This window comes from Mytilus edulis, chromosome 14 (genome assembly GCF_963676685.1).
Source record: "Mytilus edulis chromosome 14, xbMytEdul2.2, whole genome shotgun sequence".
Lineage (NCBI taxonomy): Eukaryota > Metazoa > Mollusca > Bivalvia > Mytilida > Mytilidae > Mytilus > Mytilus edulis.
In genome coordinates, this window is record NC_092357.1 from 14,309,633 (window position 1) to 14,453,811 (window position 144,179).

Below are 144,179 nucleotides of genomic sequence, written 5' to 3' on the forward strand. Positions count from 1 at the left end.
GAATAGGTTTAATCAAAACAGATAAAATTGGTTTCTAATCTCTCCTTTTTCTAAGCAGTTTCATCGTTCTCTTGCTTACAATGTTAACCGACTTATCTTATTGATGATGATTTTTGGAAGAATTCTGCCACATGCGATACAGTATCACAGTTTGATCGTCAATATTTTTTTTAGCTTGACAAAATCTACTAAACGTTTAGTATGACCAAAGTCTTATTTTTCTAATATCATCCAGTTACATGTAGCACACACAAAGCAAGATAGTCAGTCATATACCGATTTTTTTCTCCTACAATAACAGAACAATAAAGACTTTCATTTGTTGGATTTCAAATATAAAAGAATTCTTTTTATTTTGGTAGCGATTTCAGTGTTATCTTAAATGTAATAATAAAAAAAAACTCCTGATTCTTCCAGGGCACTATCTGTTTTTCATCGGGTTCGTGTTGCTCAATTTTTAAATTTCTGTGTTATTTTTTGTTTCACTCGTTTGATTTTAAGACATGGTCATCTGAGTTTTCTGTTCATGATTTATGATTTCACGCGTGGTGGCTGTTTGTATTTATTTGATATTAAGGATCAACTTGACTAATTTGTACTCTTATTCGATCTTTCTAAGGTTCAGATTGAATCAATTCATATTGCCAGTTAAAACAGTTTGGCCATTCAAAATCAAATTGACAATAAAATTAGAAATGAAATATAGATTAAAGGAGCTCAATGTGGGAATTTTTCGTTGAAGGTCAGTGTTTTGAACATTTAATCTAAAGGAGTGGAATACATTTTGCCAATAGGGCGTTTAATACTGGTATTAATTTACAGCCGATTCTATTGAGTGTGAAGGCAAAGGTAATATCTTTGGTTAGCTTGATTCGCGGCTAGCTTAACCGTGAAGTCATTTTTAGTTCAGGTAAACTACACTCCTTTAAAAGTAGACTCATTCGACAGATAACCAATCTATCTGTCTGTAAGACCAGGCTACTCCGAAAGGATGGTCGTATACCTTAGCTAACCAAAGATATTACCTTTGCCTACACACTCAATGGAATCGGCTGTAATTAATTTAATTGTTTCATATTTTTCATATCGGGGTCTTTTATAGCCGATACGGTATGTTTTATCTCAATGTTGAAGGCCTATAACTACGACCTGGGACTATTATACTAGTATAAGAGTCCCATCTACGACTCACATCAGAATATATAGATGCAAATATTATGTGCGGACAGCAAGGCGACCAGACATTTGTCCATTCTGTTCAGTGGACATATCTAGTCTATAGATGCTCCGTGTTGAAGACCGTACTTTGACCTATAAGGGTTTACTTTTTTAAATTATGACATGGATGGTGAGTTTTTTCATTGGCACTCATAATTATTTTCTTATATCTACATCCAGTTCCATTTGTCTGAAATGCTGATACATATATGTCAAAACCCGACTATTTTGATTCACAAGAAGATAACACAATCTGAGGTTCAGAGTCATGTCTGTTATGAGGTACTGTTTGTGGTAAACCATGCAGACTAGCATAATTTTTCAAATATTGTACCAATGAAAATATATTTTTGGACGTCTATTTAAATTTTGATATTTTCTTGGTACATGACTGTCATGTGTATTTCTATTACTGTTGATGTGTTTAATCAAAGATTTTAAACGGGACTCTCGAATACTATAGGTAACAGAAACACATCTCGACAAACTTACCTGTCGTCAAAAATTTATGTTAAATGTGTTCGCTTTCGCTCTCCGTATCTAGAACGGGATTTATCTACGCCGTTTTATTTTAATTTACCCAATAAATACATATCTTTGCCTTCTTTGAATAGTTCATTTCTACATGTACTATCTTCAATGTTATCGTTAAAGAGAACTGCAGCTGCGTGTGCAATTTCATCCGTTTCAGATATATTTCTTGCAATAAATGTATACGCATGTCAATGTTTACAAAACAAACTAAAATGCACGTTAAACTATAAGTGATTTAAACGAAAAATAACATTTGAAAACTTTATTAAATAACATTAAAAATATATCTCAAGTGCGAATTTTCAATCTGTCCGTGTTCGTAATAAATATCAACTATTTTAATGTATTACTATAATTATAATAAGTTTCGCCTGGATATCCCTTATCAGAGAAATTTGATTCGAAGTGAACTTGAAAATTTCAATATTATGCAAAAGTAAAATAGATTGTTTTATAACATCTAAAGTATGACATTTCAAGATTGAAAAAAATATGAAGGACAACAAGTTTATTTGATGTGATCTAATTATATGGTTTTTTTTCAGCTTGTACTGCCTCCATTAGTCCTTGCCTCATGTTTACAGATCATTGTAATATATCCAGCATCATCTTTTTGAAAATTAATGCAACATTGCAAAATTGCATTTGTTTCTGTTTCTGCTGTTTGCTTATTATCCAGTGACAAATATTTCATTCATATTAAAACTGGCATTTTTTTTAATAATAAAAAATAAATTGCACCAAACACTATAGCTTTTTTTTTATCCTCACCCACTTTAATTAATAGAAATGAGTTAAAACTGATTTTACATGGCGTTAAAAAATACCACTGAAAGTTTATTATCGGATTGTTAACCTTATCTATCCGTGAATTTAGAGATTTACACGACGGGTGATACAGTCCGTGACTCCTGATCATTAAGTCAAAATCATCAATTTAAAAAATGTCTTCTCGTCGTTGTATAACCTTTTGTACTAGAGTTGCATATTTATTTCAATCAAGTTAACAACTCAATTTTAGTCAAACAATATCCCGCATCTCATTTTATTTACAAACAAAGAAAATTAATACAACGAAATTGAACTGTGACCATTAAATAGTATACATATTTTTGACAACATTGTAACAATGATTAACCAGCTTAACAATCTCGTGTATGCATCCAAAATTGTTAATCATTTTTCGAATTAACTCAAGCCTCTAGCATTTTTTATTTTATAATGATCACTGATGATTATTCTTCCTTACTTTGTTGTTTTGTTTCTTCATGGCCTACCACACAGACCATTTAAGAATAAAAGATTAAAAGATTTGTTTTCGAATGGATGCAGAACACCTATATTTTGTTTACTTTTAGAAAATGTAAAACGAGAATAAAGATAAAACTTGTCCTGAATAAAAATGAGAAAGGAAATGCAAATCTGGCAAAAAGACAACATCCTGGCCAAAGAACCGAATTTAAGGTTTATTATAGTTTTTGTGCCGTATGATCCGAGTGGGTTCCATACCCTTTCCACTTAGAAGATGAGTGGCCGGGATCTCTAAAGCCGATTATGGCGATTTTTGTAGGAGATTTAAGTAAACTTCTAAAGCAGTTATAAAACAAGTGAAACATTGAGTTACTGCTTACTGATGATACCCCCGCCGAAATATTTCGGTAAACAGGAAGTTGTTGAGTGATGAATCTGAAAACGCATCGCACGATATAACTGAATTATATAAACCCTGAAACCAAATTTCAGAAATCCTTGTTATGTAGTTCCTAAGAGATATGCGACGAATATATTCATGGGACGAACGGACGGACTGACGGATGGATTGACTAACGGACAGACAGGAGTTAAACAGTATACCCCCACTTTTTTAAAGTGAGTGATATAATTATGAACTGATATTTGTTTCATACTAACAGTTTTAAACGCATTGCAAATTTTTATGCCCCACCTACGACAGTAGAGGGCATTATGTTTTCTGGTCTGTTGGTCCGTTCGTTCGTTCGACGTACCGTTCGTTCGTCTTTTCGTTCGTCCCAGTTCAGGTTAAAGTTTTTGATCAAGGTAGTTTTTGATGAAGTTGAAGTCCAATCAACTTGAAACTTAGTACACATGTTCCTTAAAGCGTGGCAAAATAAAAGACGAAAAATTTCAGACAGACTTTCTTCTCTTTCGTACTTAATTTCTTGTAAGCAAACTCTCTCGTGTGATTAACCATGCAAGATTTTCCGCATTTGGCATGCATAATGTTGCGACAAATATTAAATTATTTTCTTATGTTCTTCATACAATAACTTGCCGTATTAAAAGTATAAAAGAAATCCAGCTGCGGAAAAAAACTTTTAGAAAATATTTAAGTGGTTTTTTTTTTTACACAACATTGGTATTGTTTATATATTGTAGAAGGTTAACACGTGTATCATCACACATCGTGGTACTATGTATTAATGAGACATGGTGATGTGTGGGATTTTATTATATTGTTTATAAATCATTCCTCTCAAGACAATAAGAATATACAGCGTATGTCAAAACAAGCATTTGAAGTTTGAATAGAAATTTATCACAAAATTAAATTTCAAATCGTAAATACGGCATTATTTTACAGAAGTATTTAAATGTAATATAAGAATATACTATTCAGTTCGCATGGATAACGCTATGTTTAGAAAAAATATCTCAATTTCAACGTGCAATTTATCGGTTTGTTCTACGTTACATTCTAGCGTTGACTACCGATAACGACGTCAAATGCGATAAGGGTGGTTTTTGCTTGACGGGCGTCATATAAATGAGCTAAAATTTGAAAAAAAAACCATACAAGATTTACAAAGGCCAGATGCTCCTGACTTTAGACAAATCTTTATTAGATATAACAAGATGTGGTATAGGTACCAATGAAAAATGTCTCTATCAATATAAAAATCTGTAAAAGTAAACTTTTATGGTCAAAGTACGGTCATCAACACGGAGCTTGTGCTCACATCGAACAAAAGGTATAAAGGGCTCCATACAATGACTAGTGTGAAATCATTCAAACAGAAAAACCAACGGTTTTATCTATATTAAAAAATATAGGGTTATACCAGCCATCAGGTCTGGTCTGAGGTGGACCTATATGTCTGACTGGTCTTTAGATTACATCCCTTCGTAAATTTTCAGGACGCCATCACGAGTTGGTCGACCGTTATTGAATAACCGTTTCACAGATGATATCGGATATGTTCCTTATGTCGTAACTACAATCCTCTTCCCTATTCACGAATGTGACCTACCGAATTAGACTAGTCACCGGATTTGAAATAACATAAAGAACACTTCGGGTACCTGGATCTACTTACTCTTCTTGAGCACATGACCCCCCCCCCCCCCCGTTTTTGGTGGAGTTCGTGTTGCTTAGTCTTTAGTTTTCTATTTTGTGTCTTCTGTACTATTATTGTCTGTTTATCTTTTTCATTTTTAGCCATGGCGTTGTCAGTTTATTTTCTATCTATGAGTTTGACTGTCCCTTTTGGAATCTTTCGCCCCCCCTTTTTTTTTTAAATATATACATGATTTTGTTAGAACAAAAAATGCAATGAGAAATATTGTAGGTTTGATAAGTTATCTAAAAGAAAATGTATTCATTGATTATGTTTTTAATTTTATACAAGTAAAGCATTGCAAAGATTTCACTCCCACGGGAACCCCTGATTGTACATACAAGTATATTTTTAAGAAATACCCAAATCCTCCCATTATAAACTGCCTGTTTTGGAAAAAAATAAAAATAGGAAAATAATTTTTCATGCATACACAAAATCTGAAAAAATCTGAATATTTTTTTAATTAAAATCAGACAATGTGATAAAACTATGAACACAAGAGCTGACAAATTAATAAAATACTAGTGATTTCAATATGTTTACTTTTTAGATATTTTAGGTAAAACAAGCAGTTGAAACTAAAAAAAGGTCAAGTTCTATCTGATGAATAGTCTTCGAAATTCCATCCTAAAAATTGTCATCGACTGAACCTAAACGTTCATTTGTTTTTGAATAAAAGACGAAAATAAAAAAATATGTTTTATTATGCATTATTTGCTATTATAATCTAAACTGTATTCAGTAAAACTCACGATATCTTACAGAATGTAAAAGATGCGGTTTTTGAGTATGATATTGACAATACAGGTAGTGAACTAAAAACTATTAAAACCTATCAAAAGTTATCAAAGGTACAAGGATTATAATTTAATACGCCAGACTCGCGCGTATCAACTAAATAAGACTCATCACTGACGCTCAAATCGAAAAAGTTATAAAGCCAAACAAGTACAAAGTTAAAGAGCATTGAGTACCCACAATTTAAAAAGTTGTGCCAAAGACGGCTAAGGTAATCTGTTCATGGGATGAGAAAATCCTAAGTTATTCGAAAAATTCAATGTTTTGTAACAATTTATAAAAATGATCATATTTTACACTAGTAATGTTCGGGCCCTTTATATCTTGTTATTCGGTGTGAGCCAAGGCTCCGTGTTGAAGGCCGTACATTGACCTATAATGGTTTTCTTTTTAAAACTGTATTTTTGGTGGAGAGTTGTCTCTTTGGTACTCATATCACATATTCCTATATCTATATGATTGATATTTATGTCAACACTGAAGTGCTGACTACGGATCTGGTTATACCCTGGGGGACGAAACGTCATGTAAATAGTTATCAAAGGTACCAGGTTTATAATTTTAAACACCAGACGCGCGTCTATATAAGACTTAAAAGTGACGCTCTGATCAAAAAAGTTATGAAGCAAAACATGTTCACATCTGAAGAGCATTGAGGACCCAAAATTCCAAAATATGTTTTAAAAAGACAGCTATTTTTATCCGCGATTTTAACCAACTCTATAATCAGTGTTTCGGAAGTGGCTTGATTCATAACAAACTTTTCTGACATTTTCCTCTAATAATTTTAATCGCACATCGCAATGTGCATTTTAGTTGTTATATTTGTTTGATTCTTTTTATCTTTCAATTCAAAATAATATCTCGAGTACAGTTTAACTTACTTATTATACAATCTCGATCGATGTTAAATGGTTCTTAAAATGTTAATCAATTTTGTTTTTTAATTGAAAGTTCATTTTTACATACATGTACATTTTGTGGTCGTTGCAAATGTTGCTTACATATTTCTATTGATTCTATTTCAGATTTTTATTAATAACTTGAGCGCCTACGTGTACTTCTTAACAAGCCATTGGATTCAAAGCGCAATTGCATCATTCCTGTTTAGCCAATGGAATCGAAGCATTATTACATCATTTTTCATCATTCTCATATAAATCTGTGCATTCATTCTATGAAGTATCTACATGCGAAAGTGTAGGACATTTATAACATTTGCTAAGTTTGCATCATCCACTTTTTGGACAGTTTTAAATGTAAGTATATATGTTGTTGTCTTAATAAATGCTCAATTATGGAAATTTGTTAATGCAATACTTTTATTGAAATTATGAATTGTACCAATATCCAGTTTTATTTTTACGAATGTTTACATACATTTTATTTGCGTAATAATGTAAATACTATACTGCAAGTGATATTTATAATATAAATATTATTCATGTTATATGCATACTTTAAATGTAAAATGAATGCTTTAAATATTATGCTCAATGTTAAATGAAAATTTTAAATGTTATACTTCATCTTAAATGAATACTTTAAATATTATGCTCAATGTTAAATGAAAATTTTAAATGTTATACTTCATCTTAAATGAATACTTTAAATATTATGCTCAATGTTAAATGAATACACTAAGTGTTAAACTTCATCTTAAATGAATACTTTAAATATTATGCTCAATGTTAAATAAATACTTTAAGTGTTAAACTTCATCTTAAAAGAATACTTTAAATATTATGCTCAATGTTAAATAAATACTTTAAATGTTAAACTTCATCTTAAATGAATACTTTAAACATGTTAAATGTTATACTCAATGTTAAATAAATAATTTAAGGGAGTTCGCTTCTCAGTTTCAAAATAATTAGCTTTTCAAAACACTAGTTTATATTGAGAGGGGATAAAAAACGGAATCATAAGAGCAAAAAACATGTATATGTATAGGTCATTGTGCTTGTTTTCGAGATATTTGGCGGGAAAATATTTTCTCTTTACCTTACATAGTTTTATCATTGACAAGTTTTTGTCTAATGCTTAGTTCGTTTCTGTTTTTGTTACATTTTAATGTTGTGTGGTCATTTTCCTGTATTCAATGCGTTTCCCTCGGTTTTGGTTTATGACCCGGGTTTGTTTTAATTTATCGATTTATGAGTTTTGAACATCGGTATACGACTGTTGCCTTTATTTAAGTTCCCAAAAACTATTGAAAAATAATTAAAATTGTATATGACTATTACAGATTGTTTATCATTATACATGTAGAAGATTTATAAAAGGAAAAATGGGGGTCAATGGGCAATTGTTTAAAGGCATTCAAATGGATAAAACCAGAGGATTCCGAAAATCTGACAGAAATCTCAAAATATTTCAAGCGAACTTCCTTAAATGTTATACTCCATGTTTAATGAATATTTCAAATGTTATACTCCATGTTAAATTAATATTCTAAATGTCATACTTCATATTTAATGGATATTTTCAAATGTTATTTTTCATGTTAAATAAACACTTTAAGTGTTATATTTCATTTTAAATACACACTTAAAATAGTATGCGTCATGAAATATGAATAATGCAAATATTATATAAATTTCATGAAGTATAAAAAATGTAAATATTATACTTGTATATAAATGTTTCAGCAACATGTTTAACTGTTGGTACGTCATTGTCATTGCACTCAGCATATACCATGAGGTGAATGCAGAAGAAAGTAAGCTTTATATAAATGGATGAACTGTAAATAGAATCAACATTAACATTGATAAATATAAATAATCAACATATATTGATATAGTGCATTATTGATTGAGGGGAATATATCTCACAAACACAAAACATAAGGTTAAAGTTCATTTACAAAAATGAATGCATAGAATTTCGTTCGAAAATGTGTCCAACTAAATGTATTAATTTTATGTAATGAGTTATAAGAGAGAAGACGTTATGAAAGTCAAAATATATTTTATTGGCGAAGTAAGATCATAGCTTCTGTCGGTTACCAACCCACAAGCAAAGGGTCTTTGGGCAAATTAGATGCAAATAAAATAGATAAATAAAATTCAAAATTCAAATAAAAACTAAAATGAAATGAAATTTTGAAATAATGGGGTGCTGAATTGAATCCTGGCAACAGATGTCCAAAATTAACATGAGAAACTACGTTTGAGGTGGAAATGAAGATCACATGGAGGAATGTTCTAAATTAAATAATAATACAGTGATAAATCAAGTCACTATGTCCAGTGCACGATGTTTTGTCGATATTGTCAACATCGCAATGTCAACTTTATAATGTCGTTATTGTGTTTACATTGTATCCTATCAATATGTTCTATACCTTTCTGTTTACATCGTTCACATCGTATACATCGTGATGCTGACAATATCGTGTCAACATCGTGTTTATATTGTATTTATATATATAAAGTATATACCTTTCTGTTTACATCGTTCACATCGTATACATCGCGATGTTGACAATATTGTGTCAACATCGTATTTATATTGTATATATAGAGTCTATACCTTTCTGTTTACATCGTTCACATCGTATACATCGCGATGTTGACAATATTGTATCAACATCGTGTTTATATTGTATATATAAATATATATATAAAGTCTATACCTTTCTGTTTACATCGTTCACATCGTATACATCGCGATGTTGACAATATTGTGTCAACATCGTGTATATATAGAGTCTATACCTCTCTGTTTACATCGTTGACATCGTATACATCGGGATGTTGACAATATCGTGTCAACATCGTGTTTATATTGTATTTATATATATAAAGTCTATACCTTTCTGTTTACATCGTTCACATCATATACATCGCGATGTTGACAATATTGTCTCAACATCGTGTTTATATTGTATATATAGAGTCTATACCGTTTTGTTTACATCGTTCACATCGTATACATCGCGATGTTGACAATATCGTGTCAACATCGTGTTTATATTGTATTTATATATATAAAGTCTATACCTTTCTGTTTACATCGTTCACATTGCATACATCGCGATGTTGACAATTGTGTGTCAACATCGTGTTTATATTGTATATATAGTGTCTACACCTTTCTGTTTACATCGTTCACATCGTATACATCGTAATGTTAACAATATAATTTCAACATCTTGTTGTTGTTGTATATACTTTTTTTTCGTTTTTTTTTTAAAATAAGTTAACATTGTAAACATCGCTATGTTAACGATGTCAACGATGTAAACAATATATAAGAGTTCAAACAATGTCAACGTTGTTGACACGACATCGTGTTTACATTGTATACATTGCAATGTTAACGGTGTCAACGATGTAAACAATATATAAGGGTTCAAACAATGTAAACGATGTTAACGCAACATCGTTTTAACATTGTATACATCGCGATGTCAATGATGTATACATTATATAAGGGTTTAAACAATGTAAACAATGTTGACACTATATCGTGTTAACATTGTAGATATCGCGTTGTCGACAATATTGAATAAACATTCTTCACTGGACATGAATGTTAAAATGTGCGCAAAAAAGCTGTGCGAGTAATGACGGTTTATCCTAGTGCAAAAGCCATAGTTTTGATCACATTATTTATACATAATATAGACAGGGTATGAATGATTTGTTGTGATCATGGTACACGAGTAATAGCCATAGATCTAAATCAACTGGTCCCCAATTACAAGACTGTGCAATTGCTTTCTTTAACCGAAACAACTCGTTTCCAACTTATGACCTGAACCATAAGCCTGAACCCTGCTAGCTCCAAGTCTTATTTGCTCATATACTGGATGAGCTCTCTTGCCTAATTCAAATTGATTGTGAAATAGATATCAAATATAAAAATACATCAGTTTACTTACTGGTATCATTGATATTTACCGTTGATGAATTTTTTTTATAGCTGCGAGATACCATTTTATATATATATATATATATATATATATATATATGACTTGTAAACAAATACTGGATACCCAGACTTTTAACAGTCACTCCACTGGTACAGAATACACTATATTTTGCAATTTTAATTGCAAGACTTCAAATGTTGTGTATCTCTTACAGTGTAAATGTAGTAAACAGTATGTTGGCGAGTCAGAACAGCCGTTTCACAAACGAATGAACGGCCATCGTAGCGACTACCAATACAAGCCAGACCTCCTTCTCAGTCGACAATTAAGATCCCCTGGCCACACTAAGGCAGATCTCAATCGACTGACCATTAAAATCATTGACCACAACTCTGCTTGGTCTAAGGAGGATAGACTCGCTCGGGAAAGGTTTTGGATAAGGAAATTAGAAACTTTGGCACCAAATGGGATAAATGAAAAGATGTAGTTCGAAACCATGCAGTGCTTCACATCTGGGTTATATTACTTATTATTACAGTCTCTGTTTCTATTTCTTTACCTTACTCATCTCTAAAATAAATCTGTTAAATATAACAATTTAAATTGCTTAATTTTTTTAGGGATGTGTAAGTACCAAGCCACGTTCAACTAGTTTACTTTAGTCAAAATTTATTATTATATTTTAACGGCCGTTTGTTTTAAACATCGCAGACTCTAATGTAACTACACTACCGTTGTCAAATCTGAAATATTTAACAATTTAGACCGTTCAGTGCTGTTTATTTGGAATTCTTATTGACGCAATCTTTCTTGTAACATCATAATTGTCGACACCGTTAAAGCTTTAGAATTGTGCTAGTTCATATCGCACATTAGTATTTTTCTTGAAAGCATATATTTGAACTATCTGATGTAATTAGTCATATAACCTATGTCGTGTTTAACAAATTTTTAGAATTGTGCAAGCGTCTTACCTGATGTTCGGTTTGACTTTTTTATTGTATAAATTTCAAGATTGTAACAGCTTAATCTAAGTAGACTGATAATTGATTCATTCAATATCACAATCAAATATACCGATGAAGGATATCTGTTATCCGAAATATTTATAAATAATTACATTTATAGTTACTTTTTTTTGTATTTGGAGTTGTTGTGTACACTTTTTTAGGCTTATATATATATAAAATGCAGAACTAGTTTCTAAAATTAGTGAAATGCTTCTCTCTTTTCTATAGATGACAGATGAAAATAAATCAAATTTAGGTATACTTGTGGTGAGAATGATATAATTAGAATAATTGTAAAAATTCCGTCATGATATGTACACGTACTAAACATGCTTTGAATATTACTTGCGGGACTATACCTTCAGTGTGATTATAAAATAAATCAATGTTGAAATGTTTTCTAATCAGGATGAGATATATAGATAAGAAACCAATTATAAATAAATCAATCTTATTCTTATTCGTTGTATGGTCTTTCATAGTAAAAGCAATCCGGATCAATATAGTATTCGCCATTTAGAATCGGTTTCCTTATTATGCTCGAAATGTTACTACTCAAATCATTGTTAAAGCTAAAAATGTCATGTTCTGAATTAGCTACATTAAAATTAAAGAATAAAAGATGTACCTGTTTTATTGATGTATTAAGATAAGGCATACTGACACTTATCTCGACTGACATACGTATAGATGGTCCTGCTGATGAATGAAATAATCCTGCATAATAAATTTTCAGTTTCTGTTTCAGTTGCGTAGCTATTTTGACATCACAGGTGGCTAAAGCAGTTTTCTTTACCCCAATTATAACACCTTTTTTCAACGCCTTTTCTACTCAGGCATCATAAACCTTCCAATAAATGTCATTATTAACAAATATAATTAAATAATATACTTTTTATACACTAAATAAATATCAAAATGTGTGCAATGCAATTTGGATAACCGAAAAAACAATCGGTTATAAAGACATTACTACGAAATACGAATGAATATTATTTAAAAAAATATTGATATATATTTTAGAGACATATTGTATTATATATGACGATATATTATATGTCTCTGTATATATGCGACGCAATTTTGCTGACCGAAAAAACAATCGGTTATAAAGACATCACTGAAGCTGCCATATCAACAATTTTATCAACTAATTTCTTTTAACGGAGGCTCAACTTTGAAATATAATTTACGATTTACTACTGTCCTAAACACGCTAAAGAACAATAAATGGTACCACAATTAATTGCATTTGATGGTGTAAATGTCTCACAAGGCAACCCCATTATTAAATAATAGTTAACATACCTGATAATGGAACAGCACCATTATAATCTGCATTACAAAATGTAAATTGAATAGAAATACCTGGAATCTAGTTTTCATTATGTACATGTAATACCTCGATAAAGATACAAAAATATTAATGTAACTGGAATTAAAAACTATGTGAATCAAACATTTATTATACAATCCAACATAAATTAAAATAAATTCGCTCGTATTATAATAACTTTAGTCAAGGATTTGTATACTATATATAAATCATTGATTTACACTAATGTATAAATTATCAAATTGAATGTGACCGATTTTAATTAATCAATCAATAATCTGTTGAAATTGAAAAATTAATAAGATAAGTATGTACATTAAATATGCGTACAATAAACTCAAAAATCTGACCTTAGATATATTCAGTTACTTCCTAGCAGACCGCGCATTCAGAATATTGTTTACATTAAATATGCGTACAATAAACTCAAAAATCTGACCTTAGATATATTCAGTTACTTCCTAGCAGACCGTGCATTCAGAATATTGTGAGGAGTGCTATAGCTGTTAAAATTGATATGCCGTGTAATAGAATTAAGACATGCACGTTACATTGACCTGTGCATGAACTGTCGCAAGTCTTGCCTTCCTCTGATAACGCGATTTAACGGTCAAGCCCTTTAAATCGAATTATATCATTTTGATCTAAAAAATATAATGCATTAACACTATCGAATTTGCCGGAAATAAAAATTAATTTCTTCATTTCTTTTGACTGCAAAACATCACTTGTAATTTCAGAATCAGTTTTGGAAACAATTGTGTTTATCCTCTATTTACCTTTAATCTTTTCATAATACATAGTTTACTGTTGGAAATGTAAACATCGCATGATATACAGTCATTTTAAAATATAATATTTTAATTTTTAAGAGTTAACTCGTCAATGTGCGGCCTCACAGGGAAGATGCGCTAAAACAAAATATTCCAATTGTGAAAGTAGTTTTGGTTCTGGATGGATTAATAACGGCAGCTGTTGTCGAAGGAAACCGTGTTGCGTGTGTAAGTATACTATCATTCAAGTCGTCGTAAACTAACATTTTTTTGCAGTATATCACGTAGATATTAGCTAGAATATTTATATAGTGACTTAGCTACTTTAGCTACAATAATGAGCAGAAGAATATTTAACTTCAATGTTTCATCGAGTGCATTGATTTAACAAAGATGAAAGCTCTTTAACAGCGAAAGCTCTTTTTTGAGAGCCCAGGTAGTCGTGTGGTCTAGCAGGACGGCTGCAGTGCAGTCGATTTGGTGTCACGATATCACAGTAGCATGGGTTCGAATCCCGGCGAGGGAAGAACCAAATATTTGCGAGAGCAAATTTACAGATCTAACATTGTTGGGTTGATGTTTAGACGAGTTGTATATACATTATAGACACAGCCATGTATCACCATCATTGATGGCGATCCGATGGATACATCTGTTGTAGAGTTGTCACTGACTCAGACGTACTTATAAATATAATTATTTTCTGTGACTGTATATTACATTAATTTGTAGGATCCTTTACTATAGATAATTTAGCTGATCTGTAACAATAACATCTTCATGCCTTATATATCATGTACTGTAGTACGCCGCTAGATTAAAACTGACGAGGAAAGGTAACACACGGCCAGCGAAAGCTCTTTTTTTGAGAGCACAGGTGGTCGTGTGGTCTAGTGGGACGGCTGCAGTGCAGGTGATTTGGTGTCACGATATCACAGTAGCATGGGTTCGAATCCCGGCGAGGGAAGAACCAAAAATATGCGAAAGCAAATTTACACATCTAACATTGTTGGGTTGATGTTTAGACGAGTTGTATATATATATATATTATATATGGTGTGTTTAATAACCTTTAATTCCCCTGACTGTTGATGTGTTTAATTACCTTAAATTCCTCTGACTGTTGATGTGTTTAATACGTAAGAAACTATATTTATTATTCAGATCGCAGAGAAGGTATATGTTGAGACATTCCCGGCTTAGATTTTATATACCCTGTCTAAGAATTGAATTAAACTTGTAATACGGATTACAATTTTCTAATAAATTGTATAATTGTATGATACTAAACTTCTAACGGGAGGGATTATGCTGGATATTCATTTGATGAAGAAAAATCTTTCAATCAGTTGAATTGAGGTCTTGAGCGTGCATGCCAGTGACAGCTGTCATTTTTCGTAGTTTCTTTTGTTCATTTTTCTGGACTATCGAACTCGAGCTTCTTTTTATTTGAATGTTAATGCGCGTATTGTTGTGTGTTTATCGTTCTTCATTGGCTAGATGAATGAGTACAAGGTTGAGATTTCACAGAACATGTTAAACACCGCTGCATGTTTGCGCCTGTCCAAAGTCAGGATATTCTGGTCTTTGTTAGACTCGTATGTTTTTAACTTAAGTTATTTATGTAGTTCGGTGTTAAGTATGACGTTAATTATCACTGCACTAGTAAATATTTTTGTTAAGGGTCCCGCTGAAGCACGTCTCCGGCTGCGGAATTGATTATCTGGCTGTAATCGAAATACATCGGTAGTCTCAGGCTATTGTCTGCTCTTTGGTCGGGTTGTTATCTCTTTAACACATTCCAGTCTCAATTTTATTTCATAACCTTGAGAAATATTTTATAATATCTTGAGAAGTTCAGTGTAAAAATATTTAATCTGTATCTAATGTTATCGTAGACACATTCCGAATTTTCTTTTATAATCTTGAGATCTTTGTTTTTAGTTCAATGTGAAGATATTCAATCTATTCAACGTCAAATAAATCCTAGCATCACTGTCAAAATGAAAGCAATTTCTAACAAGAAGCCTACAAAACTCTGAAAGAGCATTCTTTTATGCTTGACACATCTTTTGGCCAATTGATCGAAAACAAATGTTACGATAAAAAATCTTTCGGGAAATTAACAAATACATTTTTTATTCAAATCAAATAAAATATTTGTCCTTATCTTAGTTTTTCAGGAAAGTAATGCATTCTTTTACCACTATAACAGATCATTGAGCGATACAAGTTAGAATCTTACAATTAAAGTTTTCAATCAACTAACGTAGCGCTGATTGTCTCTCGTGGATTTGTCTCTAAACATTTGTTAAAAAAAAGAACTAATCCACCTGATGAGTTAAGCATTTTTCAACTGATTTTTATAGTTCGTTCTTATGTTGTACTGTTATACCACTGTCCCAGGTTAGGTGGAGGGTTGGGATCCGGCTAACATATTTAGCCCCGCCATATTATGTATGTATGTGCCTGTTTCAAGTCAGGATCGTATAATTCAGGGGTTGTCGTTTGTTTATGTGTTACATATTTGGTTTTCGTTCATTTTTTTTTTATGTAAATAAGGCCGTTAGTTTTCTCGTTTGAATTGTTTTACATTGTCATTTTAGGGCCTTTTATAGCTGACTATGCGGTATGCGCTTTGCTCATTGTTGAAGGCCGTTCGCGGTGACCTATAGTTGTTAATTTCTGTGTCAATTGGTTTCTTGTGGAAAGTTGTCTCATTGGCAATCATACCACATCTTCTTTTTTTATATAAACTATATAAACAGTTTAGTTATATTATTTGTTCTTTTGTTTGTTGGTTATAGCTTGTAAACTGCAGATATTCTTGTAGTTCAGTGTGAAGATATTCCATCCAACAATCTCACAAATGGTGCTGTCACTGTAAGGGAAAGAACTATTGGCTCAACGGCAAATTTTACATGTGACGCAGGACATTTACTTGTTGGAAACGAAACTATAACATGTACATCCTCGGGATGGAATGGGAATATACCACAATGTCGCTGTAAGTACAAACACTTTTTTGAACTTTGAATTTTCAATGCTCTTAAACTTTGTACTTGTTTGACATTATATCTATTTTGTATTCGCGTCACTGATGAATCTTATTTAGACGAAACGCGCGTCTGGCGTACTAAATTATAATCCTGGTACCTTTGATAACTATTTAGTTCAGTGGTTGTCGTTTGTTTATGTGTTACATATTTGGTTTTCGTTCATTTTTTTATGTAAACAAGGTCGTTAGTTTTCTCGTTTGAATTGTTTTACATTGTCATTTTAGGATCTTTTGTAGCTGACTTTGCGGTATGCGCTTTGCTCATTGTTTAAGGCCTTATGGTGACATATAGTTGTTAATTTCTGTGTCATTTTGGTCTCTTTTGGAGAGTTGTTTCATTGGCAATCATACCACATCTTATTTTTTATATAAACTATATAAACAGTTTAGTTGTATTATTTGTTCTTTTGTTTGTTGGTAATAGCTCGTAAACTGCAAATATTCTTGTAGTTCAGTGTGAAGATATTCCATCCAACAATCTCACAAATGGTGCTATCACTGTAACGGAAAGAACTATTGGCTCAACGGCAATTTTTAGATGTCACGCAGGACATTCACTTGTTGGAAACGAAACTATAACATGTACATCCTCAGGATGGAATGGGAATATACCACAATGTCGCTGTAAGTACAGACACTTTTTTAAACTTTGAATTTTCAATGCTCTTAAACTTTGTACTTGTTTGGCATTATATCTATTTTGTATGAGCGTCACCGATAAATGTAATTTAGACGAAACGCGCGTCTGGCGTACTAAATTATAATCCTGGTACCTTTGATAACTATTGAGTTCAGTGGTTGTCGTTTGTTTATGTGTTACATATTTGGTTTTCGTTCATTTTTTTTTATGTAAATAAGGCCGTTAGTTTTCTCGTTTGAATTGTTTTCCATTGTCAGTTTAGGGCCTTTTATAGCTGACTATGCGGTATGCGCTTTGCTCATTGTTGAAGGCCGTTCGCGGTGAACTATAGTTGTTAATTTCTGTGTCAATTGGTTTCTTGTGGAAAGTTGTCTCATTGGCAATCATACCACATTTTCTTTTTTATATAAACTATATAAACAGTTTAGTTGTATTATTTGTTCTTTTGCTTGTTGGTTATAGCTTGTAAACTGCAGATATTCTTGTAGTTCAGTGTGAAGATATTCCATCCAACAATCTCACAAATGGTGCTGTCACTGTAACGGAAAGAACTATTGGCTCAACGGCAAATTTTACATGTGACGCAGGACATTCACTTGTTGGAAATGAAATTATAACATGTACATCCTCAGGATGGAATGGGAATATACCACAATGTCGCTGTAAGTACAAAAACTTACCTGTGTTTCCATTGGATTGTCGGATATTAATGTAACAAACAAACAATAGTATTACAAGGTTAAACTATATCAACAACACATTATGCAATTGTCAATTGTTATGTTATTGTTAGATGAATTTGGCTATTTATTTTATGTATTTTTGACATATAGCTCTTTAACGGTTTCGGTACTTATACATCTTCGGATTTCAAATCATAGAGCATTTTAAAATCTTACAATACTAGTCTTCAAACAACAGACGTAGAGCACGTATGTCTCGTAGATTTTTCTTTTAACATTTGTTAAAAAGGAACTAAACAGTATTTATATATCATTAAAATTGAGAATGAAAACAGAAATGGTGAATTTGTCAAAGAGACTACAACCCCATAAAACCACACAAAAACAGACGACGGACAACAATGGAGAAATTTCCACACCCAGATGTTGTCTAACAAAACGTGTAGTAGTTCAATTAAATTGAACGTCACACTAAAGTCCAAAACATATATACGAGTATTGTTTGTTCTTTTTTTTTGGTAATAACTTGAAAACTGCAGATATTCTTTTAGTTCAGTGTGGCGATATTCCAACCAACAGTCTAACAAATGGGACTGTCATTGTAGCGGAAAGATATGTTGGCTCAACGGCAAATTTTACCTGTGACGCAGGACTTTCTGTGGTTGGAAGGAAATCTATTACGTGCACAACATCAGGCTGGAATGGGAATATTCCACAATGTCGCTGTAAGTACAAAAACTTACCTGTGTTCATTTGATTGTTGGATATTAATGTAACAAACAAACAATAGTATTACAAGGTTAAACTATCTCAACAACACATTACGCAATTATTATGTTGTTGTTAGATGAATTTGGCTATTTATTTTATGTATTTTTGACATATAGTTCTTTAACGGTTTCGGTACTTATACATCTTCGGATTTCAAATCATAGAGCATTTTAAAATCTTACAATACTAGTCTTCAAACAACAGACGTAGCGCACATTTTCTCTTGTAGATGTTTCTTCAACATTTGCTAAAAAGGAACTAAACAGTATTTATATATCATTAATATTGAGAATGGAAACAGAAATGGGGAATGTGTCAAAGAGACAACAACCCCATAAAACCGCAAACAGACGACGGCCAACAATGGAGAAATTTACACACCCATAGGTTATTTAACAAAACGTGTCGTAGTTCAATTAAAATGAACGTCACACTAAATTCCAAAACATATATACGAGTATTGTTTGTTCTTTTGTTTTTTGGTAATAACTTGAAAACTGCAGATATTCTTGTAGTTCAATGTGAAGATATTCCAACCAACAGTCTAACAAATGGTACTGTCATTGTAGCGGCAAGAAATGTTGGCTCAACGGCAAATTTTATCTGTCACAGAGGATTTTTCCTGGTTGGAAGAAAATCTATAACGTGCACAACATCAGGCTGGAATGAGAATATTCCACAATGTAGTAAGAACACTAACCTCATTTTTCCTTTGATTGTTTGTTATATATGTAACAATAATGTACAATGTTTAACTATCTTAACAACACATAAGGCAAATGTAATTTAATCTTATACTTATTATCATAACATATCATATTTTGACTGTGAAGAGATACTCTTCTTGAGTGGAATAGGATGATCACTAAAACAAGAATAGAGACACGTTGCCGATGATTACATCGAATAAAGGTACAAAAAACCTTACCAATCTGCAGGTACTACTGTTTGCAAATAATCAGGATGAGATGGTATATTTGCACGTTGGCAATGGTCAGTACACATACAGGTATCAGTAATATTCCGCTGTTCAAAAGTCGATAAATCGGTTCAAAGAAAACAAATCCGAGTTACAAACTAAAATGGAGGGAACACATCAACTATGAGCCGAAAACAAATTAACAACAGAACACTGAAATGTAACAAAAACAAACCACAATGCAACATATATAGAAACGAACTATTAGATAACAACTATAATATTCCAAAACACTTTTTTGACTTAATGTTGGCATCGTATCTAAAATAGCCAACACAATATCAAGAGCAGCAAATACTATCTAACTAGCGTTAATGAATCCTGTCATCACTGTCAAAATAAAAGAAACGCTAACACGAAACCTACAAAACGCTGAACAAAGGATCATTCTGATATGCTTTATTTTAAGGGTTTTCTTGTCGTAGAACACACCGAGGGGTGTTAGGATTGATCAAATGAAAAACCAACCGTAGGGAGTTCCTTCTGTGGGCAATTCTGACACCCCGAGTTGTGTTCTACGACAATATAAACATTTAAATATGCATTATCTGACTTATATACCGTGAAGAAATACAAAAAATATAAAGATTTGCAAAGTTAAGCATCCTATTTTACCGACCACACGAAAGTGGGATATTCCTTTCTAATGCGTTCCGGTTTCAATACGCCCTTCGGCTCATTTAGAATGTGAAATCAAACTAATTAATTAATCTAGATATAAACCTTAGATATCATTATCTATACCTATTAAAAATACTACTGTAACTGCACAAAGTAAGACATAAATGAATTGTTACCATCCGATAACATTTGATAAAAATTTCAAAAAAAGAAAAGGGTGAGGGGCTATTTATTTTATATTTGTAATGACATTTTTGTCGTGGAAAAGTGAATATTGTTACAGCAATTTTAATTTTAAATTAACTTTTAAGAGATAATCAGGATAAAATTCCATACAATCCCCAACCCGACCCCATTGTGAGGTACGTTGATTTTATTCAATAGAATAAATATTGTATTAGAGTAAAAGGTATACATAAATGTAAAAAAGTTAAAAACTGTCACAAGGAACACAAAATCATAACACATGTACATGTAACACGAAAACGAATATCAATACATGCAGGTCACAGTATTATTTTCTATTCAGTGTGAACCAATCAATTGCAATAAGATTTTCAAAATCTTACACACGAATATGTTAACGTCTGGGTTTTTTCCAAGTGTAATGAAAGTTTTACATTAAAATTCTTCTCACTTATATAATAAATTTAAATGTCTCAGTGATGATGATTTTACACCTTTAAAAACTGTAAAAAATGAATTTCCCAATTTGCAACAAAAGAGACGAATATGATTTTGAAGTAATTTAAAGTTTTTTTTTTATCAAGGAAAATAATCAGCTCACATAGGTCATTATTTTATGCATTGGAACATATTTCATTGAAACATGGTATCGTCCGGGTTGCTTCTTCGAAAGAATGTCATATCGTTTAGAGAGAAAATAACTCCATATATAAATATCTTTTAGTATATGAATCGAATTTTAATGTCACGTTTTGGAGTAGGGCACTTTCATGACATTAATAAACAAAACTTGTATTCTAATATCTCGAAAATGGTAGATTTAGGTAACAAAAATCCAATAAAACACTTAATATAGTAATGAATTATTTTCCACTATAAAAACTCACAGAACAATGCGTTTTAAAAATTGTCGTTGATCAACAGATTGAAAAGTATGTAGTAGCTTCGAAACAAAAATACTATTAGCTCTTCTAACACTATATACAGCTATCGAGTTGCATAAGTTAAAATATGATAACTAAAACCAATGGTTATTTTAGATTTGTTTATGACTTGTGTCCATGTTGACATGTGTTTGCTTTACATCTTCTATGGTGTATAATACGAATAATTTAAACTGTAATAACCGAAAGAATGTGTCTGCCTGTCCCAATTAAAATCTATCAGTTTATTATCTTCGGAAATTACAAATATGAGAGAAGAAAATAAACTTTAAACTCAACCAACTTTAAAAGCACTGTAATGGATGACAGTTAACAGAAAAAGTTTATTGAAACATTTAATACTGTTTTGATAATTTTAGCAAAAATATTATGTCCTGAGACGATAGCCTTCTTTCGAGGTTCAAAGTACATATTCAAATGTAACCAGGCAACTTGGTCTAATTCTGAGGTATGGAATATAATATTTTGATATACAAGTTTTTTCTAAATTATAACTGTTTTTTTAACTCTTTATCAGAGGTATATGTACAGTACTGTCTTTCTGGCATAACAGTAATGAAATAATTACTTTAGTTGTACATGGCAAGACCTAACTGAATGTTTGATCCCGAAATTCACTTCAGTTTCGTACCTAATTTTCGATTCATTAACGAGTCTTTTTGGACATATGCTCGTCCTGTTTAAATAATGATGAACATGGTATGTTTGATGAATATTTTAACTGATTTCTTGTAGGCTAACTGCAATGTCCATGGTGGACATTTGACTTCTGTTGAAACTGGTGACGAAAACGCTTTTTTAGTAGATGTTGTTGCATTGATGCAGAAACACATAACGCAAATATTTTATGGTAGGACAATTAGCAATTGTTTCAAATTTCTCGATTTATTTTCGATCAATTAATAAGGTTCCATAGATAACTGAGAAATCAACCGATTTTTACAATATAACGTATAAGACTATTATTCTATATGGTTATATGGGCGCCGATCATGCCTGCATTTGTATATTCGAACAATGTGAAATGGAGTTAATGGCTCACAACAATAGATCATTTGTTGGATAAACTCTTTGCATGTCACTACACAGTTTATTTGGTATGCTTTTTTGACAAAGTAACATATACGTGAAAATAAACTGTCCAACAGGATTTTAGTTGTCACTGGCATATACTAGCATAGAAAAAAAACCAATTACTCCCCAAGGTAACACAATGTTATAAGAAGAATTAGCGGCTTTAAACGTGTTTAACTCCGTAATATTCTATACGTGCCTGTCCCAAATTAGGACCTTATAGTTCGGTGGTAGTTATATGTGATTTTCGTAAATTGTTTTGTTATAAACTAGGGCATTGATTTGTATCATGCAATTGATTTGTTTCATGTTTTTCATGTCGGAACACTTTATTACCTACTCTACCTACTCTCATTGTTGAAGTTCCATACGGTTGCCTATAATTGCTAACCTCAACTTCATGTGAACCTTTGTAGATAGTTGTCTCATTGCAATCATTCTATATCTCCTTATGTATGGTGTACATAGTTATAAAAGGTACCAGAATTATAATTAAATACGTCAGACGCGCGTTTTGTCTGCATAAAACTCATCAGTGGCGCTCAGATCAAAATATTTATATAGGCAAACAAGAACAAAGTTGACGGGCATTGAGGACGCCAAATTTCAAAAAAGATGTGACAAATACAGTTAATGGTAATCTATTCCTAGGATAAAAAAATCCTTAGTTTTTCAAAAAAATCTTTGTAACAGGAAATTTATAAAAATGACCATATAATTGATATTCATGTCAACACCGAAGTGCTGACTACTGGGCTGGTGATACCCTCGGGAACGAAACGTCAACCAGCAGTGACATCGACCCAGTGGTGTAAATAGTTATCAAAGGTACCAGGATTATAATTTAATACGTCAGACGCTCGTTTTGTCTACATTGGAATCATCAGTGACGTTCAGATCAAAATAGTTATAACGCCAAACAAGTACAAAGTTGAAGATAAATGAGGATCCGAAATTCGAAAAAGTTGTGCCAAATACAGCTAAGGTAATCTATTCCTGGGATAAGAAAATCCTTAATTTTTCGAACAATTAAAAGTTTTGTAACAGGAAATTTATAAAAATGACCATATAATTGATATTCATTTCAACCCTGAAGTACTGACTACTAGGCTGATGATAGATAATTCTGTCTTTACATTCATAACACATGCTATATTCTTGATGACCTTATTTTGTTATTGTTTTTTTAAAAGAAATTCATGCAGTTTGAAACTCTAATTTCAGTCCTTTTTTATTTTGCATTTCAATCTTACTTATTATTTTTATTTCACTATTTTAAGCATTCTTTTGGATTGGCCTAACAGACAATAACGATGAAATGTCATATAAATGGTTGTCTGGTAAACCACTTAACTACAGTGCCTGGCACCCACAGCAACCAGATAATAAAGATATGCGAAATAAGCAAGGCGCACACTGTGTTAAGATAAATCCGTTCTATTCTTACAAGTGGGGTGACGAACCTTGTGATACATATTCATATTACGTTTGTGAAATTCGGTAAGTAGAATTGAACCCCATTTACTTTGATTGAAAAAGGAAAATTTAAATATGGAAATCATAGAATACAACTATTTCCTTTAGACAATAAAAGGGAAAAGGGAAATAAGAAAATTTCAATTGTTTGACCAAATCAAGAATATGACAGTTGCTGTTCATTCGTTTGATGTGTTTTATCATTTGATTTTGTCATTTGATTAGAGACTTTCCGTTTTGCATTTTCCTCGGAGTTCAATATATTGTTATTTTACTTGTTTGTGTAAAGTATCGAATGGTGAAAGATTTTAACGTTTTGGTGGAATCATATAGAGTAAATAAACTCATTAAAGATACCAGGATTAAAATTTTGTATTTGCGCTTAGTGTGCTTTGTCTGTATAACATTTGTGTTAGTTTGTTTTTATAATGGGATTGTTAGACAATGTTGACTGCTTAACCATTATTTTTGAAAGTTGTACCTGTTGTGTCTGTTTGTTTATGGTGGAATTTCGTGCGACTGTCATTTGAGTGAGAGGTTTGCTAGCTATAAACAGGTTTAATTGACTTTTTTATACATAAGAAAATGCATATACCGAGTCAGGAATACCTCAGTTGTTATCTTTTTGTTTTTTTTGTGTTAAGAGTTTTTGATTTTGCCATTTGATGAGGGACTTCCTGATTTGAAATTTCCTCCGAGTTGAGTATTTTTTGGATTTTATTTTTTTACCCTGTTGGTAGATAATTTAGCAACTTCTTTGCACCTAAATTTAGTATGTTATCCATAAAATATGGAGAAGATGTGGTTTGTTTGCCAAAGAGACAACTCTCCACAAGAGACCAAAAGATATATATAAACAACTATAGGTCACTGTATGGTCTTCAACATTAAGCGAAGCCTATACCGCAAAGTTAGCTATAACAGACCCAGAAGTGTCAAAGGTAAAACAATTCAAACGAGAAACTTGAATTCCTAATTAATGTACAACAAATAAACGAAAAATAAATATGTGACACATACACAAACGTACCACTGAATTACAGGCTCCTGACATGGGACATGCACATACATACAGAGTGAGGCGGGGTTAAACATGTAAGCGGGATCGAAACGACCCTTTACTGATTAATTTATTTATTCATCTTTATCTATATACATGATATAGTATTAATATTATTATAAGTATTGTTATGATAATCTTTTTTTCAACATTTTTGGGATAATTGTATAATAATAGCTATATCTTAGTTTTTTTATTTGATATTAAGGCAAACTGTGTACTATATTAAAGAATAAATATCACACGTTTTTCACCATAAAAAGCAAGTAATTGCTTAACAAACATATATCTGTATATTTAAAAAAAGGGTTTGCTACCTTAAAACAAATAATTATATCATATCTGATTTTTATTATTCTCCCTTTTGTAGATTGACATAATATATGTCACTTTGAGAGAGCCATATGCATTATCTGAGGACAACATGCTATTTGTCAATTTGGAAGCAAGATATGAACTATATGAGGACGATATGTTATTTGCATTTCTAATAAAATATTGAGAGACTGAATACGAAGTGTTCATTGCTTCATAGTTCCAGATGTCATCTATAAAATAACTTCTATTGAGAATGATAGAACCTTAAATTTAATAGTCAGGGATGAATTTACACGTTAACACGTATAGAGAAATATGACAATAGTGACCATAAAGAAAAGAGACATAGATAATCTTAATTTCTGATCTATTACATCACCTGGCAATTATACAGAAATAAGTAATTGTTCCTATGTTGCGCTGTTACACCATTGTCCCATGGGACCCGCAAAAATGTTAGAGAAGGCTCATTTTAAGTTTTTGTAAATTTATACTTGGAGTAAGTAAAAAAGCAACAAATATTGCAGTTATGGGTGAACTGGGAAGATATCCTCTATTTTTGGAGGTTTTATTAGATATGTTTAAATACTATATACGTTTAAAAAAATCCGATGATTTATTGTATCTTTTAAGAGATAATCAGGATAAAATTCCATACAATCCCCAACCCGACCCCATTGTGAGGTACGTTGATTTTATTCAATAGAATAAATATTGTATTAGAGTAAAAGGTATACATAAATGTAAAAAAGTTAAAAACTGTCACAAGGAACACAAAATCATAACACATGTACATGTAACACGAAAACGAATATCAATACATGCAGGTCACAGTATTATTTTCTATTCAGTGTGAACCAATCAATTGCAATAAGATTTTCAAAATCTTACACACGAATATGTTAACGTCTGGGTTTTTTCCAAGTGTAATGAAAGTTTTACATTAAAATTCTTCTCACTTATATAATAAATTTAAATGTCTCAGTGATGATGATTTTACACCTTTAAAAACTGTAAAAAATGAATTTCCCAATTTGCAACAAAAGAGACGAATATGATTTTGAAGTAATTTAAAGTTTTTTTTTTATCAAGGAAAATAATCAGCTCACATAGGTCATTATTTTATGCATTGGAACATATTTCATTGAAACATGGTATCGTCCGGATTGCTTCTTCGAAAGAATGTCATATCGTTTAGAGAGAAAATAACTCCATATATAAATATCTTTTAGTATATGAATCGAATTTTAATGTCACGTTTTGGAGTAGGGCACTTTCATGACATTAATAAACAAAACTTGTATTCTAATATCTCGAAAATGGTAGATTTAGGTAACAAAAATCCAATAAAACACTTAATATAGTAATGAATTATTTTCCACTATAAAAACTCACAGAACAATGCGTTTTAAAAATTGTCGTTGATCAACAGATTGAAAAGTATGTAGTAGCTTCGAAACAAAAATACTATTAGCTCTTCTAACACTATATACAGCTATCGAGTTGCATAAGTTAAAATATGATAACTAAAACCAATGGTTATTTTAGATTTGTTTATGACTTGTGTCCATGTTGACATGTGTTTGCTTTACATCTTCTATGGTGTATAATACGAATAATTTAAACTGTAATAACCGAAAGAATGTGTCTGCCTGTCCCAATTAAAATCTATCAGTTTATTATCTTCGGAAATTACAAATATGAGAGAAGAAAATAAACTTTAAACTCAACCAACTTTAAAAGCACTGTAATGGATGACAGTTAACAGAAAAAGTGTATTGAAACATTTAATACTGTTTTGATAATTTTAGCAAAAATATTATGTCCTGAGACGATAGCCTTCTTTCGAGGTTCAAAGTACATATTCAAATGTAACCAGGCAACTTGGTCTAATTCTGAGGTATGGAATATAATATTTTGATATACAAGTTTTTTTCTAAATTATAACTGTTTTTTTAACTCTTTATCAGAGGTGTATGTACAGTACTGTCTTTCTGGCATAAAAGTAATGACAAAAATACTTTAGCTGTACATGGCAAGACCGAACTGAATTTTTGATCCCGAAATGCACTTCGGTTTCGTACCTAATTTTCGATCCATTAACGAGTCTTTCTGGACATATGCTCGTCCTGTTTAAATAATGATGAACATGGTATGTTTGATGAATATTTTAACTGATTTCTTGTAGGCTAACTGCAATGTCCATGGTGGACATTTGACTTCTGTTGAAACTGGTGACGAAAACGCTTTTTTAGTAGATGTTGTTGCATTGATGCATAAACACATACAGCAAATATTGTATGGTAGGAAAATTAGCAATTGTTTCAAGTTTCTCGATTTATTTCCCATCAATTAATAAGGTTCCACAGATAACAGAGAAATCAACCGATTTTTACACTATAACGTTCTATACATATTTAAAAAAACTAAGACTATTATTCTATATGGTTATATGGGCGCCGATCGTGCGCGCATTTGTATATTCGAACAATGTTAAATGGAGTTAATGGCTCACAACAATAGATCATATGTGGGATAAATTCTTTGCATGTCACTACACAGTTTATTTGGTATGCTATTCTGAAAACGTTTTTAATTAAAGTGCTCAAAGCACATGTGTAAAGAAATGATGTTGATCTTTTTTTTAAACGGTATAAAATAACACAGACGTAACACTCAAATTTGGTAATGATATATGTATGTTATTTTGTAAGATATTTGAATTTTTCAATTTGTACTTAAGTTGCTTTCATATCGAATATATAGTCTAGCATATTAATCTATTGTAATAAAAATTCATAATATCTAATAAAATTTGTAGATTTAGCTAACAAGGTCCTTATATTTGTATAGAATAACATTTGTTTATAGTGGAAAGTTGTTTTAACGTTAAATAAGCTACAATTAAAAATTGCTTTCTAGTCCCTCTCTGTGATTACCTGTACAGAACTTTGGTTCATTTCCCAATCAATCTATCATGAAGGGAAGATAAATAAAATCGAATTTCAATCATAGTCTTTTTCAAAAATGATGAACGGTTCTTTATATTGGTATGTAATCATTTTAAACGTTTCAAATTTATGAAATTATATTCGTACATCAACGTTTAATAATGGTTAATTAAATACACCATTAACAAAAACTAAAAGATATTGAATTGATACATTTTGTAACTATTCCAATTTATATCAGAAACCTAAACTTAATTATAAAATAATGAACCTGTTAAAGGGAGACAATACTCGCATAACTTTTTCGAATTGGCACATAATTCAACGGAATGTCACTCTTGCATACAAATGACACATCAATATTATTAATTAACTGTGCAATCGCGCTCCACCTTCAATGATGATTCTAAATTATAAATATAACCAAAAGTTGTTAATCTATAGATAGTAAAGACTAATGAAATCTAACCCACTGTTAAAATATTTCTTTGCATTTTTTTAAAACTTCCCCAGTAAAATGTTTGAGCCACTTGACTTTCAAAGCTCATGATTAACGTTTGTACACAATATTTAAATAAAGTAGCTAAAGATTATTCGCTTCTCAAAGTGTAAGACGCCATAAAAATCATATGCTTGCACCATCTTACCCAAAAACAGATTTAATTAAGTTCTGAACATTTCGACATTTCTTCGTTAAAACCGGTTTTAAACAAATCACAAGTACGTGTTAAGATCCGAATAAATACCCATATCCCGATATCGTCAGGTTAATTTGCTATATATACCTAACACATTTGATTCATTATGACATGTATAGCATTTAACAAACCCCGACTTTAATGATAGTATTTGACTCTGTCTATTAAGGTCTATTTAAAATATAGATATCAACTAAGAAAGTTCGGTTTGAAACAAATCTTTAAATTTAATTTGATATAATGCAGACATTTATTGAGTTTATTTACAACCCCTGGGTCGATGATACTACTGGTGTAGTTTGTATTACCGAGAGTATCACCAGCTCAGTAGTCAGCACTTCCGTGTTGATATGGTATATTATTGATATGGTAAACGTGTTTAACTCCGTAATTTTCTATACGTGCCTGTCCCAAGTTAGGACCTTATAGTTCAGTGGTAGTTATATGTGATTTTCGTAAATTGTTTTGTTATAAACTAGGCCATTAATTTGTATCATGCAATTGATTTGTTTCATATTTTTCATTTCGGGTCACTTTATTACCTACTATACGGTATTAGGGTTTTCTCATTGTTGAAGTTCAATACGGTTGCCTATAGTTGCTAACATCAACTTCATTTGAACCTTTGTAGATAGTTGTCTTATTGCAATCATTCTATATCTCCTTATGAAGGTGTACACAGTTATAAAAGGTACAGGATTATAATTTAATACGTCAGACGCGCGTTTTGTCTGCATCAGATTCATCAGTGGCGCTCAGATTAAAATAGTTATATAGACAAACAGGAACAAAGTTGACGGGCATTGAGGACGCCAAATTAAAAAAAGATGTGACAAATACAGCTAAGGTAATCTATTCCTGGGATTAGAAAATCCTTATTTTTTCGAAAAATTCTTTGTAACAGGAAATTTATAAAAATGACCATATAATTTTTTTTTTAATTTTTTTTAAGATTAAACATATTTTATTAACAATCACCTGTTACATCAACCCTCAGTTGCCCAGGGAAACAACTAAGGGGGCCCCAATTTTTACAGTCTCATTTGTCGGGGAAAAAGCAAATGAGAAAAAAAAACTCCCACTATAAATTATTAACATCAACCTTTATAAATATTATCTATCCTTGTACAAATGTACATGTACCTGCAATCATTATCGATCTATAGTATATATCTATAACTCTCACCATATACAATTATTTGAATAAAGTATGTTTTTTATCTTCATTTATTTCTCACAAAGGCTACCTATATTTATTAAGCAGTTTCAATTTTATCGTACATCAAGTCTTTTGTTATGTTAATTTCAATTACATTAAATTTCTGGTCGAGTGATCGTTTACCACGTGCGATTTGTTAAAGGGATGTGTAGTTCACTCATAAAAAAAATGGATTAATGATTTTGATTCCCAATAAAGATTAATTTCAAAGATATGGTGAGTAAATATTTGTTTATAATATGAACCTGTTGATACAACATGTCTTGTTACAATTAGATGATATACATGAATATATACACAACAGAAATTACATGTAGGGAGTTGAGAGCAGTGTACATATTATTGTTCAATCAGTATCAAAGAGGCCATTGCACTGACCTGATCATGCAAAATATATATTTATATATTATTATATACAATATAATTAATATTAATGTCAACACCGAAGTGCTGACTACTAGGCTGGTGATACCCTCGGGAATAAAACGTCCACCAGCAGTGACATCGACCCAGTGGTGTAAATAGTTATCAAAGGTGCCAGGATTCTAATTTAATACGTCACACGCTCGTTTTGTCTACATTCGAATCATCAGTGACGTTCAGATCAAAATAGTTATAACGCCAAACAAGTACAAAGTTGAAGAGAATTGAGGATCCAAAATTCGAAAAAGATGTGCCAAATACAGCTAAGGTAATCTATTCCTGGGATAAAAAAAATATCCTTAGTTTTTCGAAAAATTCAAAGTTTTGTAACAGGAAATTAATAGAAATCACCATATAATTGATATTCACCCAACTACTAGGCTGGTGATAGATGATTATGTCTTTGCATTCATAACACATCCTATATTCTTGATGACATTATTTTGTTATTGTTTTTTAAAAGAAATTCATGTAGTTTGAAACTTTAATTTTCAGTCCTTTTTTATTTTGCATTTCAAGAGAACAATCTTACTTATTATGTTTAAATCATTATTTTAAGCATTTTTTTGGATTGGGGAACCACTTAACCTCAGTGACTGGTACCAAGGATCAACAGAGCAGCCTCCAATTATGCCAAATATACCAAGCACACCCTGTATTATGATGCTTTCTTCTTTAACACAAGTATTATTCAGTTACCAATCTTGTAGTACACAAACATATTTCGTTTGTGAAATTCGGTAAGTAGAATTGAACCCTCATTTACTTTGGTTGAAAAAGGAAAATTAAATTATGGAAATCATATAATACAACTATTTCCTTTAAACAATAAAAGGGGAACGGGAAATAAGAAAAATTTCAATTGTTTGACCAAGTCAGGAATATGACAGTTGCTGTTCATTGTGATGTGTGATGTGTTTTATCCTTTGATTTTTTCATTTGATTAGCGACTTTCCGTTTTGCATTTTCCTCGGAGTTCAATATATTGTTATTTTACTTTTTTGTGTAAAGTATCGAATGGTGAAAGATTTTAACGTTTTGGTGGAATCACACAGAGTAAATAAACTCATTAAGATACCAGGATTGAAATTTTGTATTTGCGCTTAGTGTGCTTTGTCTGTATGACATTTGTGTTAGTTTGTTTTTATAATGGGATTGTTAGACAATGTTGACTGCTTAAAAATTATTTTTGAAAGTTGTACCTGTTGTGTCTGTCTGTTTATGGTGGAATTTCGTGCGACTGTCATGTGAGTGAGAGGTTTGCTAGCTATAACCAGGTTTAATTGACTTTTTTCTACATAAGAAAATGCATATACCGAGTCAGGAATACCTCAGTTGTTATCTTTTCGTTTTTTGTGTTAGAGTTTTTGATTTTGCCATTTGATGAGGGACTTCCTGATTTGAAATTTCCTCCGAGTTGAGAATTTTTTTGATTTTATTTTTTTACCCTGTTGGTAGATATTTAAGCACTTTCTTTGCACCTAAATTTAGTATGTTAACCACAAAATAAAATAAGAAGATTTGGTTTGATTGCCAATGAGACAACTCTCCACATGAAACCAAAAGATATATATAAACAACTATAGGTCACTGTATGGTCTTCAACATTAAGCGAATCCTATACCGCAATGTTAGCTATAACAGGCCCAGAAGTGTCAAATGTAAAACAATTCAAACGAGAAACTTGAATTCCTAATTAATGTACAACAAATAAACGAAAAACAAATATGTGACACATACACAAACGTACCACTGAGTTACAGGCTCCTGACATGGGACATGCACATACATACAGAGTGAGGCGGGGTTAAACATGTAAGCGGGATCGAAACGACCCTTTACTGATCAATTTATTTATTCATCTCTATCTATATACATGATATAGTATTAATAGTATTAATATTATTATAAGTATTGTTATAATAATCTATTTTTTCAACATTTTTGGGATACACGTATAATAATAGCTATATCTTAGTTTTTTCATTTGATATTAAGACAAACGGTGTACTATATTAAAGAATAAATATCACACGTTTTTCACCATAAAAAGCAAGTAATTGCTTAACAAACATATATCTGTATATTAAAAAAAAAGGGTTTGCTACCTTAAAACAAATAATTATATCATGTCTGATTTTCATTATTCTCCCTTTTGTAGATTGACATAATATCTGTCAGTTTGAGAGAGCCATATGCATTATCTGAGGACAACATGCTATTTGTCAATTTGGAAGCCAGATATGAACTATATGAGGACGATATGTTATTTGCATTTCTAATCAAATATAGAGAGACTAAATACGAAGTGTTCATTGTTTCATAGTTTCAGATGTCATTTATAAAATAGCTACTATTGAGAATGATAGAACCTTAAATTTAATAGTCAGGGATGAATTAACACGTTAACACGTATAGAGAAATATGACAATAGTGACCATAAAGAAAAGAGACATAGATAATCTTAATTTCTGATCTATTTCATCACCTGGCAATTATAAAGAAATAAGTAATTGTTCCTATGTTGTGTTGTTACACCATTGTCCCATGGGATCCGCAAAAATGTTAAAGAAGGCTCATTTAAGTTTTTGTAAATTTATACTTGGAGTAAGTAAAAAAGCAACAAATATTGCAGTTATGGGTGAACTGGACATATATCCTCTATTTTTGGAGGTTTTTTAAAATATGTTTAAATACTATATACGTTTAAAAAAATCCGATGATTTATTATCAAAAGAGCCTTTCAACCTCTCAAAATCTCTATATGATGAGCAGATAAAGAGCTGGCATACCAGTATTCAAACTTTATTTAAATACTTTAGCATCAATGAAAATTATGCACTTAATTTAAAGACGAAGTTAAAAAACTATTTATGCAAAAAGATGCAATCAAAATATGATTTAATATGGCAAACTGAGCTTAATAATGATTTCAGAGGCATTAAACTATATGGTAACAAGCTTAGAACTTATAGACTTTTTAAAAGCCGATTTTGCTTAGAAAATTACCTTCTGCAGGAAAATTTTAGATATAGACACTATTTAACGAAATTCCGTATCAGTGCTCACGATTTAGAGATTGAGAGGGGAAGGTACAAAAATCTGACAGTGTCAGAATGTATCCGTAAATTGTGTGGTACTGAGGTTGAGGATGAAATTCATTTTCTTATTCAGTGCCACAAACTTTCAAATATTCGTTTCAAATTTTTAAAGGAAATAAAATAACGGTTTAAAAATTTTAGTGGTTTAGATATTAAATATCAATTTATTTGGCTAATGTCTTCTGAAGATATTTTCATACTCCAGAAACTCAGAGAATTATTGGGAAATTTATCCTCATATAGGAAAGTTTCCTTAAATGATATGTAGATATAGTAATGCCCAGTGAACCCCCCTTTTTGACCTAGTTATATTATTAAACACTGTGCTTGTTGTATTCTTCTACTTGTCTTAATAAATATTATTTTTTTAAAAAACATTTTGTCTTAATCATATTGAATCACTTGTAATCATTTGTATGTAATTAATGTTGATTGTTCTCCTCCTTGTGGACGTTTGGATTAGCAATAAAATATATTTGAATTTAAATTTGAATTTGTTTAAAACAACTGCTTTTATATGAACAAGAACCAAGTCATGAACCTTTCAAATCAGTTGTTGCCGTTTGTTGCTTTATATTAAATTTGTACTTCTTTCTTTGTTATGAAAATCTGCCAGGTCGTCACTTTTCTTGATTGAATTGTTGTATATAAGTTATTTCGTGCCTACAGTAAACTTCTATTCAATATATTTTTTTGTGCCATGTGTCATGTGTGTAGTGATGTGTCATTGGCAATTATTCCATTTTATATTTATACCAAATTAAGACAATTGATAGGATGACACATACGGTAACTCAAACTCTTGCAGCAGGGGTTTTGAAAAAATTACTCATCAATTAAGATAACACCTTTATTATAATGATATCCCGTTCCGTAGGGCGTTTCTACATTAACCTCCATTAGCAACTTTTAATTCGAATCTTTCAAAAACTAGGGATGCATAAATTCATCTCTATGAAAGAAACTATAAAACCAATAAAGACATACAAAATTGCCAAATATTGCGAACCGCATTGGAACATGTTGTCGAATGCTACTTACTGTATATGGTTTGTTATTTCAGTACAAACGCTGTAAATCTGCCCGCAGCAATGTATTTGCCATTGATAAAATTGTATGAAATGAGTGTTAAAGCATCGTTTTTGTGCAGGAAATAGTCTTGTTGTGTTATAGATATACATATTTGGGTTTAGTAGTCGTATAACACATCCGGGAGTATCCCGATTTATATAATGAAACACAGACCGTATGGGTGTTTTCCGTTTTGACAACCCCGCTTCCAACTGTGTGTTTTACTACAAGAGAAACCTTACAATATGCATTATCTAGATTATATACCGTCGACAAAATTGGAAGGATTCCTAATTTGTATATAACATCAAAGTTTAATATGGGTTAAGGTTCACATACACCCCGCGACCGTTAAGAATGTTATACAAAACACAGTAACAAATTTGGAAATAAACTCAAGAAATTATTATCCATAAATAATACTGAAATTTCATGATGAATGCACACATGAATTGTTGAAGTGTATGAAATAAAAATCACGTTGGAAGTAATGGATCTTATGTTTTTGTAAGAGACAACCGTTGGACCATCAACAATGATAAAACCCCATACCATATGGTTGATTTAAAGGAATGAGAAAAAGGAAATTATAAAACAAATTCAAGTGAAAAAACTTATGCTTTAATTCTTAACAAAAAAATATACGAAAATAAAATATGACAGACATTTGGGAAAATACTGAATGTGTGTGAGTGCCTACCCCTTCCCTAACTTTGGACTTTGGTGTAGCAGCACAAAGTGAAAACAAACTATAAAGATCAGTTCAAAAAGGCTTAATTCATTTGATTGATACGAAACAGAAAACACTACAATGCCTAAAAGAAATAAGATTATATACAAGTATATATCTCAATGACTGACAATTTCTTAATAATTGTCTCAATATTGTCCACAATAAAAGATGAACTGAATAGAGTATTACCTTTTTTTTTTTACTGGATTTTTAACTTCTACAATGACTTGTCACACAGAAACAACCTAGTGTTAACATTGCACTTTTGTACCGTGAATGATACTACCACTTAATGGCTACTTCTGCTGATGGAATGTTATATTCGTCTCAACTCGGCCGATTCCGTACCCTCATCGAACGGACACAAGGAGAGTATCGGATTCTACCGAGGATTGTGGAATGGGAATGTTCAGAGGATATCACCAGTTAGGAACAACAGTAGCATTTCGGTTTAAGCAAGACAACAGGGATACAGTTAAACTTAAAATTGCTGTTTTTACAATTTTTGAATTATTTGAAATGATCGATATTATATCTTCGTTATGCAAAGCGTGTATTCCTTCCCCGGATGTGATCTGTTTTCAAATTGCAATTACTCGAGAAAAAAACCGTCCAAATTAAAGCAACACGTTAAGCAACAAACAAATATAAATGAATGAAAGAATGTGATCAGCTACAGCTAAACTTTAAGCATTTGTCTTTGAATGAGCTTTGACATTTGGTTCAATTCACCCTTTTCTACATCTAAAAATGCCTGTACCAAGTCAGGAATATGACAGGTTTTGTCCATTCGTTTAATGTGTTTTATTATTTGATTTTGCCATTTGATTAGGGACTTTCCGTTTTGAATTTTCCTCAGAGTTCAGTATTTTTGTGATTTTACCTTTTTTTAATAGATGTGACATCTTGATTTCTATTAATCATATTTTTTCAGAGTTGTCATATTTAAAAATACAATTTCGACCAAACACGATAAGGATCATATAAATTCTTATTCTTATTCCGAATGAAAACATTTCAAATTGTTTCCGATTACAATACAGTATGCATTTCACGCACGCATCAGAAGCAGTATTATTGATTAAGAGACTCTTTGAAAACATATGTTTTAAATTCGATGAAGGATAAATGAACCTTTCTATAGTTTTTAAGTCACCAATCCACTCAAATTTTGTAACTATTTGGCATTTGCTTTTATTGAATTGCGTAACTAGTGTGTCTTATGAATACGAATTGCGCGTCAGGCTTTCAAAATTGTAATCCTGGTATCTATGATGACGTAAAAAGCTATCATTGACAATCGTAGTATATGTTTAAGCTAGTGAATTTCTCATTTCATATTTAGCCTTTAAACAACCATTTTGTCGGTAATCATGGTTAACTTCTGATACTTATGACTTCATTTTAAACTTCAGTCATCAAAACAAGTTCATACAGTTTATAATTAGTTTACATGCAGTTTTAAACTAAGTTGGTTAGCAGTATTCAGCCTCAGCATGATTTAGTAGCTCAACAATGTCTGTAGTTATAGGTGAGGAAATTTTTAATTACTTTTATTGTGTACTAACTAATACTTTATTGGGAAAAAATACAAATATCAATAAGTACAACATGTAGAACGTGTATTTTTTTGTGATTCTCGTAAAACTGTCAAAGGACATCAGCATGCCTATAAAATGAAGATGTGGTATGATTGCCATTGAGACAACTCTTCATAAGAGACCAAAATGACACATGAATCAATAACAACAAGTCACCATAAGACCTTCATCAATGACCTTCATCAATGAGCAAAGCCCATATCGCAACGTATAAAATGTATCGAAATGACAAATGTAATACAACTCATTGTTACCCTAAAATAAAAACCCTATTCGATGTTCAATTAAGAATTGTGTTCATCGCATAACATTCTCATTTCTTTAACACTAATGTTAACTTTAAACTTCTTGTTCGAATTCCAATTGATAATTTTAGGACTTTAAGTATTCGAAGGCGAATAAGCAAGATTGTCAAATATTGAATCAAAATACGGAGAATTCTTTTGATGCCTTCGTTGATTTAAATCATTTCCTTCATCATTGGATGTCTTCCGCTTAGACATTGGATCGTTTCTTTCTCGTTGTTGTTTTGTTTGATTGTCCTGGAATGATATATATTGATATGTTATAATATTATATCGTATTTTAGATTAGCTATTCTTTGAAAATGACCTCAATGAATGAAACTCATTACAAAATATTCATTATTCATATTAAAACTTCAACGTCGCTAGTTGGTGAGTAAAACATTCTCATGTTTAGGTGAGGTTTGTGTTCACGTTATCTATTTCTTTCGTCTTGACTTTATTCATTGCCATCGAGGTACAATTTATAATGTCCTTTTGGTATCTTTTGGCAAGAAAGAGCAAACCGGTTTAGATATGTAGATGAAGTTGTTTAAAAAAACAGAATTTAATTTAATTTGATATTTTTGTTGGTCAAGAAGATGCATATATGATGAATAAAAGTCGAATCAACGATTCTTCTGTTATCTTTTACAACCTTACTTTGCTACCAATCATTAACCATAACTTCTGAGCATCAACAATTAAAATAGAAATTGAAGATAACGTTCTAATGTCATGGGAAAAAACAGAGAAGCTATCGACTCGGAGAATCTCGTGATCACAAGAAAAGTTTTGAGACCATTCTTTTCAAAAGTAGCCCATAATTTTCATTACAGAATTTTAATATCGAAACATCCAATTACAATATATTTGCAGAGCGTGTAATACATCTAAGTGTTAATCAATGTGAATAATAATATTGGTTAGCTTGTGAACAGATAAATGAAAATAAAAAAATACAAATCTGCTTACAATGGTACTAGATTGTGTAAATGATTTCGAATCCATTCGACTTGCTCTTCGCCGTCTTTGATAATGCTGGTATCCTAGCTTGACCTATGATAGATAACGAGAATACTAATATTAGAGCTAGAGTATTTCAAAAAATATTTGCAATTCAATAAAACATTTACGTGAACATATTTCCTAAAAATTCAGATCGAATAATATCAAAATAACCTATATATACATATCATAATATTCAAATTCCGCAGATCACGAAAAAAGTTCATGATGTAATATATCAAAGGGATCTTTAAATTCATGAGTCGTCAAAAATACCAACGTCATGGCACAACAAGAAAAAACAGCAGTAAACAAAGCAAAGCATAGACAATTTAAGAATGAACAACACGAACCCCCCAAAATTCATGGTTGATATCATCAGCTCCAGAAGAAAAACATATAATTAGCTCCGTAGTCATTGCATGGTAAAAGGTATGACTTATAATCTAAAACCATTTCATACCTTGACCGTTTTGTGCCTCGACCATTTCGTACCTCATGGAATATTAACATCTATGCCATTTCTTCGAAGGATTGTACGTTATATACTTTTTCGTATGGAAAGTTTGTATATATTGTATTGTATATTTTTATCCATGGACTTCTTCTTATGTAAATATATCAGCTTACATAAACAAATATTAATAACTATAAAACAGTTGCAGATTATAACGTTTTTGTTGGTTGCTTAACCTTATATTTTTAAAGTTGAACAATCGATAAAGGAAAAATCTACACTCAAACAACATGCAGATTATTTGTATATTTAAAAAAACAAAATTATCTCAAAATGATTTATATATGTAGGACTCTAAAGCGGATGGTACTCTAAAGTGCGATGGTTACGCTAAAGTGCGATGGTCTACGCTAAAGTACGACGGTGTCTCGCGCTAAAGTGCGATGGTTGTTTGTTCGTTAAAGTACGATGGTGTCTCACGCTAAAGTGCGATGGTTGTTTGTTCGGTAAAGTACGATGGTGTATCACGCTAAATTGCGATGGTCTAAAGGTTTAAATTCTAAGTATTAAAACATCGAGGTTTAAAATGTCTTTTTGTAAAAGCTGATATGCTAAGGTTTAACGAAATGGATTTATAGTGGGTACGAAATGGCCGATCTACAAAATGGCTTGCTACCATAAATTTGACTATTCCTTTCTTACTTTTTTTGTCATATTTCATCTTACGTTTTTGCGTATTTAGTTATTCATGGTTCTCAAATGTTTAAGTTTGAGCGTTTCCAATGACTATTAATCCAGCGAAAAAAGCATTGAATACAAGAAATTCATTAAATGTGAATTTGAATTACTAAAAGACAGGTGGGGTCATGAAATAAAAGTGTCGAAATTTTTTACTGCTATATTATTCATTTACTGTGAACTAACTTATTTTCACGACTTTCGCGAGTAGAAAAATAACGCGAATATGAAACAACTTGGATCTTTTCTTATTAAATTATATCAGGTAAATTAAAAATCGCGAAATTAAATAGCCGCGAAAGGGATTAGAAAGGGTAAAACGCGAAATAAAGTATCCGCGATAAAACGTTGGCTTACAGTATACAGCTTGCTCTACATTAAAAAAAAATTAAAAAAAATGGGTGACCCGTGTTAAGAGAACCATATCTCTTGCACGTATAAGACATCCTTGTAGATTTATAAAAAGAGCAGGCCAATGGCACTACAAGGCAGCACTCGCACCCACAAAGTAGAAAGGGATGAATATAAGTTACAATAACTTGTTTCCCAATCCACTAGAAACAAATATGTTTGAATTAATGTTTTCTTCTTCGACATAGACACTGTACAGGTATTAGCTTTATCTTGGAATCTATATCTGATAACGGGTTTGTCTACTAATAATTGATTCTTCAACAGTTATATAAAGCAACACTCATAAATAGGATAAAAGACAGGTCATAAAACCTCGTCTAGTATAGTCAGCTACATGTGCATAGTCTGCAAAATGAAAAAATTGACAACCATTTAAAGATTACCAGCACTGAAGTGGAATATGACAACATCATCTGAATTGCAGGCTCATGACTTTAAATAAACCCTTAACTAAAGTTTCTGGACTTGGGACACGACAACCCCTAATCTACAGGCTTCTGACTAAAAAATCTAATTAATTATCGGTTGTGATTTGACTCAGACTCTAAATTATATCCTTCTGACTTCGGACACAACACCACTTAATTACAGGCTCCTGATCTGACTTGGGGCAATAACTGAATTATCGGCTCCTTATTTGAGACAATGCACAGATTACAGACTTCTGAATTGTGACAACCATTCAAATGCAAGCTCCTGACTAGGGACAACCATTGAATTACAGGCTCCTTCCTTGGGATAACCACTCAATTACAGACTCCTGACTTGGGACACGAAAACCCCTGGGTAAAGACTACTAACTTGGAACAACCATTATAATACAGGCTTCTCTTGGGACAACCACTGAGTAACAGGCTCCTGACTTCGGCCAACTACTGGAGACAAGGCTCCTGTAATGGAATAACTACTGAAGTACAGTCACCTGACTTGTGACACGACAACCACTGAATAACAGGCTTCTGATTAGGGAAACCACTCAATTACTTGTTCTGACCTGACCCAGACACTGAATGGCATGCGCTGGGCTTAGGCCACTATTGAATAACAAGCTCATAACTTGTAACAAACATAAGTTTACAGGCTCCTGACGTGGTCAACCGTTGCATTACATAACAGGTTTCTGACTTGGGACACGACAACTCCTAAAAATAGTTGACTCCGCTGAGAATTGAAATTATCAGTCAACAAATCAAAGGAAAATTTCGGAAAATATAAAAATTATGTCGATAATACAAAATATACCTTCATGTGGTACTTTAATAATTAAAATAAATGTAATAAACGACAACACAATTCGTTCGTACCTCCTTAAATTTGCTAATACCATAAGGCATTGACAACAGGACGCATGAGCCAAAATTTATATTCCTCCATTGCTACAAAATTGAATAGAATTAACATGAGTAAGAACTTGTCTCAGTCTCAACAAGGCAAATATAAAATATGGTCCAGAAGCAGTATGAAAGAAATTTTATGTTCCAAGAATCAACACATCAAGAAGATATAATTTTTTTTTATTAGTTTGGATTCAAGTTTTAGAAATAGCTAATTTTCATAAAATGCACCTCGAGTAAATAAAAAATGTAAGTTTGTTAAAATACATGCATCCTTGTGATTGTCTTTTTATACTGAACACAGTGTTTAAACTTAAAAAACAAAATATACCATTATAAAGGGTTTTATAATGAATGTTATCGATGCAACAGAAACCCACTTATAAAATGTGTATTTTTGCAGTAAAAATTCAATGTTATTGAAAAGGCAAAATATGCCATTTTTCAATAAGGGGTACTGTGAAGCGAGGATATTTTTTTTGTTTTAAATTCTATCAGATCTAGGACATGTCGCCAAATAAAATATACCGCTGTCAAATATTTTAGTCACACAAATAATTCTGTTAAAAAAGTTTGTTTTTGTTTCAAAATTCAAATCTTGGTTTTCAAATATTTCATAATTTCACTTGCTAAATTAATTTTTTTCTCTTTAGTTTCAGTTGTAAGTTTTAAATATCTTTTACCCTAGAAACAAAATCATTTTATAGTAGCAAACCTTAATTTTGCATTTGGTAAGCATTTGCAACGGTTTTATTGGATGTAGTTATCTGCACCTTTCCCTATAAATCTCCAGTGTGGAGGTCTATATATTTAGGAGCGAAAAACACAATCTGCAGAAGACTTGTAAAAATGTATGGTGAACACCTCATCTTTCAAATTTAACCTCATGACCCATTGTGTTATGCCGTATTATCCATGACTGGCCTAATGCAAGGACGATGTAAAACTGATTTGTTAGAATGACGACAGCAAACCTAAAAAGATTGTGTGACTTTCATAAATTTTTGAGTATGAAAAGAATAAAGAAAGACATATGATTGGATGCGTTATTTTAAAGTCAGATTACGGAAATGCATTGTTCTCATTCAGGTCCGCTTCATAACGTCTGAATGACAATTCAATTGCAACAGGTTTAAACGAGTTAATTTTACAAAACCTTCACCCTTATCTGAAACATAAGTGTAACATCATAAAATAGAAAGACCGACTATAAAATATAAATTGAAATGATTTAACTCAATCAAAAACATATTAACACAAGTCAACAAACACTGAACGAATGCATTTGATCTATGTTACAATGTCAAATACTAGTTCAATAAAATAATGGACGAATAAATAAAGTAACAATATGATACCACTGTGTATTGTTAAACAGTTTCAGAAGAAAAAACAACAATCCACCATTGTATGCATGTTCTGTATCTCCCTCCTTTTGTAGAGGCACCATCATGGGTTATGGTGTAAAAAGGAAGACATTTAACACACTGTATCGGTACAGATTAAATGTGAGCATTTGCCTATCCAGTTTCCCAGCCTGGCCGTCACGGGTCTTACTACCAGAAAGTTAACCATCCCCAAAACAATGGGTACAATGTAATAAAAGCATACGAACACACCAACTCACCTGATTCGCTCATACTCAAAAATATAAAAATGCATAATATAAAACCAAAAAAAAAACAAAAAACATTATATACAAAATAAAGGATAAGGTCACCCCGGATGCAGCACTAATGCCTAGACAACGAACGGGAAACCGGAGAGGACATACTTGGAATCCAAATCGATACCGCTAAATGCCCAGCTGTAATCCTGGTAGAGGAAAGCCGAAAATCCTACGATAAAGGATTTCTGAAAGAAACTACCGATCCATTAGGGGAACAGCTAAAACCCTCAGACATCAAATAGATTGGTCTGATAGTTTCCCACATGGAAACTTCTAATGGATCCCATCTGACTACATCTCTCAAACAAACCAAAAAATATCTGCAGAAACCTTCCTCAACAACAAAATATAATCCAAAACATAAAATATACCATGTAAGGATAATACTATTTATCCATGAAACCAATTTTGACATAACAATTTCAATGATGTTGAAGGATTCTCTCTGCAAAAATTTTCACATCCGTTCTCATCGGCATGCTCGACTCATCATTAACAAAACGATTATCCACAGGTAAATGAAATAATTTTGTTGTAAGGTATACAGACTAAATTGAGAAAGGAATTATTCTTTTTAAAATAGTTTTGATGTTCATAGTATAAAGAAGTGAAAAATTAAAGTTATACCAAACACTTAACAAAGCTGATATATAGACCAGATATATCTACAGGTCAAATTATCAAGAAAATACGATTTGAGATTACATATATTCAACAAAGGTATAGATCAGATGACGTAGTAACGGGCAAGTGGTTTTTTTATTATGAAAACGTGTATGTGTTTACATAAAGCACATGATGAGTATTTATGTTCAATTTGATTGGATGGCATAGACCCGAATTGCAGGTTGGACGGGTATATGTGCTCATCACATTCGTGAAAAGCATGAATAAGTATTACGTAAGGGTTCGTTTGAGAACATAAAGGTATTCGCAGTTTGCCTATAGTTTAATCACCCACCCACCCCTCTCTTTTATAGATAGATTTTGATTGTGTTACTGTATATTCTATTAAATGATTGGATTGGTAATTTGCTTGCCTGAATTTATAGTGAAGGATTGAAGTTTGAAGAAGTGTGAATGTAATTAATATTAAATGCTACTACAGCTGAAGGCACACTTATCCTATTTATGTGTTGTTAATGGGTGTTTTATTTAATAAAAATATATATTTGTTTGAGCTGGCGAATGAGAATATAATTTCAGTTACTGATAACTAGTTAAAAGCTAAAAACAATTAACAATAAAAAAAGCATGCATCAGAGACTAAAATCCACTAAAACACAGGATTTAATATTTTAACGTCATGGACAGTCAAAGCAGACATGGTTGGAGAGTGTAAAAAATAAAGGCAGAGGATAGTTATTGGTTTACACGTGGGTGTGTCCTTATACATCTAGTTTGAAAAGAATATACATTTAGTTATGTTTTAATTTGCTAATGACAAAATCAATATTAGTGCCAATGTTAACTATATTCAAAGTTCTAATTACAACATTGGTAAAATAACGTTTAGTAATAAGTTTGATTAAAGGTTCTATGAGTTAACAAGGATCACAAAGGGATTTTTGGGCTTTTGATAAATTTTACTTTAAAATTTAGCATGCGAAATACCGTTTTTAAGTTTTCCTCAGGTACAGTCAAAATTACTAATCAAGTCTTTGTATCTATGAAAGAATTCAGTAAAAGTTGTCAGTCAAACTTTGGTAACTGTTTACATGTAATTGAAGAAAATATAAATATATCACGCTTATAACTTTGTGAAACAGATACGCGTTTCGTCTACATAAAAGTCATTAGTGGCGCTAGACTGTATGTAATAGTTTGGCAACTTATCATTTTTAACGGCATAAAGGGCCTATAATTACATCGGTTGGTAAAATCGCTCTTCGCAATGTACATTCTATCTGTTTAGTTATATTTGTTTGAAACAACTTTTCGTTCACAAGTTTGTGTAGGTTTGCTTCATACCACAACCACGACTTACATCCATAAGTGTTGTACACGGAGTTACAAAGGTTGACAAGATCTATGGACAAGGTACAACACAACTTTTAATTTGTTTATATCTGTCTTTGTTTTTACATCAAGAGAGTCCTTTTCAAGAATTGAAAATAAATCCTACCCATAACAAAACTTAAATCTATAGGAATTTATGATATAATCAAATAAACCCACGGTCCGGGACTTATATAATTATTGAATATTTTACAATATCTGATGAAACAATACTTAATAGTAAAGGAGGACCATAATACACGTACAGGGTACCTATAAAGTACTTTAAAATGTCATTGAATTATTGGAATTTTGTCACGTTGTTTCCTACAACCGGAAATAATAACATGTAATTAGTAGATTTAGATTATTTTTCATGTTCTGTAACATATTTGTGAATAATTATGATAATTATTAACTTTCTTTGTCTGGAAAATTTGTTGAAAAAGTACAATGTCTCATGTTTATATGAATTATGGATATGCTATAGTATACAAATGAACATTTAACTTTGATAAATGTTGGTATTTGAATGGTTTTCTATGCATGTACTCAAGATGACGATGTATTAACCTTGTCAAGTATAATTGTGAGCGTTGACTTCACTTTATCTTTAAGATATCTCACACTGACAGGTGATCGTGTCGGTGTCGTTTATATCCTTACACGCAAAGAACAATGCAAACAATACATGTATATAGCAGCTCAATGCTTATTTATGCATTTTGATTCTTTAGATGTAGGTAGAAAATACTCATATGAACTGAAAAATGATAGGACTTGTGATATAAAGTACGATCATTGCATGAATACTGGATGGTCAAATCACTTGGAAACTTACAATATAAATAAACGGCACTCGCTGAGGCGAATATCGTTTTATAGCCATACCTGTTATGTGTGTTAGTTATTGAAAATATAGATTAACAGAAAACATTTTGCATTATACCTAATCAGTTATATACATTTATATGTGGTAATCATAAATAATTTGAGAAAAAAAAAATGTTCATTATTTGTTTTTTGAATTTGAAACGTCTTTTTGTTCTTAAGGTGGTACCTAACACTACAGGGAGATAACTCTGTAAAATCAGCTAAACGTTTTAATTACGTTGTGTTGTTAAGGGAATATTAAGCTTCTCAATGATCAAAATAAGTGTTTGACAAACTGCTATATAACCAGTGTAATTTTTCTGATAAAACGGTTGGTTCAAATTTTTTGAATTTTTTATATTTTTATAAAGGATCAAAGTCAATACTTTGTCAAAATGTTAAGAAAATTAAACGAGCCAAATTAATTTTAGTTAAAGTGTTGGGTACCACCTTAAATTAATCTTGTATAGATTTGCTTCACACCACAACCACGACTTACACCAGTACAAGGATTTTCAAAGGTTTAAAAGTTTTATGTACTAGGTATAACATAACTTTTTATTTCGTTTATATCTGTCATTTTTTTTTTGCATCAAAAGAGTCCTCATCAAGAATTTCAAATAAATCCTGTCCATAAAAATACTTTAATAAATAGGAATATATGATATATAATCAAATAAAACAATGGTCCGGGATTTGAATAATTGTTGATCACTTTATAAAATCTGCAGACACAACACTTAACAGTAAAGGTAGTATATCATACAAGTACAGGGTACCCATAAAGTACTTTAAAATGTCGTTGAATTATTGGAATTTTGTCACATTGTACAACCGGAAAATAATACATGTAATTAGTTACTTTTTTAAATGTCCTAAACATATTTGTGAATAATTATGATAATTATTAACTTTCTGTGTCTGTAAAATTTGTTGAAAAGTACAAAGTATTATGTTTATATAAATTATGAATATGTTGTCGTATACAAATGAACAGATAACTTTCATATATTTTGTTATTTGAATCCTTTTTTAACCATGTACTCAGGATGACGAGTTAGTAACCTTGTCAAGTATAAATGTTAGTGTTGACTTCACATCAGCTTTCAGATACCTAACACGGACTTTTAAATCGAGTATGTGTCTTTGTTTTCCTTACACGCAAAGAACAATATCTACAATTTCAAATACATTTTCATTCTTTAAATACGACTAGAAAATAAAACTCAAATGTACTGAAAAAAGAAAAGGACTTCATATATTTAGCTCGATCATTGCATGAATACTTGTTGTGTACCAAGAGACCGATGCAATGCCCGCAGCAACAAATGAGTGGTGGGGATAAGGTACCGGTATTTGATGTATCCACTAACAAATTTCAAACTATCAATAAAGGATGATTACTTCTGAAAAAAAAATTAATTATAAAGCCAAACATGTACACAGATGAAGTGCATTGAGGATCAGAAATACCAAAAGTATGTGCCAAAAAGACAGAAACCCATACATTGTCGTAATATTTAATTGAATTTCTTAATCCATGACAAAGAACATACTAGCTAAGGTATTATCAAGATATGTAACAAACTTCATTCCAGTTTATTTTGAAATTTCAAGATTTTTTTTAGGGTCCAACGCCCTCAGGCAAAATTTACTTCATATGATCTTTTGTTTTACTGTGCTGCTCTGTGTATTGCGGTTGAATGCTTACATGTATATGTTATCTATCCTAATTGAGTTCATGTGAACTTTCAAATTCCTTAAGAGTATTGCTTTGGATGCACAAAACACAATAGAAGTGTTTCTTATATTAACTTACAATGAGTTGATACCACTTCCATTCAACTATTTTTATCCGCGAGTTAAACCAACTCTATTATCAGTGTTTCGGAAGTGGCTTGATTCATAACAAACTTTTCCTGCATTTTCCACGGATAATTTTAAACATCATTAAACTTGATAAGTATATGTAAATTTGTTAGATTTTGTTTGTTCGTATGGGTAAAAACTCTTTTTTAGACTACATATCCTGGACATCCAAATTGCAACGTTACAGCATTTCGAGCTTAGGTCTATCTAGTGCTTTGGACGGTGTCCACAATGAAATATTTTATCGTTATGTAGTCCGGTTTGTCGAAGAAATGACAATTGATATGCATATCAAACACTTATCAGAGTTGGTATATAGAACATATATAACCGTCTAAACAAAAGTTATCAGTGGCTCTAAACTGAATTTCATAATATCATAACTTATCTTTTTTAACGACATAATGTGACCTATAATTTTACCAGTTAGTAAAACGCACGTCGCAATGTGCATTTTAACTGTTATATTTGTCTGATTCTTTTTATCTTTCAATACAAAATGATATCTCGAGTAAAATTTAACTTACTTATTATACAATCTCGATCGATGTTAACATGGTTAAATGGTTCTTTAAATGTTAACTAATGATTTTTTTTTAATTGAAAGTTCATTTTTACATACATGTACTTTTTGTGGTCGTTGCAAATGTTGCTTACATATTTCTATTGATTCTATTTCAGATTTTTTGTAATAAATTGAGCGCCTACGTGTACTTCTTAACAAGCCATTGGATTCAAAGCGCAATTGCATCATTCTTGTTTAGCCAATGGAATCAAAGAATTATTACATCATTTTTCTTCATTCTCATATAAATCTGTGCATTCATTCTATGAAGTATCTACATGCGAAAGTGTAGGACAGTTATAACATTAGCTAAGTTTGCATCATCCACTTTTTGGACAGTTTTAATTGTAAGTATATATGTTGTTGTCTTAATAAATACTCAATTATGGAAATTTGTTAATGCAATACTTTTATTGAAATTATGAATTGTACCAATATCCAGTTTTATTTTTACGAATGTTTACATACATTTTATTTGCGTTATAATGTAAATACTATACTGCAAGTGATATTTATAATATAAATATTGTTCATGTTATATGCATACTTTAAATGTCATTTTTTTAAAATGTTAAATGAATACTCTAAATGCTATACCCCATGTTAAATAAATACTTTAAGGGAGTTCACTTCTCAGTTTCAAAATAATTAGCTTTTCAAAACACTAGTTTATATTGATAGGGGATAAATAAAGGAATCAAAAGAGCAAAACATATATATATAGGTCATTGTGCTTGTTTTCGAGATATTAGCCATTGAAATTTAGGCGGGAAAATATTCTCTCTTTACTTAACATAGCTTTATCATTGACAAGTTTAAGTTCCCAAAAACTATTGAAAAATAATTAAAATAGTATATGACTATTACAGATTGTTTATCATTATACATGTAGAAGATTTATAAAAGGAAACATGGGGGTCAATGGGCAATTTTTTTTAAGGCATTCAAATGGATAAAACCAGAGGATTTCGAAAATCTGACAGAAATCTCAAAATATGTCAAGCGAAGTTCCTTAAATGTTATACTTCATGTTAAATGAATATTAAGAATGTTATACTTCATGTTAAATAAATGTTATACTCCATGTTAAATGAATATTCTAAATGACATACTTTATATTTAATGGATATTTTCAAATGTTATTTTTAATGTTAAATGAATACTTTAAGTGTTATATTTCATTTTAAATACATACTTAAAATATTATGCGTCATGAAATATGTATAATGCAAATATTATATAAATTTCATGAAATATGAAAAATACAAATATTATACTTGTATATAAATGTTTCAGCACCATGTTTAACTGTTGGTACGTGATTGTCATTGCACTCAGCATATACCATGAGGTGAATGCAGAAGAAAGTAAGCTTTATATAAATGGATGAACTGTAATTAGAATCAACATTAACATTGATAAATATAAATAATCAACATATATTGATATAGTGCATTATTGATTGAGGGGAATATATCTCACAAACACAATACATAAGGTTAAAGTTCATTTACAATTGCGTTGTTTCTCTTTCATATAACAAAATCGTACTAATTAGCAGTGTTATAGTCTGAGATTTACGCTACTATTAAATCTAAACCACAAAAGCAATGAAATCAATTCATCACCTAACTTATTTGAATTTTTCTTGACCTCTGTAATGATATAAATAAGATTTAAGAAAACCATTAACCCAGACAATTAACTCGCTTAGGTTGTAAATTTATATCAACAATTTTCAGACGATAATTTTATCAAAGATCTACACATCTGGTAATAAAGTTTGTAAACGTAACTTGCAGAATAGTGTATACTATTTCTTCTCTATTCGTTAATTTAAAAGATTATAATTAAAATGCACTAATATAAATTTAAAGAAATGTGGTATGATTGCCAGTGAGACAACTATTCACTAAAGTTCAAATGAAGTAAATGTAAGCAACTATATGCAACCTTACGGACTTCAACTATGAGAAAAACCCATACCGTATAGTCTGCTATTAGAGGCCCCGACATAAAAATTATAAAACAATTTAATTGAGAAAACTAACAGCCTAATTTATAACAAAACAGTTTACGAAAAACAAATATGACAGACATAATTTTTGTTATTAAACCAACGATGCCTTTTCCCAAGTATAGTAGTAAAACTATCTTGCCATGCTGATCAATTTTCTAAAATTTAAGACTAATGGAAACATTGTTATCTGTAAAACTAATATCATTTGAACTTTAAAGTTGATAATGCGCAAGTGGATTGATAGCTGCTAGTTACACTCAATGAACAATCCAATAAAGCTAGTTTAAACAAACCCCGAAAAAACAATAAATATTCGTTTCTTGAACGGCAAAGAGATGGCAATAATATTTTCAGCTTATGTTAATACTTGATAGTTATAGCAATCTTGGAAATCAACATTTGATTATCTTGTCCATTACATGTAGCATTTTATTTTTCTTGGCACGATTAAAATGTGCGCAAAAAAGCTGTGCGAGTAATGACGGTTTATCCTAGTGCAAGAGCCATATTTTTGATCACATTATTTATACATAATACAGACAGGGTATGAATGATTTGTTGTGATCATGGTACATGAGTAATAGCCATAGATCTAAATCAACTGGTCCCCAATTACAAGACTGTGAAATTGCTTTCTTTAACCGAAACAGCTCGTTTCCAACTTATGACCTGAACCCTAAGCCTGAAACCTGCTAGCTCCAAGTCTTATTTGCTCATATACTGGATGAGCTCTCTTGCCTAATTCAAATTAGTTGTGAAATAGATATCAAATATAAAAATGCATCAGTTTACTTACTGGTATCATTGATATTTACCGTTAATGATTTTTTTTATAGCTGCGAGATACAATGTTTTTTTATATATATATATATGACTTGCAAACAAATACTGGTTACCCAGACTTTTAACAGTCACTCCACTGGTACAGAATACACCATATTTTGCAATGTTAATTGCAAGACTTCAAATGTTGTGTATCTCTTACAGTGTAAATGTGGTAAACAGTATGTTGGCGAGTCAGAACAGCCGTTTCACAAACAAATGAACGGCCATCATAGCGACTACCATTGCAAGCCAGACCTCCCTCTCAGTCGACATTTGAGATCCCCTGGCCACACTAAGGCAGATCTCAATCGACTGACCATTAAAATCATTGACCACAACTCGGCTTGGTCTAAGGAGGATAGACTCGCTCGGGAAAGGTTTTGGATAAGGAAATTAAAAAGTTTGGCACCAAATGGGATAAATGAAAAGATGTAGTTCGACACCATGCAGTGCTTCACATCTGGGTTACATTACTTATTATTACAGTCTCTGTTTCTATTTCTTTACCTTACTCATCTCTAAAATAAATCTGTTGAATATAACAATTTAAATTGCTTAATTTTTTTAGGGATGCGTAAGTACCAAGCCACGTTCAACCGTTTACTTTAGTCAAAATTTATTATTATATTTTAATGGCCGTTTGTTTTAAACATCGCAGACTCTAATGTAACTACACTACCGTTGTCAAATCTAACATATTTACCAATTTAGACCGTTCAGTGCTGTAAATTTGGAATTCTTATTGACGCAATCTTTCTTGTAACATCATAATTGTCGACACCGTTAAAGCTTTAGAATTGTGCTAGTTCATATCGCACATTATTATTTTTCTTGAAAGCATATATTTGAACTATCTGATGTAATTAGGCATATAAATAAAGGCAACAGTAGTATACCGCTGTTCAAAACTCATAAATCCATGGACAAAAAACAAAATCGGGATAACAAACTAAAACCGAGGGAAACGCATTAAATATAAGAGGAGAACAACGACATAACACTAAAATGTAACACATATAGACAAAATCCCACGAGAATAACAAATATAACATATATATATAACATCAAAACCAAATACATGAATTTGGGATAGACAAGTACCGTGACACGTCTTAACCTATGTCGTGTTTAACAAATTTTTAGAATTGTGCAAGCGTCTTACCTGATGTTCGGTTTGACTTTTTTATTGTATAAATTTCAAGATTGTAAAAGCTTAATCTAAGTAGACTGATAATTGATTCATTCAACATCACAATCAAATATACCGATGAAGGATATATGTTATCCGAAACATTTTATGAATAATTACATTTATAGTTTTTTTTTTGTATTTGGAGTTGTTGTGTACACTTTTTTAGGCGTTTATATATATATATATATATATATATAGTGCAGAACTAGTTTCTGAAATTAGTGAAATGCTTCTCTCTTTTAAATAGATGACAGATGAAAATAAATCAAATTTAGGTATACTTGTGGTGAGAATGAAATAATTAGAATAATTGTAAAAATTCCTTCATGATATGTACACATACTAAACATGCTTTGAATATTACTTGCGGGACTATACCTTCAGTGTGATTATAAAATAAATCAATGTTGAAATGTTTTCTAATCAGGATGAGATATATAGATAAGAAACCAATTATAAATAAATCAATCTTATTCTTATTCGTTGTATGGTCTTTCATAGTAAAAGCAATCCGGATCAATATAGTATTCGCCATTTAGAATCGATTTCCTTATTATGCTCGAAATGTTACTACTCAAATCATTGTTAAAGCTAAAAATGTCATGTACTGAATTAGCTATATTAAAATTAAAGAATAAAAGATGTACCTGTTTTATTGATGTATTAAGATAAGGCAATACCCACTTATCTCGACTGACATACATATAGATGGTCCAGCTGATGAATGAAATAATCCTGCATAACAAATTTTCAGTTTCTGTTTCAGATGCGTAGCTATTTTGACATCACAGGTGGCTAAAGCAGTTTTCTTTACCCCAATTATAACACCTTTTTTCAACGCCTTTTCTACTCAGGCATCATAAACCTTCCAATAAATGTCATTATTAACAAATATAATTAAATAATATACTTTTTATACACTAAATAAATATCAAAATGTATGCAATGCAATTTGGATAACCGAAAAACTATCGGTTATAAAGACATTACTACGAAATACGAATGAATATTATTTGAAAAAATATTGATATATATTTTAGAGACATATTGTATTATATATGACGATATATTATATGTCTCTGTATATATGCGACGCAATTTTGCTGACCGAAAAAACAATCGGTTATAAAGACATCACTGTAGCTGCCATATCAACAATTTTATCAACTAATTTCTTTTAACTGAGGCTCAACTTTGAAATATAATTTACGATTTACTATTGTCCTAAACACGCTAAAGAACAATAAATGGTACCATAATTAATTGCATTTGATGGTGTAAATGTCTCACAAGGCAACCCCATTATTAGATAATAGTTAACATACCTGATAATGGAACAGCACCATTATAATCTGCATTACAAAATGTAAATTGAATAGAAATACCTGGAATCTAGTTTTCATTATGTACATGTAATACCTCGATAAAGATACAAAAATATTAATGTAACTGGATTTAAAAACTATGTGAATCAAGCATTTATTATACAATCCAACATAAATTAAAATAAATTCGCTCGTATTATAATAACTTTAGTCAAGGATTTGTATACTATATATGAATCATTGATTTACACTAATGTATAAATTATCAAATTGAATGTGACCGATTTTAATTAATCAATCAATAATCTGTTGAAATTGAAAAATTAATAAGATAAGTATGTACATTAAATATGCGTACAATAAACTCAAAAATCTGACCTTAGATATATTCAGTTACTTCCTAGCAGACCGTGTATTCAGAATATTGTGAGCAGTGCTAAAGCTGTTAAAATTGATATGCCGTGTAATAGAATTAAGACATTCGCGTTACATTGACCTGTGCATGAACTGTCGCAAGTCTGGCCTTCCTCTGATAACGCGATTTAACGGTCAAGCCCTTTAAATCGAATTATATTCTTTTGATCTAAAAAATATAATGCATTAACACTATCGAATTTGCCTGAAATAATAAGTAATTTCTTCATTTCTTTTGACTGCAAAAAATCAATTGTAATTTCAGAATCAGTTTTGGAAACAATTGTGTTTATCCTCTATTTACCTTTTATCTTTTCATAATACATAGTTTACTGTTGGAAATGTAAACATCGCATGATATACAGTCATTTTAAAATATAATATTTTAATTCTTAAGAGTTAACTCGTCAATGTGCGGCCTCACAGGGAAGATGCGCTAAAACAAAAGATTCCAATTGTGAAAGTAGTTTTGGTTCTGGATGGATTAATAACGGCAGCTGTTGTCGAAGGAAACCGTGTTGCGTGTGTAAGTATACTATCATTCAAGTCGTCGTAAACTAACATTTTTTTGCAGTATATCACGTAGATATTAGCTAGAATATTTATATAGTGACTTAGCTACCTTAGCTACAATAATGAGCAGAAGAATATTTAACTTCAATGTTTCATCGAGTGCATTGATTTAACAAAGATGAAAGCTCTTTAACAGCGAAAGCTCTTTTTTGAGAGCCCAGGTGGTCGTGTGGTCTAGCGGGACGGCTGCAGTGCAGGCGATTTGGTGTCACGATATCACAGTAGCATGGGTTCGAATCCCGGCGAGGGAAGAACCAAATATTTGCGAAAGCAAATTTACAGATCTAACATTGTTGGGTTGATGTCTAGACGAGTTGTATATACATTATGTACACAGCCATGTATCACCATCATTGATGGCGATCCGATGGATACATCTGTTGTAGAGTTGTCACTGACTCAGACGTACTTATAAATATAATTATTTTCTGTGACTGTATATTACATTAATTTGTAGGATCCTTTACTATAGATAATTTAGCTGATCTGTAACAATAACATCTTCATGCCTTATATATCATGTACTGTAGTACGCCGCTAGATTAAAACTGACGAGGAAAGGTAACACACGGCCAGCGAAAGCTCTTTTTTGAGAGCCCAGGTGGTCGTGTGGTCTAGCGGGACGGCTGCAGTGCAGGCGATTTGGTGTCACGATATCACAGTAGCATGGGTTCGAATCCCGGCGAGGGAAGAACCAAAAATTTGCGAAAGCAAATTTACAGATCTAACATTGTTGGGTTGATGTTGAGACGAGTTGTATATATATATATATATATTATATATGTGTGTTTAATAACCTTTAATTCCCCTGACTGTTGATGTGTTTAATTACCTTAAATTCCCCTGGCTGTTGGTGTGTTTAATACGTAAGAAACTATATTTATTTTTCAGATCGCAGAGAAGGTATATGTTGAGACATTCCCGGCTTAGATTTTATATACCCTCTCTAAGAATTGAATTAAACTTGTAATACGGATTACAATTTTCTAATAAAGTGTATAATTGTATGATACTAAACTTCTAACGGGAGGGATTATGCTGGATATTCATTTGATGAAGAAAAATCTTTCAATCAGGTGAATTGAGGTCTTGAGCGTGCATGCCAGTGACAGCTGTCATTTTTCTTAGTTTCTTTTGTTCATTTTTCTGGACTATCGAACTCGAACTTCTTTTTATCTGAATGTTAATGCGCGTATTGTTGTGTGTTTGCTGTTCTTCATTGGCTATATGAATGAGTACAAGGTTGAGATTTCACAGAACATGTTAAACACCGCTGCATGTTTGCGCCTGTCCAAAGTCAGGATATTCTGGTCTTTGTTAGACTCGTATGTTTTTAACTTAAGTTATTTATGTAGTTCGGTGTTAAGTATGACGTTAATTATCACTGCACTAGTAAATATTTTTGTTAAGGGTCCCGCTGAAGCACGCCTCCGGCTGCGGAATTGATTATCTGGCTGTAATCGAAATACATTGGTAGTTTCCGGCTGTTGTCTGCTCTTTGGTCGGGTTGTTATCTCTTTAACACATTCCAGTCTCAATTTTATTTCATAACCTTGAGAAATATTTTATAATATCTTGAGAAGTTCAGTGTAAAAATATTTGATCTGTATCTAATGTTATCGTATACACATTCCGAATTTTATTTTATAATCTTGATATCTTTGTTTTCTAGTTCAGTGTGAAGATATTCAATCTATCCAACGTTAAATGAATCCTGGCATCACTGTCAAAATGAGAGCAATTTCTAACAAGAACCCTACAAAACCCTGAAAGAGCATTCTTTTATGCGTGACACATCTTTTGGCCAATTGATCGAAAACAAATGCTACGATATAAAAAACTTTCGGGAAATTAACAAATACATTTTTTATTCAAATCAAATCAAATATTTGTCCTTATCTTAATGTTTCAGGAAAGTAATGAATTCTTTTCCCACTATAACAGATCATTGAGCGATGCAAGTTAAAATATTACAATTATAGTCTTCAATCAACAAACGTAGCGCTGATTGTCTCTCGTGGATTTGTCTTTTAACATGTGTTAAGAAAGGAACTAATCTAATCCATCTGATAAGTTAAGCATTTTTCAACTGATTTTTATAGTTCGTTCTTATGTTGTACTGTTATACCACTGTCCCAGGTTAGGTGGTGGGTTGGGATCCGGCTAACATATTTAGCCCCGCCATATTATGTATGTATGTACCTGCTTCAAGTCAGGATCGTATAATTCAGGGGTTGTCGTTTGTTTATGTGTTACATATTTGGTTTTCGTTCATTTTTTTTAATGTAAATAAGGCCGTTAGTTTTCTCGTTTGAATTGTTTTACATTGTCATTTTAGGGCCTTTTATAGCTGACTATGCGGTATGCGCTTTGCTCATTGTTGAAGGCCGTTCGCGGTGACCTATAGTTGTTAATTTCTGTGTCAATTGGTTTCTTGTGGAAAGTTGTCTCATTGGCAATCATACCACATCTTCTTTTTTATATAAACTATATAAACAGTTTAGTTGTATTATTTGTTCTTTTGTTTGTTGGTTATAGCTTGTAAACTGCAGATATTCTTGTAGTTCAGTGTGAAGATATTCCATCCAACAATCTCACAAATGGTGCTGTCACTATAGGGGAAAGAACTATTGGCTCAACGGCAAATTTTACATGTGACGCAGGACATTTACTTGTTGGAAACGAAACTATAACATGTACATCCTCGGGATGGAATGGGAATATACCACAATGTCGCTGTAAGTACAAACACTTTTTTGAACTTTGAATTTGCAATGCTCTAAAACTTTGTACTTGTTTGACATTATATCTATTTTGTATTCGCGTCACTGATGAATCTTATTTAGACGAAACGCGCGTCTGGCGTACTAAATTATAATCCTGGTACCTTTGATAACTATTTAGTTCAGTGGTTGTCGTTTGTTTATGTGTTACATATTTGGTTTTCGTTCATTTTTTTTTATGTAAACAAGGTCGTTAGTTTTTTCGTTTGAATTGTTTTACATTGTCATTTTGGGATCTTTTGTAGCTGACTTTGCGGTATGCGCTTTGCTCATTGTTTAAGGCCTTATGGTGACATATAGTTGTTAATTTCTGTGTCATTTTGGTCTCTTTTGGAGAGTTGTTTCATTGGCAATCATACCACATCTTATTTTTTATATAAACTATATAAACAGTTTAGTTGTATTATTTGTTCTTTTGTTTGTCGGTAATAGCTCGTAAACTGCAAATATTCTTGTAGTTCAGTGTGAAGATATTCCATCCAACAATCTCACAAATGGTGCTATCACTGTAACGGAAAGAACTATTGGCTCAACGGCAATTTTTAGATGTCACGCAGGACATTCACTTGTTGGAAACGAAACTATAACATGTACATCCTCAGGATGGAATGGGAATATACCACAATGTCGCTGTAAGTACAGACACTTTTTTAAACTTTGAATTTTCAATGCTCTTAAACTTTGTACTTGTTTGGCATTATATCTATTTTGTATGAGCGTCACCGATAAATGTTATTTAGACGAAAAACGCGTCTGGCGTACTAAATTATAATCCTGGTACCTTTGATAACTATTTAGTTCAGTGGTTGTCGTTTGTTTATGTGTTACATATTTGGTTTTCGTTCATTTTTTTTATGTAAATAAGGCCGTTAGTTTTCTCGTTTCAATTGTTTTCCATTGTCATTTTAGGGCCTTTTATAGCTGACTATGCGGTATGCGCTTTGCTCATTGTTGAAGGCCGTTCGCGGTGACCTATAGTTGTTAATTTCTGTGTCAATTGGTTTCTTGTGGAAAGTTGTCTCATTGGCAATCATACCACATCTTCTTTTTTATATAAACTATATAAACAGTATAGTTGTATTATTTGTTCTTTTGCTTGTTGGTTATTGCTTGTAAACTGCAGATATTCTTGTAGTTCAGTGTGAAGATATTCCATCCAACAATCTCACAAATGGTGCTGTCACTGTAACGGAAAGAACTATTGGCTCAACGGCAAATTTTACATGTGACGCAGGACATTCACTTGTTGGAAATGAAATTATAACATGTACATCCTCAGGATGGAATGGGAATATACCACAATGTCGCTGTAAGTACAAAAACTTACCTGTGTTTCCATTGGATTGTCGGATATTAATGTAACAAACAAACAATAGTATTACAAGGTAAAACTATATCAACAACACATTATGCAATTGTCAATTGTTATGTTATTGTTAGATGAATTTGGCTATTTATTTTATGTATTTTTGACATATAGCTCTTTAACGGTTTCGGTACTTATACATCTTCGGATTTCAAATCATAGAGCATTTTAAAATCTTACAATACTAGTCTTCAAACAACAGACGTAGAGCACGTATGTCTCGTAGATTTTTCTTTTAACATTTGTTAAAAAGGAACTAAACAGTATTTATATATCATTAAAATTGAGAATGAAAACAGAAATGGTGAATTTGTCAAAGAGACTACAACCCCATAAAACCACACAAAAACAGACGACGGACAACAATGGAGAAATTTCCACACCCAGATGTTGTCTAACAAAACGTGTAGTAGTTCAATTAAATTGAACGTCACACTAAAGTCCAAAACATATATACGAGTATTGTTTGTTCTTTTTTTTTTTGGTAATAACTTGAAAACTGCAGATATTCTTTTAGTTCAGTGTGACGATATTCCAACCAACAGTCTAACAAATGGTGCTGTCATTGTAGCGGAAAGATATGTTGGCTCAACGGCAAATTTTACCTGTGACGCGGGACTTTCCGTGGTTGGAAGAAAATCTATTACGTGCACAACATCAGGCTGGAATGGGAATATTCCACAATGTCGCTGTAAGTACAAAAACTTACCTGTGTTTCCATTTGATTGTTGGATATTAATGTAACAAACAAACAATAGTATTACAAGGTTAAACTATCTCAACAACACATTACGCAATTATTATGTTGTTGTTAGATGAATTTGGCTATTTATTTTATGTATTTTTGACATATAGCTCTTTAACGGTTTCGGTACTTATACATCTTCGGATTTCAAATCATAGAGCATTTTAAAATCTTACAATACTAGTCTTCAAACAACAGACGTAGCGCACATTTTCTCTTGTAGATTTTTCTTCAACATTTGCTAAAAAGGAACTAAACAGTATTTATATATCATTAATATTGAGAATGGAAACAGAAATGGGGAATGTGTCAAAGAGACAACAACCCCATAAAACCGCAAACAGACGACGGCCAACAATGGAGAAATTTACACACCCATAGGTTATTTAACAAAACGTGTCGTAGTTCAATTAAAATGAACGTCACACTAAATTCCAAAACATATATACGAGTATTGTTTGTTCTTTTGTTTTTTGGTAATAACTTGTAAACTGCAGATATTCTTGTAGTTCAGTGTGACGATATTCCAACCAACAGTCTAACAAATGGTACTGTTACTGTAAAGGAAAGAACTATTGGCTCAACGGCAAATTTTATCTGTCACAGAGGATTTGTCCTAGTTGGAAGAAAATCTATAACGTGCACAACATCAGGCTGGGATGGGAATATTCCACAATGTAGTAAGAACACTAATTTCTTTTTCCTTTGGTTGTTCGTTATATATGTAACAATAATGTACAATGTTTAACTATCTTAACAACACATTGTAATTTAATCTTATACTTATTATCATAACATATCATATTTTGACTTAAGTGAAGAGATACTCTTCTTGAGTTGAATAGGATGATCACTAAAACAAGAATAGAGACACGTTGCCGATGATTACATCGAATAAAGGTTTTAAAAAAACTTGCCAATCTGCAGGTACTACTGTTTGCAAATAATCAGGATGAGATGGTATATTTGCACGTTGGCAATGGTCAATACACATACAGGTATCAGTAATATTCCGCTGTTCAAAAGTCGATAAATCGGTTCAAAGAAAACAAATCCGAATTACAAACTAAAATGGAGGGAACACATCAACTATGAGCCGAAAACAAATTAACAACAGAACACTGAAATGTAACAAAAACAAACCACAATGCAACATATATAGAAACGAACTATTAGATAACAACTATAATATTCCAAAACACTTTTTTGACTTAATGTTGGCATCGTATCTAAAATAGCCAACACAATATCAAGAGCAGCAAATACTATCTAACTAGCGTTAATGAATCCTGTCATCACTGTCAAAATAAAAGAAACGCTAACACGAAACCTACAAAACGCTGAACAAAGGATCATTCTGATATGCTTTATTTTAAGGTTTTTCTTGTCGTAGAACACACCGAGGGGTGTTAGGATTGATCAAATGAAAAACCAACCGTAGGGAGTTCCTTCTGTGGGCAATTCTGACACCCCGAGTTGTGTTCTACGACAATATAAACATTTAAATATGCATTATCTGACTTATATACCGTGAAGAAATACAAAAAATATAAAGATTTGCAAAGTTAAGCATCCTATTTTACCGACCACACGAAAGTGGGATATTCCTTTCTAATGCGTTCCGGTTTCAATACACCCTTCGGCTCATTTAGAATGTGAAATCAAACTAATTAATTAATCTAGATATAAACCTTAGATATCATTATCTATACCTATTAAAAATACTACTGTAACTGCACAAAGTAAGACACAAATGAATTGTTACCATCCGATAACATTTGATAAAAAATTCAAAAAAAGAAAAGGGTGAGGGGCTATTTATTTTTTATTTGTAATGACATTTTTGTCGTGGAAAAGTGAATATTGATACAGCAATTTTAATTTTAAATTAACTTTTAAGAGATAATCAGGATAAAATTCCATACAATCCCCAACCCGACCCCATTGTGAGGTACGTTGATTTTATTCAATAGAATAAATATTGTAATAGAGTAAAAGGTATACATAAATGTAAAAAAGTTAAAAACTGTCACAAGGAACACAAAATCATAACACATGTACATGTAACACGAAAACGAATATCAATACATGCAGGTCACAGTATTATTTTCTATTCAGTGTGAACCAATACATTGCAATAAGATTTTCAAAATCTTACACACGAATATGTTAACGTCTGGGTTTTGAAGTAATTTAAAGTTTTTTTTTATCAAGGAAAATAATCAGCTCACATAGGTCATTATTTTATGCATTGGAACATATTTCATTGAAACATGGTATCGTCCGGGTTGCTTCTTCGAAAGAATGTCATATCGTTCAGAGAGAAAATAACTCCATATATAAATATCTTTTAGTATATGAATCAAATTTTAATGTCACGTTTTGGAGTAGGGCACTTTCATGACATTAATAAACAGAACTTGTATTCTAATATCTCGAAAATGGTAGATTTAGGTAACAAAAATCCAATAAAACACTTAATATAGTAATGAATTATTTTCCACTATAAAAACTCACAGAACAATGCGTTTTAAAAATTGTCGTTGATCAACAGATTGAAAAGTATGTAGTAGCTTCGAAACAAAAATACTATTAGCTCCTCTAACACTATATACAGCTATCGAGTTGCATAAGTTAAAATATGATAACTAAAACCAATGGTTATTTTAGATTTGTTTATGACTTGTGTCCATGTTGACATGTGTTTGCTTTACATCTTCTATGGTGTATAATACGAATAATTTAAACTGTAATAACCGAAAGAATGGGTCTGCCTGTCCCAATTAAAATCTATCAGTTTATTATCTTCGGAAATTACAAATATGAGAGAAGAAAATAAACTTTTAACTCGAACAACTTTTAAAACACTGTAATGGATGACAGTTAACAGAAAAAGTTTATTGAAACATTTAATACTGTTTTGATAGTTTTAGCAAACATATCATGTCCTGAGACGGTAGCCTTCTTTCGTGGTTCAAAGTACATATTCACATGTAACTTGGCAACTTGGTCTAATTCTAAGGTATGGAATATAATATTCTGATTTACAAGTGGATTTTTTTGCCACAAAATTATGCTTTTTTCTACATTATAACTGGTTTTTTTTACTCTTTATCAGAGGTGTATGTACAGTACTGTCTTTCTGGCATAACAGTAATGACAAAAATACTTTAGTTGTAAATGGCAAGACCTAACTGAATTTTTGATCCCGAAATGCACTTCGGTTTCGTACCTAATTTTCGATTCATTAACGAGTCTTTTTGGACATATGCTCGTCCTGTTTAAATAATGATGAACATGGTATGTTTGATGAATCTTTTCACTGGTTTTCATTCTTGTAGGCTAACTGCAATGTCCTTGGTGGACATTTGACTTCTGTTGAAACTGGTGACGAAAACGCTTTTTTAGTAGATGTTGTGAGATTGATGCATAAACACATAGAACAAATACTTTATGGTAGGTAAATTAGCAATTGTTTCAAGTTTCTCGATTTATTTCCCATCAATTAATAAGGTTCCACAGATAACAGAGAAATCAACCGATTTTTACAATATAACGTTCTATACATATTTAAAAAAAAAACTAAGACTATTATTCTATATGGTTATATGGTTGCCGATCGTGCGCGCATTTGTATATTCGAACAATGTGAAATGGAGTTAATGGCTCACAACAATAGATCATATGTGGGATAAATTCTTTTTTCACATCCCCCTTTCCCTTTTTCCAAAACTGATCTCAATTCAAATTTCTAATGGAGTTTGCAACAATAACTACTCATTTAAATACATTATAAAATATTAAAATGTAAAATAAAGTGCTTGTTATCACTGAATGGTAAAGATCGTTTTAATTTATCAGTTGGTAGTAAAAGTGAATATACATTGTATATTGTATAAAACAATGATTTAAGTTGATTCAAATACTATTCTGGACAAAGAAAGATAACTCCAATTGAAAATTTCTTGTTATTGCACAATATTGTGCAATTAGATATTTCTTGCTATTGCGCAAAACTGCAATTGAAAATATTTGCTATTGCACAATACTGTGCAATTGAAGATTTCTTGCTATAGCGCAATACTGTGCAATTGAAAATTTTTTGCTATTGCACAATACTGTGCAATTGAAGATTTTTTGCTATTGCTAAATACTGTGCAATTGAAAATTTCTTGCTATTGCACAATACTTAATATAATAATTTTGGATCCTGATTTGAACCAACTTGAAAACTGGGCCCATGATAAAAAAACTAAGTACATGTTTAGATTCAGAATATCAAAAAAGCCCAAGAATTCAATTTTTGTTAAAATCAAACTTAGTTTAATTTTGGACCCTTTGGACTTTAATGTAGACCAATATCAAAAGGGGACCAAAAATTAGGAATCTACATACACAGTTAGATTTGGCATATCAAAGAACCCCAATTATTCAATTTTGGATGAAATCAAACAAAGTTTAATTTTTGACTCCGATTTGGACCAACTTGAAAACTGGGCCAATAATCAAAAATCTAAGTACATTTTTAGATTCAGCATATCAAAGAACCCCAATTATTCAATTTTTGATGAAATCAAACAAGTTAAATTTTGGACCCTTTGGGCCCCTTATAGCTAAACTGTTGGGACCAAAACTCCCAAACTCAAACCCAACCTTCCTTTTATGGTCATAAACCTTGTGTTTAAATTTCATAGATGTCTATTTACTTATACTAAAGTTATGGTGCGAAAACCAAGAATAATGCTTATTTGGGCCCCTTTTTGGCCCCTAATTCCTAAACTGTTGGGACCTCAACTCCCAAAATCAATCCCAACCTTCGTTTAGTGGTCATAAACCTTGTGTTTAAATTTCATAGATTTCTATTTACTTATACTTAAGTTATTGTGCGAAAACCAAGAATAATGCTTATTTGGGCCCTTTTTTGGCCCCTAATTCCTAAACTGTTGGAACCAAAGCTCACAAAATCAATCCAAACCTTCCTTTTGTGGTCATAAACCTTGTGTTTAAATTTCATAGATTTCTATTCACTTTAACTAAAGTTATAGTGCGAAAACCAAGAATAATGCTTATTTGGGCCTTTTTTGGCCCCTAATTCCTAAAATGTTGGGACCCAAACGCCCAAAATCAATCCCATCCTTCCTTTTGTGGTCATAAACCTTGTGTTAAAATTTCATAGATTTCTATTTTCTTTTACTAAAGTTAGAGTGCGAAAACTAAAAGTATTCGGACGACGACGACGACGACGCAGACGACGACGCCAACGTGATACCAATATACGACCAAAATATTTTCAATTTTTGCGGTCGTATAAAAATCAAAAGTTCAAACACATCAAACAAATGGATAACAACTGTGGATAAAGGATAAAGGATAAAGGATGGCTTTTATGTTAACTTACTTTCTTAAAGTTATTCATTCTTGGATATCAAATGGTAGAATGCATTTTTTCCCATCTCCATTCCCATGCATTTTCTAGCCAGGATGTTGTCAATAATTCTTATTATTCCTAGTTCTCTTTTTTTCCTTTTGCACTCTGATTTATTTTGTCTTCTGTAGTACTCAAATACCTGACCTTTAAATTTAAATTAAAATGTAAAATTGTATATTAAAAAGAAAAGCTACTTCAAGTAATTCAGACACTAATTAATAGTCTTTTTCTTTTATAAATATCCGTCTGTGTGGTATAGTTTTTTTACCGCACCTCCCCAAAGCCCCGCCCACCCTATTTTTTTATATTTCAAGCGTCAGCTTCTTGTGACTGATATTTACTCCTACAAACTATTCAAATATCGGTTTTGTTTTGCAAAAGTTTTGCCGAGGACAAAAAAACTAAATTCAGCCGAGTCCGTATAATTATATACAAATAACAACATATTCTGCAATGAATTTAGATAAGATTTTTAAATAAGATTAAGAAATAAATACTCTATTTGATATATGATACACTGTTACACATGCAAGTGTAACATAAGGTACATCTTAAGACATATTTTTTCCATTAACTTCAGTAATGGTCATAAATGTTATCGTTATAGATTTTAGAAAAAACTATTAAAATATTGGTAATTTACAATTTGTTTGAAGATACTAATGTTCATTGGCAAATATTTCATTATGATTCATAGGATTGAAATGATTTAAAATCTAGAAAATATTTCTCCCGAAACGTATAAACTTCAAGATCAACATTATAAAATGATAGAAATTAATATATGTTTTAATTTTTAAGAACATCCCTCAGATTAAAAATTCATATTATATTTGTCATTCTTAATCGTATATATATATCAGATTTTTTAAAGTTACAACTTACATGTTATTTTCTTTCTCTTTGAACCTCAGATGATATGTTTTTCTCTTTTGTTTTCTTCGTTTTACTGCTTTCTTACAGGAAATAATCACAAAAGTGACCATCCCATTACATTCAGATTTCTTATAAACTTAATTACCATAGCAACTATCTTTGAAATTTGTCGAACATATGGTCAACCTTATCAGAATGTGCTTGATTCACAGACTGGCTGTATCAAATATCACTCTGCATATAATTGCTAAATTATTAGGTTTCACAAAGTTTAATGAATAAAGTTATTATAAATAATGATTGCAATAAATTTAAACTTTTAAACAGGCAATCTATTTTTACGATATACATGATATACATTTTTTTTATTACAGTAATGATATTCCAGTATAAATTTTACCTGACTTATATAAATATAGAGTATAATATATGATCAACGTTGGCCCAGCATTGGCCTAACATAGAGTTGTAAATGTAATTTCAATTGATAAACACTTTCGGTATAACATTAACTTTTCATAAAACATGCAGCAATCGAAATAATCCGCCTCCCAAGAGAAATAAAGCGTAAAATATTTCATAATCTATTTTTATTAACAAAATTTCATATCGGCCCTATGTTGCTACTAACATAATGCCAACAGTTGCCCGATTTTTACCAGCATGCATGAGATAATAATATGGATTTACAACAACAGACCAACGTTGGGCCAATGTTGTACAGCCAACAACAACGTGCGACCAACGTACCGACAATTTGCCTATGTACTGTTATAAATTTTGATGAAAAGTGTCATTTTTTACTGTCTGTTAAAGGGTAGTATTAACATTTTTTTGTAAGATATTTGAATTTTTCAATTTGTACTTAAGTTGCTTTCATATCGAATATATACCTAACACATTTGCTTCATTATGACATGTATAGCATTTAACAAACCCCGACTTTAATGATAGTATTTGACTCTGTCTTTTAAGGTCTATTTAAAATATAGATATCATCTAAGAAAGTTCGGGTTTGAAACAAATCTTTAAATTTAATTCGATTTAATGCAAACATTTATTGAGTTTATTTACAACCACTGGGTCAATGTTATTACTGGTGGAGTTTTTATTACCGAGAGTATCACCAGCTCAGTAGTCAGCACTTCCGTGTTGATATGGTATATTATTGATATAGTAAACGTGTTTAACTCCGTAATATTCTATACGTGCCTGTCCCAAGTTAGGACCTTATAATTCAGTGGTAGTCATATGTTATTTTCGTAAATTGTTTTGTTATAAACTAGGCCATTAATTTGTATCATGCAATGGATTTGTCCCCATATTTTTCGTGTCGGGTCACTTTCTTACCTACTATACGGTATTGGGGTTTTCTCATTGTTGAAGTTCAATACGGTTGCCTATAATTGCTAACATCAACTTCATTTTAACCTTTGTAGATAGTTGTTTTATTGCAATCATTCTATATCTCCTTATGAAGGGGTACACAGTTATAAAAGGTACCAGGATTATAATTTAATACGTCAGACGCGCGTTTTGTCTGCATCAGATTCATCAGTGGCGCTCAGATTAAAATAGTTTTAGGTGTAATACCACCAAATCATGATACGTCACATCCGGTTGTATACGAAAGTAGGTCTAGAGAAATATTCCCTTGAATTTGACAGTTGTAGGTAATTAATCCTACATTTTTTTGCAGTAAAAACATTTCTGTGTTATAAACTTATGTCGTGGGTTTTTCAAAACACCCTTAATTTTTATTTAGGATTTCTATAGAAAATTTTGTAATCTTGAGGTTATATGGTGACTAAACCTTGTACACAGATAAATTAAGGGGAGAAATTTGATTGGTTAACTGCCAATGATGGTTATTTTCTTATATGCAATGAAATGTTATGTGAAATTTTTTCTATAGTACTTGACAGGGTAAAACTTTACTCATGCCAAGTATTTCTTTATTTGAAACAAAAATAAATTCTGCACATTTTTTTGAAAAGTGCAAATTTAACAAAGACTAATAGGGGAAAATCAATGGTGGTATTACACCTATATAGCCAAACAAGAACTATGTTGACGGGCATTGAGGACGCCAAATTCAAAAAAAATGTGACAAATACAGCTAAGATAATCTATTCCTGGGATTAGAAAATCCTTATTTTTTCGAAAAATTCTTTGTAACAGGAAATTTATAAAATTGACCATATAATTAATATTCATGTCAATACCGAAGTGCTGACTACTGGGCTGGTGATACCCTCGGGAATTAAACGTCTACCAGCAGTGACACCGACCCAGTGGTGTAAATAGTTATCAAAGGTACCAGGATTATAATTTAATACGTCAGACGCTCGTTTTGTCTACATTTGAATCATCAGTGACGTTCAGATCAAAATAGTTATAACGCCAAACAAGTACAAAGTTGAAGAGAAATGAGGATCCAAAATTCGAAAAAGATGTGCCAAATACAGCTAAGGTAATCTATTCCTGGGATAAAAAAATCCTTAGTTTTTCGAAAAATTCAAAGTTTTGTAACAGGAAATTCATAAAAATGACCATATAATTGATATTCATTTCTACACAGAAGAACTGACTACTAGGCTGGTGAGAGATGATTATGTGTTTGCATTCATAACACATGCTATATTCTTGATGCAGTTTGAAACTGTAATTTTCAGTCCTTTTTTATTTTGCATTTCAAGAGAACAATCTTACTTATTATGTTTATATCATTATTTTAAGCATTTTTTTGGATTGGCCTAACAGACAATAACGATGAAATGTCATATAAATGGTTGTCTGGGGAACCACTTAACTACAGTGACTGGTACCAAGGATCACCACAGCAACCAGATAATAAAAATATACAAAATAAGCAAGGCGCACACTGTGCTATGATACATCCGTTTTATTTTTTAAAATGGGGTGACGAATTTTGTAGTGAACTAGCAAATTCCGTTTGTGAAATTCGGTAAGTAGAATTGAACCCTCATTTACTTTGGTTGAAAAAGGAAAATTAAATTATGGAAATCGTAGAATACAACTATTTCCTTTAGACAATAAAAGGGGAAAGGTAAATAAGAAAATTTCAATTGTTTGACCAAATCAGGAATATGACAGTTGCTGTTCATTCGTTTGATATGTTTTATCATTTGATTTTGTCATTTGATAAGGGACTTTCCGTTTTGCATTTTCCTCGGAGCTCAATATATTGTTATTTTACTTTTTTGTGTAAAGTATCGAATGGTGAAATATTTTAACGTTTTGGTGGAATCATATAGATTAAATAAACTCATTATAGATACTAGGATTGAAATTTTGTATTTGCGCTTAGTGTGCTTTGTCTGTATGACATTTGTGTTTTAGTTTGTTTTTATAATGGGATTGTTAGACAATGTTGACTGCTTTACCATTATTTTTGAAAGTTGTTCCTGTTGTGTCTGTTTGTTTATGGTGAAATTTTGAGCGACTGTCATGTGAGTGAGAGGTTTGCTAGCTATAACCAGGTTTAATTACCTTTTTTACATAAGAAAATGCATATACCGAGTCAGGAATACGACAGTTGTTATCTTTTCGTTTTTTTGTGTTAGAGTTTTTGATATTGCCATTTGATGAGGGACTTCCTGATTTGAAATTTCCTCCGAGTTGAGTATTTTTCGGATTTTAATTTTTTTACCCTGTTGACAGATATATTACCAATCTCTTTGCACCTTAATTTAGCATGTTAACCACAAAATATAAAGAAGATTTGGTTTTATTGCCAATGAGACAACTCTCCACAAGAGAACAACAGATATATATAAACAACTATAGGTCACTGTCTTCAACAATAAGCGAATCCTATACCGCACAGTTAGCTATAACAGGCCCAGAAACGTCAAATGTAAAACAATTCAAAAGAGAAACTAAATATCTAATTAATGTACAACGAATAAACGAAAAACAAATATGTGACACATACACAAACGATAACCACTGAATTACAGTCTCCTGACATGGAACATGCAAATACATACAGAGTGAGGCGGGGTTAAACATGTAAGTGGGATCGAAACGACCCTTTATTGATCAATTTATTTATTCATCTCTATCTATATATGTTACAGTGAATAGGTGAAATTAGGAATTACATTTCGTTACTAAACGCATTAAATATAAGAGGAGGACAACGACACAAAACTAAAATGTAACACACACAGAAGCGGACCAAGCATCAGACAAAATCCCACGAGAATAACAAATATAACATCAAAACCAAATACATGAATTTGGGATAGACAAGTACCGTGACACGACTTATCGCAATATGAAATTACACTCAAAAATAAGAGAAAACAAACGACACCACGTTAAAATGTAACACACACAGAAACGAACAATAATATAACAATGGCCATATTCCTGACTTGGTACAGGACATTTTTAAAGAGTGTTTTAAAAAGTTTTTAAAAAGTGATCAGCCTAAAATATACCTTTTTGCTATAGGTGCATTAGCTACGAGATTTAAAAATAATATATGATTTTGTTGTTGTTCAATCATGAATGAAGTTAATAATTGGACCTAATTGAATACATATTCATTTAACCTTCAATTCAGCTTTTAGATGGAGATGGGTTGTCGATGTATACAGCTATCAAAATTGTAAGGGTTTCGCAGAATCCAGTGTCTCGCCTTCTTAACAAGCTTCTGTTAAAGTTTGGTAGAAATCCTGGATAATTTAAGAAAGTAATCAAAATAAAAAAAATAAAATAACCAAAAAGTGAATTTTTGTGGACGCCGATGATGATAGAATTAATGTTGGTTCGTTATGTCTGGCTTTTGTAACAAAAGTCGCAGGTTCGACGAAAAAGAAAAGAAGGCCAATATTGAAAGTTAAAGAAAAGAGATGGACCATTTAGTTGACTTATTCAATCACAAAAAGACAGGTAGAAAGAATGATAAAATTTTGTTGCAGGTATATAGGCTTCAGTTTGGAGGTCTTGAAAAACTCATAAAAAACGAGAAACACAAAACACAGAAATATGAAAATGTGACTCTTCACGCTATCAATTTAAATATATTTGTTTTTGACAAATGTCAGCTCCATCGTAAATGTCTGACAAAAGAAGTTGTAGTTAAACATATTTTGTAAAAGAAATGCATGGGCCAAAATTAAAGGTTAAACCCCAAACAGCTGGGGCAAATTTGGCACAATATTGAAGCTTCATACTGTCTGAATTTGGGTTGTGATCAAGTTTTTGACATAGTATAGGTTTCTGACACAAAATAAATGTCAAGATCTTACAAATCTATTGTATAATACTGTGCAATAAAGTATTCTTCTTTAAATTTTTTTTAAAAATTTGAAATTTGAAAAAAATAAAAAAAATTTGAACCCCTTAAAACAATAGGAACCCTCCAAACGTTTTGACCCCCCCTTTTGAGCAATTACCCCCCCCCCCACACACACACTCAAATAAAATTGAGAATGGAAATGGGGAATGTGTCAAAGAGACAACAACCCGACCAAATAAAAAACAACAGCAGAGGGTCACCAACAGGTCTTCAATGTAGCGAGAAATTCCCGCACCCGGAGGCGTCCTTCAGCTGGCCCCTAAACAAATATATACTAGTCCAGTGATAATGAACGCCAAACTAATTTCCAAATTGTACACAAGAAACTAAAATTAAAATAACACAAGACTAACAAAGGCCAGAGGCTCCTGACTTGGGACAGGCGCAAAAATGCGGCGGGGTTAAACATGTTTGTGAGATCTCAACCCTCCCCCTATACCTCTAACCAATGTAGAAAGTTAAACGCATAACAATACGCACATTAAAATTCAGTTCAAGAGAAGTCCGAGTCTGATGTCAGAAGATGTAACCAAAGAAAATAAACAAAATGACAATAATACATAAATAACAACAGACTACTAGCAGTTAACTGACATGCCAGCTCCAGACTTCAATTAAACTGACTGAAAGATTATGATTTCATCATATGAACATTAGGCACAATCCTTCCCGTTAGGGGTTTAGTATCATACCATCATAACATATATGAGAAGAACATAACCCGTGTCATGCCAACAACTGTTTTTAGAATAAATGTGTTTAGTTCAGATGCAAAGACCCTATCAGTGACTCAATATTAACGCCAAAATATGCAATTTGTAATGACCTGACAACAGTATCGTAATTATATCCCTTCTTAATAAGTTTATTCAAAGGTTTTGTAAGTTTCTGAGGTGAATACTGACACCTTTGTGCTTTATAAAGAATATTTCCATAAAAAATTGGATGTGAAATACCTGAACGTATTAGAAGTCTAAAATTGAGAAAGGAAATGGTGAATATGTCAAAGCGACAACCACCCGACCATAGATCAAACAACAGCCGAAGGCAACCAATGGGTCTTCAATGTAGCGAGAATTCCCGCACCCGTAGGTGTCCTTCAGCTGGCCCCTAAAATATGCATAATAGTACAGTGATAATGGACGTCATACTAAACTCCGAATTATACACAAGAAACTAAAATTTAAAATCATACAAGACTAACAAAGGCCAGAGGCTCCTGACTTGGGACAGGCGCAAAATTGCGGCGGGGTTAAACATGTTTATGAGATCTCAACCCTCCCCCTATACCTCTAGCCAATGTTGAGCTATATTTACGAATGATGTCTTTATACCGATGATAACATTTAGTAAATGTTTTGACTAGTTTGTGATATCGAAAACCCTGGTGTAATAATTTTTCAGTAATACATAAATTTCTCTCGTTAAAATCTAAAACATTGTTACATACACAAGCGAATCGTACAAGTTGAGATATATAAACACCGTAAGATGGTGACAAGGGAACGTCACCATCTAAAAACGGATAATTAACGATAGGGAATGAAAAATCCTCCATTTTATCATAAATTTTAGTATTCAGCTTTCCATTAGTGATATAGATATCAAGATCGAGAAAAGGGCATTGGTCATTGCTAGTATTAGCTTTATTTAAAGTAAGTTCAACAGGATAAATTTCATTAATATACATACTGAAGTCATCATAGCCTTTTCTTTGTAGTATGGGTAGTACAATTTCGGAGAGATCCATACTCTTAAACACAAGTTATTGTCTGAAAAATAGAAACATGCTTGTTTTTGACACTTTATTCTTACATGAATTTGGCAATCACCCCACAATCTTCTTTTTGTGATATGAAACCTTGAAGAACAATGTCAGAGAGATCCATACACCTACACACAAGTTATAGGCCATAAACTACAAAAAATACTTAATTCCTAAACTGGCCACTAAAATGAATTCAAGACTTTACTTGTGGTATAAAACATTGTTGTATAATTTCAGAGCTTTTGAAATACTCATACAAAGTTATTATCCTGAAAGTAGAAAAATGCTTGTTTTGGGCCCCTTATTCCTCAAAGGTTGGAACCATCATCCTAAAATTCAATCAAAACCTTTCTTTTGTGGTATTTAACCATCTTATTAAATGTAATTGTGATCCATTCACTTAAACTAGAGTTATTTTCCGGAAAACAAATGTGTCTTCGGACGACGCAGACGACGACACATACGACGACGATATCATACCATTATACGATCCAAAAAAATGTTTGAGGTCGTATAAAAACAGCTTGCTAAGTTGCCTATAAACTTCTTAAATATGTATTTTTCAATTTTGGATTAATATCATTGTCTTGCATGCCGAAAATGATTTTTAGGGAGTTTCAAAACTTATTAAACAACCATTTTACAGTTTCAATTCACAAACACTAAAAGTATGCACTTTTAATGTGCCTTATAATCCTTAATCCTTAAGTATAAAGCCCTAAAAATCCCTACCCCTGTACTTTCATATTCAATATCTTGAATTCGGTCTTATATTTTTAAACAAAAATACCAAGTTAGTAAATAACTGTAAAAATGTCAAAAAAATCAGTGAATAGCAGTAATCACTGAAACAGTTAGTAAATACATTTAATTACTAAATTGACTAGTAAATACAGGTATTTACTGAAATGTTGAGTAATTACGTGTAATTCCTAATTTCACTTATTTACTGTAACATATACATGATATAGCATAAATATTATTATTAGTATTGTTATAATAATCTATTTTTTTCAACATTTGTAGGATAATCGTATAATAATAGCTATATCTTAGTTTTTTTATTTGATATTAAGACAAATTGTGTATTATATTAAAGAATAAATATCACACGTATTTCACCATTAAAAGCAAGTAATTGCTTAACAACCATATCTTTGTATATTTTAAAAAAAGTTGGTTACCTTAAAACAAATAATTATATCATATCTGGTTTTTATTATTCTCCCTTTTGTAGACTGACATAATATCTATCAGTTTGAGAGAGCCATATGCATTATCTGAGGACAACATGCTATTTGCCAATTTGGAAGCGAGATATGAACTATATGAGGACGATATGTTATTTGCATTTCTAATAAAATATTGAGAGACTAAATACGAAGTGTTCTTTGTTTCATAGTTCCAGATGTCATTTATAAAATACTTTCTATTGAGAATAGAATAGTCAGGGATGAATAACACGTATAGAGAAATATGACAATAGTGACCCTAAAGAAAAGAGACATAGATGATCTTAATTTCTGATCAGTTTCATCACCTGGCAATAATACAGAAATAAGTAATTGTTCCTATGTTGTGCTGTTTCACCATTGTCCCATGGTACCCGTAAACATGTTTAAAACAACTGCTTATATATGTTCAAGAACCATGTCATGAACCTTTCAAATCAGTTGTTGCCATTTGTTGCTTTATATTAAATTTGTACTTCTTTCGTTGTTTTGAATATCTGCCAGGTCGTTATTTTTCTTGCTTGAATTGTTGTACATAAGTTATTTCGAGCCTATAGTCAACTTCTATTCAATATATTTTCTTGTGTCATGTGTCATGTGTGTAGTGATGTGTCATTGGCAATTATTCCACATCTTCTCATTTTATATTTTCCATGCCAGTACCAAATTTGGACAACTGATAGGATGATACATACGGGAACTCAAACTCCAGCAGCAGGGGAATCGACGACCAATTACTCATCAATTAAAATAACACCTTTATTATAATAATACCCCGTTCCATATTGCGTTTCTACATTAACCTCCATTAGCAACTTTTAATTCAAATTATTCAAAAACTAGGGATGTATAAATTCATCTCTATGAAAGAAACTATAAATCCATAAAGACATACAAAGTTGCCAAATATTGCGACCCACATATGTTTATATTGGATTATGTCGAATCGCGCGTCGGGCTTTCACAATGGTAATCCTGGTATCTATGATAACGTAAAAAGCTAACATTGACAATCGTAGTATATGTTAAAGCTAGTGAATTTCTCATTTCATATTTAGCCTTTAAACAACCATTTTGTCGGTAATCATGGTTAACTTCTGATACTTATGACTTCATTTTAAACTTCAGTCATCAAAACAAGTTCATACTCTTTACACGTCTTTATAATTATTATACATGCCGTTTTAAACTAAGTTGGTTAGCAGTATTCAGCCTCAACATGATTAAGTAGCTCAACAATGTCTATAGTTATAGGTGAGGAAATATTTTATTACTTTTATTGTGTAGCAACTAATACTTTATTGGTAAAAAATACAAATATCAATAAGTACAACATGTAGAACGTGCATTTTTGTGATTCTCAAACGGAAATCGTAAAACTGACAAAAGACATCAGCATGTTTATAAAAATGAAGATGTGGTATGATTGCCAATGAGATAACTCTTCATAAGAGACCAAATGAAACATGAATCAAAACTACAGATCACCATAAGACCTTCATCAATGAGCAAATCCAATATCGCAAGGTATAACAGTCAGCCATAAAAAGTCTCGAAATGACAAATGTAATACAACTCATTGTTACGCTAAAATGAAAAGCCCAATTCGATGTTCAATTAAGAATTATGTTCATCGCATAACCTTCTCATTTTGTTAACACTAATGTTATATTCTATCCACTTGTTCGAATTCCCATTCATAATTTTAGGAGTTTAAGTATTCGAAGGCGAATAAGCAATATTATCAAATATTGAATCAAAATACGGAGTATTGTTTTGATGCCGTCTTTGATTTAAATCACTTCCTTCATCATTTGATGTCTTCCGCTTAGAAATTGGATCGTTACTATCTCGTTGTTGTTTTGTTTGATTGTCCTGGAATGAAAAGGAAAAAAAAACATGCTGATGTGTTACTGTTTTAATATTATATCGTATTTTAGATTAGCTTTTCCTTAAAAATTACAACAACGTCGCTAGTAGGCGGGTTAAAAAAACACCCCCAGGTTTAGGTAAGGTTTGTGTTGACGTTATTTGTTTTTTCCAGCTTTACTTTATTCATTGTCATAAAGTTACAGTTTAAATCTCCTTTTGAAGATAACGAACTATCCAATTGATATATATTTGTAGAGCTTGTAAAACATATAAGTGTTAATAGATGTGAATTATAAGATTGATTAGCTTGTGTACAGATAAAAGAAAACATAAAATACAAATCTGCTTACAAAGGTACTGGATTGTGTGAATGATTTCGAATCCATTCGACCTGCTCTTCGCCGTCTTTGATAATGCTGATATCCTTGCTTGACCTATGATAGATTACGCAAATACTAATATTGGAGCTAAAGTAAATTATGAAATATTTGCAATTCAATACAACATTCACGTGAATATATCGTCTAAAAATTCAGATCGAATAATATGAAAATAACCTATATATATATCATAATATGTAAATTCGACAGATCACGAAAAAAGTTCATATAGTAATATATCAAAGGGACCTTCGAATTCATGAGTCACAACAAAATAACAGTTATGGCACAACAAGAAAGGAAACAAAAACAGCAGTAAACAAAACACAACATAGATAAGTTAAGAAAGAGCAACACGAACCCCAAAATCCCTAATTAATCTCATCAGCTCCGGAAGGGTAACATATTATTAGCACCGTAGTCACTGCATGGTTAAAGGTATAACTTATAATTGTTATTATGTTTGATAAATTGATAAATCATTTAGAAACTTATTTGTAATCCCTCAGAAGAATTTAATGTTTAATAGATGAATTTAAATTATAGTCATTTTATACTCTGTCAAAACCGTGGAATATTAACATCTAGACAAATTCTTTGAAGGATTGTACGTATACCATTTCGTACGTGTGGGAGACTAATATATATAGTGTATTGTACATTTTTATTCATGGATTTTTTCTTATGTAAATATATCAGCTGACATAAACAACTGTTTATAACTATAAAAACAATTGCAGATAAATACGTTTTTGTTGGTTGATTATCCTCATATTTTTTTTCAATAATTGATAAAGGAAAAATCCTGCAAACAAACACATTGTAATTTATGATTTTTTTTAACTTCTGGGTGCAATTCATTTGTGTTATATTAAAAAAAAAACATCTCAAATGGATTTATAAATATCTTAAAAAAAAGATATAACGTCTACAAATAAATGGTTCGAAACGTTAACCATTTATGTAGTTCATGAGATACGAATGGTAGATAAATTTGGCCTATAGGTTACGATATGGTTTTCATAGTAGGTTTCAAATGGCACATTTTGAGTAACGAAATGGTCACTTGAGGTACGAAATGCCAGAGGTACGAACTGACAGACGTAAGAAATGGCCATGTTACAAAATTACTTGCTACCAGGAATTTGACTATATTTTGTAAACAGTTTTTTGGTCATATTTCGTCTTACGTTTGTGTGTATTCTATAATCACGTTTCTCAAATGTTCAAGTCTGAGCGTTTCTAATAAAGATTAATCATGGAAAAAACGATTTGAACACAAGAAGTTCATGAAAAATGGGAATTTCTCTCACTGAAAGTCAGGTGGGGTCATGAAATAAAAGTGTCAAAAGGTTTTCACTGCTATATTGGTCATTTATACAGAACTCAACTGGAAAAACATTGTCATATTGCTCAATAAAACTTAAAAGTTTTTCATTATGACTTCTTTAATTTGAAGAAACAAGAGAAATATGTAGATAACAAATTACCGATATCAAATACAACAAATACATGTCGATTGGAGATATTTAACTTAGTTACTTGAAGCGGTTCAACAGCAATTGTTCATTAAATGAGCAGAAATGTGAAGAAAACATTATTTGGCACAAGTTTTAAAGCAGAAATGTTAACATTGAATAAAAAATTGCAAATTAGATTATATGAAAATTAATAATACAAAATTGAAAACAGGCAGTGTAGGATCCATATTGTCATATGGGAAAATAGTAATTTCTAACATTCGAAATTTGTAATTATTTTGACCAGCTATGTGGTGATTAGTCACAAACTTTGACAAAGACCATGAAGAACATATACATACCTGTTTATTCAGAAAGCAATGGAACAAACACACGAAGAAACCCTGAAAACAAAAATGTTCTATAAAACATGAGCTGAAATAGAAATTAATAAAATCACACAAGGATACTGTCAAAAACCTTAGATCAGTGTTATTTCGACATAGCAACGATCAGTAGAGCTCATACAAAATAGTCGAAATCGGAAACAAACTTTAACAATTTGGATATAAAATACATTCGGGTTTCGAGTTTTTTAAACGTTTTTCATAAAGTTAAGTCTACAAAAAAAAATATAATATCAATGATCCGATGTGTAAGAAAAAGCGTACTGACTACTGAAATGGTAATACTTTTGCAAGTCAAATAACAAACTAGTTCATGTAGTAGTTATAGTGACCCAGTAATTATATGAGATGATTTTTCATTTCCTATCGTTAATTATTCATTTTTAGATGGTGACGTTCCCTTGTCATCATCTTATGATGTTTATATATCTCAACTTGTACGATTCGCTCGTGTTTGCAATAACGTCTTATATTTTAGCGAGAGAAATTTATGTATTACTGAAAAAATATTACACCAGGGTTTTCGATATCACAAGCTAGTCAAAACATTTACTAAATTCTATCATCGGTATAATGAACTAATTCGTAAATATAGCTCAACATGCAGACATCTTATACGTTCAGGTATTTCACATCCAATCTTTTATGGATATATTCTTTACAAAGTACAAAAATGTCAGTATTCAACTCAATAGCTTACAAAACCTTTAAACAGATTTATTAAGAAGGGCTATAGTTACGATACTGTTGTCAGGTCATTACAGATTGCATATTTTTGCTTTAATATTGATTCACTTATAGGGTCTTTGCATCGGAATTAAACACATTTATTTAAAAAAAACCAGTGGTTGGCATGACACGGGTTATGTTCTTCTCATATATTCTATAATAGTATATACTAAACCCCTAACGGGAGGGATTGTGCCTGGTATTCATAGGATGAAGACATAATTTTTCAATCAGTTTAATTGAGGTTCCGGAGCTAGCATGTCAGTTAACTGCTAGTAGTCTGTTGTTATTTATGTATTATTGTCATGTTGTATATTTTCTTTTGTTACATCTTCTGACATCAGACTCAGACTTCTCTTGAACTGAATTTTAATGTGTGTATTGTTATGCGTTCACTTTTCTACATTGGCTAGAGGCAAAGGGGAGGGTTGAGATCTCATAAACCTGTTTAACCCCGCCGCAATTTTGCCCCTGTCCCAAGTCAGGAGTCTCTGGTCTTTGTCTCCGGGAATATCTCGCAACATTGAAGACCCATTGGTGCATTGGTAGCCTTCGGCTGTTGCCTGCTCTATGGTCGGGTTCTTGTCGCTTTGACACATTCTCCATTTCATTTCCAAATTTTATATATTTATTGTGGTACAATTTTCTTGAAGTGGAATTTAAAATGCTGATATTCAAATATCACTATCACTACTGAAAAAAGCTGAAAGATAAAAAAGGAAAATGTGCTTGACTTTTAATGTTAATATTCCCATCTTTTACCGTGAATAAATTTATAATAATAATACATTTTGTTTTGTACTTTTATTTTCCCAAATGACGTACATACCTGGAATGAGTTGAGTATAGCAAAAAGGTATTGGAAAACAACCAAGTCTTCGTTCACAGAGAACACACCAAGGACCCATGTTACCCCAAACAGCGGTAATATAACGCAGATACTTTTTATTCCTGCCCTGCAAAATGTAAAAATTATGTAACTATGTAAATGTATGATGCAGGTTCTTTGATTTGATTAAAGATCCTAGAATTAAAATTTGTTAGGCTACATGCGCGATTTGTGATCATTAGACTCGTCAGTAGAGCTCCAATCTAGACAAAGAAGGAAGTTGGAGGGCAGCGATTAGTAAAAGTGTTTTAAAATGTTGTATCAAGCACAGATAAAATAATATATTTTGGTGATAGAAACACCTAGCTTTGTAATCGATTTAAAATGTATCAACAGAACATAAACATATAATTGATTGTTCATGTCACAAAAACACATGACTATATAAAATCATTGTTGTTTAAAAACAAATTGACATTCTAAAGGCCAAACATATACATCTGCTACTTTATTTGCCTACCTTATACACTTTAGGTGAAATTTCTTAAGTAATCGTCTTTAATTAAAGGGGAAATCGGTGCCGCATTGGTCCTGGTTTTAGAACTACTGTATTATTAGCCAGTCAACAACGTGGAAGTTAGTTTGAATCTTGCATGGAGTAAATAAACTCATCAAAGATACCAGGACTAAATTTTGTATATACGCCAGACGCGCGTTTCGTCTACAAAAGACTCATCAGTGACGCTCGAATCCAAAAAAGTTAAAAAGGCCAAATAAAGTACGAAGTTGAAGAGCATTATGTGCACTCAGTTCCAATCTTTATTGACTAGGATTGTAAGTTTTCCTACCAGGTCGACAGTTCAGTCCGGCACGCCGACTTCCTCCACAAGTACGATGTATATATTATTTGTCCAAAATGTTTAATTTGTGAAACAGGCATACACAAATTACAACACATTAATACCGTTATATGTCTGTATCATTGCAATGTTACGTTAATTTTTCCTAATCTTTTAGCTTCGTAACACGCTTTATATTTCTTGTTTTCTTTCAATCGATTTATGAATTTTGAACAGTATTCTACTGTTGCCTTTATTTTTTTTTTATTTCTTTGACACATTCCTCGATTCCGTTCTCGATTTCGGGTATAGCCATACATAAGAAGATATTTATAAAACCAATTCAAACAAAAGCTAGAAGGTTAAAGCTGTTTTCAATTTGCCTCTTTAAAAGCTAAAAGGCTATGGGTAATACGAATATCCGTACACCACCAAAATGAAAATAACATAACGTCATTAATTAAATTTCAATTGTTTAGTACATTAATAACAAATCCCAATATTTTGGTGTATGCTTTTGAAAATGTCACCAATAATGCTTTAAATTCTGAAACGGCGAATTGTTATAATTTTATGATTGAAATAAGATACAAAGCAGAAGACTTACTTCGATTTTTCTTTCAATGTTTTGGCCGGCAGACCCCTTACTGTCAATATTCTATGTAGCATGATGACTAGTATAACAAAGTTAGCCTACATATTAGAAAATTATTTCAAATTATACATATAAATGTAAAAGAGAGACGAAAGATAAAAGAAGGACATTCAAACTCGTAATTCGAAAATAAATTGACAATTAAATTCAGAAATTTAACAAAATAATACTAAAACCATGTCAGTACTGACGCTCTGACTACTCAGGTGATGATCAAAAACTAGTTTTCAGGCAACAGTATAGAAACATTGCTTGTAAACAGGAATAAACACTCAATAGAATTGGTGCGTCCCAAATGATTGACTGAATTATCGGAATCGCTGAAACCACAAAATTTGGAATTCGGTTAAATACATAAACATACAAAATGACCAAACCAGAATACATACGCAGAGTAAACGTATCATATGATAAGTGTTTGTTTAATAAAGTGTTTTCTCTAATTCTGTAGCAATTAAACCCTTTTCCGGACCTATTGTAAAATGAAATTCAATCAACATGTGGTTACGGATTATTTGATAAGATGATTGGATGAGTTTACGGGTGGTCAAAACCTAATTGGCTCACTAAATGATTCTAAATGTTCTGTATTAATGACATTGACTAGCTCAAAAAGGGATTTTTATTTCATAATCATTAGAACAGATCATCTTGATTGGCTAAATCTGATAATTCAATGGTATCAATGTAAGAATCAATATGTAAACAAAGATGGTATACGCATTTTGTCCAATCACATAGAAGTAAGTATGCTCAAGGTGAAATAATATACAGCAGCGAGAATGACCAGATATATCGCTTTACCGAGGAGCGCATCGGTGGCCGAGTGGTCTATTTATTTTATTATTTCTTAATAAAAGTTGTTGGAAAATCACCTGTATCAGAATCTGATTGGATTGAAAAGTATCCGAAAGTAGAACTTTCAAAGTGTTATATTTTTTTCAAATTAACATATCTTGTTTGGTGAATGCAGGGAACTTAATTTGCAAGTACTTCACAGAACTTTGTTTACTAAGGTTATTTTTTAAAAATGTACCATGTCTGATAACACTTGTCAAGTGTGTGCACAATCTAGAAAAGATTTAAAACATATTTTTTCAATTGTGCCAATCATTCAAAATTAACTGAATTTTTTGATAAATGTTATGTGCACTGTTGATAATACCTTTGTAAATACGATTGATTTTGACCAAACGATGCTTATGGGTTTTATGAAGATAAGTTACGATTTTAGTTTTTAATTCGCTAATTTAATTAAGAGTATAGCCAGATTTAGTATCAATAAAAGTAAAAATAAAATCGTGTTGTTGAATCCTCAAGCTGAACTCAATTTAGTAGACTAATTTAAAACATTGTAAGAAAAGTACATAATATCATGTCACTATTTTTATCGTTTAAATCAGAGAAAATAACATTTCTTATTAGAAAAATATTTTATATCGGACAATCTCGTTATTTAAGTAACAGATAACCATTCAGAAATATCGTATTAATTTTTAACTAAACTAGTTGATATGTAACATAATATATAAACAATACTATTGCATTTCTGTTATTTTAACCGAATACACGTAACCGTCTGTTTGTGACACCAGGAATGTATATACTGTCTGGTGAATTTTTATTTTAAGTATTTGAATAAATTTTCATCAAGAAGAAAAAAGTAGTTACTACTGTATTCAAGAGCCAGTCAACACTGAGGTTGTGAGTTGGAACCCCGTTCATGCGGGTGCACTCGACTCGGATTGTCAGTTTTCCTTTCGAAGGGCGGTGGTTTTCTACGGGCACTCCGGCTTCCTCCGCCAATTAAAAACTGGCCACTACGAAATAGTCCAAAAGCGGTGCTAAAAAGTGGCGTTAAAACACGACATAAAATCGATTTGCCGAACAGTATATCGGAATTTTGGCAATAACATGTAAAAACGGACATTTTTTTAGTTCATTTTGAATGCATGCGTAGATATGATGTCTATTCTGACATTGAGTACACTTGTGTTTCGTTTAAGGTTTTCAAATATTTTGTAAAAGACCGTCAATGAAGAGTAAAAAGTTATCGAAGGTACCAGAATTATAATATAGTACGCCAGACGCGCGTTTCGTCTACAATAAGACTCATCAGTGACGCTCATATCAAAATATTCATAAAGCCAAACATTTGATAAGATGATTGGATGAGTTTACGGGTGGTCAAAACCTAATTGGCTCACTAAATGATTCTAAATGTTCTGTATTAATGACATTGACTAGCTCAAAAAGGGATTTTTATTTCATAATCATTAGAACAGATCATTAGTCCGGCCGATCGGTGAAAAAATTGCTCAAAGAATGAGGAAAGCACCAATTTTTGCATGATGGTACATTTTTGTGTACTAAGCAATTTCAGCTATGGACCCACCCTTAAAATTCAAAATGGGGCTTATTTCAAGATGGCTGCCGTACGTTCTAAAATATTTTCAAATATTGCACAAACCACAGTTGATATGATGCTAGAAGCACAAAAATCAACATATTTTAATGACTTGGTGTACTAAGCAAGATTTTGTTTTGATCTATCTTTGAAATACATAATGGCGGCTGTTTTCAAAATGGCCTCCTTGAAAAATAAGCAAATATTCATTATTGAGAATTGACCTGAATATAAGCATTTTATTGATTTAAAGTGTCATTTATAGTTTCTGTCCCAGTTCTGTCCTTTTTGATTTTGCCTTCCTTGTCATTTCATACACAAAGTAGTTGCTTTTATAAAAAGCTGCAGTTGTAGCTTCATTAAAAGCTGCACTGTGTGTTGTCTTGGGTCACACATAAAAGCTGTGGTTTGGGATTTATCTGCCTTAAGATATTATTCAGTGCCTATCTTATTTCTTGGGTCGCAATATTTTGCTATTTGAGATATTAAACTGTGAACTGAGATTCATTTAAACACATATCAGTGAAATGGCAGGAATTGAGGACAACACGGACAAGAACATTAAAATGGCAGAAACTGGAATCACTTGGGGATATGGAGAAACCACAGCTGAAGACGTTTTAACAGAGGACAGCTCAGAAATTACTATTAAACTATTGTACCAGGAATTTTTAGCAGATAGAAAATCTAATGCTCAAAGAACAGTTGAGATTTACCGCAATATAAAACAGAGCGACGCGCGAATTGATAAGATATGTGTTGGTCACATTACGTTTAAAGCTGAACAGAAAGAGGCAATGAATATTAATAACGAACAGATGAGAGCAATATCTAGGCAACTTCAGCAGTCTAAAGACATGATAGACCACAAGGCTAGTAATAATTGCTTGGCGGAATTGATGGTAAGACCAATACGATATTCAATGTTGTGGTGAGATGAATGGACAAGCTGACAACAACTGAGGAAGGAGACACAGTTCAATTTAAAAGTGCATTTGAACAGCAGGGTACCTTCCAACAACTGGCATCTGTTGTAAATGAATTATTGGACAATCGAAATATAGAAGTTAAAATTCCTCCAATGGACACATCATCTAAGCCAAAATGTGACCTTAGCCAGTACAACGCAAGTTTACCAAAAGTACTCAACAAAATCCATGCCTTGGGTCTTTCCCCAATTGTAGTTCGCATGAACCATCAACCGCACCAACTATGTTGAAGGTGTCTTCACCATAAGTCAAAAGTCCTATGCCAGGGCCCTTGCCCTGCATGAGACAGTTCAAATTATTCAACAACAATCTCTATTTAAGAAAATACTACAAACCTCTAATACTAATCATGTGTCTTCTTACGCGCACTGACCATCTACTATGAGTCAATAATATTAAGTTAAGAGCAGCACACCATTACAGAAACAATTGGCTGCAAGTTGATTCTATCAAGCTTCTCCAATGCTGAATGCAGTGCCTAATACTTACGGTATCATCCCCGTCGAGTCAATAATAAATCCCACATTTATCACTCCAATTATGACAACCTCGTCAGCGAAACCAAAAGAGTGTAGCAACACTCTTCTTCAGACTCCTCATTGGAGAGAGAATATACCCGATGGACCGGAGCCGAAACCCACCTCCCAAAAAATGCAAAAACTCAATTGAAGAGGATCCATGACTTGGGCGGCGTTCATTTACCAATTTGAACGAACTGTCGGTAGATAACAATGGTATAACAGGAAAAATGTGTGTAGGTCCCAGATTTCCAGGCTGATGTTGGCTTTGAGTACGCTCGCAAGGTAAACACAGATGGTAATTCCAAGGCCTTAAAAAAAGCATTCATTTGGAGCAGCTCTTCAGCAAGAAAGATCAAACCGGATTGGAACTGAAGCAATCCCTTGAGGATGTAAAGACAAAGATTCTATAAGGCATGTTCTAGAGAGGAACCCAGAAACATTCAACAAGGCGATTAAAACAATTGAAAACTAATAGCAAACCAGATGGCGATATATGGATCAAAAAGTGCCAATTATGACCATCGACAAGTCTACTTTGCTGATGGCGCAGTATCACCGACCGATAAAAGAAAATATGAGCAGTCCTTTGGATAATGAGGTGCGTAACTTCACACAAATTGTCACAAAACTAACTGATGTTATGCTTTCAACTAATCAGCATAACCGTGGATTGGCCGATCAATATAACATCGGTTCTTCTGATCAAGTAATCATGGAAGATCACCAGTTAAATGGTAGATCACCTGATCAATCTACACGTGGAAGATCTCCTGAGCAATACAATCGCGGTAGATCGCAAGATAAAAATACACCCAACCTTAATGCCTATCGATCAGCAACACACCCCACTAAGCTAGATATCATATGGTTAGCATCTCCACGGACAAACTCCAGAAATCCAGGTTATTTCAGACAACGGTCACCTTCACCAGGATACGGAGCAAATCAAAGTGCAACAAAGTCTATTGGCCATGAAACATCACCTCATCACAAAATCGATCAGATGCCCACGTCCTCGTCAGATATTTTCATCAGAAGTACAATGTGTAAGAGCTTAGCAGTAAGAGGTACTATACATGACCAGAATGTGAGCATGATTGTGGACACTGCTGCAATGATAACATTAGTAAATGAGAAATTAATTCCGGCAAAAAAAAATTAGATTTGGAGAACGTAACGCTACGTGTTGTGGGTTAACAGCTTGTCATTTGGGAAGATTATAAAGAACGACTCTTGACATTAATAGAGTAAACATACAATTGGATGTTTGCAAAGAGCCATTAACAGACGATGTTATACTTATGGTAGGTACTTTGGACACACTGAGCGCAGTGATAAACCTGAGTGCTCCCACAATTACCATCAACAATAGAGTGATAAATGCGGCATTTGTTAACAATGAAAACGAGATTTCAACTCAGCAAGTTTGCATAAAACGAACCATCACAGTTCCGCCAAACTCAAAAATGACTGTTACCATTAAAACTAATAAAAGTGCTGACCGGGAGTGAATTCTAGGACCATACTCGCGAATAATTGCGAATTTGTTTCGCACGTAGTTGGAAAAGGAAATAGTTGACCCTTAACCGTTTTAAGTGAATGCAATCGTCTTATCCCCCTGAAGAAAGGTACATCTATGGAGTACATAGAATAATTTGACGATGCAGTGGGTACGGTAGATGGAAACTCGATAAATGACGTAAGACGTGGCATTGAAGAGACACGAGACAAGGTGCCCCCGGCACTGCCTCAAAGCTCAGATGAGTAACTTACTATTCCACCACATTTAACCGACATATATTAAATTAAAAGTTCAATCGACTAGTTTCAACCTATTTCATTCCAACAGCGTTTAAAGAACAATTACAATAACATGTAACATATTGATTAACTTTTTCAATTTCTCTTTTTGTTTTTGTATATGCAGCCATATTTGCAAATGTATGTGTTCTAGAAACAACCAAATATTTTTTGTTATATTTTGAAATTAATTGATAACAAATTTAAGAACATGAAGTCCATTTTTAAAGAATCATTTCTTTAATCTCCGAAATTATATAGAATACCTATAGGACAATCTTGATATTTATACCGTTTTTCCGCCATCTTGAAAATGGCAGCCATTTTGGATTTTTCAGAGTGGGTCCATAGCTGAAATCAAAGGGTATATAATCAAGAACTTCTATGCAAAGTTTCACGCTTTCCTCATCAAGTGAGCAATTCCGCTCTATATCTGCACCAATCGGCCGGACTACATCTTGATTGGCTAAATCTGATAATTCAATGGTATCAATGTAAGAATCAATATGTAAACAAAGATGGTATACGCATTTTGTCCAATCACATAGAAGTAAGTATGCTCAAGGTGAAATAATATACAGCAGCGAGAATGACCAGATATATCGCTTTACCGAGGAGCGCATCGGTGGCCGAGTGGTCTATGTATTTTATTATTTCTTAATAAAAGTTGTTGGAAAATCACCTGTATCAGAATCTGATTGGATTGAAAAGTATCCGAAAGTAGAACTTTCAAAGTGTTATATTTTTTTCAAATTAACATATCTTGTTTGGTGAATGCAGGGAACTTAATTTGCAAGTACTTCACAGAACTTTGTTTACTAAGGTTATTTTTTAAAAATGTACCATGTCTGATAACACTTGTCAAGTGTGTGCACAATCTAGAAAAGATTTAAAACATATTTTTTCAATTGTGCCAATCATTCAAAATTAACTGAATTTTTTGATAAATGTTATGTGCACTGTTGATAATACCTTTGTAAATACGATTGATTTTGACCAAACGATGCTTATGGGTTTTATGAAGATAAGTTACGATTTTAGTTTTTAATTCGCTAATTTAATTAAGAGTATAGCCAGATTTAGTATCAATAAAAGTAAAAATAAAATCGTGTTGTTGAATCCTCAAGCTGAACTCAATTTAGTAGACTAATTTAAAACATTGTAAGAAAAGTACATAATATCATGTCACTATTTTTATCGTTTAAATCAGAGAAAATAACATTTCTTATTAGAAAAATATTTTATATCGGACAATCTCGTTATTTAAGTAACAGATAACCATTCAGAAATATCGTATTAATTTTTAACTAAACTAGTTGATATGTAACATAATATATAAACAATACTATTGCATTTCTGTTATTTTAACCGAATACACGTAACCGTCTGTCTGTGACACCAGGAATGTATATACTGTCTGGTGAATTTTTATTTTAAGTATTTGAATAAATTTTCATCAAGAAGAAAAAAGTAGTTACTACTGTATTCAAGAGCCAGTCAACACTGAGGTTGTGAGTTGGAACCCCGTTCATGCGGGTGCACTCGACTCGGATTGTCAGTTTTCCTTTCGAAGGGCGGTGGTTTTCTACGGGCACTCCGGCTTCCTCCGCCAATTAAAAACTGGCCACTACGAAATAGTCCAAAAGCGGTGCTAAAAAGTGACGTTAAAACACGACATAAAATCGATTTGCCGAACAGTATATCGGAATTTTGGCAATAACATGTAAAAACGGACATTTTTTTAGTTCATTTTGAATGCATGCGTAGATATGATGTCTATTCTGACATTGAGTACACTTGTGTTTCGTTTAAGGTTTTCAAATATTTTGTAAAAGACCGTCAATGAAGAGTCAAAAGTTATCGAAGGTACCAGGATTATAATATAGTACGCCAGACGCGCGTTTCGTCTACAATAAGACTCATCAGTGACGCTCATATCAAAATATTCATAAAGCCAAACAAGTGCAAAGTTGTAGAGCATTGAGGATTCAAAATTCCAAAAAAGTTGAGCCAAATACGGCTAAGATAATCTATGCCTTGGATATGAAAATCCTTAGTTTTTCGAAAAATTCTAAGTTTTGTAAACAGGAAATTTATAAAAATGACCAAACTATTGATATTCATGTCAACACCGAAGTGTTGACTAATAGGCTGGTGATACCCCCGGGGACTAAACGTCCACCAGCAGTGGCATCGACCAAAAACTGACGAAATACTCCTCCGATAAAGCAAGCGGTACACTACCTATGTGACAAAAGAAAAGAAAAAATGATTCTTTTTCCCCCCATTTTTTAGAATTATCACGAATTATTTTGTATTGTAAAGAAACTCATCTTTAGATTTATGTTGAATGTAGACCTCTTCACATCGGTTTGTTAATTGTAATTTGATTGTTTGGTTACTTTCGCCTTTACTTTTATTCGAAGTGTTTCTGAAATCACTATTCGAAAGCAACGCTGTTTTGTGTTACCTCCGTTTTTTGCAATCGGAAATCACTAACATACACATAGTATAAAATAAAAGCCATATATTGATACAAACTGAAAGGATAAACACTTGTAAGAAGATAACAAATGTATAGGACCTTTAAGGATGTTTTACTGTCACACAAGTGAGAGGTTTAGCGCTATGAAACGATTTTCTTCAATTAAAAATGCCTGTACGAAGTCAGGAATATGACCGTTGTTGTCCATTCCTTTGATGTGTTTTATTATTTGATGTTGCCATTTGATTAGGGACTTTCCGTCTTGGATTATCCTCGGAGTTCAGTATTATTGAGATTTTAATTTAAAATATCTATTGTATATGAGATGTCTGTGGAAAAATCGTATTAATCTTTTATCACAACAATAATCAATTTCACAGAACTTACCACAACTACCGATATAGCAGGTCCTATAAAAGCCCAGATGAGTTTGGATTCTAGGGAAAGCCAACAGCTAAAAACAGACTTACTTAATATATTAAACAGTTAACTTATCCTAATATTTGAAAATTTATTGGAATTGTGTTTCAATGATATTTTTCAAGTCACTAAAATTTCCATATGATAAGGAAAATACAGTTACCTTACCATCTAGAACGCCTGACTTTATCCGTGTGATGATATAGCTTAAGGCTTATTTTCGAATTTATGTTGTCCTTTCTATATGTTTTACATTTTTGTATTTCTAGTGTTTATGTAACGTTTGTTTTATATATTCTGATATGATTTGTTAAAATCTTTTTCACGTACATCTTTTACATTATCTTCAAAATCCCTGTGCCATTTCAGATATATGATAGTTGTGTGTACCATTCGATAGTTCGGTATTTTTTTCTTGTCTTATTAGATAAGAACATTGTGGTATGATCTTGTTTACAATTTGCCATAGATTCACTAGATAAAGAATTTTATGAAAAATAAATTTTTGGAATTGATTTATATGGAATATATTCAGAATACTAAGAGTACCTAATAAAATCATAAAGTTAATCAAAGTTCATGTTTGTTTGCCTACTACAAAATTACAAAAACTGATTAGTCTTTTTTTATTTTATTTAGAAAAAATATTTTTTCTGTAGTAAATTGATATTTTCTTTGGCTTTTAGAAATTTGATTTTAGTTTAAGATTAATTACAAATCTGTACGCATACTTACTATCTGTCATTGCCATATCCTTCTAACTTGGTTACCCCTGCAGAAATGCTTACGATCACAGCGGGAATAACTGAAATTGACGATTTTATAAATAGTACATGAGTTATCAAATTAAGATACTTTAAGAAATGTAGGTTGTAAGTGAAATGATCTATTATTTCATGAATGTAATTCAGCAGATAAAATACTAGCATGTGTTATGTTTATGTATCGTTTATAAATTATAATTTAACAAAAAATGATTTCAGACGATAAAACAAAAGCGTCTATTTATTATTTCCATATAAAAAGTTAATATGTTTTCAAATATCATGTCATGACAATAAAGTAAAATCGTATGTATTACAAAAACTTAACAAATTGTATGCAGAAATTTTGTTTACTGTCCTCGGCCTTGAACACAGTTCGTTTCAAATCGACAATGTTTGTCACATTAAATTCAAGGTTAAAAAATCTGTGTTGCAAATTTGAACAACGACTATAAAAGATTTTCAATCAAAGAAAGGACAATATTTTGTACAAATATAATAGATAATGCTTACTCCAACATGAAGGAATCAACCACTGAATTATTGATTTTGTACGAAAAATAATAACAACCATTATTGCTACTTGAATTCCTTCCCCTAACATCAAGGCAAAATCTACCAAAAATATGTAGTGTAGTCCAACCGCGATTCCTGTACAAACATCCTTCAAAATATATAAATAATAATGCGTCTGTCTATTGTTTGCAGCTTTTGGTTTATAAAATATAAAATATTAAATAGTTCGTTTCTATGTATGTTGGCGTTTGTTTTTGTCACACTTTAGTTTGAAACCCGGATTTGTATTCTCTCAATCGATTTATGACTTTTGAACAGTGGTATTTTAACTTCATGATATCTTAAATTTCTGCAATATTTTACAAAGACAATGCCAAATTATTTATGGGCTTTATTTCCGTATTTCAAATTATTTGCGCTATTTTGTTTACTCTCTATTTGGATACCACGTTAATCAATCAATCGAGTTATTCTTCATATTCTATCTACTCTTCATTTGGACGCCATTTTGACCAATCGATCGATTTATTCTTCATATTCTGTCCCAGTGACGTGATATTTTATATTTAAGCATAAATACATATTTGCTATTCAATTTTTTACCCATTTTTCTCTATTCCGTAAACCCTACCTAGCCACTCATTTATTGGAATGTTTGACTTACAGTAAACTGCATTCTCTATAAACAATTTAAAATTGTGCATTCATAGTGTTTTACTTGCTTCAATGTGAATCTTTGAGAATGTAACCCTAGCATTAATTAGAACAATACGCCAGATTTATTTAAATAAGAAATTTTCCATTAACGATCTGTTTTTTTTTTGTGACATAGTATTGTACTATTTTTCTCAGGCTAAAACAGACGTGAATTGTCTTGGCTATTATGTGTACCACCATTTTTGTCTAGCTTTTTTATTTTTTATATTTTGTTTTAAATCGAGTTACAAGGAGTACTAAATTAGTCATTATTCCTCTATGTCGATATATATGCCATTCGTTAAGATTTCATTTAGAAGTCTTGTTAGATACAGACAATCATTGATATTATAACCGTCGGACACACATGACCAATGTAATGACAAGGATATGCGTCAACCGTGCAAATAAAATTCCATATCATATTTGTCAAACAAAACAACATACAGGTTAGAATTCCTTGTATCATCATAGATATTGTACAGTAAGACACCTTAATTCTCATCTATAGGATTCCAATCTCAATGTATATGATAATTTAGACCATGAAAGTTATAAAATAATGTTACTGTGTAAAGTAATTTGGATTTTGACATAATTAACAGACACTTGTATGATGTTAAAGAAGAGGTGTTGAAATCTTTATGTCTTTTTGTTATTTGTGTTATTGTATTGACTGACATATACTAGTACTTATTGTATAATACAATTTGTTACTAGTACTTATATTTCCCTTTATCCATACATATATATTAAATATATGCATTACATTTATATTATCATTACCTTATTCCCAGTTCTTGTAACACCAGCTAAGAACAGGCCATACGACAAAATTAAAGCCACACACAAGTTCATTAGTATTTTTGCTCTATCACTTCTTACGTGTCTACAAGTATAACAAATAGTACTGCTTTTTAAAAACAAAGTCATCTAAATAAGTGCCATCATTTTAGTGCATACTATGAGTACAGTATTACATTGCATTTCATAGCTTGATTTTTTCACATACTATATATATTTTATAGAATGTTGCAGAGTTAGTTAAAGCAGAATTTAAGATTGCTGAATTAATTGTTACATAATCATTGGGATATTGCTCTCTTTATGATTATCTAAAAAAACATTACTATAAAAGAGTTTTGTTGTTGTTAAAACAACAATGAATACCTTTTCATGATTAAATAACAGAAAAAAACACCATTGTCATAAACACTTATTAGATTGTTTGCCAATAGATGTTTTCACCGTTTTGACACTGTGTCATAAATTAAGCTCATTGTTAATATGTAATTAAGAGAGAAATTCTCAGTAAATATTTTTGATTAAAATTTATAAAAAAAAATGTATATGCATAAGGTGAAGTTAACATTAGTTAAAATAAATATTAAACTTCATCTCTGTAATTTCTTTTTATAGAAAATGCAGAGATGTATACATTGAAATCATTATGATGTTAAAATGTAATGGTTATATTCAATAGACTTTTTACTTGATTCTTAAATTCAATATGTATAGGGAACAGTTATTGCATATGGTAGAATCTTTTTTGGCTTTATGTTGTTTTTCAAAATGTCGTAATGCATAACTTTGATAAAGGAATGTAATTGTAATTGTAATTTAATGCATGATTTTGTCAAAATAATTGTAAAATAATGCATTATATTGCAATGTAATTCGCCCCATGCATGTTCAAAATACAATTTCATCTTGAGTTCAGTACTTTTGTTATTTCACCTTTTGCTATCATTTATTCGGGAAAAAGGTAAGTCTAATGTCATTTGTAGATGTTCAATATTTTTTTTTATACATTATAAATTAGATCACTATAAATAATTGCATAAGAACGTACCTCCATAGAACAAAATGTACCACGATCGTGAATATCAGGAAGACAATAGATACAATACATCCAGCAGTTGATATTATACTCAATGGTTGGCTGTGCAAATCGGGCTATTAAAAACAAATTATAATGCTACAACGTTTGTAACGTTCATGCCATTAATTCACAGCTGATGCTTTAAAACATACGGGCATGTGCAGACAGCGTATGACAAGCTTTTAATATATGATTTGACGCTTTTCTCTGTCAGCTTCAAATTTGAATGTAGGTAACGATATTGAATTTAGGCTCCGACAGCAAACTTAATTTGCGACCATCAAATTGCCAATTGATGCCGTCTTATCTAAGAATACAATAAAATTATCCCCTTAAACATTTCAATGATTTGTTAATGATGTTTTTCCTTGTTGTCTTTATTACGAAAACTCCAATAATATGACCATATGCAGATTTGAAACACTGTTTAAACTTGCTAAATGATTTAGCTCTGACCGTTTTGTTCGAGTATCACTGATTAGTGTTGTGCACACGAAACGTTGATTGCAGAAAAGATTATAAGCTAATTCTGATTGATGACTTTTTGCATGTCATGAGAACATGCTATATATATTTAATACGTAGCATAACAGTATCATTAGATACTTTTTACATCTTTATACGAACAAAACATTGAAAACAACAAATTGCAAAATGTCATCGAACAGTTTTCGACAAATCATATAAGCCGTGGCCAGGTCAACAGGCCTACGAATGTCCATTTTTGCAGTGTCTGATAAATATGTATAGTGTGATGATTTTTTTATGGTTATAACAAAATCCAAATTTGAATACTACAAGACGACGAATTATAACATGTATAAACAACACATTGATTAAGAATTAATATACTCCTTTTTTAATTCATTTATGGGTTGTTCAAGCATTGTCTTAATCGTATTTTGCAAGAGCAGAGAAGCGCTTCATTTAAAAGAAACGATAGCATAACAAAAAGCGTCAAATCCCCCTAATAATATATATTTTCAATTTATTACACTTTTGATCAAGGTTTTTTAACTCAATGATATTAAGGTTAACTAGAATAGATATAACCGTTTATCGGGAAAATTCCCTACAATAGCTAGGACTAATCCGGTTAGTTTATCAAATAATGCGACAATAGTAGAATCGTACTCTCTGATTGGCATTTTTTTTAAATCTGTAGGGTGAAAAGAACAATACTAAAAATACGAAGAAGTCAGGCCTGATGGATATCATATTAAGGTAATCAAGCTTAGAAAATTTATTGATGTATTTTTGCTATTTTGAACATTCAATTTTCACTGCCAAACGGACAAATACTTTGGACCTTTAATTGGCCTTATGACATGTATGATGTAGGTCACTTGTCACAGGTTATTTTCTATTAATTATTTCACAGAAGTATATAAAGAAATAAAAAGTAAAATCATAAAAATACTGAATCAATTCGGAAAGTCCATAATCACATGGCAAAATCAAATAACAAAACACATCAAAAACGAATGGACAAGAACTGTCATATTCCTGTCTTGGTACTTGATAAAGCACAACTTAAAGTATGCAGTGACTAAATATAAATTAAGTGAAAGGATATGTATGTTCTGTAATAGTTATCCCACGAGGACGCGGTGTGTCAGTGTAAGATCATCCCGATGGCCGGAGGCTCGAGAGTGATCTAACACTGACACATCAAGTCCGAATGGGATAACTATTTTACATCCCAGCTGTTTTAGACTAGACAAAAAACATTTACAATTCATAAATTCTAGTTAACAACTTCACACAACCATTATAGTATATTTCATATATTACTATATCATGTGTACCCTTTATGACCCCCGAACACGATGAGAAGATATGAAACAATGTCAAGTCGCCCCACTGGCCAATCGGCCCTTACTAGATCGCCACTTTATAAAAAAAAATCGACCCACTCTTGTTTACAGACTCGCCCCACTTTTGAAAAAGTGTAAAATCAAATTGAAAAATCAGTTTGACAACTTACTTATAAACAGAAAGGGTTTTAACCCCATTGCATAAAGATCTACCAACTCGCCTCACTTATAAAAATACGCTGTGTCCTTTAAGTATGTTAAATAACTGATACTTTGTATCCAGTCGTCCTGGTGTAGTGGTATGTGTCGTGGTCATAAAGATAAAAAACAAATTCGTCGTGATCTCATATGCTAAAGGTCTTGAGTTCGAATCAAAGCATACGCACTAGATTTTTTCTACGTCAATTTTGATGGATAGTCTTTTCCGTATAGTTAATTATAAGTTTTGTAGTGGATAAGACATTCCCGCCAAAATGTTACAGAACAAAGGAAAGCATGCAAAAAAAAAAAACAACTCAAGCTGGGGTGGTCTGGTAGGGATGATCCGGCTCAGATCACCCCTGTTAGAACAAAGCAGCTGGGATGTAAGTTTTGTGAATGTTTTACCGTTTTCACTGGGCTCATCAAAATAGCAAAGTTTGTGGTATGGTTATATTGGCAGATTGTATAACTATTGGTTGATTCAATAACTGTAGATCCCTCTGTAGACCATGCTCCATTCGGAGTGTCTCTGTAGTATGAAATTATAATGATAATGATATTCACGTCATAATTACATAAATCATAGATACATGATATTAAGAATATTTAACTAATTATGATAAATATAAACATTGTAATACCCGTCCATGTCTACTCTGTGTTTTAGATAGATGTATTTCTATTTGTATTTATCTGATGAGTTACGTGTTGTTTATTCTTTACTTTTCTATGTTGTGTCATGTGTACTATTGTTTTTCTGTTTTCCTTTTGGTTTTTAGCCATGGCGTTGTCAGTTTATTTTCGATTTATGAGTTTGACTGTCTCTCTGGTATCTTTCGTGCATCTTTTAAGCCTGTTCGACTGCTTTTTATAGTTTGTTTGTTATAAAGTTACACACATGTCAGTGTGAGGTTTAGGGGCCTGCTAAAATGTAGATGGGTTTGTTGCTTCGCATCACGGTGCGGAGCTATTAGTTTAAGTCGACATACACGCCATCTTGAATTAATTTCTTATCACGTATCTGATTTTTTTGCATTGTGATGCGGCTGAGATACAGCAACAGCTATTGGCTTAAATGATATAAAACTTTACAGACTTTTCTCGACCAGAATAAGACATGAAATGCCGGCAAATTAACTATGTGTATTTCAGTTCCGATCAACTGTAATAAATTCATGCAAATATTTCATGTAAAAGTCAGTTATTAATACATTTTTATTTGCTCTGTTACTCTGCAATTTGCACGATTTGCTTTGCTTAACAATGTTCCTTTGTATTCAATGTTTACAAAAATGCTTTTTCTGTATTCTATAACTTCTGACAATCAAGGCACTACTTCAGAGAGGCACACCTCAATAGTCGTGTCTATTTGTAAGTTTTTACTTTTCAACAAGTTATTAATTGTTTTTTAAGGCATGAGTGTATAATGCACACTCTTTATATCAATCAATATCTAAAGATACCACATTTTCAATAATAATTCAACAACCACATGCACACATATTACCTCAAATAAGAATAGAGCTAAGCATTACACAGCTTTTTAGAAAGCTCAAAATCGTAGTATAATTACATTCGTATGTTTTGTCCTGTACATATTGTCAGGTCTTGTGTTAATCATATTTGAAAACAAAACAAATACTATTTGGTAATTGAGAATTGGTATATATCAATGTTGAGGAGACCCAAACGTAGCCTCTGTTTGTTGGCAATCCTCTTTAAATAAATGAAGAACTTAAATAATGTAACAAACGTGATCCGACTAAATTCTGTAAATGTCTGTCCAAAGTTAGAAGCCTTTAATTTAGTTGTTTTCTTTTTTTGGTACATAAATGTTTGTTTATCAGTTTGAATTGTTTGACTATGCGATATGGGCTTTACGCATTGGATCTCTCGTGGAGAGTTGTCTTATTATCAATCACACAACATCTGTCAAAGTCAGGAATAAGAATGAGAATACGAATAGGAATATTTATTAAATCCATTCCGAGCATATAAATCATTTCAAAATGTGTAACGTGTTTATAGTCTTTGTATTTAGAAGCATGTAAAACTTACGGTATATCAAAATCCCAGAATCCGCAGAATGGTTTTGAGTAGCCTGCCTGTGAAAAAAATCAAATAAAATGTTTTGAATCGAAGAGAACAAAGATTATGTCAATATGTAATCGTTTCATACTATGCATCTTAGTATACACAAATATCTTTTATGAAGAGATAGGAAAAAGGGTTAATCGGTTGCCTTTTTTCATGAAAAGGTAAGACATGTTAAGGGTGTTATTTGGTTTGTATTTACGTCAACAGAAACAAACAATACACCATTTACTGCATAAAAGACGGTTTAAGAGGTCTGTATACTTAGGTAACCTTTAGTTAAGTGTAACAAATATATAAAGCTCAAAATCGTTAAAAGTATACAGAAAAAGATTAGTCTCAATACAAACTGAGCTATCAAAAATCAGGTAAAAATACCCCATGACTTGTCTATGATGATCGAATGACGAATAAAATTAGGATTCCCATTTTTTCAGTAGTGGTAAACCGTAGGCCTCATCGTATTTTATTTGCACAAACACATTGATACTTTCCTTGTGGTCGTGTTTCATGATAAGTACCTTATTTAGAGATGTGATGTTCACCAATATACTGTTTTAACATGAATATGAGTAAAGTATTGACCAATAAGATATTATCCTTGGCCAATTGCATGCGAACATGATTTTGTTATATAAGATCCTTAAGATTTTTTTATCCTATACATTCGTTTTATCAGAGAAAATGTGTTGATTACTAGTAAGTACAATTACACATCATGACAATTTGACTGGATCTCTTTGCGAGTAATTCATGTATAAGAAACGCTTATCCCGGCTTCTCATCCGTTCTCACTTCGTTTAAAAGTCATAACATTTTCCAAGTTTAGTATATCTATACTTGTATATTCAAAGTGAATTCGCGTGGTTAATAATTATGTGCATACTTCTAATTAACGTACGCTTCAAATTAAATCATTTTATAAGCATGTGTTCACCTATACCTAATACAATATCACTTGCCGATATGTGCTGAAATTTTATAATCAAAGGATAATCTAAACTTTCTGGTGTTGGCTCAATAGAAAAGTCCGCAACGAATGAATTCACACCATAGCTATTGTTTGTTAGACTCAGTTCTCTGTAAAAAAACATAACCAAAAGAGTAGGGTTATCTTATAGCACATAACTCCAAATAGCATTGTTTGTGTCAAGTATTTTATCAATATATTCTAAGCTTGTAACTATAAAAACAACTGTATTATTGACTAAGAGAGTTGTCTACCTTATCAGGAGAATACTTCGTACATTTATATTATAATTCCCTCAAATTCTTCAAATAGTTTTGTGCTACCTTAAATATCAGTTTCAAAAGAAAACACTTTTTGTTTTATCAAATACTATTTATGTTTTACGATGTCTAATGTTTTCCTGACTATATAAAACACATGTCTCTTAATAAAATCTTGCAGTCGAAAGGGAACTATGGATTCTAATTCTATGAAAATAAAAAAATATGTACAAACCCATTTTGTTGAAAATAGTCAGGAAATATCTTCGAAATATTTCTGTAGAACACAGTACTATATCCAGTTATATTCAGTTCTAAAAATATATAAACGAAATTTCCTCGTTCAGATGATCAAAAATGTATATCTCACGAAATAATTCAACATTTGGTGACTATGTTGAACGCATCTATCCCATCGAACAAGACATAAAGGATATAACAGATACAGATAAGTCGGACTCACATCTTGACTTACATCTAGAAATTGACAATGAGAATCGTTTGAAAACAAAAGTTTACGACAAAAGAGGTTATTTTAAAAGCTTTCCAATTGTGAATTTTCAATTTCTAAGTAGCAACATTCCAGCAGCACCTGCATACGGGGTATACATATTTTAATTAATACGATATGCCCGTGCTTGTATTTCCTATTATGGTTTTCTTGATGGAGAGTTGCTGTTCACAAGGAAGCTATTAAACCAAGAGTTCCAAATGGTGAAGTTCGAATCATCCCTTCGTAAATTTTACGCATGCCATCACGAGTTGATTGACCGTTATGAAATAACCGTTTCACAGATGATATCGGATTTGTTACTTACGTCGTAACTAAAATCCATTCCCTTTCATGAATGTGACATACCGAATAAGACTAAACCGGATTTGTTATAACATGAGCAACACGACGGGTGTCACATGTGGGGCAGGATCTGCTTACCCTTCCGGAGCACTTGATATCATCCTAGTTTTGTGGGGATGGTGTTTATAATTCTTTAGTTTTCTATATTGTGTCATGTGTACTATTGTTTGTCTGTTTGTCTTTTTCATTTTTATCTTGACTGTCCTTCTTGCATCTTTCGTCCATCTTCTATAGGAGATCTGACATAAACACAATGCATAATCTTGCAATCGTCTCGCAATATTTGTACTTTTTCTACGACATATAAACTTGAGAAAATGAAGAAAAAAAATATGATACATACCATCAAAGTTTTTCTTATCCAGGGTTATTTCAGTCTGAGAATCAGCAATCCAGGATTCTGATATCTTTGATTTGACAGGAACGGTTAAATCTTCAGCTTGAAACTTTCCTACCTCAATCACTATAACAGAAGCAATCAACATTTATCAAATTTCAGCGACAAACATTATCGTGTTCATGTGAATAAGACCATGCATTACTGATAAATTTCTGTCAAAACTGAACTTTTGTATTTTACTTCTACTGGTTATATAAAACATCAAGTGTAAACACAATTTCTTCTGATTACATTTTGGATTCTTATTTTGGCCACTGTTATACAATAAACACACAACAGACGCCCCAAAGGGGTATACTAGTATTGTAAAACTTTTAATAACAAGTGTGTATAGTGGAACTTACCTATATTCTTATTCTCAACGACGTTATATTCCTGTTCAATAACATTAGTATAGCTCTTTGTGTATAAAGTAACAGATTTTACCAATCCTGTTATACTGCTAGGTCCCTAATAGTAGAAATGTTTATAATAAACACAATATATCAATGTCAACAAATTAACCATATATATTGTCTTATAAACATGTAATATCTGGTAGGAATCCAAATTCATGTCAAGTTAATTCAAGGTAAATTGTTGGAACAAAAACAAACTTACTGTTATTATTGTGAAGTCAAATTAGATGGATAACAAAAAAAAAGTTCTTCGGTGTTCTGGTTATCAATAAAGGAGATTGGAACACTGGAACACCTCCGACTGCCTATATAGTATGTTCTGCGTATTGTTGTCGATAATTGATAAAGCTACCAAGTTTATAATGTCCGTGCTGAACCCCCCCCCCCCCCCAAAAAAAAGAAGTAAAGTAAAAGTAAAGAAGCATTAACACAATATCAAATTCATTATCATTATAAAGAATTCAAAGGGGAAAACATTATTTCGCACTCTTATATAAAAATTGAAATAGTTTTTTTTTCTATATCTTTTATGTTATTGTGTCATGTCTTATAGAGTATAAGGTTTAGCAACAATTTTAACAACTTTATTAACTTTTCAGATAGAAATTCTCTATCGTGCTTTATCTTGTAAATTATAAAATTGGCATACCTTCAGTTTCAACTCATTCCAGTTGTTGCTGTTTTTATCATCCAGTAGACTGTTACAAAGGGAACCAAATATCTAGAATATTGAAGTGTACCTTTTATTCTATTTTAAGCCAAATTGATGAAATATCTTCCTGGTAACATGACCTATTACAAATTCAGCATATTCAATTACGTTACGTTTTGAGTATAAGTGACGGTGTAAATGAAGTAATATCTTCTAAACAATTCCAAACTCAAAGCTTTAAGATACTTAAACGTTTCGGACAATCTCCTTTGAATTGTTTATCATCTATCATAGTGGATGGAATATCGTAACGTAGATTATTTTTTGTTAAAACTACTTCAAATAAAGAACAAACATTATTTTTATAAATTTTCTTTACAATCTTGCCAAAATATTTTTTAAGCTTATGCTCTGGTGGGGCAAAATATATAAAATGATATGTCGAGTTTTCTGTAAGTTAAAATGTTTAAAAGAATTAGATTAACCTGCAGTTGCCTATTTCCTATTCAATACTTGAAAAAAGCTTAAAGCATTTTTTCCAATCAAGTACTTTAAACTTTTGAATCGATTGCATCTGAAAAAGCAAAAGACACACCTTGATCATGTTGATCGTCTTTAATATTATGATTTGCTTAAGTTGTGTTGTCTTGCTCACACATTGTTGTCAATATTATGGAATTTTGTGCGAATACCAAACAAGTTAGAATTTTTAATCTACAAATCTACAAAACCAGGTGACATCTTTCATATTCTACACAATGGAATGCCTGTAACAAATCAGTTAATGACAGTTGTTTTCCTTTCGTTTGCTGCGTTTTAGCTTTTGAAATAGCTATTTTATAAAGGACGTTCCGTTATTAGTTTTGCTAGGAGTTTTGTTATTTTACTTTTTTGTACATAATCGTTAGAATATGTTATTTCTAATTTCAGAAACACTCATCTTTGATTGAATGTGACAAAACCTCAGAGAGTTCGATGATTTTGTTATTTCACTCTTTTGTATATGATTTAAAATGTTATGCCTAATTTCAAAAACACTTATCCCTGATTGAATTAGACACAAACCTCAAGTTGATTGTCTGAAACTGCTGCTGTGTTTTTGGCTACATGCTCTGAAATGTCTTTCAATATTGCTGTTGATGTTGCCATGTCACCGCTTCTAAGATCATAAGACTCGCTCGTCAGATTATTTAGCTCGTTCAGAATATCATTTACTATTGAAGCAGTATTATCGCTATTCTGGAGCATACTTGCCTTAAATGCAAATAACTGGATCTATCAAACTTTAGAAGTATTTAAATCAGCGTTGCTACGATTTTTTACTAGTTTCAGAAGCTTTCATGTTCATTCATAAATGTGAAGTTCACAATCAGAAATATTTCCATTTTTTATGTTGTAATGACTTTAAGATTATCAATTTATAATTGTAGCAATGTTGTAAATAGTTTAGTTATTATTTTTATCTTGTTTTCAATTTTTCAGTGTTTTTGAAAAAAGAAAAAAAAAGTTGTCACTCATTCATTGAACATGTGCCGCTGCATTTTGTTGATATCTACATGATCTAGACAACACATTATTTTGGATTTGAATTACTAGTAATCAACACGGGTTTTCGTGGTTTTAGACATTTTGAAAATGTCAAGTAAATCCTGAAGTAATAATGTATTTCATTTGCTTTCAAACGTTCACTTTTTAGCCCTTTTAGCGACGGAAAATCTTCCAAAAACCAATATGAGCATCATTCCTAAATAATATAAATCAAGCACTGGTAGTCGAAAAGAACCCACAAATGAACTAAGTCGATGGAAGATCGAAGTTAACCATACAGCATTGCCACTAATAACGTATTAAAAAATGTTGAATAAACCTGAATATTTGTAATATTCAGGTTAAAAAACGGTTTATTGAAATAATTTCTTCAATATGATCCTTTTCCAGGTTTAAAAACTTTTTTAATACGCCTTTTTAATTTTCAATCGATTTTTCAAAGACTACCTTTGAATAACAGTACAGGACGGAACATGTTATGTACAATAAAATGGTAGTGAAAAATAATTTCTTAATACTTTTATTTGCATTTGGTGATACTAATTGGTTAAAGTTATTATTCGAGAGATATTAAGAATTGATGAACATTAAGAATTGATGAACATTAAATTTACCTGTTTTTGTAAATTTTGAATGGCCACACTTGTACATTGGCTGTTATCCGGTTCTTTCCATTGACCTCCTGTGCCACACAATCGGGAGACAGTACCAGTATAATTTCCAGTACACGCCATTTCAATTACAGTACCAACTTTAGTTTGGTCCCATTTTGTGTTGAATCTGTCGACATTCGTGAGACAAAATTCGGATGATTCTGCAATAACATTGATAAATAGTATACATAGATGCATAGAGATCGTCTGATACCATTTATTGTGCATATTGACATTGTTTAAAGAACGAAATTGTTTTTCTAAAAAAGCACCATAAGATAATTATCTGCCTCTAAATGACAAAGAAAGTACATAATAATGAAATGTTGCTATGCATACCAACTTCCCAAAGAATGTTCGAGGTAGCACCAACAAAGTAATAATTATTCGTGTACCCATGTGCTGACATTTTAAAATTCACTGCGTGTTAAACATATCAAATCACCGACAATTTTTTTATCTAGCCTCAGTGTCAGATTGCCTTTATAAGATTTGGCATTACTTTTAATAACATTTGTAACATGTGTAATGATAAGTGATCTATAATCTTCAGTTTGGTTGTCCTTTTAACAGTTTTGAATTTTTGTGACGATTTGGAATATATCAATAACATTAACGGTACCAATTTTTCTGCACCAGATGCGCATTTCGACAAATAATGTCTCTTCAGTGATGCTCGTGGCCAAAATATGTAAAATTCAAAGCTTATATAAAAGATGTAGAGCTATAATCCAAAAGTTCCAAAAAAGTATAGCCAAATCCGTGAAAGGAATCAGAGCTTTGCATGAGGGAGATAATTCAAAGTAGTTTAAAAAATAAAAAAATAAATAAATAAAGAGATCGAATGAAATGGTTGATAAGTTCAAAAAGTGTAGACACCTTTCTAATGGGGAATTTTCATTCTCAGTTATTACAAGAATAAAGAGATTTGATACCAAAACAGTTTATTCTTTCTCATATCTTGACTAACATCTAGATAAATAAAGGTCGGTTAAGTACACAACAACTTTTATAGCTGACTATGTGGTATGGGCTTTGCCCATTGTTGAAGGCCGTACCGTGACCTATATTTGTTAATGTCTGTGTCATTTTGGTCTTTTGTGGATAGTTGTTTCATTGGCAATCATACCACATCTTCTTTTTATATTAAGCTTCCCAAGTGAAAACTTTCTATGTCTATGAAGCAATATTCTAGCAGCGTCTGGATATGTTGTATACATCTCTCTGCTGATACGCTATTTCAGGGCTTGTGTTTCTTATCGTGATGTCGTAATTTCACCCCAGGTTTTAGTGGAGTTCGTGTTGTTTCTTATTTATTGTTTATAACTGTTGATGCAAATGTCCTTTGGTTTGGTGAGTCTTTGTTTCCTCCTTGGATTTGATTGTTACACACTATCATTGGATTATATGACCACACAACGGATGTCACATATGGAGCTGGATCTCCTTACCCTCCCGATGCACCTGAGATCGCCCCGGTCTTTAAGTGGGATTTGTTTTGTTCAGTCTGTAGTTTTCTATGTTTTGTTTTGAATACGTGTGTTTGCCTTGACGTTACTGATTAATTTCGACTATGAATTGGAATTCGTATCATTCGTCTCTGTTTCTGTAAGAAAAAGACAATAATCGACCAATAAATGCCGAAGTGGTGAAAAATCTCAATTTTAAGGATGTTCGCTACTCTGTTAAAAAATAACAAGCTTTTTAAAAGACTATTATGAATTGATAGTATATCAATAAAGAAACTAAAAAAGTAGAAAAAAATGGATGGTCTGTGTGCTCGTTTTTTAGATATAAGCCATTGAAAATTTGGCGGGAAATAATTCTCTCTAGATTTTTCATATATCTAACATGGTACCTTATTTGTTTCAAAAACTATGAAAAAATTACAAGAATTTTACAAAATTTTGAAATATGGCTTTTTAAACTTTATGTAATAATATTTTGAAAAGAAAAGTAGGGGTTAGTGGGCAAATTTTTTTAATCACAATACATGGATAAAACCAGAGGATTTCAAAAATCTGGCAAAAAATCAAAAAATGGAGGAGCAAACATCCTTAATTACACAATGCTGCTGGAATAAGATCTACAAAACTTATAACAAAGCTTATGTATATGCTTTCATTACAATACTGAATATTTTAAATGAGACCTTTAAAAACATTTTTTTTTGAAACTATATCTATTTGTCGGATAAGCAGTCTGCAAAAATAATGCAGATTACCTTTAATAAAGCGTCGTAACTGGAGTGACGCTCTTGATATACATACAATATGATAACCGACATTTAAAATCTGTCGATGTTATCATTCACGATCTAATTCATGTATAGTTCAATGAGAAAGATATAATAATACATAATTATATATCAGTTTTACAAACCATTGATTTAAATACCTCTTTAAGATTTTTAATGTTAAAATACAAAGTATGCACATATTTTATATATAAGTGTTTAGTAGATCATTTAACAATAGATTATTTCAAACATAATTATGTGGATTTATGGACCAGGTGTAAATAAAAAATATGCCCTCTTTGTTTCAGCGTTAAAAAACAAACAGCTGGCTTATATTTTATAGGAACTTAACCAAAGAAGTTTGATAGATATGCCTCAAACAAATCAAAGGCATTTTATAACTTTTGATGTTACTTGCTGTTCCTCGTCAAGCATAAAACCACACCACTCTATGGTTGTATTGATACCCTGTTTCTTCTTTTTTGTTTGTTTTCTTAAGCATGAATTGATCATGATTTCACAGCATACATTTATAAAGTATAGAACACATTTTCTTTAGTAAGTCACTTATTAAAAAACCAAATAAGACTTTTCATTTTTATGTTCAATAGTGCGAGCTATTTGAGATATTTACATTATATGGAATAAGATTACTACAACAATGCATTTACAAATTTGTTTGTGGTGCACTTTTGTTCATTGTTAAAAAGAGCTATTCAAATGAAATTCAATTGCATGGCCATGAAATCTTTAGCAATTCTTTTATCCTTATGTAAATATAATTTTTTATTCTGTAACTATATGTTTAAAAAATTAATCAATATAATAAACACCGGGTATTTTACAAAAGTTGAAATCCCTACAACATGCTTTTGAATAAAAGAAACTTAATTGTTTTAATAGTTATCAAAGGTAAGACGCGCGTTTCGTTTACATAAAACTCGTCAATAACGCTCAGAGCAAGATAGTTTAAGCTAAACAAGTACAAAGTTGACGAGCAATGAGGACCCAAAATTCCAGAAATACTAAAATAGTCGGTTGTAGAAACAGTAATGTGTTCATAGTACACGGATGCCCCATCTATCATATCTATGTTAAGTGGACCGTGAAAATGAGTGAAAATCTCTTATTTGGCATTTAAATTAGAAAGATAATGTCACAGGGAACATGTGTATTAAGTTTCAAGTTGTTCGGACTTCAACTTCAGCAAAAACTATACCTCGCCGAAAAACTTAAACCTGAAGCGGGACAGACGAACGAACGAACGGACGAACAAACGACGGACGGACGAACGGACGCAGAGAACAGAAAACATAATGCCCATAAATGGGGCATAAAAAACAAATTACTACATTACCTGTTTGTGATGCAATAATTTTGAACGACAATGTTTCGCATTTAGAATCTAAGCATCCTTTTACTGAAACAACTTTGAATGATATATCGTCGGTCTTCCCATGCAGACTATCTTGTTGCACACTATTCCTTAATTCGTCTACCACTGCATCAAGATCGACTGATTGTGTGATATTAACTGCATTTAAGTCATACGTTTTCCTATTTGCAAGAAATAATTCAATATAGATTTCTGTAGATAGATTATCACTCGAGTTAAAGTTTAGTTGAGAAAACCAGAGCACCCCCTTTTCTTGCCATTTAAGTTTAGTAGCTAGGTTTTCAACAATTTCTAAAGAGATCGTCGTCTCATCATTGAGCACTGAGCGACGACGTCTATCTAAAGCAGCTTTAGTGTAACTTATTGTCAAATCAAACTTTCGTAAGTCTTCGCCAAATGTTACATTTTGGTAAAAAGATTCTCTACAGTTTTTCAAAGTATTAAACATAGTATCAATAAATATATTTGTAGAATTATAAGACTGTTCCAAGGTTGATCTAATTGTCCAAAATACCTGGAAGAAGTCGGACGCAACGAGTTGACAAATAGAAACATCCAATAACGTCTTGTGTGGTTGTATATAACACAAACTATAAGAATCAATTAAAGCATTTTCAACTTCTGTGCATGACAGAGACCACCACGGACGCAGAGTTGGGAGAATGGAAAATTGTAAACATTTTCTCACTTCATTTATCCATTGTTTACCATTGTTTCCAATTTTTTCGGAATAGAGATTACACAAAGTTCTAGCGAATGTAAGTGCATTATTCATGCTAGTGCCATTACAACTGAATTTCCTTTGAAGACATTCCTTATACCATGAGCAATCTGTTCCCGATGGGATATAACAATTGGCAGCAAGTGCCTGTTCGGTGTAATTGCTGGATGAACACGAGCAATCCTCATAAACCGGACTAACCCATATACTGTAACCCTCATTCATACATGAACGATAGCAATAATTGCGTGATTTATCTGAACAAACAAATCTTCCCATTGTCATTGTTCTTATATACTCATGCAAAGTACATGTACCCCACTGATAACCATACGTTGAACTATAGAAACAGTCTATTATCCCATCTGGTCCTGTCTCTCCAGAGCATTTTCCACCAAACACAACAGGAAGAAAAATTACTAAAACAGAAATAAAATACATAGTCCACTAAGTTGCATGTGCAATAAATAGTAAATAAATTACGAAACGACAATGTTTAAAAGGCAGTATTCCAATTTGAGAAGAAACGTTTCAATCGAAAAATCTAAATCGGAAATGTGCGTTTCTGTTCAATCGTAGTCCTTTAAATGAACACACAGGGTAGCCAAGCATTTAAACTGCGAATTTAAATGCTGCAACGTACATCCAATCAAGTGGAAAAAATAGTATAAGGAGATAAAATTAGATTATAATTAAAGAATTCAAATCATGAAAAAGGCACAGTACAGTACTTTATCCGTCATTCAACTTTTCTGAGGATCAAGTTTGCACTAACGTTAATACAAATTTGGTTTTGTTTTTGAGTGGGAGGGACGTGATTTAGACGCGCGTTTGGTCTACATAAGAGTCATGAGAGACGCTCTTATGAAAAAAGTTGTTAAGCCAAACAGGTACAAAGTTGAAGAGCATTGAGGATCCAAAATTCCAAGTAATACTGCCTATTTTTCAGATAAGAAAATCCTTAGTTTTTTGAAAAATTCGAAGTTTTATAAACAGGAAATAAAAAAATTACCACAACATTGATATTCATGTCAACACCGAAGTGCTGACTTCTGAGCTTGTGATACCCCCGGGGGCGAAACGTCCACCAGCAGTGGAAAAGTTTGACTGATGTAACCCAATTTTTTAAGTTTAACTTCCTATGTCTGTATGTTTTGCTTACACCTTGTTGTCCATAAAATGATATTATATGTGACTGTCATACAATAAACTCATCATTGATACCAGGATTGAAATTTTGTTTTTGCGCGCAAGATTCACGTTTGGTCTTCAAACGACTCATCAGCGACGCTCGAATAAAAAAAATGTTAAAAATGCTAAATAAAGAACGAGGTTGAAAGACATTGAAGGAACAAGTGATAGGTGCAGCTAACAATTCAACCAACTTTAATCCACCATTTTCTATATAGGGAAATGCCTTTACTAAGTCAGAAATATGACAGCTGTTTCCTATCTGTTAGGTGTGTTGAGTTTTTAATTTTGCAATTTGATAGGAGACTTTCCGTTTTGAATTTACTTGAAATTTTGTATTTTTGTTATGATTTTGTTTTTTGTTTAACCTTGACTAACACTTAGACATTGACAGTGAGCGTTGGTTGGTTTTTTACAAACAAGATCCTTACAGCTTACCAATAGTGCGCTTCCATTTATACATTTCATGCAGCAATATTCAAGCATCGGCTGTATATGAATTATCTATCATCCAGTTGAAATATTTCAGGATTTTTTTTAAAAAGACAGATATTAATTGAAAGATAACGACACTTTCATATAAGACTTAATAGCTTACAAAAAGTCATTTGCTAAAACTTAACCTGATTCTTGATTTTTTTCTTTTAATTTGAGACCCAAAAAAAACCAATGCAAATATAGGGTAAAAGTCGGAGTCAGCCTTTTCACGCCATATCTTAAAAATCAAATATCTCGAAAAGGATCTCCTTGACATATCAATATTTTTTTAGCTTTTTTTGTTTCTTAACTCATACTCTTCTCATAAACAATATCAATTTTAATTACTTATTTTTCTAAATTTCACCTAAGTACATCCTTAATACAAATAAGGTAATAAAAATGAAATGGAATAACGAATATAGTCATCTTACCTTCTACATGATGAATAATCACCACAGCTCCACAACGATGAAAAATATATCTACATCATTTTAGTATAACTTGGTTTGTCACTTGTTTATGGTAAGTGTTGTATTAACAATCAAATATACATTACCGGTTGCTCGCTTGTCAGATATCAAATGTAGTATCATCCACGTACACAATGACGTAGTATGCTATTTAAGATTCAATATGCTAAATATCGCAAAAACCTGTTCGACATATGAACTTCGATCACAATCTGATGTTGGTTTTTTTTTTTTTCGTTTATGTGAATAACAAGTTATTTGTTTGTTTTCTAGGACTACATACCAGGAAACATATTGCTTGACATTTTTAATTACACATCATCACTGTATTAGTAAAACGATGCAAATTTATATTCAAAGATACTATTAACTTACAAATTATGAATGAAGTGTTCTTTGATGATAGAAAATGCACAGAAGATAAAGAAAAAAACATCAATTAATTATAAAATACGTTGACTAAGAATTGGACGTAAATAAAACAAATTAAAAAATATTATGCGTGGACACATATCCGTGTAGATAGTATGTTTGATTTTTGACAGTTTTGTGACAAAAACATTGTCTCTTTGGTTATCCCCATATTGTTCAATATTAAACTGTGTCCCACTAAAACTAAAATTATGTTGTGGCGGTTATTCGATATTTGGTTTTTATGTTCAAGATTATCATGGAGGGAATACTTTTTTTTACATGATATATGGATTCCCAAATACTAGTAGTTCGGTTACAATATGTTCCACTATATTGCTTTTGTTAAAATTATTAAATGAACACTACATTGCTGCACTAGATGGGATTTAAGTAACACATCAGCTGCATTTCTGCCTTATATGTGATTTTAAAATGCAAGGTGGTTTGTTAGAACCTGTGTGTATGTCAAAAGTAAAATAAAAAAAATACTGAACTCCGAGGAAAGTCCCTAATCAAATGACAAAACCAAAGGATAAAGCACATTAAATGAATGGACAACAACTGTCATATTCCTGACTTGGTAAAGGCATTTTCAAATGTAGAAAATTGTAGATTGGACCTGGTTTTATAGCGCGAACCCTCTCACTTTTATGACAATCAAATTCCGTTATTTTTACAACGATATGCGTGTACAAAAATTGGTAGGCGCAGCAATAGCTGTAATAGGAGGTCGACTCTTAGGTTAGGCATAATGTTAGCATAATGTTAGCATTCCAACAGCTGGCCGACCGACATACAGAATCCTGAAATAGTTATTGCCATTAATCTTAATGCATGTTCATAGAAATTTGATGCATGTAATCTACTCTAACGTCGGCCATCGATATTTGAGTTAACTTTTCAATGACATCAAACGGTTGGATCCTTTTAAATGGCTTTAGAAATAACGAGAACTCTATGAAATTGAAGTTTTAAATGCACTTGAGCATTTTGAATGTGTTTCGTATGTCCTAACTACAATCCCCTTCTCTTTTCACGAATGTGACTTACCTAATTAGACTATTTATCGGATTTGTAATGACATGAGCAAAACGAACGAGTGCCACATGTGAAACAGGATCTGCGTATCCTTCAAGGGTACCTGATATCACCACCAGCTTTTGGTGGGGTTCGTGTTGCTTAGTCTCTAGTGTTCTATGTTGTGTCTTGTGTACTTTTGTTTGTCTGGTTTTTCTTTTTCTTTTTTATTTTGCCATTGCGTTGTCAGCTTAATTTCAATCTATGAGTTATATTGTTCTTCTGGTATCTTTCGCTCCTCTTTCGTTTGATATGTTATTCCTCAGATTGACTCGGTGAATGATTGTATTGTTTTGCCTGTAGGTCATAAGGTCGATTCCCGACCGGGACAAACCACAAAGTTTACGAAACATTTTTACTGTATATCCGGTAAGCAAGCAGCATTGAAGAGTAAAATCAAAGACTGGTAGGCTTAGAGTCAGGATAATGTGTCTACGTAGAGCGAGATGTCTTATTACGGACTGTTATCGTGTGAACTATGACGTTTAAAATACGTCTCTGCATTTTGGTCTAGAATTCAGGGTTTATATCAAGTCTTTTCACCCCCTTGTGGAAAGATCTTTAGATTTTGTTCTGATTATTAGGTCTTTCCACTTTTAAGATGACAGATCTTTTAATTTTGTTCTCATAAGTTCTTACCACTTTTATATGGAAAGACCCTCTGAATTATTGGGTATTTGCACTTTTCTGCGGCAAAGTTTTGATTTTTTTACAATTATTATTTTTTCGCCGAAACCTTTTCTTACAGTATTAAATGGTTTCGCAAGTTGTCGCTTAGATGTTTTGGTACGATATCGAACAGTTATTGGTCTTTTCAACGCCTATAAACAATTTTTTTCAGATACGTATACCGATCGTTTGAGACCATATGGGGCATTCAACAAATCGGAAGTATCTTATTATCTCCTGTATTTAGGCAAATGAATATAGGAACCATACATTTTTTTAAATATGTCCAAACATGACAAATGTAAGACAATTTGAACGTGTAATACAAACGGATTAATTCCAATTAAGCAATAAAAGAACCAAAATATGATAGACTCCGACAGCCAACAACATCATTATGACAAACTTCTAAATTTTGGAACGAAGACCAAAGAATATAAGCCTCGTGCTGGAATGTAACAAGCACATACAGAGTTTTGGTTGGTTATTCCTGATTGCCAGTTTTAAGTCATCTCCGACACCGTCGTAACAGCACAACAATTAAACGATATAATCATATCAGGCGTATCTAAAAATAAACAAATAAACTGAAAATAACACGTTTAATAATTTTATGCGTCCGAAGCGCTTTTCTGGATTTACCTTCATCAGGAACGCTCAAAGCCAAATGTTTGAAATCCGAGAATGTATAAGTACCGGCACCGTTGAAGAGCTATATGACAAAAATACCTGAAATTGATAGCCAAATTCATCATAAGTCAACTTTGACTGAGGGAGTTAAAACCTTAGTTTCTTAATAATTTCAAAATTTATAAACAAATTTTAGAAAAGTTTGTTAAATCATGTCAGTACCGAATTACTATCTACTGAGCTGATTATACCCTCGGGGACTGATAGTCCACCAGCAGGGGTATCGATCCAGTGATGTAAAACATTGAAACAACACGTTTGATAAATTTATGCGTCCGAAGAGCTTTTCTGGATTTACCTTCATCAGGAACGCTCAAATTCAAATGTTTGAAATTCGAGGATGAATAAGTACCGAAACCGTTGAAGAACTATATGACAAAAATACCTAAAATTGATGGCCTAATTTATCTAAAGATGTGTTTCAGTTTCATTTTCTATTCAATTGAATCTCACAGATGAAAATTACGAATAATGTATTTCAATAAACCGTTGTCAAATCCTATTCCAGCATCCCAACTCCATAGTTCACAATGTGTTTCTTACATCTGTTTACACTATTAGGATAAAGTAATTGACCATGACCATGTCAATCGCCAGGAGCCCTTTCATGGTAACACGTATTTTAAAAAGACTTATTTTTATAAAGGGCGCCAATATTTCTATAAATCGTTGTCAAATCAAATTTACCATAGCCATGACCATGTCCATTGTCAGGAGCTGAGGCCATTGTATGGTCAAATATATGAAATAAAATACTGTTGTTAAAAATACTTGATGGTCTGATTTTCTTTGAATAATTTAACAAAACAATTTGACTCTTTTAATAGTACATCATCAATATGAACATATTCTCACTGCTATATAAACCCCCCTAATGATCAACGGAAGTAGCAAGAATAGTCAAAATGTCACAACCAGAAATAGGAAACAATCGGTAAAATTACATTTTAGGAGACTATCTTGATATCTTTTAAGGTCTAAGACTACACACATAACGCTAGTGAGTTGAAATATGAAAAGTTGTTAAGAAAGTCAAACAATTCGTGTTGGTGACTTAATCGAATGTACCAGGCTTATAATCTGATACGCCAGACTCGCGTTTCGTCTACATAAGACTCATCAGTGATGCTCAGATCAAAATAGTTAGAAAGCCAAACAATTATAAAGTTGAAGAGCATTGAGGGCCACATATTACAAAAAGATGTGTCTAATACGGCTAAGGTTATCTTTGCTTTCGATAAGAAAATCCTTAGTATTTCGAACAATTCATAATTTTGCAAATAGTAAATTTATAGAAATGGCCATAGCATGGATATTCATGTCCACACCAAAGTTCTGACTACTGGGCTGATGATACCCTCGTACCATAAAACGTATGTAGTGTAGATTTTTGTCTTTCGACTTTATACCTGTTGGATCAGTTTTTACAGAAGGGGGCGCAACACTGCAAATTGAGTCGGTATAATGAAAACATGTTCAAACATAAAGTATTCACTGAGATACAAAAAGCCATGTGACGAGTCAGATGGTATGTTACTGCTAAGAAATGTTAAATTGACTATTGGGAATCTGAAATCTTCACGCTTGTCATAAATTGTAGTTTTGTCCTTTACAGACAGAATGACTGATAGATAAAAAATATAAATAACCAAAAATATCAAATGTGGCATATAACTTAAACTGTCTTCAATGATGAATTATATTGGCTCCTTGCTTTGCGTCAGAAGCGATTGGATGTGTTTGTTTACCATTGAACCAATTGTATGCATAATTGTTAGTTGAGTGATACAGGATGTACCAACACCTGCTTCTTCTATTAAGGTAGATCATTAGTATATATTTTTTGAGACCGTCATTTTCTTATAATTTGCCAAAATGAAGATTTTACTATGCTTTTTTCAAAAACATAATAAAAAAGTATGGGTCACCGTGCTATTTCTCAAGCTTTGAGTCGTTAAAAATTGCCTGAATTTGGTTAGATTGTTCAAGAAAAAACACTATTTGTGTGCAGAACAAAAATTCTATGAAATAAAATTTTGAAATAAATTGTGAGAAGATAGGTTTTATTATATGTTTGAAGAAAATAAAAGGAAAAAATAGTGTCACCGAACTTGTTTTCTTGCTACAAGTAAACATTAAAAAAATTCCCCATTAGTCTAGTATATTTTTTTTTACTAAAAGAGTTATCTCCCCTTAAATGGCTCATTTAAAGAAAAAAAATGATTCTTACAGCAAAACAAAAATATTTGTTTAAATGTTTTGAAATATACAATAAATTACCAAGTTGTCTTTATATAAAAAAACAGTCTACCCATAAAATTGAAAATCTTCGTCCAAATTTGCAGATGTGGGCAAACAACTAGACCGATTTTGTACTGCGATTGTACAATCCAAGATGGCGGTATTGTTTTTGTATTTTTCAAAGTCTTCGATATCCGACGACGAAGTATTGGATTATAATTAACTCTTCGAATATCTGGGAATAGTATAGCCGGGTTATTTGGCGTTCTGGCTACATGTAAATCAGGAAGGAATATTTCGCTCCTTAAACTTTTACTTCAGCAGTTCAGTAATACCGAACAACAAACTCCAAACTAAAAGTAACGTAACATACACACAACTACTATAACAATATATATATGCACAAGCAATTAAGGATTAAGAAGTTTAATAGATGCCAAATTAGAAATAACAGAAAATTGAAAGAGTAGTAAGTGTCCGACACGTATTTGTAAATTATAGTCCAAACTGTCACAGAGAATGACTACTAGTTAACATTTAAAAAAATCCCCATTAGTCTAGTATATTTTTTTTACTAAAAGAGTTATCTCCCCTTAAATGGCTCATTTAAAGAAAAGAAAAAATGATTATTAAAGCAAAAAAAAAAATATTTGTTTAAATGTTTTGAAATATACAATAAATTACCAAGTTTTCTTTATATAAAAAAACAGTCTACCCATAAAATTGAAAATCTTCGTCCAAATTTGCAGATGAGGGCAAACAACTAGACCGATTTTTTACTGCGATTGTACAATCCAAGATGGCGGAATTTTTTTTGGATTTTTCAAAGTCTTCGATATCCGACGACGACAGTATTGGATTATAATTAACTCTTCGAATATCTGGGAATAGCATAGCCGGGTAATTTGGCGTTCTGAATACATGTAAATCAGGAAGGAATATTTCGCTCCTTAAACTTTTACTTCAGCAGTTCAGTAATACCGAACAACAAACTCCAAACTAGAAGTAACGTAACATACACACAACTACTATAACAATATATATATGCACAAGCAATTAAGGATTAAGAAGTTTAATAGATGCCAAATTAGAAATAACAGAAAATTAAAAGAGTAGTAAGTGTCCGACACGTATTTGTAAATTATAGTCCAAACTGTCACAGAGAATGACTAATTAGATAAATAGAGTAAATGCATTTCAGACCTTTGTCCAAGATTATGACACATAATCCGTGTAAAACACTTATGCCTAAATTTACGACGATACAAGTTATAGAGGCATTTTAAGACTACATACCAAAAGCAAGTTCTTTATATAGAACTTACTCACTTGAAGAGAACATTCTAACGGAATTGAACAAGAAAGACGCCATTTATCCAACGAATCATTTCCCGAATTAGGTCAGTCAATTCGAAGATTGTACAGCCTGGCATACCCTACTGCCCTGTTGGACGTACGCAAAATTTTTGGGAAAGAGCACTTGTACATATTTTATATTCTTAGTTCATTGATGCCACCAGAGACATTGTATTATATGTCTCTGATGCCACCCTATAAATGAACTTTACTGATTGTGTTTTTTTTTTGTAAATGACAAATTTTGAATCCAGTCTCAAACTGGTAACGAATCTATACTGATTAAATAAAATAGACACACTTATATACCCAGTGTACACGTTTATGCCTTTTTTTTTTTTTTTTTTTTTAAATTATCTCAAAATCACGTTTTTTTTTTTTTAAAACATGTAAATAGTTATCAAAGTTATTTCCCCTTAAATGGCTTATTTAAAGAAAAAAAAATGATTCTTACAGCAAAAAAAAAATATGTGTTTAAATGTTTTGAAATATACAATAAATTACCAAGTTTTCTTTATATAAAAAAACAGTCTACCCATAAAATTGAAAATCTTCGTCCAAATTTGCAGATGTGGGCAAACAACTAGACCGATTTTGTACTGCGATTGTACAATCCAAGATGGCGGTATTGTTTTTGTATTTTTCAAAGTCTTCGATATCCGACGACGAAAGTATTGGATTATAATTAACTCTTCGAATATCTGGGAATAGTATTGCCGGGTAATTTGGCGTTCTGGCTACATGTAAATCAGGAAGGAATATTTCGCTCCTTAAACTTTTACTTCAGCAGTTCAGTAATACCGAACAACAAACTCCAAACTAAAAGTAACGTAACATACACACAACTACTATAACAATATATATATGCACAAGCAATTAAGGATTAAGAAGTTAAATAGATGCCAAATTAGAAATAACAGAAAATTGAAAGAGTAGTAAGTGTCCGACACGTATTTGTAAATTATAGTCCAAACTGTCACAGAGAATGACTAATTAATAAAATAAATAGAGTAAATGCATTTCAGACCTTTGTCCAAGATTATGACACATAATCCGTGTAAAACACTTATGCCTAAATTTACGACAAAGTCTAGAATAATAAGTGCAAAACCTAAATATACATTAAAACAACTGAATTACTAAAATATTGTTTAAAAACTAATTTCATTGCGCAGTCCAAATAGTCTGGTCATAATAGGATGATGATGAAAGTAATGACAGAATTTTGGATGTTTCCAAGGCTTAGTATGAACATTCTTTGGAATTTGATGAGACTGTCGTACAAGAGAGAGGTTAAGCGCTATAAAACCAGGTTCAATCCACCAATTTCTACATAAGAAAGTGCCTGTACAAAGTTAGGAATATGACAGTTGTAATCAATTCGTTTGGTGTGTTTGAGCTTAAACTATTTCGTGTTTTAAATTTTGACTAAACTATTATATCGTGTTTTTTTAATTTAGACTAAACTAGAAGTATATTATGTTTTAGTTTACATTGTGCTTTTAAATTTTGACTAAAATGTATCATTTTTTATTTTATTTAGACTAAACTATATCGTATTTTTAAACTTATACCAAACAATATCGTGTTTTCTTTTAGACTTAACACTGAGAAGGTCAAACGAGATTTTGTATTTCAACATTATTATATAATATTGATGGTTTTAAAAATCTCAATTTAAAAGCATTGATACAAAGACTGAATCTTACATGGATACCCTCTGGGAAGAAACGTAACTATCAACATCTATCTCATTACTTTATCAGATTGCAAAGTACAAGAAATTTCTTCGAATCAGTGAAGATTGAAATACTCGTTTCTTTGCATAACAACCAAACAAGACCTTGTATGGCAAATCCCTACGATAGAGGGGAATTTATATGGGTGTGGATGTAAAAATTCTCATTGTAATAGGTATCCTAAGTATACTGTCCTATGTTCGTCAATTGCAACACTCTCTGTACGTTAAGAACTCTGTTCTGCAGGTGGAGTTTTCTGTCCCTATCCAAAATAACTTCATTTATATTGCAAGTATTAGTCGAAATTCCTATCTTTTATCCAATGTAATCCACTGCAGAAATAACCCTAATGGATTATAACCAAATTGTTCACGTCTTAAAAATGTATGACATATTTGCGACTGTAAGCAAACAAACAGCAATCAGATCTTTTTCTTAGCGTCATATATAATTATGTTTCACTCCACTGTGAGACGATAGGTTTTATTTTATGTACATTGTGAGTTGGATGGAGAGCTGTCTCCTTGTTTATGTTTTAAATTTGTAATATAATACTTTAAAAGAAGTCTAATATGATGTTGGTTTTTTTTTGTTCTTCAAATATGGTCCACTATCAACGTATATTTGTTCCACCTAACAGAAGTTCCAATGGAAACTTTGCTATAAACAGTGTCATAATAAAATTGAGAATGGAAATGGGGAATGTGGCAAAGAGACAACAACCCGACCATAGAAAAGATCGGAACAGATATGCTATACCATTTATTCCGTTAGGAACATTTACTGTAATATTTATTCCAGTGGAAATAATATTCCAGAATATTGTTTCCATTTGGAACTTATGTTATGAAGGAACTTTTATTCATGACACCACCAGAGGCGGATTTAGGTGGGGGCAGGTGGCCCGCCCACCCCCTTTTTCAGAAAAATGTTGGTTGGTTATAGGGAACCACTGAAGCGTGACGGAATAGGCCCCCCTTAGGCAGTCAGTGGGCCCCCTCTTATGAAAATTTCTAGATCCGCCACCGACCACAACCCTACGTGTCATACAAAGCGCAATAAATCAAGTTTGATAATTTTTTAACTGACAACTAAATCTAGTTTGAATATTGAATATTAGACATTTATAGTCTCTGGTAGCAATGCTATCAACGCCTTGATATGATCACGTGAACAGGTAAAGTACGAAATCAAAAAACGTGAAAAAGAACACACACAGACGATACAAGTTATAGCGGCATTTTAAGACTACATACCAATAGCAAGTTCTTTATATAGAACTTACTCACTTGAAGAGAACATTCTAACGGAATTGAACAAGAAAGACGCCATTTATCCAACGAATCATTTCCCGAATTAGGTCAGTCAATTCGGAGATTGTACAGCCTGGCATACCCTACTGCCCTGTTGGACGTACGCAAAATTTTTGGGAAAGAGCACTTGTACATATTTTTAGTTCATTTATGCCACCAGAGACATTGTATTATATGTCTCTGATGCCACCCTATAAATGAACTTTACTGATTGTGTTTTTTTTTTGTAAATGACAAATTTTGAATCCAGTCTCAAACTGGTAACGAATCTATACTGATTAAATAAAATAGACACACTTATATACCCAATGTACACGTTTAGGCCGTTTTTTTTTTTTAAATTATCTCAAAATCACTTTTTTTTTTTAAACCATAACTAGTTATCAAAGTTATCAGGGTTATAGTAACTTACATGTAGTCTACGAAATGACGAAATGGTATATGTCATGGACCCATAGCGAACAAATAATTTTGATTGGTACGAAATGGTAACTCATGCATGTTGGATGCGAAATTGTAGAGGTACGAAATGACATTAAACCCGGAATTCTATCCATACCGTCAGTTATTTGTAAAACGTTTATTATAATTTAGTCAAGATTATTAAAGTGTTTTATAATGCGATAAAAGATTAAGCAAAAGAAGACTCTTACAGATAAACAGATTCCTGATTTACCCGCAATAATTAAAAAAATGAAAAATAATCATTTTACGAAGCGAATATGAAACTAGGCATTTTACAGACTGTTTGAGTTTGTTGAAAATGGCAGACAACATCACAGATGATGATTACGAAAGTCTTCAATATCAGCAGGTAATTACGAATTTAACCAACGAAGTTTTTCCGAATATATATATAAACTTTAAAATTTGGAAAAAAACTTCGATGATTGATTCTTCTTCTTCTGATATACAGTTACAGCTTCATTATTATTGAAGATTACGAACTGTTGCATGCGCGGAGTATATGATTAAAAAATATGAACAAAAATTTATCTTTAAGGTTTATGTACCCTTCTGTAGCCATTTCTGTACGAATTTTTCAAACCTCAATTGTATCAAAACTAAAGATATAATAAATAATAGAGATAGGTCATTTAGTACATGTTCCAAGGGGAAACTTGATGCAAAGCTTTATTTTTTACTGTTTCATTGCATTTGATAGAAAAAGAGGACTTTGTGGCAAATAAATCAAGATTTTTATAGAAAATCCACAGCCTTTAATACAGAGATTTTTGTTATAAAATTTGAAACATAAATTACTCACTTGATTTTCTATGATGTGCTAGTGTTTATTTTTTACAAAAAGTTCTAAGTAACCTGTAAATTCCAAAACACCTCGTGCTGAGTCACTAAAGTCGAGCGCACCCTAAAAGGTGTACTTGATTTTGGCCATATTTATACTTGTCTTAACCAATAACTACATTTATAAACTTGTTTTAAGGAAATCAATGCTAGCACTGCATGCAATAATCCTATATCTATCAGTCATCAAATTGCCAAATATGAGAGTACAAGGATAAAGGCTGTGGATTTTCTATAAAAATCTTGATTTATTTGCCACAAAGTCCTCTTTTTCTATTAAATGCAATGAAACAGTAAAAAATAATGCTGTGCATCAAGTTTCCCCTTGGAATATGTACAAAATGGCCTATCTCTATTATTTATAATATCTGTAGTTTTGATACAATTGAAGTTTGAAAAGTTCGTACAAAAATGGCTACAGAAGGGTACATAAACCTTAACTTAGTAGAATACTTGGTGATATTTACATGAAAGAAAACAACAAGTGATTAAAAAATATGTACATTGTAATTTATAGAATTAAATTATGTTGTGGAGAACAGTTGGTGTCAACTGATCTCTGTAAATTTCAATGGTTTGACTTGCTACTACAACTTGTGGCAACATGTTCCATTGAATGATTGTTTGCGGAAAGAATGACCATTTGTAGCTGTCTTTAGAGGTGGATATTTGCCGAAATGTTTGAGTATGTAATTTTCTTGTTCTAGTATCTGATGGTATGAGGACTAGTGATGGGATTGCAATGAGTCCATGGATGACCTTGTAGAACATGATAAGTCTGGTTTTGAGGCGGCGCTCACTGAGTGAGGGCCATTGTAGTTCGTTTAACATGGATGTAACGCTACTGGTGTTGTGGTAATTGTTACATACATATCGGGCCGCACGCCTCTGTACCATTTCTAGCTTATTTTTATAATCTGCTGTGTGTGGATCCCATAGACTACAGGCATATTCGAGTTTTGGTCTCACTATTGATTGGTAAGCACGGGATTTGATTCTGGAGTTAGAAATTTTTAAGTTTCGCCTAAGAAAGCCAAGTGATTTATTTGCATTTGATACGATGTTGTTGTAGTGAATGTTCCATTTTAAGTTAGACTGTAGGGTTACGCCAAGATATTTTGCAGATGTTACTAGTTCTAAAGTATGGTTATGAAGGATGTAATCGTGTTTAAATGGTTGTTTTTTTTGTGTGATAGTTAAGATAGTGCATTTTCCAGGATGGAAGGCCATGAGCCAATCAGCCTCCCATTTCGCTGCTGCGTTAAGATCTTTTTGTCAATTTGTGCAGTCTTGTTGACATGTTATTTCTCGGTATATAATACTGTCATCAGCGAAGAGTCGTAGTTTGCTGTGTTCCAGGTATTCTGGAAAATCATTAATGTATATTAAAAAGAGTATAGGCCCAAGGACAGTTCCTTGGGGGACACCTGATGTTACTGGTGCTGTATTTGATGTTATTCCATCTATTACCACTGTTTGCGTACGGTCTGATAGGAAAGCCTGAATCCATTTTAGAGTGTTACCTCGAATGCCATAGTATTTTAGTTTATAGAGTAGACGTTTGTGGGGAACCTTATCAAAGGCCTTGGCAAAATCCATAATAATGAGGTCTGTTTGTATATTTTTGCTGTTGTTGTTATGAAGTTCTTGTATAAATTGAATAAGTTGTGATTCGCATGATCTGGATTTTCGGAAACCATGTTGGAGGTCGTAAAGAATGTTATTTGCCTCTAAATAGTTCATGATGTTACTTGTCACTATATGTTCCATCAATTTACAACAAATACAAGTGAGTGAAATTGGTCTATAATTTTCAGCCTTGTATCGTTCACCCTTTTTAAATGCTGGTGCAACAATTGCATGTTTCCAGTCTTTTGGTGTTTTTCCCGATTTCAGAGATTTGGTAAATATGGTGGTAAGTATGGGTGCTATTTGTGCTTTTAGTTCTTTTAATACACGTCCACTGATGTTATGATTCATCATGTTTATCAATAGTATCATTTTTGTGGCTGTGTTTTTACCTCAAATGTTTATTGAGTGGCGACGCAGGCACAATAAACCTCTGCATCCTGCCACTCAACCCTCTACCAAACTATGTGGGTTCGTGGCCTAGTTTAAGACCGATGGCTACAGTGCTGAAGGTCCCGGGTTCGCTCCTGGCTCGGGGCGATGGAATTTCAATACTATTAGTAGGGTGATTTTCACCCTCCCACACAAATCTCTGGTACCTAGACCGGAGAATAAACTAGAATGTGTATTTTGGGGGCCTCTGTAGGTCAAAGTGTTCCCCGACTTTGACCTGGAGATCAATCTATAGTTATCTCTTCGGTTTGTCTGTTCCCGCCTAGATGCCTGGTGGTTTTCTCCGAGTTCTTTGGCTTCCTCCACCATAATAACAGACTTCCCTGTGTCTCCTAACACTCCCTCTGTGTTGGGTTGGTGATTGTCCTGGTGATGGGTTGTATATAAAATGTAAGTAAGTGACACATCTCCATTACATTTTAATCCTGATAGGGAGTGTACACGGATTCCACTGTACCCTTGCAGCAATCGAGGGGTGCTCCGTTCACGGAGAGATCTTCGTACATACATACATACTGCCATTATTGGATCCTTGACACCTTGTCCAAATGGCAAATAATTATGACTATGATGACATCCGGAAAGGCTTTTTTTTTATTTCTGTGATGCGGTAAGGAGCCTCATAGAACAAAATAATGAAATAGCATTTTAAGATGTCATAATTAATTGGACAAGATCTCAATCATTACTGTTAACACATTCGCCCCTGCCAGGTTCATTCAAGCCATATATTTTTCAAATACCAAATACAGGTTATATTTTTATTAGATGCAATTACATTTGTAGAGTATCTTGAATTGCATCAACAATCAGGATTTGGTAACATTATTCAGGGCTTTAGTCAGTTATTAGAAAGTTTAGCTGGATTTCAGGAATATTTTGTTCCCTGCATGTCGTATGTGAGCCCACATGGATATGGTAAGTGACCTCACTGGGAAATTTAATGGGGCATCTTGGGATGGACTCATTACTTTTTAAAATAATGAGTCCTGGCTTGTTCTGCTGAGTTAATAGAACTAGTCGGAAGTCCTCATATACATATACATTGTAGTTCTGATATAATTCCACTTTTTTGTTCAGGAAGCCTTTTCAATTCTAATCATGCTAATGGGGTTTTTGATTATCTGATTACTTTCCCGTTTATTATACTGATTATTTGATAACCAGACCAGATATTTCCTGATCATTTACAATCAGAAAATACTTTTTGTTGCAGAAAGCTCGACATAGGGATAGCGATCCGAGGGAGGCGGCAGCGGTGTTAGCTAACTTCTATAAAAGCTTTATATTTTAGAAGGTGGAAGACCTGGATGCTTCATACTTTGTATATACATGTAGATGCCTCATGTTATGAAGTTTCCATCAATCACATGTCCAATGTCCTTGACCTCATTTTCATAGTTCAGTGACTATTTGAAAAAAAGTTAAGATTTTTTGTAATGTTAAATTCTCTCTTATTATATCATAAGTAATATAAGATAACTATATTTGGTATGTGCGTACCTTGCAAGGTCCTCATGCCTGTCAGACAGTTTTCACTTGACCTCGACCTCATTTCATGGATCAGTGTACAAGGTTAAGTTTTGGTGGTCAAGTCCATATCTCAGACACTATAAGCAATAGGTCTAGTATATTCTGTGTATGGAAGGACTGTAAGGTGTACATGTCCAACTGGCAGGTGTCATCTGGCCATGACCTCATTTTCATGGTTCAGTGGTCAAAGTTAAGTTTTTGAGTTTTGGTCTTTTTTTCTAATACTATATGCAATAGGTCAACTATATTTGATTTGGAAATATTTTATGATCTATATATTAGTCACACAGGTTTTATTTGCCTTGACCTGATTTTCACGGTTCATTGCTCAGTGTTAAGTTTTATTGTTTTGGTCTTTTTTTCTTAAACTTGTGATAAGCAATAGGTCAACTGAACTATATTTGTTGTATGGAAGAATTGTTAACTGTACATGTCTTCCTGTCATGGTTCATCTGATATTGACCTCAATTTCATGGTTCATTGGTCAATGTTTAGTTTTTTTTGGTTAATGTTAAGTTTATGCGACAGTTGTAATAGAGCTTTATATTAAGGACTATCAACATAATATCAATGATTAGTAAAGAAGGCGAGGCATTTCAGTGTGTGCACTCTTCATGCTCTTGTTTTATAATCTAGGACGGTATTTTTGATTATTTTATTATCTTGTTCAAATAAATAGTTAATGAATATATATGTGATTACATTGATATATTGGAAATAAAATGTGACTATCCGATTACCTTAAATGCTTAAGGTGGTACCTAACACTACAGGGAGATAACTGTGTAAAGTCAGCTAAACGTTTTAACTACGTTGTGTTGTAAAAGGAATATATTAAGCTTCTCAATGATCAAAATTGGTGTTTGTCAAATTGCTATACATGTATAACCAGTGTAATTTTTCTGACAAAACGGTTGGTTCAAAAGTTTTGAATTTTTTATATTTTCGTTAAAGGGTCAAAGTAAATACTTTGACAAAATTTCATGAAAATTAAACGAGCCAAATTAATTTTAGTGAAAGTGTTGGGTACCACCTTAACACTTCTATGTGGGGCCTTATTTGGCTACAAAATGTAATTACACTTCCCTAAGTAGAATAATGGAATATGCCAATGACCCCCATTTTTTTTAAATCACCAAGAACAATGGATTATTCAAGTTAGTAGTACATTGTACATACATGTACATGTAGTTAGAAAAAAGAAAGAAACACAAATGTTTTAACTAAATCCTTATCTTAAATACATGTATGATGCATGGGTTTTTCTCATTATTCAAGGTTACATTTACATGTTTAGGTTCTCTGTATATCAATTGTCTCATTGGTAATCATATATCACATCCAAGTATATCATTTACATAGTTTGGTATTAAAATCTTAGAACAGTAACTTAAAAACTCAAAATAGTTTACTTCTTATTTTTAGAGATTAAAAGCAGCACTCCATTATACTACAATGAAGATATGCCAACAGCAGTCCTCAGAGTTAGATGTCGTCTGCACAAAACAGCTGGTAGCCTCAATATCAGAAACAGCATGGAGACAATGTCAAAAGTTTGCAGAAGATATGGAAATGTTTGCAAAGTATGTTTTATTGTTTGTTGCTTTGTTAGAAATTAGATAGATTTGTATTAATAGAGGTAACCATATTAGGTCATTTTACAATACATTTGGATGTAGTGAGGTCAAATATAAAAAAAAAACAGAAATGTTAATTGTGATGTGATGATTTAGAATCGCTCTCAAAGAAAGTTAAAAGAGATTTGCAAGTACTTATAAAAAAAGAAGATGTGGAATGATTGCCAATGAGAAAACTCTTCTGAAGAGACCAAATAACACTGAAATTAACAACTACTGGTCACCATACTGCCTTCAACAATGAGCAAAGCCCATAATTCATAGTCAGCTACATGTATAAAAGGCCCCAAAATGACAAATGTAAAAAAGATCAAACTAGTTTGAGGTCGAATGCTCCAGAATTGCAAAATAAGCAGAACATGCCAAAGGGACAACACAACTTTAGTCCAATAGAACATTTAGAATCCAATATTAAAATGGAAAAAAAATAGTGAAAAGATGAACAACCATAAGTTTTTAAAACACTACAGGAAAATTAAAAACAACACATTCATGACATATAGCTACACCAACCCAATCAATGAAATGAGTGATCTAAGATACACTGAAATGGTACAATGTAGGTATACTGCTCTACATGTAACACCTGTGGTGTTGCTAATCATTTCTAATGGTACTACAAACCCGGTAAGTAAAAATTGGGTGATAGATAAATCAAATTCATGCAATTTTGTAAAGAGGACAATATTATAAAATTAAAAATGGAAATGGGGAATATGTCAAAGATACAACAACCCTACCAAAGAGAAAACAACAGCTGAATGCCACAAAGGGGTCTTCAATGCAGTGAGAAATTCCTGCATCCGGCGGCTTGCTTCAGCTGACCCCTAAACAAAAATGTATACTAGTTCAGTGATAACGGACATCATACTAAACTCTGAAAATATACACAAGAAACTAAAATTAAAAATCATACAAGACCAACAAAGCCCAGTGGCCAAATGGTGGCTCCTGACTTGGGACAGATGCAAAAATGTGACGGGGTTAAACATGTTTTTGAGATCTCAACCCTCCCCCTATACCTCTAGCCATGCTAGCCAATGTAGAAAAAACAAACACACAACAATACACACAGTAAATAAACTTGTCATAGATCTATACCAGGATTTAAATTGTATATTTACACAAGACGAGCATTTTGTCTACAAAAGACTCATCAGTCATGTCAGTGACGTCTGAATCAAAATATGTTAAAAAGGCCAAATAAGGTACAAAGTCAAAGAGCATTGAGGACCATTGATTCCTAAAAGTTTTGCCAAATACAGCTAAGATAATCTATTCCTGAGGTAGAAAAGCCTTAGTATTTAAAAAATTTGAAGTTTATTAACTTTATTTAACAGTTAATTTCTAATCATGAACATATGAATGATACATGTAACTCGAGTCAACACAGAAGTGCTGACTACTGGGCTAAAAGTCAGTTTAAATGAAGTTCAAGTCCAATGTCAGAATAGGTAACAAAAGAAACTAAACAAAATGACAATGATACATAAATTAACAACATGAACAAAGGACTACTAGCAGTTACTGACATGCCACATCCAGACCTCAAATAAACTGAGTAAAAAATTATGTCTTCATCATATGAATATCAAGTACAATTCCTCCCGTTAGGGGTTTAGTATTATAGTTATAAAATATATGAGAAGAACATAATCCATATCATGCAAACAACTGGTTTTAAATAGAATAAATGTGTTTATTTCTGATGCAAAGTGAATCAATATTAAAGCCACAATATGCAATCTTTAATAACCTGACATCAGTATCGTAACTATATCCCTTCTTAATAAGTCTGTTTACCACATATACTGGGACAACTTCTAGAATTGCTTCATGCATTTTATCAAACCCAAAGGCATTTCTCATTTAAAAATCACCATTTTTTAGGTCCTATTTATGGGCATAATGTTTCTGGTCTTGTGCGTCTGTCTGTTCGTCCGTTCGTCCATCTGTCCCGCTTCAGGTTAAACTTTTTGGTTGAGATAGTTTTTTGGTGATGTTTAAGTCCAATTAACTTGAAAACTTAGTAAACATGTTCCCTATGATATGTTCTTTCTAATTTTAATGTCAATTTAGAGATTTTATCCCATTTTCACTGTCCACTGAATATAGAAAATGATAGTGTGGATGTGGCATCTGTGAACTTGGGACACATTCTTGTTTTACACATAAGTTCAATATCTTTTTAACACAACTAAGTTCTTGCACTTTTATTATTAATATTTGTAATCTTTTTCCTTTTTTTTCAGACATGCCAAAAGGACAACAGTGAATGCAGACGACATCAAAATGCTAACAAGAAGATCTGGGTCTCTGGTATGTTTTATAAAGAGAACAAGATAAAGATTATGTTGGAGAAGATATTTAGGGATATATATATATAGCCACTGTACATGATCAATTAATTAGTTAATTTCAAAGTCAAGTGTATTAATTTATTTTTTGTTATAAAAATACTTGTGATAGTTCATAAAAAGATAAATTAAAAGCATAAGAAAAAATTTCAACAAAAGGCTATAAAAATGTGATTTACAATAGTAAAAACAAGTACTGGTAATGTAGGGAAAATTGACATTGAATTTAAACATATTTTAGGTCAGAATACACAGTTATTGTCCTTTTATTTTCGTTTTCCAGGAATATAGTCCTGACTGTTGACCGTGTGTTACTTGCCATTTTTTTTTATATCCCTGCCAAATTTATTTCTCGATATTTTTTGCCTCAAATACATATAGCATGTAGGGCATGAAATGACAATGTAAAACATGAATTTTAAAGTAAAGTAGTTATTTGGTCTAGCTGAAAAAGGTTTAAAATTAGCACTTCAGAAGCTGTCAAAAGGTTTAAAGTCCACCTTAACATAAAATTGTCCATAACAGTGTTTTCCTTTTTTCACTAAGGAAAGGTGGGTGTTTTAAAAAAAATCACTTGCAGCCGGGTGTTTTTTTTTAAATGTCCACCCGTTTTTTTTTTTTTATTTACTGTGGGTGCACGTGGGGGTCACAAAAATAAAGATTAGTATAATATTCACAATTAATGGAGTTGAACAAACATAAATAGACGTAGTCATATTAATTGTCAAATATCCTTTGATTTGATTTTTTCAACAATTTATAATTATCTCTTTTCTCTCTTCTTTCATTTACAATTTTATGTCCTGTTTCTTGCTTTTGTGCCGTATTTTTGGCCCATAGAACAGTAGTATCCTTCCTCTGTGACTTCAAATGGCATTTGAAGTCTTGCTCATGTTTGTCTTCACTTCCGTGTCTTTTCCGTTGTTTGGTTGATTTTTGTTCAATTTCCACAACTTCAACATTACTCTCAATTTTATTTAACTTATTTTCTTTATCATCATCGTCATCTGCCTTTCTTGTACCCCGATTGATAAATGAAAACATTGAAATTTGACGATTGGACGCCATCTTTGTCAATGAAAACAAATCAGCGAGGCGCCATTAGTATTCAAATTTTAACGGTGAGGAACCAAAAAAAATCCAAAATTTGAAAAAAAAAGCCGACCACCTCCTAAAATCGAAAGGTGGTCGGCTTTTAAAAGAAGGTGGTCGGCACACCAGGCTTAAATGCCGAATGGAAAACACTGCATAATTTGAGTTAGAGCCGATGAAATTTTCTATAATTTTGATATAATTTGTCTCAAAGTAGTACAGAAACACTGTAAAAAATTTATAGAGAAAGCACAGGTGGGATTTTTTTAATTTTCATTTATTGTCTAAAGAAATGCACTACGAAACAACTGTGTACTGGGACCATATATAAATCCATTCTGTTGTCATATCAATTTTGAACACATTTATCAATTCTAAAATTAAGTAGTTAATTGACAGGAAACTGGTTAAATGACATTTATGTTAATTGAATAAGTTTACAACTATGTTATGTCTTGCATGTCCAGAGTGAGCAAAATATTGACAAAGAGCTGATTTGACACAACTTTCACTGGATCTTCATTAGTAGTTTGATTTAATTTTGGAGTTATTTCCCTTTCATCACATTCTGTTGATTAAATGTACAAGCATGTATATTAATATCTTCAAAATATGGTGAAATGACCAGATCAAAACCATCATAAAGTGGTTTACTAAAACTGCATGTATAATAATAAATACATGTATATTTAAAAGAGGGATGAAAGATACTAGAGGGACAGTCATACTCATAGATTGAAAATAAACTGACAATGCCATGGCTAAAAATAAAAAGACAAACAGACACATAATAGTACAGAAGACACAACATAGAAAACTAAAGACTAAGCAACGAGAACCCCACCAAAAACTGGGGTGATGTCAGATGCTCTAGAAGGGTAAGCAGATCCTGCTCCACATGTTGCACCAGTCGTGCTGCTAATGTTATTACAAATCCGGTAAATATACTAATTCGGTAGGTCACATTCGTGAAAAGGGAAGAGTTTTCTATTTACGACATAAACTGTATGAATTTGTATTGATGACTGAAGTACACAATAACATCATAAGAAAACAAGATACTGTGTTACTGTAATGTATTCTGTGTGTGATTTCTAACAAAAACAGCTCTAATTTATTGGAAAATAATCATGATAATAATGAAAATAATTATACATTGCAGCATAAATATGTAAGTGGAGTCCATGAGAAATTAAATGAAAATAAACAAGATGGTAAGAAACAGAAAAAGAGTAAAAAGAAAGCTGGAACATCAACAACTGTTACCATGGAAACCGATGAAGAGTCAAACATGTGATAGGGCCAAAGATATTAACTATTGGACATTGGACTCAAATGCATAGACATCATTTAACAAACATGACTAAAGATGAGATGCATAGACATCATTTAAACTAACATGGCTAAGGACAAAGAACTGGTTTCTGGTCAAGAACTGGTGTGAGTGAACTGTTTATTTCATGTATGGAATAACTGTTCAATATGTTAGTACCGCATATTTAATGTAGAAATATAAATTTTCGTGGTGTTAAGATTTTGTGTTTTTGTCTCTATATAACTCATGTTGATTTAATTTCATGGTTTCCAGTAAATGGAAGTGATATTATATGTAGGTTAAATTTTCGTGGTTTATTTTATTTCCTTGATACATGTATATTCTTTCCACGAATTAAACAAAATTAACTGTGATCAGTGATTGAATTAACATGTTTGGAACAACTGTTATTATAATAATATTGATTAATATGTTAGTTTCATAATTACTGCATATTTGATTTATACATGTACTGTTTTTAGCTCACCTGGCCTAAAAGGCCAAGTGAGCTTTTCTCATCACTTGGTGTCTGTCATCCGTCATTGTCGATGAATTGGCAATTTTAAGGAAATTTTGCCGTTTTTTGTTCTTATCTTAAATATTATTATAGATAGAGATAAACTGTAATCAGCAATAATGTTCAGCAAAGTAAGATCTACAAATAAGTCAACATGACCAAAATGGTCAATTGATCCCTTAAGGAGTTATTGCCCTTTATAGTCATTTTTTACCAATTTTTCGTAAAGTTTTGTAATCTTTTACAAAAATCTTCTCCTCTGAAACTACTAGGCCAAATTTAACCATACTTGGCCACATTCATCATTGAGGTATCTAGTTGAAAAAATTTGTGCGGTGTCCTGGCCAACCAACCAAGATGGCCGCCATGGCTAAAAATAGAACATAGGGGTAACATGTAGATTTTGGCTTTTAACTCTGAAACCAAAGCATTTAGAGCAAATCTCCCAGAAATTTTTCAGATGAATCGGACAATGGTTTGCAGGGTGGCTCCCCTGAAATGGTAATTTTTAAGGAAATTTTGCAGTTTTGGGTTATTATCTTGAATATTATTATAGATAGAGATAAACTGTAAACAGCAATAATGTTAAGCAAAATAAGATCTACAAATAAGTCAGCATGACCAAAATGGTCAGTTGACGCCTTAAGGAGTAATTGCCCTTTACAGTCAATTTTTAACAATTTTCATAAATTTTGTAAATTTTAACAAAATATTTTCCTCTGTAACTAATGGGCCAAGTTCACTATAGATAAAGATAATTGTAAGTAGCAGAGTTCAGTAAAGTAAGATCTACAAACACATCATCATCACCAAAACACAATTTTGTCGTTAATCCATCTGTGTCTTTTATTTAATATACACATAGACCAAGGTGAGCGACACAGGCTCTTAAGGGCCTCTGGTTAATTAATATGTGAGTTTCTGGAAATCAAGTATTGCAATTTTGATTTATATAAAGAAATTTAAAGACACATCATAAAATCTTGTACTGGTCGCTCTCATTCTTAATAGGTTACTGACCTAAAGGTATCACTTTGTCAAAATTTGGCTTGAAAACTAAGTTTGCAAAAAGAAATTTTGAATACTAGTTAGACAACTTTCACTGGTTGGTAATTTCTTTGGAAGATTTAAACATCCTTGATTAAAATTTGAAGTAGAAAAGGTACACACTGTACATGTGTATATCAGAAGATATATATGAATTTCTAACAAGGATGTCTTTACATTTTTTCTGCTCAAATATTCATGGTATATAAAAAAGAAGATGTGGTATGATTGCCAATGAGACAACTATCCACAAAAGACCAAAATGACACAGACATTAACAACTATGGGTCACCGTACGGCCTTCAACAATGAGCAAAGCCCATGCCGCATAGTCCAAATCAGAAGAAATCAATAAGAAACATTTTTGTTGCATGAGACTTGTTTCTAATTTCTAAATTATGAATGAGCTGTCCTCCTTTACCTGGGTGAAAATTTGTCATGATATTTTTTGAATATTCCTTACTTCTCTTTAACTGATATTTTTGATTGATGTATTATAAAGGGAGATAACTATCACTAAACATATTTCCTTTGATGCTAGTTGTAATCTTTGTAATGCTAATGAACTTGATGATGAGTTTCATTACTTATTCAAATGTACCTTTTTCAACAATGTAAGAGCTAAATTTTTACCTTTAAATATATGTAATAAACCAAATGTTTTAAAATTTAAAGAATTGATGAATACATCAGATTTATTTACACTTACTGGAATAGCAAAGTTTTGCAAAAGTGTTATTAAAACCTTTTAATACATGTGCTTAATCATGTTACTATAATTTGTACTTCCTGTCAAATATCTACATAAATTATATATACTATTATTGCACCTTTGTTAACCATGTTGTTCTAATGTAAATATGTTCACACTTTTGTTGTTTGTTAAAAAATGTTGTACTAAGATACCCCATGTGGGGGCTTAAGTGAAATAAAATGTCTTATGTCTTATGTCTTAGTAAATTTTATGTGTTAGTTTTTAATTATTTTAAGTTATAAAATATAGTAAACTTGAAAAACACTATAAATTTTAGTAACAACAAAAAGTGCACTCACAATAAATTGTCTTATTAAAATCAACTCCATTACATTTATAGCTTATAATGGCTAATTTGTAAACATGAAATCTAAATTAAAAAAAATGACACATTTCCCATGCTAAAATAATTATTTAAATTTTATACAGATCTGTACTTTATTGGTTGATTTCATTTACACTTGATTATGTTATATTGTGTTTGTTTTAAATGTCAGTGATTCAGGTTTATTCTGGGTAACAACTGTATTTATAATTGCTGTTTTAAATGTTGAATTTCTATTTCAGCAGATAGGCTAGTGTGAGCTATTGTAACATTATCTTCTAAGCAAATTTCAAGAAAATAATTAAAACATGTATTATTTTTTGTATTGTTGGGTTTTCATTGAAACTGGGACTATTATACTAACAGTTCCAGATTGAAATACAGTTTTCTGTAGAATTCCTTTTTTCAGCAGATCTGGTTCAAGAGGCCAAAGTGAGCTGTTTTATCACTTATCACCAATGTATTATTCTTTTGTTGTTGGTTACTTCCCTTCAGACAAAGGATTGGACTGGGAATGGGGAACTTTTGACTAGATATTCTGACATGTGATCTTGCTACCTGTGGGGCTTTAAGGGTTGCAAACATCACTTTTAATTGTGTATAACATAAGCGTAACTTCTCAGCTTTTTTGTAGATTTATATGACTTACACCAAACAGCAAGTTATAAAGTGCCCCAGAAATGACTAGTGTACATGTAAACCCATTCAAACATCATTTAAGACTTGAATTTCTGTATGCACTAGTCAGCACTACTTGTCCATACTAGTCTTATAGTTAGTCATCACAGTGATACGTTGTATTGTTTTAGCATTCTTTACATTTTTTGACACCGTTTTTTTGCATGCAAATATTTTTTCAATATGTTCAATGAAGTTCAATTTTTTCTTCAAGAACTGTTATACTGTGTGAACAGACTGTTATACTGTGTGAACAGATTGTTATACTATGTGAACAGACTGTTATACTGTGTGAACATATTGTTATACTATGTGAACAGACTGTTATACTGTGTGAACAGATTGTTATACTATGTGAACAGACTGTTATAATGTGTGAACAGATTGTTATACTGTGTGAACAGACTGTTATACTGTGTGAACAGACTGTTATACTATGTGAACAGACTGTTATACTGTGTGAACAGACTGTTATACTATGTGAACAGACTGTTATACTATGTGAACAGACTGTTATACTGTGTGAACAGACTGTTATACTATGTGAACAGACTGTTATACTATGTGAACAGACTGTTATACTGTGTGAACAGACTGTTATACTGTGTGAACAGAATGACTGTATATCTTGTCTGGTGACTGTTATACTGTGTGAACAGAATGACTGTATATCTTTTCTGGTGACTGTTATACTGTGTGAACAGAATGACTTTATATCTTGTCTGGTGACACAGTTATTGTCCTTTGATTTATGTTGTCTGGAAATACAGTCCCAAGTATTGACCGTTATTTTTATTTCATACCCCTTCCAAATTTATTTATTTTTATTTTATGCATAAAATAGTAAGAAAGGGAATAAAATAAATATGTCAAGATTTTGGGCATGAATTTTGTGGCAAAGTAGTGATTTGGTACAGTTTGAAAAGGTAAAAAATTAGTATGTCTGAAGCTGTCAAACTGAATCGAATACTCCCTTACCATAAAATTATCCCTATTTTAAGTTAGAGTTGATAGACTTTTCTATAGTTTTGATACAACTTATCCCAGAAGTAGTACGCTAAACTGAAAAAATCTTTTTTGAATAGAGCAGATGTGATTTTTTTAATTTGCATTTTTTGTCTGAAAGAAATGCAGTACGAAATAACTGGCCATCTAGTCATCATCTTATAATTGGATTTTAACCTGTTGTGATTTTCTAGATTCGTCAGACACCGACATCTTGTCATTGGATACTCTGAATATCACGAGAATATGTGCATTATTGTTGATATTTATGTTATGAAATATATGAATCTGGGATTCAACAAAGTTTCTTTGTGTAAATACTTGCCAGTACACATGTTACAGATCCACAACCTGCAATCTTGATCTTCATACATCAATTCATAAAAATAAAAAAAACTAGATGTGTTAAATGAAGGTTCGTGTAAGAATCTGGCTGATGTTGTCAATATTCAGTAACAAATATTATATTCTAATATCAAAATGAGGATACAATAATGTTCACCACTACAAATGGATGTAATGTTTTTAAGATTAATTAGGCCACAAATCAAACTGAAAACTATACTTGACTAACACAGCACATATCTACTAGAGCAAGCTCAGAAAGCAGAAATAATATCATAAAAAATATTATCCATGTACACATATGAACACTAAAACGAACTAAATCATGGTAGACCATTAAAGCAAGCCATTGTTTCTGCTCATGAACGATGCTATATATATGAACTAAATGATACGGGAAATGGGAGAAATATAATGAGACGGCAACCAAGAAATAAATATATTTGGTTGATATATATGTGGTGTAATTGCCTATGAGACCCATCAGAGACCAAATGACATAGAGTTTAACAACTATAGGGAATAATGTGTTCTTCAGCAATGAGCAAAACTGATACTGCATAGTCGGCTACAAAAGGGCCCGAATTGACAAATGTAAAACAAATCAAACAAGAAAACTAACGGCCTAATTTATGTACAAAATACTGTTATGTCACAGCTTACAGTCATTTGAATTGGGACAGTCTCATACACATTGTGGTGGAGTTAAGCTAGTTCGGAGTCTAAAACCCTACCTCTAATCTGGGACAGTGGTGTTGCAGTACTACATAAGAGTTGATATTTATGTTCTTAGAACTCTCTGTCTAACTTCGTTTTATTATCCCACTTGTTTGCTTTTAACATATATAATATATTGATGAGTGGGGATTAAAAATATTGTCACCATTAATCTTCCAACTACCGGCATATAGACGTCCTTTTGGCTTTGTCACTGGGATGTCCAAGTTTGCAGCCTCGTGTTAAGAAAGTGCTTTCCTCTCTTAACGTGAACCCCTTTCAACAATTTTCTAAGGGGTTCGTAGGTGGCCTGTTGGAAGGCAAAATTTTTGTCCCTATTAAATATACTTTCCTTTTCCCATTGTTGTCATAATTTCTTCGACCTTCATCACTGAGGTCTTTATTACAGGAACTTCCTATTGTATTTATTAAAATGTTGATTTGTTCTCGTCCTGAACATGCATGTCATATTTGCCAATGGAGGTAAAGCAACCAACAATCAATCAATCATAGAATTATTGTATGAAATATTTTCCACTGGACGTTATACAACCAACAATCAATTAGTCAATTTATCATTGAATTTAAAAGTTTGATATAGCAGTAACGTTTGTGAACAGTCCCCTTTCAACTTCGATTTAAAAAAGTAAATTGTTCATCATGATATTTTTTATGAAGATTTTAAATTTCAGTTTGAAGTTAGAACAGGCAAAAGATTGTAGATAAAATTCATTTATCATCCAATTTTACTTGGTTTCACGATGGTTAATTCCATGTTCACAGGTAAAGAACAGCAAGGATGTATAACTAACATATTCTAATATACGTCCTTGAGAAAGGCAATAAACGCTTTTTGCACCAAATATCATTTTCAATCTATACCACTCTTGGCTATGGAGGCCGGTTAAGGGCATTTCGCGTTTTCGCCCTTCATACTCTAAAAGGCAGAAATGAGAAATCGCGAAATATATTTTTATGTTTAAATGGGGTTTTAAGACTGTCAACAGTCTTCTGGAGGTCATATCGAATGGTAGTTAGATGGCGTCTAGACAAATATACACACGAAATGTTGATATACATTGTTAAGTCTTTGCATTGTTAATTGCTAATTTTTGTAATATTTGAAATTTTGATATACGTTTTAGTATGTTATAAATCAAATATGAAATTTTAGTCAAATCGGTGAACTTGAATTTGACAGCTCATGTCTCTTTAATTTTTGGGACCAATTTGAAGTTGAATAATCTTAGTTTTAGCACTTTAGTGTGTACTGTAATGTATGCAATTCCTCATATAGTGCTACATAAAAGGTAATGTTTAACTGTGGATTAATTTCATGATTACTAGGATGACAAAATACAAAATCAAGAAAATTATCAAACTACTACATGCAGAGGGGATGAAATGGTGCGTAATTTGTGTTCCTAAGTATATTAATTTCAAAGTCCCGTAGTATTACCCTATTTGCGTATATTTTGTAACTTACACTAGGTAAACAGAAATGTACTAATTAACTTCGTCTAAGAAATTACTTCTCAGACTGCACCTTTACAATTCTTCTTACTTCCAAGAACATCATTCTATAACTAAATTTCGTAGGAAACCAGAAATGCTGTAAATAGCATGAGACAGGCGAACGTAATATATCACTCGTACTACAAACGAGTAAATAACTTGTGTAAATTGTTTAATCTTATTTATTACATGTCACGGTATTTTATTCTATTTCCAAAAGTAGTCCAGACATATCTCCCACGCTCCTATCATCGTAATTAACAACAAAATAGATGTTTGAGGACAAAGACTAACAAAAGCAGATACTTGAGGGGAAGGACAGGGGTAAGGAGACAGGGAGAAAGGGGGTGGGAGAAAAGAGAAAGGGGTTGGGAGAAAGGAGAAAGGGGGTAGGAGAAAGGAGAGGAAGGCTGGGAGAAAGGAGAAAAAGTTGGAGAAAATAAAATATGAAAAAATAAAATATCTCTCTTTTTTCCGGTAAATTAAAAAAATAAAATAAGGAGAAGAGGGGTAGGAGAAAGGAGAAGAGGGTTGGGAGAAGGGAGAAGGGTACCCCCTGTCCTCCCCGCATACTTAAAGTACTCGCACTATATATGAAAGTTTGATGATTAATTCGTTTCTGTTATTTGTAAGCGTTACATTTGTTCTAAGTAAGCTTTGTTTTAATTTTGCATCAAAAGTACTTTTCATAAGGGACTTTCTGGGGTTCCTTCATTTCTGTTTTCTTTTAATTTCATGTCGTTTTTCTCAATTCTTTTAGATCACCTTGTTCTATATTCTTTATATATTAGCACCCCGCTATTCCGTATTCTTTTGTTTTATCAATTTTGTCATTTTTAAAAAAAAAAAAATGTTCGTTCATTATTCTCTTTTCTGTTAGCCCTATCCAGACTCTGTTTCATGCAACTGATCGTCATCGTCAGATATTTAGAACTTTGATCAAGCCCGCCTTTAACAAATGTATTTTTTAATACGAAAAAATCAAGTGTAATTAGATATATAGCAATGTAAATGATCTTGATTAATGGCAAGCCATTGCTATCAGTGAAAAGCTATAATCAAAATGACGTTAATTCGATTTTATTTTTTCTACGATTTGTATTTGCATCCTGAAAGTCTTCGTTTACTTAGCATGTTGTCACGTGTTACAATATAATAAATATTAAAACAAACAAGTAAACACAAACACATTTGTAAGTCTTCTTTTATTTCAACATGTTCAATGTTTTCGCAATTTGCCGTACAGATAAATGCATCAAGTTTCTTTCATTATTTTTGACCATTCAAAATTATGATCGCTATTTTGACCAATGAATTAGAAGGAGTTGATTTGCACCTTTTCTCTACAAAATATTATGACAAGACTTCATGTGATACCCTTTTGATAGGTTACCAAATTAAAGTAATAAAGCAATAATTCTGAATACACAATATCGAAATTAAATATACACTGACATACACAGCTACTTTGGTACAAGTAATCTTGATGTACAGTTCTAAAGATGCATATCAAATGTACATCTGTAAAGTTGTATATAAACTGTACATCTGTAAAGCTGTATATAAACTGTACATCTGTAAATCTGTATAAATATAAACTGTACATCTGTAAATCTGTATATAAACTGTACATCTGTAAAACTATGAAAACTGTAGACAGATATAGTATCACACAAGATGCAGTGTAATGGAAGAATCTATATGTTTAGCGTATACAGATTTAAAAATGTGCAGTTAATGTACATTTTTACAGAGTTGCAGTTTATATACAGCTTTAAACATGTACAGTTTATATACAGCTATAAAAATGTACAGTTTATATACAGATGTACATTTGCTATGCATCTTTAGAACTGTACATCAAGATAACTTGAACTAAAGTAGCTTGATTAATTTCAAGAAAATGGGAAAATTGCCCCCAGGGGCTAGTGCGACAATATATAACTGCCCCCCCCCCCCCCAATACATATTGAATACCGGTTTCCAAGCATCTGGCCACATTAAAAATGAAATATAACAAATATTACAACAACAAAAAGACAGCGTAAGACAAGAACGTTTTCCGTGTTATTTAGACTGGGCTATTGTTTTTGGTCCCATTTATGGGCATTATGTTTTCTGTTCGGTGCGTCTGTTCTCCCGTCTGTCCCGCTTCAGGTTAAAGTTTTTGGTCAAGGTAGTTTTTGATGTTCAATCATCTTGAAACTTAGTACACATGTTCCCTATGATATGGTCTTTCTAATTTTAATGCCAAGTTAGAGTTTTGACCCCAATTCCACGGTCCACTGAGCATAGAGAATGATAGTGCGATTTGGGCATCCGTTTACTTTGGACATATTCTTGTTTTCATAGAAATAGAATGGATCAGACCATAGATATGATAACAAACACAGACCAATCTGTCATCAATACCAAAATGTCATAACTGCTTTATATGGTGTCTGTTATTCATACATCGGTAATTTTGTTGAAAGCATCGTCTTACGGCCTTTCATGTTGGTACTTAGGAAAGTAATCGTAACTACCAAAACTCTAATTTTATTTTTATTCATAATAGAAATATTTCTTAACATACGTGTTTACAAATATTTATTGTTGTATTTGGTTATCGCTGTAGCGATGTGATTCATTGGCTTCATGAGAAGAATAAAAAAAATTTACAAGGGTAACGTTCCAACATTTATCAAATAGATAATGGACTCGTGCAAAAGATCCCCTCACTCAATTTACTGTAATGCAGTATTTCTACAAAAAAGTTTTGTTACAAGAATGCGACTGAATAAGGCAAATTGAATGCCATATTGTCCCTCTCCATGTAAGAGGAAATTTTAACATTAAGAAGTCATGGATGTTTTGTTCTGTATCAATTTGTTGGTCGAGTATCCTGGAATAAAAAGATTAAACATCCTACAAATGTGTCCCAATGTCATGAATTCACCGTTTCCGAATCTAAATCTTTCTAGTAATATTTCTAAATGCGTCCACTAAAACGTTGCGATTGATTAAAACGTAAACAAACATAGTTAACCCCCATCACTTTCTGTAAGTGCCGGGCTTACGTCAGGAGTGTAATTCAATGGATATCATGCTTTTCATCATATTTGTATGTTCATTGTTTTTTGTATAAATTGTGTCATTTGGGTGCGTTTATACATAGCTATGCGAAATGGGTTTTGTTTATTGTCAGAGACCGAACGGTGATAACAGTTATTAAATTCTATACAATTTGGTCTGTGGTGGAGAATTGTCTCATTGGCAATTATACCACATCTTCTTAATTTTAAACATTTAACCAATGGCGAATGGTTATTTTCAGTTTTTTTGTACAAACCGTGAAATTATTCAAAGTAAAATTATAGATTATACAAAAAAAATTCTTAAAACCTTCTCGTATTTCGTCATCATTGTTAGTTTAGTTTAAACATATTTTATTTGCATAAGTAGCAAAAGGGATTGGACACAAGTTATAACAACATTAGAGACGTCCTCTCCCAATATAAATATAAACACAAAGTACATTAGATAATGGCGAAAAAAAGAAAAAAAAACATAGTAGTAATGCATGTAATACATACTTCAAACAAAAATTAGAAATAAAAAGAAAAAAAAAATACAATATAATAAGGAATAATAATGAAACAACTGGACTGGAGTGAAAGGTTGTAAAGTAGAAATTTAGAACGTTAATTGATTGTTTTAAATCTTTGTGTTATTCTGATATAAGATTGTACGGACTCAAAAATGTCTTTTTTTTGCTGAAAAGAAAGGTCACCGTCACCAGCCAACAGAAGCTCAATGGATATGGCATAACGTTCTAATTTAGAAAACAGTATTTCTCTTGCTTCGTTGTGAAAAGCGCACTCTAAAAAATAGTGTATACTATCCTCAACAGGGTGGCCACAGCTGCATGCCGGATTTGCTTTAATATTAACACGATGTAAATCTGAATTTAAAGAACTGCACATATTTCTCAAACGTGTATGAATGATATTAAGTTTTCTATCCCCACAACTAAAATAGGAAGGTGGCTGTATCAATTTGGACTTCATCTTTCGTTTAAAAATATTTATATTTTTGGACGTACGTATGTCGGGGGTAAGTCTATTCCATTCAATAGTAGTGGATGGGAAAAAGGATTTTCTAGTTATGTCTAGTCTATAACCGGGTACTACATAATTATTACTGTTTCGCAAATCGTAGTTAGATACTTGACCAACAAGCGGGGGCATTAAATCACAGAGATAATCAGGGGCAGTCCCATTATGTAAAGAATAAAACATATTGAGCTTTCTGGATTTTCTTCTGTCTACAAGCAATTGCCAGCCAGTTTCAAAATATATAGCTTCCCGACTAGCAAACACGGGCAACCCAGTTACTAACCTCCCTGCTTCTAACTGAACATGTTCTAAATTGTCGGCTTCTTGTTGAGTACAACCATCCCATAACTCACATGCATATTCCATAACGGGTCTTATAAAAGTTAAATATATACGAGCAAGATAATTTCTATTCAATACATATTTCATTTTTTTAAGAACATTTAATCTTGTGCTTGCACACTTTAAAATATTTTCTATATGGGTATGGAATTTACCATTGGAATCAAAAGTAATCCCTAAGTGTTTATGACAGGAGACAAATTCTACTAATTGGTTTTGAAATTCTATTTCAATATCATCTGGGGAAGTATGGCAGGAGAATATCATAGCCTTTGTCTTATTAGGGTTAAAATTAATAAGCCAATCTTTAGACCATACTGAAATTTGTTCTAAATCGCTGTTTAAGACTTCCTCTATAGTGTAAGGGTTATTGCTGGAATAAGAAAGAGATGTATCATCAGCAAACAATCGAGTTAGACTTGTCAAATTATCAGCTATGTCATTTACATAAATAAGAAATAGTAGGGGACCTAATACGGAGCCTTGTTAATTGAATATAAAATGTTTAACGGATTGATGAGTTTGATCATTTACAAGTTTACTAAACCAATTAAATTCCCCAAACTCTCCCGGCGCACACATCTACTTAAGCTTGTTAAATTTGTGATTTGGCCAATTTTAGGGGAACTACCTAAATGTATAAATAGTAAGTCAATCAAACTTGGTATGCAGTTATATTACACATCTCAATGCTATGGAAATTGATGATTGACTTTGAAACCTTGTCATAGTTTTATTACATGTTTTGCAGTGTCTCAAGAAAGAACAAAATTGTGGTCATAGTACACTCGCGCTATCATTTGCTATGTCCAAAGGGCCGTGAAATTGGGGTCAAACCTCTAATTTGGCATTAAAATTAGAAAGGTGATCTCATATAGAACATGTATACTAAGTCAGTCAAATTGATTGGACTTCATCTTCATCAAAACAACCTTGTTGAAGGCCGTACCTTGACCTATAATGGTTTACTTTTATAAATTGTTATTTGGATGGAGAGTTGTCTCATTGGCACCCACACCACATCTTCCTATATCTATTGACCAAAAACTTGAACCTGAAGTGGGACAAACGGAGGCCAAACGATCGAACGGATGCACCGACCGAAAAACATAATGCCCCTCAGTGGGACATAGAAAACATCATTCGGAACTGTTTCAGAACATGAAAATGTAGTTTGCATTTCCTGAAATTTCTAGCACAAACCGCGTACAACGCAACATTTATTCTAAAACCACTGTGGTCAAAGGGTTAATTATGTTATTATATTTTGGCCTGAGGGAAAACACCTCAATTCAACGTAAAATATATTCGCTTGTTTCTCTAATCGTTTAGTTCAATCCAAGAATCAGTTACCAGATCTTTACTATCAGGGTTTCAACCAGGTTACACGAATTAAAATGCAATTAAGCAGAGTA

The 144,179-nt window shown here is 32.0% G+C and overlaps 4 protein-coding genes across 11 annotated transcripts; 3 read left to right on the forward strand and 1 right to left on the reverse strand.

Moving 5' to 3' along the window:
* The first annotated feature begins 6,936 nt into the window (after nt 1–6,936).
* On the forward strand, nt 6,937–34,599 carry LOC139503080 (P-selectin-like). 2 transcript variants are annotated; one of them, XM_071292754.1, is made up of 12 exons: nt 6,937–7,168; nt 8,561–8,631; nt 14,010–14,138; nt 16,744–16,917; nt 17,419–17,592; nt 18,097–18,270; nt 18,843–19,016; nt 19,578–19,748; nt 22,152–22,240; nt 22,528–22,642; nt 24,147–24,366; nt 33,173–34,599. In XM_071292754.1, the coding sequence occupies exons 2-12, from the start codon at nt 8,565–8,567 to the stop codon at nt 33,180–33,182; spliced, it is 1,497 nt and encodes a 498-aa protein (XP_071148855.1). In that variant the 5' UTR covers nt 6,937–7,168; nt 8,561–8,564; the 3' UTR covers nt 33,183–34,599. The 2 variants fall into 2 exon arrangements, with proteins under 2 accessions (XP_071148855.1, XP_071148856.1); XM_071292755.1 differs by lacking the exon at nt 33,173–34,599 and adding an exon at nt 25,773–25,913.
* Nucleotides 34,600–48,877: 14,278 nt separating this feature from the next.
* Nucleotides 48,878–74,745, forward strand: LOC139503079 (P-selectin-like). 3 transcript variants are annotated; one of them, XM_071292751.1, is made up of 12 exons: nt 48,900–49,073; nt 50,023–50,093; nt 54,900–55,028; nt 57,640–57,813; nt 58,317–58,490; nt 58,994–59,167; nt 59,742–59,915; nt 60,479–60,649; nt 62,897–62,991; nt 63,311–63,425; nt 69,013–69,241; nt 74,611–74,745. In XM_071292751.1, the coding sequence occupies exons 2-12, from the start codon at nt 50,027–50,029 to the stop codon at nt 74,618–74,620; spliced, it is 1,512 nt and encodes a 503-aa protein (XP_071148852.1). In that variant the 5' UTR covers nt 48,900–49,073; nt 50,023–50,026; the 3' UTR covers nt 74,621–74,745. The 3 variants fall into 3 exon arrangements, with proteins under 3 accessions (XP_071148854.1, XP_071148853.1, XP_071148852.1); XM_071292752.1 differs by lacking the exon at nt 54,900–55,028 and having other exon boundaries at nt 48,895–49,073; XM_071292753.1 differs by lacking the exons at nt 57,640–57,813; nt 58,317–58,490 and having other exon boundaries at nt 48,878–49,073.
* A 1,123-nt stretch (nt 74,746–75,868) lies between these two features.
* LOC139503081 (adhesion G protein-coupled receptor B1-like) lies at nt 75,869–110,917 on the reverse strand. Of its 5 annotated transcripts, none has more exons than XM_071292759.1 (22): nt 110,564–110,917; nt 107,702–108,880; nt 104,067–104,266; nt 102,970–103,158; nt 101,902–101,973; nt 101,199–101,304; nt 100,798–100,917; nt 99,834–99,912; nt 99,327–99,448; nt 98,333–98,375; nt 96,680–96,803; nt 94,227–94,330; nt 93,161–93,263; nt 91,676–91,826; nt 91,134–91,203; nt 90,366–90,432; nt 81,729–81,814; nt 80,283–80,409; nt 78,680–78,721; nt 76,828–76,911; nt 76,234–76,480; nt 75,869–76,022 (listed from the first exon to the last, which is right to left on the reverse strand). In XM_071292759.1, exons 2-21 carry the CDS (start codon nt 108,744–108,746, stop codon nt 76,319–76,321), a joined length of 3,096 nt encoding a protein of 1,031 aa, XP_071148860.1. In that variant the 5' UTR covers nt 108,747–108,880; nt 110,564–110,917; the 3' UTR covers nt 75,869–76,022; nt 76,234–76,318. The 5 variants fall into 5 exon arrangements, with proteins under 5 accessions (XP_071148860.1, XP_071148857.1, XP_071148861.1 ...); XM_071292760.1 differs by having other exon boundaries at nt 75,871–76,082; nt 76,243–76,480; XM_071292756.1 differs by lacking the exon at nt 110,564–110,917 and having other exon boundaries at nt 107,702–109,073.
* A 9,795-nt stretch (nt 110,918–120,712) lies between these two features.
* Nucleotides 120,713–131,584, forward strand: LOC139503922 (centromere protein S-like). Its single transcript, XM_071293941.1, has 4 exons — nt 120,713–120,915; nt 126,447–126,604; nt 128,911–128,977; nt 131,270–131,584. The coding sequence occupies exons 1-4, from the start codon at nt 120,865–120,867 to the stop codon at nt 131,402–131,404; spliced, it is 411 nt and encodes a 136-aa protein (XP_071150042.1). The 5' UTR covers nt 120,713–120,864; the 3' UTR covers nt 131,405–131,584.
* The last annotated feature ends 12,595 nt before the right edge of the window (nt 131,585–144,179 follow it).

Coding starts and splice junctions, on each gene's coding strand:
- LOC139503080 (XM_071292754.1), top strand. CDS start 8,565: ATGTTTAACTGTTGGTACGTCATTGTCATTGCACTCAGCATATACCAT. Junction 8,632..14,009: donor TGAGGTGAATGCAGAAGAAA/GTAAGCTTTATA, acceptor TTAATTTTTAAG/AGTTAACTCGTCAATGTGCG. Junction 14,139..16,743: donor AAGGAAACCGTGTTGCGTGT/GTAAGTATACTA, acceptor ATATTCTTGTAG/TTCAGTGTGAAGATATTCCA.
- LOC139503079 (XM_071292751.1), top strand. CDS start 50,027: ATGTTTAACTGTTGGTACGTGATTGTCATTGCACTCAGCATATACCAT. Junction 62,992..63,310: donor CAACTTGGTCTAATTCTAAG/GTATGGAATATA, acceptor TCATTCTTGTAG/GCTAACTGCAATGTCCTTGG. Junction 63,426..69,012: donor CATAGAACAAATACTTTATG/GTAGGTAAATTA, acceptor CATTATTTTAAG/CATTTTTTTGGATTGGCCTA.
- LOC139503081 (XM_071292756.1), bottom strand. CDS start 108,902: ATGTATTTTATTTCTGTTTTAGTAATTTTTCTTCCTGTTGTGTTTGGT. Junction 103,159..104,066: donor TTCAAAATTTACAAAAACAG/GTAAATTTAATG, acceptor TTTGCATTTAAG/GCAAGTATGCTCCAGAATAG. Junction 96,804..98,332: donor TTCTGGGATTTTGATATACC/GTAAGTTTTACA, acceptor TTCATACTACAG/AGACACTCCGAATGGAGCAT.
- LOC139503922 (XM_071293941.1), top strand. CDS start 120,865: ATGGCAGACAACATCACAGATGATGATTACGAAAGTCTTCAATATCAG. Junction 120,916..126,446: donor AAAGTCTTCAATATCAGCAG/GTAATTACGAAT, acceptor TCTTATTTTTAG/AGATTAAAAGCAGCACTCCA. Junction 128,978..131,269: donor CAAGAAGATCTGGGTCTCTG/GTATGTTTTATA, acceptor TATACATTGCAG/CATAAATATGTAAGTGGAGT.